Source organism: Schistocerca nitens, chromosome 9 (genome assembly GCF_023898315.1).
Source record: "Schistocerca nitens isolate TAMUIC-IGC-003100 chromosome 9, iqSchNite1.1, whole genome shotgun sequence".
Lineage (NCBI taxonomy): Eukaryota > Metazoa > Arthropoda > Insecta > Orthoptera > Acrididae > Schistocerca > Schistocerca nitens.
In genome coordinates this window covers 96,818,789-96,962,967 of record NC_064622.1, presented here as the reverse complement: position 1 = coordinate 96,962,967, position 144,179 = coordinate 96,818,789, and positions in this window count along the sequence as shown.

Sequence of the window (144,179 nt, the reverse complement as noted above, 5' to 3'; positions counted from 1 at the left end):
TTCAGTAAAGTTTGAAAAGTCTTGTGGTGGAATAAGGTATAGCGTAGTGTTCTTTGAAATTGCTATCACTTTACATTATTAAGCTCTACCAGCGCAGTATCTTAAGCAGCACAGCCAGCGGGGAAGAGCTAGAACCGGATATGTTCAAATGGCTCTGAGCACTATGGGACTTAACATCTATGGTCATCAGTCCCCTAGAACTTAGAACTACTTAAACCTAACTAACCTAAGGACATCACACAACACCCAGTCATCACGAGGCAGAGAAAATCCCTGACCCCGCCGGGAATCGAACCCGGGAACCCGGGCGCGGGAAGCGAGAACGCTACCGCACGCCACGAGCTGCGGACACCAGATATGTCAGAACGAATTATGACACTACATCGATACAGGTTTATTATGTGATTACTTTGATACGGGTTTATCTGTCTCATTTTTTGCTGAACGTGCATGAAAGATACTGTTTTATAACTGTCAGTCTTTACATTAGTATTAATTTTTTGAACTCCGTCCGCTGACAACAGTTGCCCCACAATTCGGCTAGGTGAAGCGGACGAGTCTTGTGAAAAAACCATCGAAATGACGTCATAAGTGCATATCACAAGACACGTCAATAAACAGGCTTCCTGGCACTTGTCCGTTTACTGAATACATACAGGATCTCATGTAATCAGTAAACGGGCATCGCAGAAGGCGCCGCCAGATCCTCTGAAAGGAGGCATTTCCACACACTACAGCGTCTACAACGCTCCTGTAGGCGCTGACATGACGGTCTACATCTACATGTATACTCCGCTAGGCACCAAGCGGTGTGTGGCGGAGGGCACAATTCGCGCCAAAGTCATATTCCCCCCCTCTGTTCCATTCGCGGATCGCACGAGGGAAAAACAACTGTCTGAACGCCTCACTACGAGCTCTTATTTCCCTTATCTTTGAATGATGATCATTGCGCGATTTGAAAGTTGGTGATAATAATATATGCTCTACATCCTTTGTGAAGATAAGATTTCGGCATTTGGTGAGCGGCCCTTTCCGTTTAGCGCGTCGTCTATCTGCAAGTGTGTCCCACTTCAAACTTTCTATGAGATTTGTAACGCTCTCGCGATGGCTAAATGTACCAGTCACGAATCTTGCCGCTCTTCTTTGGACCTCCTCAATCTCTTGAATTAGACCCAACTGGTAAGGGTCCCATACAGACGAACAATACTCTGAGACTGGACGAACCAACGTATTGTAAGCTATTTCCTTTATTGAAGGACTGCATCGCTTCAGGATTCTACCAATAAACTGCAATCTAGAGTTCGCCTTACCCGTTAGTTGTGTAATCTGATCATTCCATTTGAGATCATTTCGAATAGTCACACCCAGATACTTGACTGTTTCTACCGCTTCCAAAGACTGATAATTTATTTTGTACTCATACATTAATGGGGATTCATAGCCTTGTTATACGCAGTAGGTTACACTTACTAAAATTGATAGATAACTGCCAGGCATTACACCACGCATTTATTTTATGCAAATCCTCATTGATTTGTTTACCACTGTTTTATGTGCGACGTTACGTAATCGTTTTGTATCTGAATGTGGTTTCAATACTTCTGGGGTTTCTTATCTTGACACATCGTACTAGGTTGTCTGTATAAACACGGGAAAACAGTCTAAGGCCGCTGTCAGTGCCATCAACCAGATCGTTTATGTAAATCGTAAAAAGCAGAGGACCTATAACGCTGCCCTGGGGCACTCCTGAAGTTACCCCATTCAGGAGAACATACTGCTCCCTGTCTGTTAGAAAACTTTCTATGCAACCGCATATGTCATTTGGTAGACCGTAAGCGCGCACTTTTTGTAGCAAGCGACAGTGCGGAACTGAGTCGAACGCCTTTCGGAAGTCGAGACATATGGTATCAACCTGGGAACCGGTATCTAGAGCCTGTTTTATATCGTGCACAAAGAGGGCCAGCTGTGTCTCGCATGACAGCTGTTTCCTAAAACCGTGCTGGTTTCTCCAGATGAGCTTCTCAGAGTCTAGAAAGGTCATTATGTCTGAACACAAAATATGTTCCATGATACTAAAACAAATCGATGTCAGTGAAATTGGCCGGTAATTATGTGCATCCGATTTTCTACCCTTTTTATAGATAACTGTGACCTGGGCATTCTTCCAGTCCCGTGGAACTTTCCCCCGTTCCACTGGTATCTGATAGATGACGGATAAGTATGGTGCTATATTTGTAGCAGAGTCAACATAAAATCTTACGGGGATACCATCTGGGCCAGATGCTTTTCTAGCGTCTAAGGATCTTAACTGTTTTACAGTCCCAGATACACTAAACACTATGTCAGCCATCCTTTCGTTTGTTCGATAATTGAAAGGGGGAATGGTGCTGCAGCCCTCTATCGTAAACGAGTTTTTGAAAAATAGGTTTAGAATTTCGGCCTTTTGTTTATCATCATCCGTTAAATTACCCGTACTGTCAGCAAGAGAAGGTATTGAATTATTTGTAGCGTTCATAGATTTTACGTACGACCAAAATTTTTTGGGGTTATTTTTAGAATCTGCAGATAAAATATTATTTTCAAATTTAGTCAAGTTAGGGCAGATGATGTCATGATTGCCCATCGATTACGTTTGGCACGTCAGTCCTGTTGTGACTCAGCAGTCAGGACCACTGCTGTTACAGAAGCAATAGTCACCCAGGCTTATATATACAGGGAGGTCAGGCCATTGTGCCCACAAATGCATGTGGCCTGCCGGATAAAATTAGTATCAGTTGTTTTCATAGCATAGATGAGACCGCAGGAGACTGCTCAGCCCCTTACTACCGTTCCATGTACGGCCCTCTTGTTTGGTTTTAGGAAAGCAAATGAAGAACACTTTTGGCGACATCATCTTTGGGGCCGGCCGATGTGGCCGAGCGGTTCTAGGCGCTTCAGTCTGGAACCACGCGACCGCTACGGTCGCAGGTTCGAATCCTGACTAGGATATGGACGAGTGTGATGTCCTTGGGTTAGTTAGGTTTAAGTAGTTCTAAGTTCTAGGGGACTGATGACCTCAGATGTTAAGTCGCATAGTGCCCAGAGCCATTTGGTTGGTTGGTTGGTTTGGGGAAGGAGACCAGACAGCGAGGTCATCGGTCTCATCGGATTAGGGAAGGAAGTCAGCCGTGCCCTTTGAAAGGAACCATCCCGGCATTTGCCTGGAGCGATTTAGGGAAATCACGGAAAACCTAAATCAGGATGGCCGGACGCGGGATTGAACCGTCGTCCTCCCGAATTCGAATCCAGTGTCTAACCACTGCGCCACCTCTCAGAGCCATTTGAGCTGTCTTTGGCGGACCACATAAATTTGGCCGCCCATCAGCTTCATTGGCTAACTTCTATGCTGATTAACTCGAAAGTAACGCACGTATCCTATCTTCTGTTAATTTATCACAGCCTTCCTCGAAAACACTTACAATATCATGCTGTAGGCTGCCAGGATAAAACAGATGTACTTACTTAAATATACACTACTGGCCATTAAAATTGCTACACTACGAAGATGACCTGCTACAGACGCGAAATTTAACCGACAGGAAGAAGATACTATAGTATGCAAATGTTAGCTTTTCAGAGCATTCACACAAGGCTGGCGCCGGTGGCGACACCTACAACGTGCTGACATGAGGAAAGTTTCCAACCGATTTCTCATACACAAACAGCAGTTGATCGGCGTTGCCTCGTGAAACGTTGTTGTGATGCCTCGTGTAAGGAGGAGAAATGCGTACCATCACGTTTCCGACTTTGATAAAGGTCGGATTGTAGCCTATCGCGATTGTGGTTTAATGTATCCGGCCATTGCAACTCGCGTTGGTGAATATCCAATGACTGTTGGCAGAATATGGAATCGGTGGGTTGAGGAGGGTAATACGGAACGCCGTGCTGGATCCCAACGGCCTCGTATCACTAGCAGTCGAGATGACAGGCATCTTATCCACATGGCTCTAACGGATCGTGCAGCCACGTCTCTATCCCTGAGTCAACAGATGGCGACGTTTGCAAGACAACAACCATCTGCACGAACAGTTCGACGACATTTGCAGCAGCATGGACTATCAGCTCGGAGACCATGGCTGCGGTTACCCTTGACGCTGCATGACAGACAGGAGCGCCTGCGATGGTGTACTCAACGACGAACCTCGGTGCGCGCATGGCAAAACGTCATTTTTTCGGATGAATCCAGGTTCTGTTTACAGCATCATGATGGTTGCATCCGAGTTTGGCGACATCGTGGTGAACGCACATTGGAAGCGTGTATTCGTCATCGCCATACTAGCGTATCACCCGGCGTGATGGTATGGTGTGTCATTGGTTACACGTCTCGGTCACCGCTTGTTCGCATTGAGGGCACTTAGAACAGTGGACGTTACATTTCAGATGTGTTACGACCCGTGGCTCTATCCTTCATTCGATCCCTGCAAAACCATACATTTCAGCAGGATAATGCACGACCGCATGTTGCAGGTGCTGTACGGGCCTTTCTGGATACATAAAGCGTTCAACTGCTGCCCTAGCCGGCACATTCTCCAGATCTCTCACCAGTTGTAAACTTCTGGTCAATGGTGGCTGAGCAACTGGTTCGTCACAATACGCCAGTCACTACTCTTGATAAACTGTGGTATCATGTTGAAGCTGCATGGGCAGCTGTACCTGTACACTCTATTCTAGCTCTGTTTGACTCAATGCCCAGGCATATCAATGCCGTTATTACGGCCAGAGGTGGTTGTTCTGAGTAATGATTTCTCAGGATCTATGCACCCAAATTGCATGGAAATGTAATCACATGTCAGTTGTAGTATAATATATTTGTCAAATGAATACCAGTTTATCATCTGCATTTCTTCTTGGTGTAGCAATTTTAATGGCCAGTAGCGTACTTAGTTAAATAGTCTTCGCCAGCCACTAACTATGAGGAGATGGTTATGACCTTCTTGTGTCTGAGATGAATCAGCAAGCAGTCACAGTCAGTCTGTGCCATCAATAGCTGCTGCTGAGTGAGGAAGCTGCTGACTTGATGCCTTCACACCATCAGGCCACCCAGTGGGTGACTGTCAGCTGCAGACAGCAACCTTCTTGGTGCATTCGTGCTGGGCCACCTGGCTATCCAACCATCACCATCACCCAGAAGGGAAACACTATCAATGTACATTGCGCTGTGGGCATAAGCTGTCACTGTTCACCATTGCCCAGTGCAGGCCCAGGCCACCGTCATCTTTCACGCCTTAAGTCGTGGCTGGAATCCTTGTGCTACGGTACATATCATGCTGAGCTATGGCGCGAGGCCAGCTGCTTCAGGCCAAGCAATGTCTGTTAGCTGAAGGTCGCCTGGCGCCACTGCTGAGTCAGCATTGGTGCCGATGTGCTGATGGCAGCACTTTCCCAGCTGCTACCACCAACCGAGGGACCTCGCAGCATGCTTTCCTTGCAATGAGTTACTGCTGACAGAGGCACGTTGCACTGGGTGTGGCTACCTACCTTACAGACGTTTCCACCTCTGTCTCCACTGCTTTAATTGTTACGGAATATAGAACTAAACCAACCAGCATTGTTCCCATGACCATCCTCCGCCCATTATCTCTCACCATTCCACTGCAGGCACGTGCTGGGAGGTGTTCTGCTACATATCATTACCACCATAGAGGTCATATACCCCTGTTCTCTACATAAGCTATAGGGATCCTAACAGTCATTTATTACGTTATGATTCCACTTCTTCTTCCTTTTTTCTTCTTCTTTTGCTACTGCCTTTATCCCGCACTGAACACAGGGTTGGCTGGGTTAAGCATGGAATTGGCATGGTTGATTTTAAGGGGTGGGTGGATGCCCTTCCTGTCGCCGCCCCATACCCCCAGGGACAGAAGTCTGCGTCTAGTGTAAATCGTGAAATAGTGTGAATGTGTTTCAAATGTCTGCGAGTGGTGTAACTGAGGTGGTACGTGGGGACCAGCCCGGTATTCACCTAGTAGGATGTGGAAAACCGCCTAAAAACTACATCCAAGCTGGCCGGCACACCGGCCGTCGACGTTAATCCGCCAGGCGGATTCGATCTGGGGCCAGCGCACCTACCCGAGTCCAGGAAGCAGCATGTTAGGGCGCTTGGCTACCCTGGTGGGTACGTTATGATTCCACATCCTACTCTATATAATCGCACGGATACTATCACACATATCTGTAGAGCTTTTAACCACATCTTTTGCAAGACAATCTTCATGTGTCTTACACAACAACCAAGGTCAATAACGCACAGCTGCGTGTCGGTAGCTCACCTCGGAGGCAAGTTAGGTGGAGTCCTGGTAGTTGATGAAATGTTCGCTGCTAGTATTTCGTCGGAAATGAGAGGAGAGGAGGCGACGTAGCGGCTCTGACCACCAGTGTTTGTGCGAATGTCTTGAATTAAATTCCAAATCTCTCTTCAGTTCTCATAAAGTGGGAGGATGATTCGTCCATCTGATGGAGTTGTTAAACTCGGCAGGTCCCTTGTTATTCGAGAGTAGTAGGCCTTGTGCCTGTACTGGCTTTCACTGTATACCATTTCTCACCATTGCATACACCTCAAACATAAAACCACACTGTACATGCATCTGTTACACTCAGCTACACTCCACAAACATACATTCGAGACAACTCTCACATATCTGCATGACGAGGGGCGAATGTGGTTGGAGGCAGAAAACCCTTTCCGACAGATGGTTGAATCCGCGTTGGAATATCCCAACCAACAACGTCATATGATATTTATTTTTATCTCATGAAGATTTTCCCCTCACATCAGTCTTCTTTCATTTGCATATGTTCTGACATCCAGATTTAATTAAGTGTTGCGCTAGCTTCGTGACACACTTTCACTTAAATTTTGTGGCTTGAGAGTTCCTCCACTCATTCCCTCTCAAATCTTCGAAACTATCAGCCATTATGTACTCTTATTGAAACTGCTTCTGAAAGAACATGGATCACTTGGAAATTATCCAACAGGTTATCGGTATTTCTCTGTGTATGTCTGTATCTGATGGGAATCCGGATGTCAATGTGTAGCTCTAATCGCCATTGTAACGATAACTGCTTCCACGTCCTGGGATAATACACTACTGGCCATTAAAACTACTACACCAAGAACAAATGCAGATGATAAATGGATATTCATTGGACAAATATATTATACTAGAACTGACATGTGATTACATTTTCACGCTATTTGGGCGCATAGATCCTGAGAAATCAGTACCCAGAACAACCACCTCTGGCCGTAATAACGGCATTGATACGCCTGGGCATTGAGCCAAACAGAGCTTGGATGGCGTGTACAGGTACAGCTGCCCATGCAGCTTCAACACGATACCATGGGTCATCAAGAGTAGTGACTTGCTCGGCCACCATTGACCAGACGTTTTCAATTGGTGAGAGATCTGGAGAATGTGCTGGCCAGGGCAGTTGTAGAACATTTTCTGTATCCAGAAAGGCCTGTACAGCACCTGCAACATGCGGTCGTGCATTATCCTGCTGAAATGTAGGGTTTCGCAGGGATCGAACGAAGGGTAGAGCCACGGGTCGTAACACATCTGAAATGTAACGTCCACTGTTCTAAGTGCCCTCAATGCGAACAAGAGGTGACCCAGACGTGTAACCAATGGCACCCCATACCATCACGCCGGGTGATACGCCAGTATGGCGATGACGAATACACGCTTCCAATGTGCGGTCACGGCGATTTCGCTAAACACGGATGCGACCATCATGATGCTGTAAACAGAACCTGGATTCATCCGAAAAAATGATGTTTTGCCATTCGTGCATCCAGGTTCGTCGTTGAGTACACCATCGCAGGCGCTCATGTCTGTCACGCAGCGTCGAGGGTAACCGCAGCCATGGTCTCCGAGCTGATAGTCCATGCTGCTGCAAACGTCGTCGAACTGTTCGTGCAGATGGTTGTTGTCTTGCAAACGTCCCAATCTGTTGAATCAGGAATCGAGACGTGGCTGCACGATCCGTTAGAGCCATGTGGATAAGATGCCTGTCATCTTGACTGCTAGTGATACGAGGCCGTTGGGATCCAGCACGGCGATCCGTATTACCCTCCTCAACCCACCGATTCCATATTCTGCTAACAGTCATTGGATATCCACCAACGCGAGAAGCAATGGCCGGATACATTAAACCGCAATCACGATAGGCTACAATCCGACCTTTATCAAAGTCGGAAACGTGATGGTACGCATTTCTCCTCCTTACACGAGGCATCACAACAACGTTTCATCAGGCAACGCTGGCCAACTGCTGTTTGTGTATGAGAAATCGCTTGGAAACTTTCCTCATGTCAGCACGTTGTAGGTGTCGCCACCGGCTCCAACCTTGTGTGAATGCTCTGAAAAGGTAATCATTTGCATATCACAGTATCTTCTTCCTGTCGGTTAAATTTCGTCTGTAGCACGTCATCTTCGTGGTGTAGCAATTTTAATGGCCAGTAGTATATTTGTCCCAATGTGACATCGTAAATGACCGGACAGTTACTAAACAAAAATTGTAAGTGATTTCCCTAATTTGCTCATACAGTCACACACTATGTATAGCCACGGAAAAACATAATATGATTTGAAGCCATCCAGTGCATAAAATATTTCTACATACACCGATGAAGCAAAACATTATCATCACCTGCTTAATAGCTTGTTTGTCCGTCTTTGGAACGAAATATGTCACTGGTTCTGCGTATCAGGACTCCGATAGTTTGTTGGTAGATTTGTGGAGGTATGTAGTGTAGTAACCACAACCAACAGCGGGAACGCCTTGGGCTGCGGATCGGAGCCACCAGGCGGGGAAGCCGTCGGCGGTGGAGCTCGCACTACCAGGTAAACACAAGGACTAGTCGGACGACAGACCAACGACAACTGACAACAACCGACCACGACCGACTATGAGTGACACAACAAGGAAGAGATAAACAACGGAGGCTTGTGGAAACCACAACACGAAACACCAAACGTAAATCCACTCGGAACCAGAGCCAGGCAAATGTCAACAACGAGCAACGACCAGAACGCAGTACCGCCGAGATAGAAACGAAATCCAAAGCGATTACCAGACTGGCTGGACTAGGTTGTTTTTTCTTTATTGTGATTTCATTCCCTCGCCCCATATGGGCAGGGGAGGGCTGTCAGCGGCACAATCCGCCGCTCTTCAGTCGAGAGACACGACAACTAAAACAAGAATAAAATGATACATACATAAGGAGATAAAAAAGGGGAACATAAAACAGAGTAAGGGGAGAAAATGGAGGTAAAAAGACATGGACATGTAGACGTTCATGGGGGGACAGTGAAAAAAGTCACCAGAAAGTTAAAAAACACAGTTGGCGATTCTTGAAACACTGAGAAGACACTGAATGCGCATGCACAGGTTAAAAGTTGGCCACAGTATTAAAAACACTCCGAAACAATACACTTAAAACCCAATTGCAGCACACACGACGAAGAGTAAAACTACCAGGTGGGACCTGCCGAGGGAAAGGTCAGAGAGGATGGAAAAGGAGGGGAGAGCATGGGGCAGCTGAGGAAGCGGCGGGATGAAGAGAGGAGGGGCAACTGTGGGTTCACGAAGAGGCAGGAGACACGTGGGGCAGGAGAGGAAAAGGGAAGACAGGGCAGGAGGGAGCGCAGAGACACTGAAAGGAGGCACAAGAGATTGAGGGGGAGTAGGAGGGGAAAGCCGCTCAGAAGGAGGGAGGGGGAAGAGAGGGAGCCCTGAGGAGGAGGCAGGAAGAGGGGGTTAGAGTTGGTAGGAAGGGTAGATGTCAGGGCGAAGCTCATCATTCGGGAGGGGTAGATGGTGTAAGTTGTGTTGGGAAAGGAGATGGAGGGTGTGGAGATGGAGAGAGGGACACAACGGTAAAGGCGCGGAAACTGGTTGGAAGTGGAGAGGAAGGGAGACACCAGGGGGTGAGGGGGATCAAGGCGGCGGACAATATATAGTGTGCAGATGTGTTCAAGGAAAAGGAGAAGGTGGGGGAAGGGGATGAGGTTGTAGAGGATGCGCGTGGGGGACGGAAGGCGGATGCGGAAGGCGAGGCGGAGTGCATGGCGTTTGAGGATTTGGAGGGCTTTATAGAACCGCGGAGGGGCGGAAATCCAAGCGATGCTGGCATAACAAAGGATGGGGCGGATCATGGATTTGTAGGTGTGAAGGATGGTGGAAGGATGCAGACCCCACGTCTGGCTGGACAGGAGGCGGAGGTGGTTGTGAGCTTTGTTTTGGATGGTAAGGAGATGGGGAGTCCAGGTGAGATGGCGGTCGAGTGTGAGGCCAAGGTATTTGAGGGTAGGAGTGAGGTGGATAGGACGGCCATAAATGGTGAGGTAGAAATCATGGAGGCGGAAGGAGCGGGTGGTGTGGCCTATGATGATCGCCTGGGTCTTGGAGGGATTAACACGGAGGAACCACTGGATGCACCAAGAGGTGAATTGGTCAAGGTGGGTTTGGAGGGTACGTTTGGACCTTTGAAGGCTAGGATAAAGGGCTAGGAAGGCGGTGTCATCAGCGAAATGGAGAAGATGAACAGGAGGGGGAGGTTTGGGCATATCAGCAGTGTACAGGAGATAGAGGAGAGGGGAAAGGACAGAACCTTGGGGCACGCCGACAGAGGGGTAGAAAGTACGGGAGTTGGAATTGTGGATATGAGGGACGATGGGAGAGGAAGGAAGCAACAAGACGGATGAAGTTGATGGGGAGAGCATAGGTCTGGAGTTTGAAGAGGAGCCCGGGATGCCAGACACGGTCATAGGCGTTCTGGAGATCAAGGGAAACAAAGATAGCAGAGCGACAGGAGTTGTCGGAGGGAAATAAGATTGTTAAGGTTAAGGAGCTGGTCGTCGGCAGAGAAGGAAGGCCGGAAGCCACATTGGGTAAGAGGAAGGAGGCGGTGCTGGTTAAGGTGGCGGTGAATACGGCGAGAGAGGATGGCCTCAAAGACCTTACTGAACACGGAGGTGAGGCAGATGGGACAATAGGAAGAGGTAGCAGAGAGGGGGTTTGTTAGGCTTAGGGAACAACAGGACACGGGAAGTCTTCCACAGGTCAGGGTAAAATCCAGTGGAGAGGAGGACATTGTACAGGGTAGCAAGGACAGACAGGAAGGATGGAGGGGATTCCTTGAGGTGATGGTAGGTGACGCCATCATGACCAGGGGCGGTGTTGTGTTTGGAGCGGAGGACGAGTGTGATGTCTTGCGTGGTGATGGGAGTGTTGATGTCTGAGGGGGGTAAGTGATCCAACTACTGGAAGCTAGGGGCGAGTGGGGGACAGAGGTGTCAGTGCAGTCAAGGATGGTGGGGAAGAGGGAGTAATCAAAATGGGGATTGTCAGGAATGGAGAAGACATCGGATAGGTAGGAAGCCAAATGGTTAGCCTTACTGAGGTTGTCAGGAAAGGGTCGATCGTCATGGAGGATGGGGTAATGCGAGGTGGGATGGCTACCAGTAAGGCAGTGGAAGGCTGACCAGTACTTGGAGGAGTTGACAGGGAGGGTGGAGTTGAGGCGTGTGCATGTCTGACGCCAGTCCTGGCGTTTCTTTGCTGTAAGGAGGTTCCGGATATGTCGCTGTAATTGCCAGTGGCGGGTGAGAGTATCCCGGTCACGAGTGCTAGGAAGGAGCGGTAGAGCCTGCGGGATTCACGCAGAAGAAGGACTGCCTGTGGAGGAAGCGTAGGGCGGTGAGGGTGGATCAGTTTTGTAGGGACATGAGCCTCCACAGCGTCAGTGATGGTCTTCTGAAGGAAGGAAGAGGCATGGGTGAAGTCATCAGGGTGGTGGAAAGTGAGGGGGTGGCTTTCGACCTGTAAGGCAATGGATTCCCGGTAGGCATCCCAATTGGCACGGTGGTAGTCATGGACAGACTTTGGAGGGGCAGCTGGGTGGGTGGCTGCAGTGGCGGGACGGGTAGAGGAGATGGTGAGAAGGAAAGGGAGATGGTCACTACCGACAGGATCGAGGACATCAACGGCAATGCGACCAAGGAGGTTGGGGGAAGTGAGGATAACATTGGGGGTGGAGTTACTTTCAGGACGGGTGTCACCATGGAGGGTGGCAAGGAACTGATGCCACCGCCGAAGGGTGGCAGGGTCACTGCTGTGGATGTTGAGGTCAGCGGCGATCACATAGGTGGAGAAGGTACGGTCAACATGGGAAATGAAGTCAAAGGGGAGAGGAGCTGCGGGGCGGATATAGATAGTGGCACAGGTGACGGTGAGGGAGGGAAACAAATAGGCTGAGGAGAAGGTGTTCGGTTGGGTCATGGAGGACGGGTTGTGGCCGGACAGGGAGATGCCTGAGGTGGCCTATAGCGACCCCGCCTCGAGCTAGGGGAAGGAGATTGTCAGTGCGGTGAAGGAGATAAGGGGAGATGCGGACTACATGGTGGGGTTGGAGGAAGGTTTCATTAAGGATGAAGGAGTCAACCTGGTGCCGGGAGAGGGTATGCATGAAGAGGTATTTGTTTGCAGGGAGGGAGCAAATGTTGAGGTAGAAGAGACGATACTGTTGACGCGCCATGAGGTTGGGAGCGGGAAGGGTGCGGGAAGGGGAGAGAGGGGCTTAAACGAGGGTGTCTAGGCGGGTGAAGGTAAAGTGGGCCTGGTTGTGGGAGTATGTGGCGTAGGTGTTTAAGTGGAAAACTGAGTGGGTGGCAAGGGAAATCTGCTGGAGTGTGTGAGGGCACTGGAAGGTGTGGATGTTCTGCAGGACGACGGTGAGGAACCTGATGATGTCTTCTGTTGTAGGTGGAGGGCGGAGGGAATTGTTAGGGTGGATGTGTGAGTCAATGGGGCGAACGGGGACAGTGAGTTCAGGGTTGGTGGGAGGGGGCTTGGCTTTGCATTTGGAGGAATAGGTGGGGTGAGGTTCATTGCAGGTGTTGCAGGATGGGGGGGAGGCGAGGGTGGGACACTGAGGAAGTGGGAGGCTTTACAATGGGGGCAGGTGGGTGGGTTCTTGCAGTTTTGGGTGAGGTGGTCATTGTACAGAAGACAACGCTGGCAGCGGTAGGATTGAGGAGGGGAACGGGACGGGTCAACAGGGTGGCGGCGGTTGAAAATCAGGGCTCCCTGCATGAGGAGGTGGTCGATGGAGGAGGCGGACTCTGTAAATATATGCATGAGGAAAGTAGGGCCAGAGGAGTTGTAAATACGGCGGGCAGAGCGGACTTCCAGGGAGGGGTGGGCATTCAGTTCCGCCAACACCTCAGCCTCCGTGACCACAGGGCTGAGTTTTGTGATGACGGCAGTGAGGGTCGGTGGACGACAAGGCGGTTGGGGTTGACGAGGAGAGGAGGATGTAAGAAATGGGGTGAGGGATGCGTGGGGCCCAAAGGTGATGCGGAGAAGGCGCCGGAGGAGATCAGTATGGAAGGACGGAGAGAGAGACTTGAACAGAGTCTCTGCGAGGGATAAGTTGGGTGATGGGTGCACTGGGGATGTACTTCCGGATTTCAAGGGTGAGGATGCGGGCATCCAGGAATTTCGGATCAGGGTTGGCTAGGACAAAGGTATACAGGGAGGGGGCTGGAGAGGAGGGAGGTGGGGTGGTATCCATAGTGGGGTCAGTGGGAGGTGGGGCGGGCAGTGGCTTTTTGGATGAGGGAGTAGAGGAGAGGTCGCCACTGGGCCGTTTGGAAGATTTTTTGGCGGGTGTTGCCTGGGAGGAGGGATGAGGGACTGGATGGATGGGGAGGTGGTGGGAGGCAGGACCCTCCTGTGAGGCAGTAGCACCGGATGAGAGGGTAGGGCGCTCTGTGGCGGCGACTGTGGCACGGCGGGCGGAGACTCTGGCAGGGGAAGCAGTGGTAGTCGCAGGGGGGAGAGGGGGAAAGTCGACAGGAGCGGGAGGGGGGTTGGGAGCAGGGACAGAGGCAGGAGTGGGAGCAGCAGCAGGGGCAGTAGCAGGGGTAGGGGCAGGAGTGACGTACAGGTGGGGATACAGCGATGGAGAGGAGATAGATGGGGAGGAGACTGAGTAGGGGAGATGCACGAGACAGATGAATCCCAGAGGAAGCACTCCATGACGTTACAGTGGGGGCAGGTGAAGGAGAGGTGTAGATGATGGTGGTAGTTGGGGCGTCCATGATTGCAGGCGGCAGCGAACACCGGGAGACGGCGGCAGCGGCGGCGGCAGAAGCGGCGAGCACCAAGAGACGGCGACGGCGGCGGCGGCGGCGGCGGCGGCGGCGGCGGCGGCGGCAGAAGAAGCGGCGAGCACCGAGAGACGGCGACCAGACGGCGGCGGCGGCGGCGGCGGCGGCAAGCACCGGGCGGCGGCGAACATACGACGACGACGGCGGCGGCGGCGGCGGCGGCGGCGGCGGGCAGCAGTGACGGCGTACAGACGGGCAACAACGCGACAGGCACGGTTGGGGCTCTTCCATGTCGAAGATACACCCTGAGAGTAGCCCAGGCAGTGCGAGTCCTCGATGAGGAAGTGAGGGAATCCAACCCTCGAATGGCTGGAATAGGGCAGAGCGGGTCCCTATATACGAAACCGGAGGGAGCGGCTATTGGCCGCTGTCTGCACGTGGCTTAGCGGTGGCGCCCTCGCTGCGTGAGAGCCGCTGCGCGGAATAGCCGCCGCGGAGGCGGAGCCCTCTATGGGCTGACCACGTCCATTTCTTCTGCAGTGTGTTCGACTTCCGCGGCGGAAGGTACTAGATGTAGTATTATATGTCTACGCACAGATCACGTAATTTGTGTATATAACGGGCAGCTGATTAGCGTAAGACGGAATAGGACCCGATAGCGATCCAGATGGGCTCCATAGCATTCACATCAGGCGAATTTGCTCGCCAAGACGTCAACGCGAGTTGACTGTAAAGCTCCTCAAAGCACTATAGCACGTTTCCTCTGTGACACCCACGCCCGCTCCGTCTGCGTCATACGCTGCTCAGGGTGGTCCTGCCCCCCGCCATCTCCCCCTGCAACCCGTCCCCCTGCCCCCTCTACACCACACGTGCCCACGAAACCCTCAAAGCGCCCGAATGTTGACCCTTCCCCCGAAATCTCCTCCAACAAAAACCCCCACTCCCCGTGACCCACCCACCCCCATGGACGCGGCTCCGACCCCCACCACGCCTGCCACCCACACCTTTGTCCTCTCCAATCCTGACCCCCAATTCCTTGATGCCCGCTCCCTCGCCCTCACCATCCGGAAATACTACCCCAATGCCCCCATCTCCCTTCTGATTCCTCACAAGGACTCAGTCCTCATTAAATCCCCCAATGCTTCCTTCCACACCGATCTCCTCTCCCGCATCCCCCGTATCCAATTTGGCCAACGTGCAACCCTCACTCCCTACCACACCCCGTCCTCTCCCCGTCAACCTCAACCTCCCCGACGTCCGCCAACCTTCACCGCTGTGACCACGAAGCTTAGCCCCGTGATCACGGAGGCTGAGGTGTTGGCGGAACTCAACTCCCGGCCCGACATTGAAATCCGCTCGGCCCGTCGCATCTTCAATGATGCCGGGCCGACTTTTCTCATGCGGATATTCACCGAATCCTCCTCCACCATTGACCGCCTCCTCACCGAGGGAGCCCTCATCTACAATCGCCATCATAAGGTGGACCCCTACCGTTCCCCAGTCCAATCCTACCGCTGCCAACGCTGTCTCACCTACAACGACCACGTTACCTCTGCCTGCAAGAACCCCCCTACTTGTCCCCACTGCAAAGCTTCACACTTCCTCAAGAATTGCCCCAACCTCACCTCTCCCCTCTCCTGCAACACTTGCAACGAACCACATCCTACCTACTCCTCAAAGTGTAAAGTGAAACCTCCACCAGTCACCCCTGAGCTCACCGTCCCTGTCCGTCCTGTTGATGACCCCATCCACCCCAACAACTCGCTCCACCCTCCCCCTACTGCTGAGGACATCATCCGTTTCACCACCATTGTGCTCCAAAACATCCACCCCTTCCAGTGCTCGCACACTCTTTCCCAAATCGCCCTCGCTGCCCATTCCATCTTCCATCTTACCACCTATGCCATACACTCCCACAACCAGGCCCACTTCACCTTCACCCCCCTCACCACCCTCGTCTAACTCTCCCCTCCCATGGTACATGAACCCTACTGTCTCCTGTACCACAACATTCGCTCCCTGCCCACCCACAAACTCCTCTTCCTCCACACCCTCCGTCGGCACCGTGTGGATGCCTTCGTCCTAAATTAAACCTTCCTTCAACCACGTATCTCCGTCTCCACGGCTCCTTACACCCTACATCGCACCGATAACCCGTACCCTCTGGCACGTGGTGGAGTTGCTATAGGCCACCTCAAGCACCTCCCTATCTGGCCCCAACCTCTCCTTAACAATCCTGCCGAGCATCTCACCCTCAGCCTCTTCTTCCCCACCCTTACCATCACCTGTGCCACCATTTATGTCCGCTCTCGCACCCCCATCCCGTACGATTTCCTGGCCCACATCGACCGCACCTTCTCCACCTACGTGATTGCCGCCGACCTCAATATCAACAGCCGTGATCCTGCTGACCTCCAGTGGTGGTATCAGTTTCTCACCACTCTCCAGGGCGACCTGGTTCCCCTGCCTCAGCACACCCGACCCGAATCCAACACCACTCCAGATGTGGTCCTTGCCTCTCCCAACCTCCTTGGGCGCATCACCGCAGATGTCCTTGACCTCATTGGCAGTGACCATGCTCCTGTTCTCCTCACTATGTCTACTGGTCGCCATCCCCGCAACACTCCTCGCCCTGACGTCCCTCCTAAACTTGTCCATGATTACTCCCGTGCCAACTGGGATGCCTACCGGGACTCCATTCACACCCAGGTTGACGGCCACGACCTTACCCTCCAATCTCCTGATGACATCTCTCATGCTGCTGCCTTCCTGCACCAGACCTTGTCTGACGCCGTCGCCACCCATATCCCCACCAAAGCCATCCACCCTCACCGCCCTGCCCTCACAGGCCGTCCTTCTCCTTCGAGAGTCCCGCCGCCTCTACCGCTCTTTTTCCGCACTCGTGACCGGGATACACTTACCCGCCACCGGCAATTACAACGTCACATCCGCAACCTGCTTACTGCGAAGAAACGCCGTGCCTGGCGCCAGACATGTACACGTATTGGTCTGCTTTCCACGGCCTTACTGGGAACCGCCCCACCCCCCAGTACCCTCTCCTCCTTAATGACCATCCCTTTCCTGACAACCTCAGTAAGGCCAACCACTTTGCCTCCCACCTCTCTGATGTTTTTTCCATCCCAGATGATCCCCACTTTGATTATTCCCTCTTCCCTGATGTCATGGACTGTACGAATACCTCTGTTCCTCCCCTTGCTCCTAGCTTCCAGTACTTGGGCCACACACCACCATCTGAATTTAACACTCCCATCACTACCCAGGACATCAGCCTCACACTCCGCCCCAAACGCAACACTGCTCCCGGCCACGACTGCGTTACCTACCGCCACCTCAAACACTGCCCTCCCTCGTTCCTTTCAATCCTTGCCACCCTCTACAATGTCATCCTTGCCACTGGCTTCTATCCCGACCTGTGGAAAACCTCCCGTATCCTGATGTTCTCCAAACCCAACAAGCCTCCATCTGATGCCTCTTCCTATCGTCCTAACTGTCTCACATCGGTGTTCAGCAAGCTCTTGGAATCCATCCTTTCCCGGCGCATCCATCACCACCTCCGCCAACACCACCTCCTCCCAAACACCCAATGTGGCTTTCGACCTTCCTTCTCTGCTGATGACCAACTCCTCCGCCTCACTCATCTCCTCTTCCTCCAGCTAAACTCCCATCGCTCTGCCATTTTTGTCTCCCTTGACCTCGAAAAGGCCTACGACCGTGTCTGGCATCCCGGTCTCCTGTTTAAACTCCAAACCTACGCCCTTCCTATCAACTACATCCTCCTTCCTCTCCCACCGCCCCTCCTATGTTACCATCCATAATGCCACTTCCTAGACCTTCTACCCCTCTGCAGGTGTGCCCCAGGGCTCTGTCCTCTCCCCTCTCCTCTACCTCCTGTACATGGCAGATTTGCCCCAAACCCCCCTCCAGTACACCTCTTGCAATATGCTGATGACACCGCATTCCTCGCCCTCGCTCCTACCCTCCAACGGTCCCAACGCCTTCTCCAGAATCACCTTGACCTTTTTGCTGCATGGTGTAACCAGTGGCTCCTGAAACTCAACCCTTCCAAGACCCAGGCAATCATCGTAGGTCGTACCACTCGCTCCTTCGGCTTCTGGATTTCTCCCTTACTGTCTGCGCCCGTCCTGTCCGCCTCACCCCCACCCTCACCTACCTTGGCCTCACCATTGACCGTCACCTCACCTGGATCCCTCATCTCCGCTCCATCCAATCCAAAGCCCACAACCGCCTCTGACTTCTCAAACTCCTCTCCGGCTGGACTTGGGGGTTGCACCCCTCTACCATCCTCCACACCTACAAATCCTTAATCCGTCCCATCCTCTGTTATGCCAGTCCTGCCTGGATATCTTCCCCCCCCCCCCCCAATATCTGCCCCCAAGTCCCTCTAGATCCTTGAGCGTCATGCACTCCGCCTCACCTTCCGTATACACCTCCCATCCCCCACGCGGATCCTCTATGATCTCATTCCTTTCTCCCGTCTGCTCCTATTCCTCGAACATATCCGCATCCTCTACACCTCCCGCCGTCTTGAACCCCCTCACCCCCTGGTTGCTCCTCTCCTCTCCGATCCCTGCCCCCTGCCACGTCTTCACCGTTGTGTCCCCCCTACCCTCCATCTCTACACCCTACCTTTCCCAAGGTGGCTTCCATCAACTCCCCCTCCTGGATGATGCCCTCTCTCCCTCCATTTATCCTATCAACTCTGATCCTCACTCCCCCTCCTTTGTCCTTTCTCTGGGCTCCCTCTTTCCGCCTTCCGTCCTGTTTTCTCCCCACTAAACCTCTCCCTGCCTCCCTTGTCCCCCCCCCCCTGAGTCCTTTTGTATTCCCCTTCTCTGCCTACCCCACTCCCTGTCGCGTCTGCCCAGCGCCCCCCACCCCTCTAATGGGTCCTCATCCTCCATCAGCTCCTTTCCCGGCTCCCCCCCTTTTTTATTTTCCCATCATCTGTCCAGTTTCCCCCACCTGCTCTCGGCTGTGGTCTGTCACATTTGACAACTTTTAGTGCAGTGTTCCAGTGACTGTTCAGTGTTGTTCGTCTTTCTCGTGTTGCGAACAGAAACCATGCTGTCGTTGGGTGTGAATTTTATGTCTTTGCGAACAGAAACCAGACTGTCGCCGTGTTTTTTTATTGTCTGTCTATTGTTTTACCTGTCTGCTTTGTATGTATTTTCTTAGCGTCATCATCCCTCTGTTCTTTGTTTTAAGTTCCACGATTTCTTTTCGCCATGTTACTCTTTAAGTCTCCGATTTTATCGCCTGTTTTTATTATTTATTCTCTTCATCTTTCTAACAACGTCTGTAGGCTGAAGAGCGGCATACTAAGCTGCTGCCAGCCCGCCCCCTTCGGGGGGAATTGAAATTCAATAAAGAAAAAAAAAAAGAAAAAAAATATAGCACGTTTCTGGGGCCGGCCAGAGTGGCCGAGCGGTTCTAGGCGCTACAGTCTGGAACCGCGCGACCGCTACGGTCGCAGGTTCGAATCCTGCCTCGGGCATGGATGTGTGTGATGTCCTTCGGTTAGTTAGGTTTAAGTAGTTCTAAGTTCTAGGGGACTGATGACCACAGCAGTGAAGTCCCATAGTGCTCAGAGCCATTTGAACCATTTGAACGACGTTTCTGGTTCCAAGACACGGACAATTATACTGTTGGAAGATGACGTCGCCGCCAGGAAAGACATCAAGCACGATGGGATGCACGTGGTTCGCAGCTGTCAGCGTCTCTTCGATCACTATCACAGGTCACATGAAAGCGCAGGAGAATGTCTCCCATAGCATAATACTGGTCCCAACAGACTGCGTCCGTGGCGCTAGTGCTCGTTTATTGGCGCGTTCACCTCGAATATGGCGTTTGTGGAGACGACCAGCGACTTAATGTAGCAAACATGTGATTCACCCAAAGAGCCAACACGTTTCGATTGATCGACGGTTGAACCCGATGATCCTGTGCTCAGCGCTTCGTAATTGACGTTGTCCTTGGATCAACATGTGAAGATGTAGGGGTGGTTTGTTGCGGAGCTCCGTGTTCAGCAATGCACGTTGAACGGGGTGCTCCGAAACACTTGTGTATGCACCAGCACTATGCTCTTTTGGCAGAGATGCCACAGATCACCGTCTGTCCTACTTTATAGAGCATACAAGCATCCGAACCCCAAGTACTGTGAAGAGTTATGGACGTTGAGCCGTGGTAAAAATTGCTGCTTTGAAGAGCGCGCCGCAGCGCGTAGTGTGAAGCAGTCGTCCCCCCTCCGTTTCTCGCGGTGGCGCCGCTGTGGCAATCGCAGCTTTGGTGTCTCCCTCTGGTGGGAAAGTGGAAAGGTGCGCTTTGAGCTCGCCAGTCAGTCAGTCTGGGACAGTCTCTCGTCCGCATGTGTTAGGCAGTTAGTGTCTGTCTGTCGTTCGGATCAACCTTAAAAGCCGGCAAAATGAGAGTCTTTCCACTCCGCCAGTAAGAGAACTCGGCGAGTGGTTCCCCAGTCGGGGCTTAGTTCCTGCATCTGAGTCTGCGCGTTAGGCCGCCAGTCTGCTCGAGTTTGCTCAGGCAATGGTCATTGGCGGTTGCATCGATCGGTTGGTCGGTCGCGCACTGAGACACAAGATGACTTGTCCGTCTTGAGCGTCGGCGCATGTGAGGTCGCCACGTGAGTCCAGTGGGCCGCGGCGTATAGTGAGGAGTAGTGACTTCGCGGTCGACACGAGAGCAAGAGGAGTCAACCCACGACATCAGTCTGGCCGGTGCGAGCTGCGACGCCGTGAGACGGGAGGCCGGCGCGCCTTCCTGCGTCTGTTGAAGCGGCTGGCAGCGGACGGTTCGGGAGAGCGATTTGGGGGTGCTGCGCCAGGTCTTCTCGAAAAATCGCAGTTTATTAGAAGTTACGTGATTGGAGATATGTTGTATGATTTACTCTTGTTAAATTCTACTTGTTTTCTTGGTGAGGTCACCAGCCGTTTTGCTTTGGGATCGTCCCACCATTCTTCTCCGTTTGCCAACCCGCGGGAAGGTGGTTGTATATAAATTGGGTGGTCCGTTTTTCCCTTGTGGAGTGGGACGGGTTGGAGCAACTTGCGGTTCGGGTTGTTCGGTAATCTCCCTATCAATCTACTGTACGTTAGTAGCTGCCTCTGTCATGTTTGTCGGATTTGGTGTGTTAACGAATTTATTGCTTGGAGTGTAACGGCCTAATACCTGAAATATGTTTTGATCTTTGGAAACTCTGATATTATTGCCTATAGCCTATGAGAGGCGGTATCTGTGTACTGTGGAACATCTTAACTAATGAAACTTCCTGGCTGATTAAAACTGTGTGCCCGACCGAGACTCGAACTCGGGACCTTTGCCTTTCGCGGGCAAGTGCTCTACCAACTGAGCTACCGAAGCACGACTCACGCCCGGTACTCACAGCTTTACTTCTGCCAGTACCTCGTCTCCTTGTTTGGCCAACCTTGTAGAATTTTATATAAGATTGCATTTCATGGGCTTTTATTTAAATGATGATTTTAGTGTATAAAGTTGCCACCCTTTCACCGTAAGACTTTTCTTAGAAGTTAAAATCGAGATGCACCTTCGGTGGCAGGGTTAATATTTTAATTGTTAGTATTTTGTACAATTTCCATCCCTAATATGGGGTGTGTTGCAGATACGCACCAGTGTAGTCTTTCAGTGGCTGTTGTGAGCGGTCGTAACTACGGCCGTGTCAAAAGGGAGCGGCAAGGTTCTCTGCCCGAAAGCTCATACAGTCAAAACTTGTTTCTTTCTGCCTCTAAATAAATTGTAACTTTGATATTTAGAGGGTGCTTTCTGGCTGTAATTGTAAATCTGTTTTTTTAATGCTTTTAGGCACTATTAAATTGAATAAAATTCCCAATTGTTAAAAGGAATTTGGTTATGATTTCATCAGTTACTCCCTGGCAACTACTTCCACGCCTACATACCGTGATTAAATGTGTTAATGTTCTTGATGAATCGCTAGTAAATAAAATAAATTCTTAAGGATATTCTTTGAAAATAAATCATGGTTCAGACGTTCTACATCTGTCCGTAGATACGACAGTTGAACGTGAACATTCGGCCAGCTTCGCCGTTTTAGAGGTACTCGAAATGTTTAAATCTTCAAATGTGTGTGAATTCCTAAGGGACCAAACTGCTTAGCTCATCGGTCCCTAGACTTACACACTACTTAAACTAACTTATGCTAAGATCAACACACACACCCACGCCCGAGGGAGGACTCGAACCTCCGGAGGGAGGGCCTGCGCAGTCCGTGACATGACGCCTCAAACCGCGCGGTCACTCCACGCGGCCGACATACTCGTTCTCAGGCTCTGCTTAATAATAATCTTCCCATTGTCACAGCTATCTCGGTTGCTTTCCCCATTTGTAGACCATATCTTCCCCATTTGTAGCCCATAGATTCGCTAGGGTGATCCCACGTTTGTGTCTGGTCCGCTTACATACTTGTTACCGCGTCACGTGTCCGCAACGCCACCACGCGGCAACCAGCGTCGCGATGAGCGGTTGTCATAATGTTTCTGATATTTGTAATGTAAATCTGTTGTTCTATCTTTATTGTTTATAAATGTTATTCCAACTGTGAGAAACAAATATAGGTAAGACAAATTGTTTCATATAAAATATAATACATTCTTTTCATTTCTGTAATATGAATGGCGAGTACTAAGCTGTTTTTGTGTAAAATAGAAGTAAAAAAGTGTTTGTGACACATTCGTAAACATGAAAATCGGAATAACAAAGAGCAGAGTATAAAATAAGTACACCTAATACGCAATGTGTCGTAAATATGCAATTCAAAAATTGTGGTAACAAAACGGAATTGCACAGTATAGCTATAGCATTCAGTTGTAACTATGTGCTGACGGGATACTCAAACATGTATTATGCTAATTAAAGACAGGTGAAAGCCCGAAACGCGTAATAGCTTAAATAAAAGTACATAACAAGTGGCTGGACACATTATTTGTTAAAATAATGATACAGCCCCGGAGCTCAACAGCCAGTGAAGTGGATGGTTATAGTAATCGACTGGCATCTGAAAAACTTCATTTTCTTACCAATGTATTTTTACCATAAATACGCACCACTTTTTAACTAACAATTTGCATCGGTGCAGTTCACTTTGTGCTTTCACATTTTCACAATTTACTTCTATATTGTTTTTATACCAATTAGTAAGAAAACTCGCCTCTACGGCAGATCAGCTGTCTTTGAACGTCTAGGGAATCAGCCTATCAGATATTCCACGTCTTACAACAATGAAAACCAAAAAAATTTTCAAAATTTGTATTTATCTCAACACACTGATCTAAAATATCTGGACAGACCTATGTAATAGAGAGTTGATCACTAGATGCCACGGAAGGCGGACACGCCAGTATAAAAAGGGGTTTGGGAGTATTGTGTTGTCAATATCCTTAAATATTGTTATTGTAGTAACAAATCACTAAGAAAACTCGCCTCTACGCCAGATGAGTTGTCATTGAGTGTCTAGGGAATCAGTTTATCAGATATTCCACGTCTCAGAACATCGAAATCAAAATGTTCAAAAATTGTATATCTGTCTACACAAACTGCTCTATACTACCTGATCTAGAATATCTGGACACCCCTATGTAATAAAGAGTTTTTCAATACATGTTATGGAAGGCGGACTCGCCAGTATAAAAGAAGATGGAGAGTAGTGTGTTGTCAGTATCTTTAATATTGTTTTTGTAATAATAAATCAGTAAGAAGACTCGCCTCTACGGTAGTTCAGCTGTTTTTACACGTCTAGTGAATCAGTTTATCAGAAATTTCACGCCTCACAACAATCGAAATCAAAATGCTCAATCTGTATTTCTGTCCACATACACTGCTGTATACTACACACACACACACGCACACACACACACACACACACACACACACACACACACACACACACACACACACACACACACACACACACACACACACACACACAGGTCATACCGGACTCGAGATGGTTCAAATGGCTCTGAGCACTATGGGACTCAACTGCTGAGGTCATTAGTCCCCTAGAACTTAGAACTACTTAAACCTAACTAACCTAAGGACATCACACACATCCATGCCCGAGGCAGGATTCGAACCTGCGACCGTAGCGGTCTCGCGGTTCCAGACTGCAGCGCCAGAACCGCGCGGCCACTTCGGCCGGCCCCCGGACTCGAGAGTCCATTACCGCAGCAACGTATTTTCACCATCTGTCCCTGTCTTGGGCTATTTCCTTCCTTTCACCTTCAATACCTAGGCTCCTCAAATCAGCCTTCACATTGTCCTCCCATCTACGCCTCGGTCTCCCCACAGGATGTTTTCCCTCTAAATGCCTTACCAGTACTCTGCGCGCTGCCCTGCCCTCATCCATTCGAGCTACGTTACCCGCCCATTGCAGCCTACGTGATTTGATAATACTGATTGTCAGGGCTTGAATAAAGTTCGCGAGCCTCTTCGTTATGCAGTTTTCGCCACTTTCCGCTAATGTCATCCCTTTTTGCTCCGAAAATTTTGCTCAAAATTTTGTTTTCAAATACTCGAAACGGCTTTTCATTTTGCACAGTGAGAGGCCAAGTCTCACACCCATAGAGCATAACTGCTAGAATAATAGTTTTGTATATTCTAATCTTTAAATTCCTAGACAATATCCGTGATGAAAGTACTCTTCAGTGAGAAGTAGCACGCATTTCCCTTCCCTTCCGTAATCTCTTCTTCAGTTCGGATTCAATCTCATTTCCCGAAGTGATTTCCAAGCCTAGATACTTAAATGTGTTCACTTTTTCAAACTGCATGTCTCCAACTCTTAACATTTCCTGATCTACTGCTGTTGGCATTCTAGTGGTAAACAGGTATTTAGTTTTGTTTTCACTAATCCTTAGACCTACATCTTCACTAGCCTTGATTATCGCATTCGCATTTGCTGTTACAGATTCTTTCCTATCGCTAATGATGTTTAGATCATCTGCATACCTGATCTAAAATATCTGGACACCCCTAAGTAATAAAGAGTTGTTCACTAGATGTTATGAAAGGCGTACTCGCCAGTATAAAAGAAGATGGAGAGTAGTGTGTTGTCAGTATCTCTAAATATTGTTTTTATAATAATAAATCAGTAAGAAAACTCGCCTCTACGGTAATTCAGCTGCCTTTAAACGTCTAGTGAATCAGTTTATTACACATTCCACGGCTCACGATAATCAAAGTCAAAATGTTCAACATTTGTATTTCTGCGCACACACACTGCTGCATACTACCTAATCGAAAATATCTGGACAGCCCTATGTAATAGGGAGTTGACCACTATATGTCACGGAAGGCGGATTCGCCAGTATAAAAGGCAATAGAGAGTACTGTGTTGTCACTAATAAAGCAGTAGCAGCAGAATGGGTCTGTCAAAGGACGTCAGGAACTTCGAAGGTGGACTAGTCACTGTATCTTACCTGAGTAACAAATCCATCGCGGACATTTTAGCCCTTGTAAAGCCGCCGAGGCAGATTCTTGGCGATGTGACTGTTAAGTAGAAACTCGAAGGTATAGCCCCAGCTAACCTGAGAGCCGGCAAATCTCATGTACTTCCGGCCAGGTTGCGTCGAACATTGCGCAAGTTGTCTGTAAAAAAAAAATTGCATGAAATCAGAGGAAGTAATCAGTCCTCACTTTTAAAAAGCTACCAGCAGTCCCGTTAGCGCAATGACAAGTTAAAAAGAGTGAGGTATAATGGTCGAGCAGGTTTCTGTGGTTAGTGCTAGACGTCGCTTGATGTGGGGTAAACAGCCGCGCCACTGGACGTTGGATACTGGAAACGAGTGATCTGGAGTGATGAACCGCGCTTTCCGCTGTGACAGCCCAATGGAATGGCTTGAAATTTTTGAATGCCTGGGAAACGTTACTCGCTATCACGAACAGTGCCTACAGGGAAGTACAGAGGAAGTGGTGTTACATATGGGGGTGTATTTCGTGGTTATTAAGCGATGTCGTTATTGCACTTAAGAAAACGCTAAATGTGGAAGTATACGAACGAACATACGTTATAGCATTATACAGGGTGAGGCACGAAGATATGCAAATATTTTAATATGTTATTCTACAAGTAAGACTAAAGAAAAAAGTTCATATAAACATAGGTCCGTAAATGTTTAGTTACGGAGCTAGGGCTAATAAAATATTTGGCCTGAAATTTAGCAACTTCGCTAATATAAAGCCATCGCAAAACTTTACAAGGTTAAAGAAAAGCACGTTTTCCATTTCTTTTGTTGTTATTGGTCTGATGAATCTAATGAAACATGTCCCAGACGTGCATCTGCAGTAGTTGTTATTGTAATGTATGAGGACAAAGTCAAAACACCTTAGGCATTACTTGCTCGCATTATGAATGCAATAGTCGAAATTAAGAAGAACCCTGTCAAACTGAAACTAACAACAAAATCTGTTCATTCAAGTGCAGCTAAATGCATTGAACTCGGTGGAGACATTTTTGAAAATTTATTATGAATGTATTTTGAAATTGTATGTCACTGCGCAACTTCCTTAACACTGAGCTTTGTTTTTTTCCGATTTAACACGGTGTTAATAAAAGCACATTATGTGACACATTCATACAGTTTCAGTTAACGTTATTACCATAATTTTTCCAAAATTAAATTCTCTACAACTTCTGTTGAAAACTTTGTGCAATTGTCTGGAATTTAAAAAAACAAATTGGTGCAAGTAGTTAATAAATTAAAAATTTTACGAAATTACTTATTTGCTTCTCTGGAAGTTCTGGAAACCTACTGCAGATACACGTCTGGGACATGTTTTATTAGATTCACAAGACCAATAACAAGAAAATAAATGGAAATCGTGCTTGACTTTTACCTCGTACAGTTTTGAGATCGCTAAATTTCATGTAAAATCTTTTATTAGCCGTAGCTCTGAAAACAAACATTTGCCAAGTTATGTTTATATGAGCTTTTTTCTTTAGTTTTACATGCAGAATAACATATTAAAATATTTGCATATCTTCGTGGATCATCCTGTATATTACATACAGCAAAGGAACAGTTGGGAGACGATGATGGTTTCTAACACCATGATAGCACCCTGTCATAAAGCAGCATATAGGAAGGAATGGTTTGTGGACAACAACATTCCTGAAATGGACTAGCCTGCCTCAAGTTCCGACCTGAACCCAATGCAACGTTATTGGGATGAGTTAGGACGTCGACATCGCTGGAAATCCAATGTCCAACATCACTACCATCCCTGGTTTCGACTCTTGGGGAAGAGCATTTTTACTGTATTGTATGAAACTGGGGACCCGGAAACGACGGAGAGGCTTCGTCCCGGCCGTAGCCCTCAGTGGTTCGCCGGCGTTAGTGGCCGAGCGGTTCTAGGCGCTAAAGTCTGGAACCGCGGGACCGCTACGGTAGCAGGTTCGAATCCTGCCTCGGGCATGGATGTGTGTGATGTCCTTAGGTTAGTTAGGTTTAAGTAGTTCTAAGTTCTAGGGGACTGATGACCTCAGATGTTAAGTCCCATAGTGCTCAGTCATTTGAACCCTCAGTGATTCACAACACGCTACAGCAGTCCACTCACTCCTGCGCCACCCCACACCGAACCCAGGGTTATTGTACGGTTCGGCCCCAGTGGACTCGCCCCCCGCCCTCCGCCCTCCGCCCGGGGAACGTCTCACATCAGACGAGTGTAACCCCAATGTTTGCGTGGTAGAGTAATTATGGTGTAGGCGTACATGGAGATAGTGTTTGCGCAGCAATCGCCGACTTAGTGTAACTGAGGCGGAATAATGGTAACCAGCCAGCATTCGCCGAGGCAGGTGTAAAACCGCCTTAAAAACCATCCACAGACTGGCCGGCACACCGGACCTCGACACTAATCCGCCGGGCGGATTCGTGCTGGGGACCGGCACGCCTTCCCGCCCGGAAAGCAGTGCGTTAGACCGCACGGCTAACCTGGCTTGGGGAAGAGTGGTGTGCCAATCCTCCACAGACATTAGTTACCTCTTTGAGAGTTGCCCAGCAGAGTTCAAGCCGACATAAAGGGGAAGGCTGGACTATCCCATATGAATTATCGCTAATAGGTGTAAGGTAGTAGTTGTCACTTGTCATGACTCCGACTTGTGTAAAGTCGGCTGTGGCACAGGTGTACATTAATGGCTATAAACGTATTATCGTTACGACTAATCTTATTTGCCAAGTCAAAAACTGTTCGTAGTGTTTGTGCATAGGAGTAATGTTCACTTAGGAAAAAAATTAAGCTTGTAAAACGCAAGGTGCACGTAAAGGTAATGATTCGTGATGGAGCGGAACTCTGCGACCCGAAGAAAACATCGTTACGAATTAGTATCTCCTGGGACTTGGTCGATCCCAAGGGGCAGAGAACTAAGTTTTGCTCGTAGTGCGACTGTTGTCGGACGAAGACCTGCACAGGGCCCTTGGGAAGATGCAGAGGTTATGGAGCTCGCAGCGGAAGGGGAGGGGAGCGAAGAGCAGAGGAGAGGGAACTTTTCCAGCAGCGGGCGGCTGTGCGAAGCCGGCGTTCGGGGGCGGATCGGCAGCGAGGGTGTGGGGTGGGGGTGCAGGAGGCGGCGCTGGCGTCGTCGCGTCGGGGGTGGTGGGGGTGGCTGTGGCGCCGCGGGGCCGGCGTCCTCCCACCCCCTGTCCTCCGGGTCCACAACCTCTGCCCGCCAAGTCACGGAGACAAGTTGTGTGTGTGTGTGTGTGTGTGAGAGAGAGAGAGAGAGAGAGAGAGAGAGAGAGAGACTGCGCTGCGGGCAAGGCATGGGGCGCTTCAGCAATGGTAACGTCCAAGGTATGTTTAAGGGGTAGACCAAGGCAGAAATAGTTTTTTGAGCCTAATATTTTAATTGTTTATCACGTTCCTTAGAGAGTTTTTTTTTGAAGATATATTCCACAAACTGTCAAATACTTTAAAACCGCGATGTACTGGATGGGGTCTGGCCCACCCGAGCTCTCGTATTCAACCGATGTAATACTGTAATAGCTACCGACGGCCTAGGCGGTCCTGTTAGTTTCCAATAGTATCACAGACGGTATTAGTCTCTATTAAAATAGTTCTCAACAAGATTTCTCTTTATTAGATGGCTCGTTTATTTTAATTAGTCTGAAAGCAGGTGCTTGTCTCACGTGTGTTTAACATGTCATTTCACTTTTTTTTATACAGAACGCTCGAAAACGGCAAAGAAAAATATTTATACGGATAGAAAAGCTCGAAAATTAGTACCAGTCGTGCAAAAAGCGGTGATTGGGTGTTGCGTGCTGTCCTTAGGTTAGTTAGGTTTAAGTAGTTCTCAGTTCTAGGGGACTGATGACCATAGATGTTAAGTCCCATAGTGGTCAGAGCCATTTGAACCATTTTTTTGCAAAAAGCGCATCTGTTGGTAAGCGTGTAACCTCCCCACAAAAAGTGTAACCTCCCAACAGTAAAAAATATAGTTATATATCATTCAGATTCAGTTTAACCTCTTAACCGTAAAAAATATGTACAACATTGACATTTAGTGTAACCTCGCAACACATAATTCCATAACCTACTAATAATAAAATGTGACTAATCTCTCAATAAAATTGTGGCTTACTTATAACCTTTCAATAATTAACTGACTGTGAATCTAAACTGGTAAATTTGGATGTCAGCAGTGATGCGTGATGGCCCTGAAAGATCATACTGATTAAATTGAAAATTCTTACCTCAATAAGGTTGCCGGCGATAACGCATATATATATATATATATATATATATATATATATATATATATATATATATATATATATATATATATATATATATGCTCCTATAAGAAATTTTTCTGGCACAGCTCAGTGCAATGCTGGCCGATAGATCTGTTATGTATAAAAAGAAACAACTGATATTTCTTTATAATAATCGGGATGACCATCGATTGGAGAAATTAGTAAATTCTTTAAATTTAGATAAATGATTGTCAAAAGTTAATTTTTATGAGAAAGATTATTATTAAGATATTTTTTTAAAAACATTTACATGGGACCTTATACAACAATTGTACATATGTGCGAGGCTGCTTTTACCTAATACTACTACATCGCTCAGACATCGCCATCGCTCTCCACGACCGGCCCAGCCAACTCCATACACTACTAGCAACTGCCTACTCTAACTGCCACACAGTTCCTACTGCTGACACCACTACTCTTTGGTGTAAGATTCTCTTATAGCTTACATATTGCAGGCAGCGCTCAGGTGCGCTAGCAATAAATTCTTTAATCATGGACCTCTTACAAGCGGAAGCCAGTTAATCAACATAACCTCGTCAAAATGAGGATGTTTCCACATCGGTGAAAAAAAGGATACCTGTACGGTGCCGCCATGGCCGATTAAAGGTTTGTTCAAATGGTTCAAATGGCTCTGAGCACTATGGGACTTAACAGCTCATGTCATCAGTCCCCTAGAACTCAGAACTACTTAAACTAACTAACCTAAGGACATCACACACATCCATGCCCGAGGCAGGATTCGAACCTGCGACCGTAGCGGTCGCACAGTTCCCGACTGTAGCGCCTAGAACCGCTCGGACACTCCAGCCGGCAAAGGTTTGTTCAATTTCCGTATTAAACAACACAAGATGAAACTTTATACCCTTTTTTTTCGAAAAAATAAAACATTTTTCAAGCTGGCGGGAGCTATAGCTAATGAAATATACATGCAGTTACATTATACCTCTTTGTACCTTGTGAGTCGGCGTTTTTTCTATGTAGTTCGTAGGACTTTTGCGATATATTTTAATTTCGATTTTTAATGCACTTGTTTATAACGACTTTCTGTCGAAAAAATTGACTTTTTATTCAGAGTGCGGCCATTTTGTTAAAAACCATTCGATTTAAAAAACATCCTTAGTTACTGCGTTCGACAACGTCATCAATTTCAGAGCATTTTTTTGAAATTTTGTTCTAATTGAAAATAGTGACGTTCAGAGCTCTCACCGACTGCGTTTGTACTCGGCAAAGGCGTGTAGTGTCCTCTGAGTGCAAGTTTTTATACTTACAAATAGATAATACAATCTTAAGTGTCTAAATTCAAGGTCAAAAGACAGTTTTGTTTGTTATTTTATTGAAAAAATCACGAATATCGGTTCCAAAATCGAGCGTCACCCTGCTCACGCTTAAGCTAGGCCTATACCTTCACTGCCTAATCGCCTGGCGCCTGTCCTCGCCTCACGCCCAAAGTAAGCGTCGCCCGGGCTGTGGGATTCTGTCGCGACACGCACGCATGCATCGTTCCTTCCATCGTTAAGCCGTCGGCACACGGATCGTGCTGTCGAACGTTAACGTTGAGCGTGCCAAGTTCAACGTGCTGCAGAACGCTCAGGAACGATGCGACTTGAGCATACGGTACGTTGGCCCCAACGTGGTATGTGCGATCGCAACGCACTCCAGCGGCAGTTGAGGGATGTTTCTAGTTCGTAAATTACACAGTTAACTCAACGGGCGCGCGTAAAATTCCCACGTTAGCCCTATTAAAACGCACATCTCCTCCATCGTCCACGAAAAGGAAAGTACCATGTCCAGTCAATAAGGACACAGGCTTATAAAAGTTCCATTACAAACAGTGCGGTACAAATTTGGAATACTTTTGCGCATAACATAAACATTATTTCATCATCCGCACATTTTAGTAAAGCCCCAAGTTCAGTCTTACTTGATCACTGTTCCTACCCAGTAGCAGAATGTTTGCAACATGTGAATTACGAAGCGTAAAAGAAAAAGGAGCAAAATATATTTATACAAGTAGCGCAAGCTGTCCTGTAGATGAAGCCAATCGAACAAAGTTACCCCTCAAAATATGTGAACTTATATTTACATAATATCAAATATTATAGCATATACTTATATAAAACTAATAATAAAGTATAAGAACGTAATAAGAACGCGAATGTTAGGAAAAAAATTGGGAGTGTCAAAACGCGAACAACTTTATACAGAACAGTGACGCTTTTCATTACGCTAAACCAACATCACGCATTTTTATTATAATCATATTATGTTACCGATTGCTGAAAACCTTAATCGTAGATATGTTACTAATTGAAATTTAATTATAACAAATTGTACCAAGAACAATGAGTTCTGGGTGGATCTTCAGTGTGTCGCTGCCTTCAAATAGCCTACTCTCATAATACGAAAGTTACAATAATTCTTTTGCCACGAATATGATGTTTCTCATTATTTTATTGGAACGAATCACACAGTTAACAACGGGTTTTCCAGTGATTCTCAGTTTCCTGGTGCTCAGAAACGGCATATATACATATAGGCTTGAAATGAATGCCAATATGGCGCCTCACAACTCTGTACTGAAGGGAAACGGCGTGCTTGTGACGTAGGTGCGTTCTGCCATCTCATTGGTCAACGCTCAGACGCACGCTCAGAATATCTGACATGCCAGATATTGCTCAGCACGTTCGGAAAGACTGCCGAGCGTCCTATTCCACGCTATGACGTCAGAAACTCGGCACGCTCAACGCTCAACGTTCGGATGCACGGTCCGTGTGCCGACGGCTTTAGACAGGAGTATCAACAGGACAGTCTTCTGAAGACTGTGGCCTGCCCCTGCAACCACCGCCCTATGTTCCGAGCTATGCTCTCCAGTTCTTGGCTGCTGTCACATTCTGTCACCTCCAGCAGAGCTTCTATTTGACTGGCGGTTGTGGGAGGTGTTACACCATGAAGCACCACCAGCCCAATACTTACCAGACTTCGTGGAGATGCTCGTCACATAACGGCCATTAAACGATTAAACTTTCATTCCTGCCGTAACCAACGTCCATCATAAACATCAGTACGAAGTATGTTTACGGGGGGTATTCGTTATGGCACGGAAAGAAACTTCCTGCTAGGGCCAAGTTTTCGTCATACCTGAAAGACAAGCTATGTGAATTCATAAATATGGCTGACAGAACGCTGTTATGAGAGTGTATGTCATTCCGTCACATGCCAGACGAGCGTGACAGCAAGGGACTGGGTAAGCCAGTCAAGAAGCCATACATTCGCCAAGTCACTTACAGTATGAAATGCAGTATGGGGTCTCGCGTTATCGTGATGAAATGAGATTCGACACCATCGTTATGACAGGCATGAACACAAGGTTTTCGGTTCTTGCAATATACTGACGAGAATCCAGTCTCCAGTACTTTTCATTTTTTTTGTTTTCTGGAGTCATCAGTCTTCTGACTCAGTTATTTGTTAGATGTACATTCTAAGACAAAAAAATGACGCACCACGAAGGAATTGACCGATGAGGTTGAAATCTGTAGATGTGACGTGTATGTACAGACAGATTATTGTGCACTACTGGCCACTAAAATTGCTACACCACGAAGATGACGAGCTACAGACGCAAAATTTAACCGACAGGAAGAAGATGCTGTGATATACAAATGATTAGCTTTTCAGAGCATTCACACAAGGTTGGCGCCGGTGGCGACACCTACAACGTGCTGACATGAGGAAAGTTTCCAAGAGATTTCTCATACGCAAACAGCAAGTGACCGGCGTTGCCTGGCGAAACGTGTTGTGATGCCTCGGTAAGGAGGAGAAATGCGTACCATCAAGTTTCCGACTTTGATAAAGGTCGGATTGTAGTCTATCGCGATTGCGGTTTATCGTATCGCGACATTGCTGCTCGTGTTGGTCGAGTTCCAATGACTGTTAGCAAAATATGGAATCGGTGGGTTCAGGAGGGCAATACCGAACGCCGTACTGGATCCCAACGGCCTCGTATCACTAGCAGTCGAGAAGACAGGCATCTTATCCGCAAGGCTGTAACGGATTGTGCAGCCACGTCTCGATCCCTGAGTCACCAGATGGGGACGTTTGCAAGACAACAACCATTGCACGAACAGTTCAACCACGTTTGCAGCAGCATGGACTATCAGCGCGATCAGCTCGGAGACCATGCTGCGGTTACTCTTGACGCTGCATCACAGGCAGGAGCGCCTGCGATGGTGTACTCAACGACGAACCTGGGTGCAAGAATGCCAAACGTCATTTTTTTGGATGAATCCAGGTTCTGTTTACAGCATCATGATGGTCGCATCCGTGTTTGGTGACATCGTGGTGAACGCACATTGGAAGCGTGTATTCGTATCACCCAGCGTGATGGTATGGGGTGTCATTGGTTATACGTCTCGGTCACCTATTGTTTGCATTGACCCTTCATTCGATCCCTGTGAGACCCTATATTTCAGCAAGATAATGCACGTCCACATGTTGCAGGTCCTGTACGGGCCTTTCTGGATACAGAAAATGTTCGACTGCTGCCCTGGCCAACACATTCTCCAGATCTCTCACCAATTGAAAACCTCTGGGCAGTGGTGGTCGAGCAACTGGCTCGTCACAATACGCCAGTCACTACTCTGGATGAACTGTGGTAGTGTGTTCAAGCTGCATGGGCAGCTATACCTGTAAACGCCATCCAAGCTCTGTTTGACTGGATGCCCAGGCGTATCAAGGCCGTTATTACGGCCAGAGGTGGTTGTTCTGGGTGCTGATTTCTCAGGATCTATGCACCCAAATTGCGTGGAAATGTAATCACATGTCAGTTCTAGTATAATATATTTGTCCAATGAATACCCGTTATCATCTGCATTTCTTCTTGGTGTAGCAATTGTAATGGCCAGTAGTGTAGTTGCAGAAAAATTGGGTGATTTATAGAAGAGAAAGAGCTTCACAAATTGAGCAAATCAGTAACGTTTTGTTCCACCTTTGGCCCTCACGCAAGCAGTTATTCTGCTTGCCATTGACTGACTTGCGTCCATCTGGCGCGTTAGGTCGTCAAAATTCCGAGATGTTTGGAGGGCTCTGCCCAAAATGCTCCAAACGTTCTCGATTGGCGAGAGATCCGGTAACCTTGCTGCCCATGGTACGGCTTGGGAGGCACGAAGACAAGCAGTGGAAACTCTTCCTGTGTGCGGGCGGACATTATCTTGCTGAAATGTAAGCCCGGGATGACTTGTCATGAAGGGCAACAAAACAGGTCGCGGAATAGCATCGACGTATCGCTGTGCTGTAAGGGTGCTATGGATGACAGTCAAAGGAGTCCCTCTACGAAACAAAGCGGAATCCCAGGCCAACACTCTTGGTTGTCGGACAGTCAGATTGGTCTTCCACCGCTTCCGGGCCGTCCCCAGACACGTCTTCGTTCGTCATCGGGTCTCAGTTGAAGAGGGACTCATCACTGAATACGATAATATTCTATTCGTCATTGAGATCCCATGCCGAAGACGTAACTGCAGACGCCCTGTACAGCAATGGGATACGAATCTGACTGTCGCCGGGCATACTGCCCGATAACCAGGAGTGGTGGTCTGGCGTTCCATTTCATTTCATAGCAGGACACCATTGGTTGTCATCCACGGCACCCTTACAGCATAGCGATGTGCCGACGATATTCTACGCCCCGTTCCGTTTTCCTTCTTGGCAAGCCGTCATGGGTTAAATCTCAGCGAGGTAATGGTCACCCACTGATGGTGAGAGTTTCCACGGCTTGCCTCCGTGCTTGCCGAACCCTATCTTGATCAATAGCAACTGCTCGCATGAGGACCAGAGGTGGACAAACGTGTTACTGATTTTCTAAACTTCTGAAGCTCTTTCTCTTTAACAAAACGCCCAATTTTTTTTTCAAAACTGTAGTAATGTGCTTGTCTATACACCTATATCACATGTATCGAGAGGAACGGAAGGTTCCAAATGATTGGAAAAGAGCACAGGTAGTCCCAGTCTTCAAGAAGGGTCGTCGAGCAGATGCGCAAAACTATAGATCTATATCTCTGACATCGATCTGTTGTAGAATTTTAGAACATGTTTTTTGCTCGCGTATCATGTCGTTTCTGGAAACCCAGAATCTACTCTGCAGGAATCAACATGGATTCCGTAAACAGCGATCGTGTGAGACCCCACTCGCTTTATTTGTTCATGAGACCCAGAAAATATTAGATACAGGCTCCCAGGTAGATGCCATTTTCCTTGACTTCCGGAAGGCGTTCGATACAGTTCCGCACTGTCGCCTGATAGACAAGGAAAGAGTCTACGGAATATCAGACCAGCTGTGCGGCTGGATTGAAGAGTTTTTAGCAAACAGAACACAGCATGTTGTTCTCAATGGAGAGACGTCTACAGACGTTAAAGTAACCTCTGGCGTGCCACAGGGGAGTGTTATGGGACCATTGCTTTTCACGATATATACAAATGACCTAGTAGATAGTGTCGGAAGTTCTATGCGGCTTTTCGCGGATGATGCTGTAGTATACGGCCAAGTTGCAGCATTAGAAAATTGCAGCGAAATGCAGGAAGATCAGCAGTGGATAGGCACTTGGGGCAGGGAGTGGCAACTGACCCTTAACATAGACAAATGTAATGTATTGCGAATACATAGAAAGAAGGATCCTTTATTGTATGATTATATGATAGCGGAACACACTAGTAGCAGTTACTTCTGTAAAATATCTGGGAGTATGCGTGCGGAACGATTTGAAGTGGAATGATCATATAAAATTAATTGTTGGTAAGGCAGGTACCAGGTTGAGATTCATTGGGAGAGTCTTTAGAAAATGTAGTCCATCAACAAAGGAGGTGGCTTACAAAACACTCGTTCGACCTATACTTGAATATTGCTCATCAGTGTGGGATCCGTACCAGGTCGGGTTGACGGAGGAGATAGAGAAGATCCAAAGAAGAGCGGCGCGTTTCGTCACAGGGTTATTTGGTAAGCGTGATGGCGTTACGCAGATGTTTAGCAAACCCAAGTGGCAGACTCTGCAAGAAAGGCGCTCTGCATCGCGGTGCAGCTTGCTGTCCAGGTTTCGAGAGGGTGCGTTTCTGGATGAGGTGTCGAATATATTGCTTCCCCCTACTTATACCTCCCGAGGAGATCACGAATTTAGAATTAGAGAGATTCGAGCGCGCACGGAGGCTTTCCGGCAGTCGTTATTCCCGCGAACCATACGCGACTGGAACAAGAAACGGAGGTAATGACAGTGGCACGTAAAGAGCCCTCCGCCACACACCGTTGGGTGGCTTGCGGAGTATAAATGTAGATGTAGATGTAGCTGTAGATCGATTTCAGTCCCATTCGTGTAATATTTTCGTCTGCATCGTTTGTTTTCCTTCTTTTCTTAGACTGTATTCTACTCTGTTTTCCGATACAGTTTTTACTCTCATCTCCTTCTAGTACAATACCACTTATTTCCGGATCTCTTAACACACTGCCTATCATCCTGTTTCTTCTTCTTGTCACTGGTTTCCATATCTTCCTTTCTTTGATGATTCTGCGGAGAATCCCCTCATTCCATACCTTATAAGTTGATCCCATTTTCAATATTCCTCTGTAGCACCGCAATTCTCTTCTGCTCCGCTTTTCCCACAGTCCATGTTTAACTAGCGCGCAATGCTGTGCTCAAAACGTAGCCTCCCAGAAATTTCTTCCTCAGATCAACGCAGATATCTCATACCTGTAGACTTATCTTGACGAGTAATGCCGTCTTTGCCAGTGCTTATTATGTCCTCTTTGGTTCGTCCGTCATGGGGAATTTAGCTTACAAGGTAGCAGAATTCCTAAACTTTGTCTACTTCTTCGTTGTTCAAATGGCTCTGAGCACAATGGGACTTAACTTATGAGTCATCAGTCCCCTATAACTTAGAACTACATAAGCCTAACTAACCTAAGGACATCACACACATCCATGCCCGAGGCAGGATTAGAACCTGCGACCGTAGCGATCGCGTGGTTCCAGACTGTAGCGCCTAGAACCACTCGGCCACTCCGGCCGGCTACCTCTTCATCCCCAATTTCGATGTTAAGTTTCTCGCTGCTATCATTTCTGCTACATCTCATTACCTGTGCCTTTTTCCGGTTTGTTCTCAGCCCATGTTCTCCTCTCATTGGACTGTTCACACCATCCAGCACATCCCATAATTCTTATTCACTTTCACTGACGATAACAGCTTCATCTTCGAGCACCAGAGTGTGTTTCGTCCTGTGCCTGTGACTTCCGCGGTGGCTGAGCGGTTCTAGGCGCTTCAGTCCCGAACCGCGTGACTGCTACGGTCGCTGGTTCGAATCCTGCCTCGGGTATGGATGTGTGTGATGCCCTTAAGTTAGAAGTTTTAAATAGTTCCAAATTATAGGACTGACGACCTCAGATGTTGAGTCGCATAGTAGAGCCATTTGAACCATTTCTCGTCCTGTGCCCTGGGCTGAGTGAACAAGAAACCTAGCCACGCCTTTTCGACGGCGCCCAGATGGCGGTGCTAATACAGCTCCACTTAAAGGCACTTTTACCATAGCACTGCGTTTCACCAAACTGGATGGAGTGTTATGGTCCAGAATGACCTACCAGTTGGTTGTTTTCAAAAGGCACGATTACAATCTGCACTCCCGCCATAAGACAGTGAAAGAAGGGAAAAACACTTGGCTTTGTTTGGGATGGTTTTGGATGGGAAAATCAGAAGAAATATCTCTTTTGAAGAGGAAACCTTTCACTTTGAAGCGCAGTGGCTTCTTAAAACAATACATGGAACAATACTCTTCCCTAGTTACCACTGGTTTGGCATCAAAGCAGCGAGAGCCTAATCTTAGCCCTGCGGCTCTGATCTTACGCGTTTTTCACGAATTGCGAAATCTTCTTAACCTTCAGAGCGCTTTACGTTGGTCATCGCGACCCAGTGGCCCTCAGCTACTTCAGTTAATTTCAAGAACTCGAACACAAGACGCTAGCATATCGGAGTTTTATGGAGACGTCAGGTAAGCTGAAAAGCTGCGCCGCCTTTGTTGACCCCAAGGCAAGGCCGCTGCTGGAATAAATTTGCCGACACCGTAGCTGCTGCCGTCCGTCTAATACAGCACGACGGTACTATTTGTGTCTAAATTCTGTTTGCCCGTTTAAAATTTCTTGTGGATATTTTGTCGTTTGTATATAGATTTACAGTTCTTCAAGAACATTCATTCCAAGACGTTTTGGTATTTTGCGCAGGCTTTGCAGTGTAATTTCGATTGTATCAGCAGTATAGTTTTGATTTTTCGAATATAGAAAGAAGCTCGACTGATTATTCTCGCTGTGTGTAATGTGTTCTTTATATATTGGTAACATTGTGGAGGTATGTGACACTAGACGTCTACGCGCAGGTCATGTAATTCGCGTAAATAACGCGGTGATGGAGCCCGACAGCGACCCAGATCGGTTCCTGAGGATTTAAATCAGGCGAATTTGGTCGCCGAGACATCAAGGTGAGTTCCCTATAATGCTCCTCACACTTCTGTAGCACAGTACTCGCTCCGAGACACGGACAGTTATACTGCTGAATGGCGACATCGCTGTAGCGGAAGGCATCGAGCATGAAGGGATGGGGGTGGTTCGCAGCTGCCTTCCACTACTACCACAGGTCCCATGCAAGCGCACGAGAACTTCTCCCATAGCATACATAATACTGCTCTCAGCAGCCTGTGTCTGTGGCGCGTTGCACGTTAAGAGCTGCCGTTCATCTCGATGACGGCCTTCGTGGAGATGACCATCGACCTGTTGTTGTTGTTGTTGTTGTTGTTGTTGTTGTTGTCTTCAGTCCTGAGACTGGTTTGATGCAGCTCTCCATGATACTCTATCCTGTGCAACCTTCATCTCGCAGTACCTACTGCAACCTACATCCTTCTGAATCTGCTTAGTGTATTCATCTCTTGGTCTCCCTCTACGATTTTTACCCTCCACACTGTCCTCCAATGCTAAATTTGTGATCCCTTGATGCCTCAGAACATGTCCTACCAATCGATCCCTTCTTCTTGTCAAGTTGTTCCACAAACTCCTCTTCTCCCCAATTCTATTCAACACCTCCTCATCAGTTATGTGATCTACCCATCTAATCTTCAGCATTCTTCTGTAGCGCCACATTTCGAAAGCTTCTATTCTCTTCTTGTCCAAACTATTTATCGTCCAAGTTTCACTTCAATACACGGCTACACTATATACAAATACTTTCAGAAACGACTTCCTGACACTTAAATCTATACTCGATGTTAACAAATTTCTCTTCTTCAGAAACGCTTTCCTTGCCATTCGCAGTCTACATTTTATAGCCTCTCTACTTCGACCATCATGAGTTATTTTGCTCCCCAAATAGCAAAACTCCTTTACTACGTTAAGTGTCTCATTTCCTAATCTAATTCCCTCAGCATCACCCGACTTAATTCGACTACATTCCATTATCCTCGTTTTGCTTTCGTTGATGTTCATCTTATATCCTCCTTTCGAGGCACTGTCCATTCCGTTCAACTGCTCTTCCAAGTCCTTTGCTGTCTCTGACAGAATTACAATATCATCGGCGAACCTCAAAGTTTTTATTTCTTTTCAATGGTTTTTAATACCTACTCAGAGTTTTTCTTTTATTTCCTTTACTGCTTGCTCAATATACAGATTGAATAACATCGGGGAGAGGCTACAACCCTGTCTCACTCCGTTCCCAACCGTTGCTTCCCTTTCATGCCCCTCGACTCTTATAACTGCCATCTGGTTTCTGTACAAATTGTAAATAGCCTTTCGCTCCCTGTATTTTACCCCTGCCACCTTTAGAATTTGAAAGAGAGTATTCCAGTTAACATTGTCAAAAGCTTTCTTTAAGTTTACAAATGCTAGAAACCATCGACCTTGAAACACGTATGTTGTGTAGCGGCGATGGTGAGGCATGGTAAGAATCTCTGACCAGAGGCAGTAGCGCGAGAGTTCAGTTCTGTTGCGAGCTACCAGTTGCGAGTAGCGCGTCGGAGATGACGCAGTCGGGGTCTAGATGAGAGAGAGTTCTGTTGTGTGTGAGCAGTCGGCGGGCGTCGGCACCGCAATGGTCGTGATTCAGGACAAGGTATATTATTAAGCAGCTTTGCGATCAGCTAATGATGTTAATAAAGTGTAATTTCTGTAAGAATCGCCCCCAATAATAATTTTGATATAAAAGCAATTTTTTAACAAAGAATCATTCGATTTCCTTCCATTTCCTTTAAACAAAAAATTTTCAATTAACTTAAAAAAAAAATTAGATATTGCGATGCATCTGCTGCAAGCTGTGGCGCAGAATAAGAGCAGAATTTTGACATGCAGTTTTACTAAGGTAAGAAATTAATTCTGATTTTTGCACAGGGCCAATGACCGACATTTCGGTTAAATTGAGTTTTGATTATCACTGTAGTTTCATTGTCATGGGATTATCTTACTTTTTGTGTGGAGAACTTATACTTGAGTCAGATTGCTAATTTTTGTTTAATTGTCTTTGTCATTAATATTTTTGTGGGGAGGTTACACTTAGCTCTGGCTCCCATTTACTAATAAATATAGTCTTTTGAAATTTTCCGTGGGGAGGTTAAACTTGGCTCCCATTTCTATTAAGTATTGTCATTCGAATTTTTGTGGGGAGGTTACACTTGGCGACACCCAGTCCAGGATCGTATTTCGTTGAGAATCTTTTGAAAAACAGTCAGATATCTGCTCTTATTGCTTAGATATAATTAGGATTTGGCGCAACGCTTTTACTAATCTTGTGACTTTCATTCTACAGGTCAACGGTAATTCGTTGCTCTGTTGTATTGGTGTGTTGTTTTTCCATTGTGCTTATTTGTTTTGTGATTAATTGTGACTATTGTAAAAATGCCGCGAAAGACTGTGAATAGTGTATCGCGAGGTATTATAAATGAAACTGCCGACTTACATAACTTTACCGATAGTAATTCTGACACGCAGTGTAATGGTGACAATCCTGAGTTCACCGATAATCAGTGTGTTCCAACCTCTAATGATGTAGACCTTAATGATGAACAAACGAACTCGATTGTGTCTTCTGTTGATTTGACGACAATCGATGACGCGGGGCGCCCTATTGTAATGAGCGCTGCCCAGCTTAACACAACCGGATTACTAAATTCACGTGACGAACAGACAAATTTGTCTAATGAAAATGAACAGGATACACAAAGTACGACGGACTTATTTAATTCCGAAATAATGTCTGACAGTGTACATCCGTCTGATAAACCTTTTTGTAAAGTACAGAATGACCAAATGGTCACACAAAACGCGACAATTGCAAATACACAGTCAAACAGTACAGAGAATAGAGGAGGTAATGTTACCTTGGAACAAATTATGGCAATATTGGTACAACAGGGTAAACAACAGAGTGAAAAATTAGACAACAATGACGAAAATCTCAAACAGCTTAATAAAAAATTAGACGACAATTCCAGGGAATTTAGTGAACAAATTAGAGCCGTTGCCGCGCAGTGTCATGACACTAAGGAACAGTTACGCGAGGAAATTGAGGCTTGTTCACGAAAAAGTAGCGAAGAAATTAAGTCTGTTGCTCAGGATTTAAAGGAAATGCAAACAGCTACAACAGAAACACTTAGAGCGGAAATTAGTACAGTCGCTAAACAATGCTCTGAAAAAGCTACACAATTGCGCGACGAGCTTAAAACAATGACAGCAGAACTTTCGCGCACAATGGATGAAAAGATTGATGCGAAATTGGAACAACAGAACACACAGATTAACGAACGTCTCAGTGTTCACATACAAAATAGTGATACGCGTTTCCGCAGATTTATTGAGGATCAAAATAAAGTCAAATGTCAAGTCATGGAAACAATCACAGCACAGAGACAGGAAGACAAACGTAAAATGTTTGCGAAGGCAAAAACATATGTAGACAATAATATTGCCACAGTGTCCGACGAAATTAATTCCATCAAACAGTCGAACACAGAATTACGTGATGAGATTTCGGATCTTAAATCGAAAACAAACACATACACAACAGATTTTCAAACAGTGACTGATAGACTCGAACAATTAGAACTAACACAGGATTCCGATGTAATTCAAGCTGACGTTAAAAAACTGAACGAAACTACACGTAAATTGCAAAAACAGATTAATGCTACTGACACTAAAACCGATGATCAGGTAAAAATACTGACTGAAAAATGTGATGAACTGGCTAGTCGTATTGACGTCATCGAAAGTACTAATGACAATAAATCAGACGACACTTCACCGGTTTCATTTAATCAAACACCTGAATTTCAAAATTTACAGCAGACAATTAATGAGATCGATTCGTCTGATAACACCTTGCGTAGAAAATTGTCAAGTTTACAGCAGGAGGTAACAGAGATGAAAAAAACTTCAGTTAATAACACATCACAGCAGACGCCACTTTTCGAACATTTGCCAGACTCACGCAGCGCGTGTAATTTGAGTAATCTACAGAGAGTACGGGACTTAGATTCCGAACAACCACAGTTCAATAGATTCTCTTACAATACTGAACCTGTTCCATCACACAGAGACGACAATTTTGATTACAAACATTTTCTGTCAGTGAGAAAGTTTAAAGTGTTTAAAAACGACAGAACACAGATTCACCCGCTAGATTGGATCCAACAATTTAGCTTTGCTTTTCCACCGTCTTGGCCTGTTACACACAAACTTGAATTTATTTGCAGTTTTTTGGAAGGCGAACCGGCAACTCGTATGAGACCGATCGCGAGACAATGTTATTCAGTAGAGGAATTTCAGAATGCTTTTCTATCTGCGTATTGGTCGAAGACGACACAGCGCGGAATTAAAGATCAATTAATTAGCTTACCAAATTATGAGAACTCCAATTTTCCCAGTGTCACTCAATTCTTTGAGCACATGGTGCAACAAAATCAGTATTTGAGTGAACCCTATAGTGAATCAGCACTTATACAATTATGCATTTCTAAACTGCCACGATCATTAAGAGTGTCACTCCTAACGGGTCAGCAAAAAGAAAATATTTCGGCTTTCAGGGATCTGTTGCAGCTTTTAGAAGTGCAGCAATCTGATTATTCCTTTGTAAACAAAAATTTTTCGTATAACAACCAAGGCCAACAAACGTACAGCAATTATGATCAGACACGTAATCTCAACGGTAGAAGTGATAGACGCTTTAGGACTGACAACCACCAGAACTTTGGTAACAGACAAAATTCTAATTATCGGTATCGTCAAAATTATGAGCAACAGGAACCACATTTTAGTAACAATAGACGTTTTCCGCCACGACAACATGAAAGTTTGCCGGTTAACATACCTAACCAACAATGGAATGCACAAGGTCAACCAGGCTTTAATGTTTCGCCGCGTGCACGTATAATCCCTGATACAACAAATGGTAACGCACGGCAGCAAAGGAACAACTACGTACAGAAAACACAGTATTTCAATTCCTATCGCAATGCACCGTATAGGAACGACTATTACGACAGACGTAAAAATAATGACGACAATTTTCAGCGTACATCCAACAACAGTCGGTCATACCTACAGCAAAATCATCCGCAAGAACATATTCTCGTGAATGAACCCGACAGTAGGTATCATCCAGAGCGTAATACGTCTGGAAGAAATAATAGAACTGTTCAAATTGTAGAAATGCCACGACATCCTCCTGATAATAGTAACACGCCAGATAGAATCTGACTAGATACTGTACAGGACGCATCTTCCAATAACACAAGCACTAGTTTTGACACGCAAAATGTTGTTCACGAAAATGTTATTACTTTCGACGACATCCGAGACACTCTTTTACAGGAAAGACCAGTTGTTCAGAAAATTATTTCACATCCTGTCATCGAAATTAAAATAGTTTCATCGAAATTTTCAGCAGTAATTGATTGTGGCTCACCTATGTCAGTCATTAATGAGGAAACTTTTAACGAGTGCAACAAAGAGAACACCTATCCTACATTACCATTAGGCAAAACGACAGTAAAAGGAGCAGTATCGAGTAAAGGAGTAGACGTTAAATTACAGACGCATTTATCATTTTGTATTGGAGGTCATACTTTTCACTCAAATTTTTGGATTGTTCCTTTATTGACAACAGACGTAATTTTAGGCACTAATTTTCTCGTACAACACGATGCAGTGGTTGATTTTCAAAATTCTTATTTAATGTTGAAGGATGAAAATGTACAACTTGCTTTAGATTTTCAGCACGCACTATCTGCGGAAGAACAATCAATTAACCGCACAGAGATCATTTCCGCAACACGTAACGTAGACTGTAATCCCACATTGTTCACAGACACGTACGTACATAACTATAATACTCCAGACGAAACTGACTACGACGTAATGCAGATGATTTCCGATAAGGTTAAGCAAAGCAGTGCAAATACAGACGATGAACGAACGCAATTACACAAAATTCTTTTACAGCAAGCTCCAGTTTTCGACAACATTCCTGGTACTATGTCCGGTTTTATGTATGAATTTCAAGTCAAACAGCACGACACATTTAAAGCAAAGCATTATCCCATTCCATATATCCACCGAGAACAAGTTAAAAAAGAGTTGCAGGATATGCTTGACCAAGGTATTATTGAACCAGCAGTTAGTCCGTACATAAACCCGCTACATATTGTTAAAAAAAAAGATGGCTCACTTCGCCTCGTACTTGATTCACGTCACATTAATGACATTATTATTAATGAAACAGATCGACCACAGACTTTAGAGGAACTACTACAGAAATTTCACGGTACAGCTATTTATTCTACATTAGATTTGAAATCGGGATTTTGGCAAATTCAACTTCATCCGAATTGCAGAAAGTACACAGCTTTTCTCTGTTTTGGTGACTGTTATCAATTTTGCAAATTACCGTTCGGCTTAACTATTTCCTCTGCAGCTTTTATTCGCGGTTTAAACACAATACTTCCGACAGAACTTAAAGACAGAATTACGACGTACGTAGACGACATTCTTATCGCAGAAGCTAACTGGTCTGAACACAATCTGATTCTTGAACAACTGTTGCAAACTTTTCGTACACAAGGACTCACAATTAACCTCAGTAAATCGCACTTTGGGAAAACTTCTATAAAATTTCTTGGACATGTAATTTCAGCAGAAGGCATTGCGCCTGATCCAGAAAAACTTCAAGCTCTACGTGACATTACTGTTCCAACGACGAAGAAACAATTACGCAGTTTTTTGGGCTTAATTAACTTTTTTCGTAAATTTATTCATCACTCTGCTTTAGACACGCCTAGATTATGCCAATTAACAGGTAAAAACACTATTTGGTCATGGGATAAGCAAGCACATTCTGAATTCGTGAACCTGAAACATGCTTTGTTGAATGCTCCACTTTTATCGCACCCAGATCTTACCAGAAATTTTTCCATTGCCACCGACAGTTCTAACACAGCTTTAGGCGTACACATTTTTCAGGAAATTGAAGAAGATGGTTCTAAAGTAATTAAAAACATCGCATTTGCAAGCCGCATTTTGTCACCTGCTGAGCGAAATTATTCCGTCACAGAATTGGAAACGTTATGTGTTGTATGGGCTTTCACAAGATTTCGGCACTTTCTTTATGGCAGACACACGACCGTTTACACAGTTCACAGAGCTATACAATTTCTTCTTTCAGCTAAATTCACGCACGACAGATTAAGTAGATGGAAACTTTATTTGCAGGAATTTAATTTTACGATTGTTCACATTCCCGGCACACACAATGTTATAGCAGACGCACTTTCTCGTTCTCTCAGCAACAATCAGCAAGACGTCGCAACCAACTTGTGCAAAGCAAATTTCAGCGTTATGTACATTCAGCAAGTAGCATTTGAAAATTTTATTTCATCGTCATTACAGGACACAGCACGAGAGCAAAGCAAAGACAATGTGTGGAAAGAAATTAAACACCTTTGGCACGATAAGAATAATGTTACGATTAGGAACCACTACACTGTACGCAATGACATTCTGTTTCGCCGCTCTCATCCAGACAGCAACAATTGGTTATTATGCATTCCTGACGAACTGGTTAACAAATCAATCTAGTACACTCATTTAAGCTACGCACATTACGGAGCTAGAAAATGTTTTCTTATACTGAGACAGAACTGTTATTTTACAAATATGGAAAAACGTATACGACGAGTTTTAGCGTCATGTAAAATTTGCCAGAAAGCTAAGTCTGACACAACTTCACACATTCCTCCATTATATCCCATTATACCAGTTAAATTAAGACATATGGCCGCAGTAGACATTTTTGGTCCAATTCCGAGAACTAATAGAGGTTTTTGCTACATCTTTGTCGCTGTTGAACTCACTTCAAAATTTGTTACTTTCACTCCGTTACGCAAAGCTACTGCTAAAACTGTTTCGAAAGCATTTGTAAAGCATTTTCTATTTCATGTAGGGCATGTGAAGAAAGTAATTTCTGACAATGGATCACAATTTCGTTCTGCTATATGGACACGCATGTTACGAGCTAGAAACATTTCTCCGATTTATATATCCAAGTACCACGCTTCTTCGAACCCTTGTGAACGATTAATGAAAGAAATTGGTAAACTGTGTAGAATATACTGCCACAAAAGACATGTTAATTGGGACACACACATACACTCATTCCAAGATGTAATTAATTCCATTCCAAATGAATCCACTATGATATCTCCGTCTGTAATACTGAAAAACGTTGAACCACCAAACAAAATTAAAGAATTAGTAACATTTCCTACATCTCGTCGATTACGACACCACGAAATAATTGACATTGCGCTGAACAACATCAAACGTGCCGCAGAGCGTCGGAGAAGACAGCAAAAACAGGTTTGTAGACGCCGAGACTTTCACGTTGGACAGAAGATATTAGTACGTACACACTATTTATCCAGCAAATTACAAGGTAAGTGCAGTAAATTTGAACTTCTGTACGCAGGTCCATATCGGATTCGCAACATTCCTCACCCCAATGTTGTACACGTCGAAACTCTGAGAACCAGGAAATCGAAAGGCAACCACCATTGGTCAAACATAAAACCCTTTATTGGGTGAACATACTTTATGATTTATCACGCCGTAATGCTAATTGCTAATTTTTATGAATATTCTGCAATTATATTCACATGACTACTTATTGATGATTATCGTATTTTTTTTCTTGGCAAGTGCCCGGCAAGGTAAGGTTAGCAGGTCGCTCTTCTTGTCGTTACACATCAGACCGTGCATATTTTCCAGATGAACTTACACATTTTTATGACCACTTATGCAATTATATTTATATGACTACTTATTGATGATTATCGTATTTTTTCTTGGCAAGTGCCCGGCAAGGTAAGGTTAGCAGGTCGCTCTTCTTGTCGTTACACACAAGACCGTGCATATTTTCCAGATGAACTTACGCATTTTATGAATAATTATGCAATTCTCTGTAATGACGCATTAATTTTATCAAATTGTCTCTCCATTGAAGTCTTTAATTATCGCTTCTATTAACTACACCATATACAAGCTGAGCACAACGAATGTCACATTTTGTCTTTCTTATGTATGTACGATTGTTCTCATGTTTTGTTAGTATGCACTGTGAACTAGTTAAGGTATAACACACACCATTTGACTTTGACATTTTGTCCTATGATATCTCAACATCGTGACTGTTTTACATTTTTTTTTTTTTTTGCAGCTGCATTATGATATTGTCTGTACACTTTTTGCCTTTAAACACTGTCTATGCCTTTGACATATTACGTTTTCTGTCATGTTATGCTGTATGCTTAATTTTGTCACCATTAAGCAGTCATTATTTAATGGGTATCTGATTTAAATGCAAGACATTAATCTTTGTTCATCAATTTCAGAAAGAAATGATGCGTAAAGGAAATACATTAAACAGAAATGGAAATTTCACCTACGGAATAAACGAAAGAAGATGCAATAACCTTATGAGGAAGAGTAAATGGATTAGGATTAACAAGCATTAACAAGAATATACTATACACATCGCAGAATAGCAGTCTTAACTAATTTTTTCTTTCAGAATACGAAGCGATTGATGCAAGCTGTCAGACAGAACTACACATCTTAGTTTTAAGTGATGTAATATGTTAGGTATAAGGAATAGTTATGTGATGAATAATGAAGTGATTTTTTTGCAGATGATAATGAATGCTGATGATGAATAATGATGAAGAATATAATAATATGGATAATGAAGTTTTTCTTTACAGGTGATGATAATAATGAAGTTATGATAATATGGATAATGAAGTTTTTCTTTACAGATGAGGATAATGTTGAAGTTATGTATTTATGCTATGTAGTTATTTAAGTATTTGTTGCAGTTTGCTTTGACAGCAGGTGTTATATTGCATAGTAGGATGACTGAAGATTTTGGAAAGGACAGCTATGGAACACACTTTTTATACACATTTCACTACCTGTTAATTCGAAGTTCACTACTTTTCAGCATAGTCTGCGTTTCTTCTTTCAGCTCAATAATCCATTTTGTATTTTTCTTTCAGGAGAAGCTTTTTATGATACTTACTAAACTTGTTACCTATTATACCTGTTCTAGTACTTGCATTTTTTTTACCCACTTGTGTCTATCATTTATAAATGTGATAACCTTGCTACAGCTGACTCATGACGAATGACGTTACACAATCTTTTCATTTATAGGAACAACCTAGAAGCAATTTTTTCTCTTATTTCTTCTTGCTTTCTCTTATAATTACCCAAAGCAATGCATTGCTAGCAGAAAAAACAAAATGTATTAACAGTCCCAGATAATGTCACTAGTTTATGATAATTCTGAATAATACTGATCAGCTCTGAATAGTATGTCACTTGAATAATGACTTCTTAATGATACCAAAACATAATTGCCACTATCTATTGTAATGAGAGTACTTATTATGCCCATGTTTCTTAATGTAATTAACTGATTTTTTAATAATTTCTTAATGATATGAATAATACTGAATGATGACTAATGTTTTATACTATTCAATACTTGCTGGCCACTGAGTGCCCATAATTAATGTAATTACTTATAATGCCCATGCTTATTAATGCTATAACTGTAATTAACTGATTTTTTTAATAATGATTTCTTAATGATATGAATAATACTGAATGATGAATAATGTTTTATACTATTCAATACTTGCTGGCCACTGAGTGCCCATAATTAATGTAATTACTTATAATGCCCATGCTTATTAATGCTATGATTGTAATTAACATTTTTCTAATGATGATTTCTTAATGATATGAATAATACTGAATGATGACTAATGTTTTATACTATTCAATACTTGCTGGCCACTGAGTGCCTATAATTAAGACTTTTTATGAACATGTTCTGTAATATTAAAATACATGATACAGAAATGTTCAATGACCAGAGTATGGATACCGCAAACTACTTATGTAATCACTAATCAAGACTTGTGTGTTAGTTAATGTCCTTCACCTTCTGACCTAACTACCTGAAATTATTGTAACATCCATTTGTCTTGTCCATCCTCATTATCATGGAGCACTATATTTGGTTTTTGCACTAATTCTACGTTGGTGTGCCTATTAAGAGCGTGGTGTTGACGCGACATGCTGTCCACCACCGTAAGCGATGAAGACGTTATTATGGTCCCACTGTTTGGTGTACCTGGTGTACTGCCAAATGATAGCATGGAATATTACTACGACGTTTCAGTGTCTTGATACGCTGATAAATACTTCTGGGAACGGAACTGCATATTGTATCACTTAGTGTTGTGACCCTGTGGAAAGATATGGACTTTCAGTGCAGCTGTGTGCAAACTAAAGTGCTACAACCATGATGCAATCCTTTCCTTTCCTATCCTAATAGTGAAAATCATTTTTAACTAACACCATTTATGTTCATGGCCTATACATTTTTTTTTTTTTTCGATTTGTGGAACTTCAGTGCGAGTACACTTATGTCACCTGTCGACATGATTTTTTTGCCATTATACTAAAGACATTTTTCGATTTGTTCTGAAGTGAAGTGCAGTATGTGTGCACTCTTGTCATCTATATTGTATATACTTTTTGTGATTTGATGATTTTTCTACCCTTGCGTTTATTTGTTATAAAAATGTTCAAAAATTTTTCTGTGCATGTGCACTTATGTGAATATGTTTTCAACTGAACTTCAGTGCCTGTGCACTCTTCTCAATTTTCGATATGATTTGTGTTCATTCTGCATACTTTTATGATTTATGTCATTTGTTACTCGTTGTATATACATTTCGTCTTTTGCTGATATGTTCTCCACTGCAGTGCATGTGCACTCATGTCCCTTGTCAACATGATTTTGTTCAGAAAATGCTACAGAATCTCACAGTGCGTATGCACTTTGTTATCTGTCAAATAATTTGTATATACATTTTTCTGATATGTTTTGTACTCACATTTTATACTATAAGTGAATATTTTGTAAATTGTAAAAGTTAATTAGTTGAAAAAAATTTCTTGCGATGGCAAGTCCACATGACTCACCATCGCTGCCAAATTTTTTGCCCCCCAGTGGAGGGTTATGAAACACGTATGTTGTGTAGCGGCGATGGTGAGGCATGGTAAGAATCTCTGACCAGAGGCAGTAGCGCGAGAGTTCAGTTCTGTTGCGAGCTACCAGTTGCGAGTAGCGCGTCGGAGATGACGCAGTCGGGGTCTAGATGAGAGAGAGTTCTGTTGTGTGTGAGCAGTCGGCGGGCGTCGGCACCGCAATGGTCGTGATTCAGGACAAGGTATATTATTAAGCAGCTTTGCGATCAGCTAATGATGTTAATAAAGTGTAATTTCTGTAAGAATCGCCCCCAATAATAATTTTGATATAAAAGCAATTTTTTAACAAAGAATCATTCGATTTCCTTCCATTTCCTTTAAACAAAAAATTTTCAATTAACTTAAAAAAAAAAATTAGATATTGCGATGCATCTGCTGCAAGCTGTGGCGCAGAATAAGAGCAGAATTTTGACATGCAGTTTTACTAAGGTAAGAAATTAATTCTGATTTTTGCACAGGGCCAATGACCGACATTTCGGTTAAATTGAGTTTTGATTATCACTGTAGTTTCATTGTCATGGGATTATCTTACTTTTTGTGTGGAGAACTTATACTTGAGTCAGATTGCTAATTTTTGTTTAATTGTCTTTGTCATTAATATTTTTGTGGGGAGGTTACACTTAGCTCTGGCTCCCATTTACTAATAAATATAGTCTTTTGAAATTTTCTGCGGGGAGGTTAAACTTGGCTCCCATTTCTATTAAGTATTGTCATTCGAATTTTTGTGGGGAGGTTACAACCTAGTGTAGCAAAAATGTGATTCACCGGAAGAGCCGACAGGTTTCCATTGATCGAAAATCGAATCCCAATGGTCTCGTGCAAACTGTAGCCGTAATTGACGACGTCGTTGGGTGAACATGTGAACACGTAGAGGTGGTCTGCTGTGGAGCTGCATGTTCGACAATGCACGTTGGACCGTGTGCTTCAAAACACTCGTGCGTGAACCAACATTGTGTTCTTTTGGCGGAGATGCCACAGATCACAATCGATCCTTCTTCACATAGCAGACAAGCCTCCTAGCCCTATGTTCTGTAAAGAGTCTTAGACCTTAAAGCATTTAGCGTCTAATGGTAGTTCCATTGTCCTTCTGCCTCTTTCCGTAGATGCTCACGACAGTAGCACGTGAACATTCGACCAGCTTCGCCGATTTCGAGATACTCGTTCACAGGCTCTGCGTAACAATAATCTGCCTTTTGTCAAAGTCGCTTATCTCCCCCCGTCTGTATCTACTGCGCTTACATACTTTTGTTACCGCGTCACGTGTCCGCATTGTCGCCAGGTGGCATCCAATGTCGCGGTGGACCGTGGTCACAATGTTTTGTGCTCGTCAGTGTATTTCGTTAGCGGATCTTCGTCGCTATGAAATTTGACTTTTTTCAGCTCTGGCATCGTTTACTCGAGTAGATCATAGCTATGTTTCTTTCATTACAGTGGAGAGACTATACAGGACGGTCAGAATCAGCCTGAAAAGGTTCTAAGGATATTGCAGGCAATTTGTGCTGGGAAGTAACTAAAATGTAGACTTTCACGGCTGGAAATGTCATGTCCATTATAATTATCCGGGCTGTTATGCCGTGGTCGGTTGATGAATTCTGTGTTAATTCCCAATGTTTCGTCTCCGTCTGCGGGAGACATCTTCAAGGGGGTCTGTAGCTCGACGGAAGGTCAGTAGCGAGCCAGTGGGTGTGTTGGATCTTCCATCGAGCTACAGACCCCCTTGAAGATGTCTCCCGCAGACGGGGACGAAACGTTGGGAATTAACACAGAATTCATCAACCGACCACGGCATAACAGCCCGGATAATTATAGTGGACATGGGAAGTAACTGTCAAGAAACAAATTCGATACTTTGCACTGTTTCCGAAGTATTTAACTCTGAAGTTATCCCAGTCGGATTTGTGGCGTGTGGAATTTCAAGCAGCCTGTCAGACAGAGTTCGTTCGGTTTCCTCGCACCGAACAAACGTGGCTTAAAATGATGACTTCCGAAAGAGGTACACTTTAACTGGTAATGAACATTTGAACAAGTAATAAGTCACGGACCCACAGTAATCTGTGCATTACCGCATGTTAACGCGTGCAAGTGCTTGAATTTGCGCGCTTAACGACCCAATTGGCTAACTTCAATGCTAAATAACTCGGAAACGACGCAACGTAACGATTTTTTTTCTCAATAATTACTTATCAACACAATTAGATTAGATTAGATTAGATCAGTACTTGTTCCATAGGTCATGAATACGACGCATCGTAATGATGTGGAACGTGTCAGGTTAATAAAAGATGTCTATACAAGATATTACATTACACAAAATATTACATGACACTTAATAAGTCTAATATTTTTGTGGCGGTTGGGGAAATTACCCACTTACTATATCCAAAAATTCATTTAATGAGTAGAAGGAGTTGCCATTAAGAAATTCCTTTAATTTCCTTTTAAATGCTATATATGGCTATCTGTCAGACTTTTGATGCTATTAAGTGACCAAAGACTTTTGTGGCAGCATAATTTACCCCCTTCTGAGCCAAAGTTAGATTTAACCTTGAGTAGTGAAGATCATCCTTTCTCCTAGTGTTGTAGCCATGTACACTGCTATTACTTTTGAACTCTTTCGGATTGTTAATAACAAATTTCATAAGTGAATATATATTCTGAGGTCACAGTGAAGATCTCTAGCTCTTTAAATAAGGATGATCTTGGATGAGCTCCAGCAATTATTCTGATTACACGCATTGTGCAATGAACACTCTTTTTACTCAATGACGAGTTACCCCAGAATATGATGCCATACGAAAGCAGAGAATGAAAATTGGCGTGCTAAGCTAATTTACTGAGATGTGTATCACCAAAATTTGCAATGACCCTAATAGCATAAGTAGCTGAACTCAAACGTTTCAGCAGATCTTCAGTGTTTTTTCCAGTTCAACCCCTCATCAATGAATACACCTAGAAATTTTGAATATTCTACCTTAGCTACCGATTACTGATCGTAGTCTATATTTATTAATGGTGTCATTCCATTTTATGTGTGGAACAGTTTGTACTGTGTTTTGTCAAAGTTTAATGAGAGCCCATTTGCCGAGAACCACTTAATGATTTCTGAGAAACATCGTTTACAATTTCACCAGTTAATTCTTGTCGGTTGGGTGTGATAGCTGTACTTGTATCAGCGGCAAAAAGTACCAGCTTTGCATCTTCGTGAATATAGAATGGCAAGTCATTAATATATATTAAGAACAGCAGAGGACCCAAGACCGAACCTTGGGGCACCCCATTATTGATTGTTCCCCAGTTTGAGAAATCACCAGTTTTTTGCATATTATGTGAACTGCTTATTTCAACTGCTTATTTCAACAATCTTCCCCGCAACACCCTTCGCAGCTTTCCAGACTATTTTGACCACCACTTATATGGTATAAGGAGTCCGATTCCCTCTTCCACGACTACAATCCCGATAGTGCTGCATCTGGGGGCAGCCGCAGTTTGTTTGGTCACGTAATCCGTACTACAGCAAGCTGTGAGTCTACCGCATGTCGCAGCTACGTGATCCTTGACGTGTCTCCGAGGCAAACACTCCACCCACCCTGCTTAGCCCGGGCCCTGCTTGCAACACCTGCACGGGGCGCCAGCATTCCGCGCCGCGTTCTCAGCTCCGTAGACGGAAATGTTTACTTTCGAAGGCCTGGCCCATAAGCGAATGTCTCGATTCACTACGAAACTGATTTACGAGTCACAGTTACATCGTAATTTTTTTCTAGTATAAAGACAGCCGGATTAACTGATGGCTGAAGAACCGTGTCTAAGTCCAGTCTGCTCTAGCGTTGTTGCCCATGTTTGTTGGGGTCTAAACAAAGGAGGCAGTCGCCCACGCCATCTCTGTCCACGTGTGGCCGCTTGCAGAAAGATGGTTGTTTTCCCTCTCGTGTGACGGGGCAATCATTCGGCAGGCGCACGCGCGGGGAATGCCGTGGCGTGCTGTGTTTTCGACAGACGCCGAACCCGTCGCTATCACACAGCGTGAGCAAGCAGAAGGGAAATGCAGTGACGAAGGAATGCAATCGGCGCTGAGTTTTTCTGTCTTTTGATTTGATGTGGCGATCCACGATATTCTTCTGATATAGTTACTGTGTTCAGCCATATATCAGAAGCATCATTATCACAAGGTATGTCACCAGACCGACTAAAGTATCTACATCTACATATATACTCCGCTAGTCACCAAGCGGTGTATGGTGGAGTGCACAATTCGCGCCAAAGTCATATTCCCCCCCACCCCCCGCCCCACCCCTCTGTTCCACTCAAGGATCGCGCGAGGGAAAAACGACTGTCTGAAGGCCTCATTACGAGCTCTAATTTCCCTTATCTTTGAATGGTGATCATTGCGCGATTTGAAAGTTAGTGATAGTAATATATGCTCTACATCCTGTGCGAAGATCGTATTTCGGAATTTAGTGAGCAGCCTCTTCCGTTTAGCGCGCCGTCTATCTGCAAGTGTGACCCCCTTCAAACTTTCTATGAGATTTGTAACGCTCTCGCGATGGCTAAATGTACCAGTCACGAATCTTGCCGCTCTTCTTTGGACCTTCTCAATCTCTTGAATCAGACCCAACTGTTAACGGTCCCATACAGACGAACAATACTCTAAGACTGGACGAACTAACGTACTGTAAGCTATTTCCGTTGTTGAAGGACTGCTTGGCTTCAGGGTTCTACCAATAAACCGCAATCTAGAGTTCGCCTTATCCGTTACTTGTGTAATCTGATCATTCCATTTGAGATCATTTCGAATAGTCACACCCAGATACTTGACTGTTGTTACCGCTTCCAAAGACTGATAATTTATTTTGTACTCATACATTAATGGGGATTATCGCCTTGTTATACGCAGTAGGTTACACTTACTAAAATTGATAGATAACTGCCAGGCATTACACCACGCATTTATTTTATGCAAATCCTCATTGATTTGTTCACCACTGTTTTATGTGCGACGTTACGTAATCGTTTTGTATCTGAATGTGGTTTCAATACTTCTGGGGTTTCTTATCTTGACACATCGTACTAGGTTGTCTGTATAAACACCGGAAAACAGTCTAAGGCCGCTGTCAGTACCATCAACTAGATCGTTTATGTAAATCGTAAAAAGCAGAGGACCTATAACGCTGCCCTGGGGCACACCTGAAGTTACCCCGTTCAGGAGGACATACTGCTCCCTGTCTGTTAGAAAACTTTCTATGCAACCGCATATGTCATTTGGTAGACCGTAAGCGGCACTTTTTGTAGCAAGCGACAGTGCGGAACTGAGTCGAACGCCTTTCGAAAGTCGAGAAATCTGGCATCAACCTGGGAGCCGGCATCTAGGGTCTGTTGTATATCATGCACAAAGAGGACCAGCTTTGTCTCGCATGACCGCTGTTTCCTAAAACCGTGCTGGTTTCTCCAGATGAGCTCCTCAGAGTCTAGAAAGGTCATTATGTCTGAACACAAAATATGTTCCATGATACTAAAACAAATCGATGTCAGTGAAATTGGCCGGTAATTATGTGCATCCGATTTTCTACCCTTTTCATAGATAACTGTGACCTGGGCCTTCTTCCAGTCCCGTGGAACTTTCCGCCGTACCAATGATCTCTGATAGATGACGGATAAGAATGGCGCTATATTTGTAGCATAGTCAACATAAAATCTTACGGGGATACCATCTGGGCCAGATGCCTTTCTAGCGTCTAAGGATCTTAACTGTTTTACAGTCCCAGATACACTAAACACTATGTCAGCCATCCTTTCATTCTCTAGCAAATGGTGGACAATACCTTTAAATTCCGACCAAAGATGTTCAATATTGCCATTGTTAGAGCACTCTTTGCAAAAAGTAGTAGTGGACATATTAATAATTACCGTTCCGTTTCGTTTCCACCGAATGGGAGTGGGAGCGAGAAAAGTCCATCCCTCTTGCATCAAACAGGGTCCAAAGACGTGGCCATTATTTGATAGGGCGATACATTTCCACAACTGCAAAAGAACCGACATCGGCCAACTGTCGCATTAGCGGACGTCATGGGCGTCCGCAGAAATTTATCCAAAAGTAGTAACATTCCAAAATTGCTGTTGGTTCAAAATGGTTCAAATGGCTCTGAGCACTATGGGACTCAACTGCTGTGCTCATAAGTCCCCTAGAACTTAGAACTACTTAAACCTAACTAATCTAAGGACATCACACACATCCATGCCCGAGGCAGGATTCGAACCTGCGACCGTAGCAGTCGCACGGTTCCGGACTGCGCGCCTAGAACCGCGAGCCAAAATTGCTGTTCTTTTATTATGTAACTCATTCAGTAACTCTGAATACGAATAGTGCTCCCAAAAATAAATTTTTCAGAACTTACACAAAACGTATCGCAAACGACTGACATGCATCTGCTTAATGTTTATAGGCATATTATTAAGATACCGAAAAGGTAAGCATATTTCATTAGCATTTCAATGGTATTCATAGCAATACGAATGCCGACATTTTGATTCAATGATCTGAAATTACATCTTTCTTATGATTAAGTTTAGTGTCTAGGACGAGTTTTTCACAAGAAATGTTTTTTTCCATACACATATAATGTTAGATTTTTACTGAAAATAAAAAATATGAAACAGGAAAAATATCAGAACGTTTTGAAGAACCCCGTTCAATAGTAATAAAAACAAACAAGAGAAAAATGATAAATCAGTACTCAGAGTTGAAACAGAAAACTTATTAAAAAAAATTATTTCCTTTAGCTTTCCCCAACACTAAATCGGCATTTAGCATAATCACAAACTTATTGCAAGACAAGCGCGAGAATTTTTTATTACTCTCATATTGCAGGAGGGGCCAGTGACCCCTCCCCTGTTCCCCTTGCGAGCGCCTATGGTGGAGTATTAATTTATTAAGTTTCCTTTAATTTGCGTCTATGGTCACAACCTTTTTGTTAACAGATTAACGGTTTCGGTCTTTAATGACAATCATCAAATCTGCAGCAAAAATGGGAGAAAACATAAACACACTCGCAAACTGTCTACAGCTTAAGAACAATACATAGACCATAATGAAAGGTAGTACTGACAAAATTTACATTTGTGCGCTTCAAATATGAAGAGGCATACCTGTTTCATAAAAACAAAGTCCTAATGTACTGCAGCCATAGTGGCATCGTCAAATGTTAAATGCGGAATCAGCACCAGCATCGTCAGATACATATAAATAAAATCACATGCACGAGTCATGTTGTCAGTAGCACTACTGTTTATGTGCAGCACTATGTTTTCTTTCATTTGTAGCTCCTTTAGCGATTTGTTTCATGTTTGTTTAATACTACTCGGTGCACTATCAACGGTGTTTAATATTTGTCATTCCAGAATGAGATTTTCACTCTGCAGCGGAGTGTGCGCTGATATAAAACTTCCTGGCAGATTAAAACTGTGTGCCCGAGTTCGAGTCTCGGTCGGGCACACAGTTTTAATCTGCCAGGAAGTTTCATTTATGTCATTATTTAGAATATTGGTACCAGAGCACATGTCAACCACTGTTTCTTAACTCTTCCTCTTTTTAACAATCTTACTTTTGTCGCGTTCTTCTTTTTATTGCTTTTTATTGCTATAATGTCTTTTATACGTTATAAGCTTATCACAGACTTCAACTATTGTATCCTCCTTTATTTTGCGACATCTGGTGAACTTACAACACAAACATCTTGTGGCTACTGAACGGCAGCTTGTTTTAAACAGTAGTGCTACTGACAACATGACTCGTGCATTTGATGTTATTTGTGTGTATCTGACGGTGCTGGTGCTGATTCCGCATTTAACATTTGACGATGCCACTATGGCTGCAGTACATTAGGACTTTGTTTTTATGAAACAGGTATGCCTTTCATATATAAAGCTCACAAATGTAAATTTTGTCAGTACTGCTTTTATTTATGATCAATGTATTGTTCTTAAGCTGTAGACAGTTTGCGAGTGTATTTATGTTTTTCCCATTTTTGCTGCAGATCTGATGATGGTCATTAAAGACCGAAACTGGTAATCTGTTAACAAAAAGTTTGTGACCATAGACGTAAATTAAAGGAAACTTGTTACATAAACGGGTCACTGTTTTTTCGCGACAGTGTCGCAGATTGTGATATTAATTCGTTGTTACGGAAATGAAATGAAATGACTCTTTTGTGTTCATAGTCAGTTGCTGAGTTGCTCTTGTGTTACCATCATGCACTATTGCAGTCGTATTTGAAATCTTGATAAATGGCTGTTGCAACCAATGCGGAAACTTTATTCGTTAGAAACAATATATCGTTTAATTAAAGTTAAAAATGTGAAATGAAGTGTATTGTGAAAGTGTGTAATACAGTTCCAAGAAGAGGTTTATCTGTTTTTCAGATATTAATTTAAAGATTTTCTAAAATTGTCACGAAAAGAGACATAGTTTAACCAGCTATAAGCTCTAAAGTCGTAATTTACTAAAATGATGATCCACCTCATTCCTCATACAGTTGCACCAAATCGAAGGGAGTAATTTGTAAATTTTAATCTATGGGAAGGAAATGGCTCTTAAAAGAATAGCGGATAGATAGTTGTCAATACCGAAGTTATCTCTTTGAATTATAGAGAGTCTTTGGAAGAGAGAAACTGTTGCGTAACTTTTTGTGAAGGATCATTTTTGTTTAACAATATAATCAATAGTGTAATGCCGGAGGGCTATTTAATATTTGTATTTGTTTGGAATTGTGTTATAATAGTCCCATTGTTAAACTTTATAAGGTTACTAGTTTATTTTTGGTATTCAAGGAAAATTATGTAACCTTTATATTTCACTGGATCCGTCATGTTTCATATCTGTACGATAACCCTTTTTCAGACAACAGTTTTCGAAGGTTGATGTGTTGCGCTACAGAGGTACTGAGTGTAAGTACACGCAGTGTGATCTTTGGTTCTCGTTAGTATTATCGTTGCAGCAGGCATTCTGATGTGGGAGAAACCAGTGAGGGAATCGGGTGTTGGCTACGATGCTGAGTAGTCTCGAAATAGCTTACAGAGCACAGACAGGATAAATTTTCAAATATGATTTTTAAATCGTAATTTCGGTAGTGAAGTGAAATTGTTGCTGCATTATTTGCTTGCGCGTAATTATGATGTGTTTGAATAATGGAAGGTTTTGGTGGAATCTCTTTTTATTGGTTCGGAGTAGTCAGTTTGAAACGAATTTGTAGTTTATGTATGAATGCAGAGTCTCGCGGCGATAACATTGAATAAAATGTTCTTGGGTTTTCAACCGCGTCAATTGCTTAAAACTACACGAGCTTCAGGCCAAGCACTCCTTAGCCATTGTTTAGTGCTATGACTGCCAGTGGGCTGTTGGTGCACCCTTATGTACGCTAGCTGCCGGCTGTGACGTCACTGGTGGCCGTGAAATTGCCATATATGGGCATGTTTTGAGTCGGCGTTCGATGTGCCCTCTTCAATCGCGCGATCGCTGGATCCCACGCAGCGCTTCCTGAAAATAAGTGATTTCTGGGAAATATCAGAATACGACTACCGACGAAGAGCAGGAAAAGAAACTTGCTTTCCTGCCATTCTGTGGCTCTGTGTCGGGCAAGATAAGCCGCCTGTTGAAAAGACAGAAGATCAAATCAATCTTCAGGCCTCCAACGAAAATCCGTCAATTACTGAGACCAGTTAAAGCCGCAGTAGGTCTCAGAACACTTGGAGTCTACGAAATACCTTGTGAATGTGGCTAGAAGTACATCGGACAAACAGTGCGCACTGTGGAACAACGCAGGAAAGAACATGAGAGGTATTATCGCCTACGCTATCCAGAGAAATCTGCGCTAGCTGAGCATGCACTAGAAAACGGTCACCACACAAAATTTGACCATACCTCTGTCGTGGCTCGCACTAACGGCTTTTGGGATAATTTAATAAAGGAAGCTATTGAAATAAAAATTACCGCAAACACCCTGAATAGAGACGGTGGCTTGCAGCTCAGCGCTGCGTGGGATCCAGCGATCGCGCGGTTGAAGAGGGCACATCGAACGCCGACTCAAAACATGCCCATATGTGGCAATGTCACGGGAATCAGTGACGTCGCAGCCGGCAGGTAGCGACTATAAGGGCGCACCAACAGCCCACCAGCAGTCACACCACTTGACAATGACCAAGGAGTGCTTGGCCGAAAGCTCGTGTAGTTTTAAGTAACTGACGCGGTTGGAAACCCACGAACATTTTATTCGAATTCGTAGTTATTTTTAATTGTTATTTGTTCTGGTGAAAGACGTACAGAAATATGTGATGTTGTATCTCTCAGAATAATAGAACGACGTTTTGAGAACAAAAAATGGCAGAAATAAATTACTCTTCCGACGAATCATAAACAAATTAGTTCTCAAGTATCTGACTGCGAGTATAAAAAGTATTCTCTAACAATTCCTAACCACTATTCTCCAATGCTCCTGCACGCAACAGACAACTTACCTCGTCTTGGCGCTGCAACTGCGTGATCAGCAACATGCTAAAAATATTTCAAAAGCAACACTGCGATCCATGGAGAGTGCAATGCATGATCATAATAACTGCGACAACTACTGCCATATTTTTTTTATACAGAGAGATTGAATGATCAGGAGGGGTTTGCTCAACTAGCCTTAAACGGTGTAAAAAATGAAAGGAACCAATAGAAACTTTAATTTACTATATTCCCAATAGAGATTATTTAGACACTGACAAACTTTACACAGACATTGATTATTCCACCATGTCTATACTCAATAGAAACGTCTCTTGCCACAGCAATATGTCCATACACAAATCCGGCAAAATCAGTCCGGTGAGCAAGTAAGCAACAACTACGTGCAACAAAAAGCCAAATTACCAAAAATGCTCAATTAATAGCAAAGTGTCCTGCATCGGTACTAGCACGATCACGGCAGGCTGCGGCCTCTCATGTCTTGCGCTTTCTCTCCACCTCAGGCTGTCTCACCACTTCCGACGCCTCTCAACAACTGTTCGTTCGCTGCTACTCCCGATAATAATATCTCAGACTCAGAGTTTGTTTATGCGCACGAGCAGGATCATTGGTCTCATTTACAAAGAAGTATGAACGTCCAAATTTCAGGTTTCATTGTTCAGACGCGAGTAAGTAAAATTTTCTATTCACATTGCTTGCACTCAGAGGTTATAGATTTACCACTCCTTTACCATTTCAAAAAATGGCTCTGAGCACTATGGGACTCAACTGCTGAGGTCATTAGTCCCCTAGAACTTAGAACTAGTTAAACCTAACTAACTTAAGGACATCACACACATCCATGCCCGAGGCAGGATTCGAACCTGCGACCGTAGTGGTCTCGCGGTTCCAGACTGCAGCGCCAGAACCGCGCGGCCACTTCGGCCGGCTTTACCATTTCAGTAACTAACCACTTGGCAGAGGTAAAAATGTTATTAAAAACGCATTATAAAATATAAATTTTGTGAAGATGACTGTAATAGACGATGAATTTCAGTCTGCAATACAGTTTTTAAGGGTTGTGACGTAATCCCCACCGCACACCCATTTTACTTTATTTGCAGTTTATATGGCATAAAATTTTAATCAACTTCATATTGCTTATTGTTGCGAGCACGACTGATAAAATAAGATTCTCACTATTAGTTTCTGCAGTTGAAAATATTTTAACTTTATGCACTTCGATCTATTATGTGGGGATACACACAGCACTGAAAGATTTCGTGCTGTGGATGTACGATCTTTAATTTGCAAACTATTTTTATGTAACACTGATCTGGCATGTTAGATATGGAACATGGTATCGTTACTGTAACTAATTATGGAATAAAAAAAAAATGCCCTTCGCTACTTTCATCTCTTCTATGCACTGAAAATTACTCTTATTACCTGCACGGAAGTTACATTATGTTATGTTCACTAAACATAAAAGCTGCAGTGGATTTTTTTTAAATATATGAACACTATTAACTGTGAGACGTCCCCTTAGAAGAACTAACGAATTACTGTGCTGATAAACCTCTTACATTATTTGATTTTCAAACAGCTGAGCAGAACTGAACGTACTCAGACATTTCGCTCTTTACTTATTCTGATTAATACTAAGCTGACACACAATATTTTTTGCGCAACGCAATCTGACTTTCAATAATCCCTACAAAAGAATGGCCCTGACTGACAATAACCTATACCTTTCATGAATCACTTACCTCACAAAAATCTTCGTTACTCGGACTACTGCTATACAGCGAGCGCCAATACTGCCAGCTAAATAAAAGATTCTAACTACTGAAGTCACTAACTACTGATAGGCATAGTTAGCAAATGAAAGATTTTGATAAAGAACAAACAATGTATTTACCTTAATAGTGTTCAAAAGTCATTATATATATATGACGCAGAGCCGTGCGGCGACTGTGGAACCGCTGCCGCGGCAAATTCAAATTAAATTGAATGAAAGCAGTTTTCCCGCAATATAGCGGGTAGATAACGGTACATTAAAATTATCTGTTTCAGCTTCCTGGAGACTTCAGAGGGAAATTGTGGATTTTGTTATGTGATTTTCAGGTGGACATGGACAGCTGCTATTATGTTATCAGTTACGTAAATGGTTCATGAGTGATAATACTTTACTTGTGTGTGATCCAAGACTGCTGTGCAAACCCTGTTCTGGCTAATTACATAATAATTAAATTTAATTTTTTTAGTTTCATGCTTTCATGTTACTCGTGGCAGTTGTAAGTAGGCTGTTTAGGTTTTTATGTTGGTAACGCCACGTAGCGCTCTGTATGAAAATCACTGGCTGTGCTGTGTGCAGTCTGTGGCTGGTTTGCATTGTTGTTCGCTATTGTAGTGTTGGGCAGCTGGATGTTAACAGCGCGTAGCGTTGCGCAGTTGGAGGTGAGCCGCCAGCAGTGGTGGATGTGGGGAGAGAAAATGGCGGAGTTTTGAGAGCGGATGATCTGGACGTGTGTCCATCAGAGACAGTAAATTTGTAAGACTGGATGTCATAAACTGATTATATATATAATCAGTTTATGACATCCAGTCTTACAAATTTACTGTCTCTGATGGACACACGTCCAGATCATCCGCTCTCAAAACTCCGCCATTTTCTCTCCCCACATCCACCACTGCTGGCGGCTCACCTCCAACTGCGCAACGCTACGCGCTGTTAACATCCAGCTGCCCAACACTACAATAGCGAACAACAATGCAAACCAGCCACAGACTGCACACAGCACAGCCAGTGATTTTCATACAGAGCGCTACGTGGCGTTACCAACATAAAAACCTAAACAGCCTACTTACAACTGCCACGAGTAACATGAAAGCATGAAACTAAAAAAATTAAATTTAATTATTATGTAATTAGCCAGAACAGGGTTTGCACAGCAGTCTTGGATAACACACAAGTAAAGTATTATCACTCATGAACCATTTACGTAACTGATAACATAATAGCAGCTGTCCATGTCCACCTGAAAATCACATAACAAAATCCACAATTTCCCTCTGAAGTCTCCAGGAAGCTGAAACAGATAATTTTAATGTACCGTTATCTACCCGCTATATTGCGGGAAAACTGCTTTCATTCAATTTAATTTGAATTTGCCGCGGCAGCGGTTCCTCAGTCGCCGCACGGCTCTGCGTCATGAAAAATTCCTAATACGCTTGGGCAAGCTAGCGATAAATTATTACAGGTAATAATTTTAACAATTTCTGTCTTCAAAAAATCAACATAAATTGAAAGTACACACCTTTTACAAATATCAGCCTCCAATGGCGTCTTTCTCGATCAAAGGACAAACGAAGGCTACCTACGCTTTCAAGCGAGCGTCACAGGCTCTTACAACTTTAACGGCTACAAGAAGACAGAGAGAGTAATGTTTTAACCTCCACTATTTATAGGCAATTTAATAAGCATCTTTGTAATTATTTTTCATTATCTGCTTTGATACATACATTCGCCGACCACAGACGATATTTGTGAAATATAGATTCATAAATATTGCACAAACATAAAAAATGAAAAATTATTTCCTTTTATACATAATCTAAAACCATTCATACAGTAATAATAATAATAATAATAATAATAATAATAATACAGATAAATATTTATTTTTATTATTTTTTTATATTCTACCGATTTTGTAAATGTCTTGCCAGGAGACGTCACAGGGTTAATTTTCCTTTAATCATTCAACAAGTTACAGTTTCACCACCGGCTCCTCACGAAAGAATTTTCTCATTTTCTGACTGTGGTGTCACCGCTAGACACCACACTTGCTAGGTGGTAACTTAAATCGGCCGCGGTCCTGTAGTACATGTCGGACCCGCGTGTCGCCACTGTGTAATCGCAATCCTAGCGCCACCACATGGCAGGTCACGATACACGGACATGACCTCGCCCCAGTTGTACGGACGACATAGCTTGCGACCTGACGTATCAAGTCATTCTCTCATTTGCCGAGAGACAGATTAAATAGCCTTCAGCTAGTCCATCGCTACTACCTAGCAAGGCGCCATTTGTATTAGTGCTAATTGCTTACTACTATGCAAGAGATGTATTTCAACAAGAACAAGACTACATTAAAGTTAAGTATATGACAATCTCTCTTCTTTTCTTTATAGTTTTTCATCCAGTCTCCTGTTTCAGAATTTACGCCCGTCTGCGTTAGTTTCGCGTGCTTCTAGCCACTCATTGTGTCGAGACTTTAGGGAATCGACACAACACTGACTGCGTGTCACCGCTTTGCACAGAGCGCAACACAGTGGCTAAAACTGAGACACGATCTCTTTTAGAACAGTCGCACGTCCTTGCATTCCACTGGCGCATGGCTTTTCTTTCCTATTTAGCTTGGTTGCTGCTGCGCTGTATATTTATGTTCATCACTTCAGGCAGTACCGAGTTTCCTTTGCCACAGGTTCCCATACGCTAAATAAAATAGTTGCCACAGGAAAGTCACACAAATTTGTTAGGGCCAGTTACAGTTAATTCATTACCAGGTCAGTATGGATAAAATTCAGTTCAGATTTCATTTCATTTGCAGACAGTCTCGTTCTTACAGCACAGTGTTGTATTTGCGGGCGTATCATTTAGTGTTTCGGAGTTTGTTTAGTCAGAAAGCGTATGTAGAATCACAGGGCATTTTTATAAAAAAAATTATGGTTATTTATTCCTTCCAAATTCGTTTGCCAAATTTATGCAGTATCTTTTTTAAAATTTCTGTTGGCATTGTGTGTTGGCACTGCGAGCCACGTATTGGTTCACACATTGTAGCACTGTTCACGGTATCGCACAGTACAGTCCACAGGACAGCTTATTAAGTTTTGGCTTTCGGATTAATTTGGTTGGAGTTAATTAAAATATAGTTAAACAGTTTCAGTTTCGGCGACTCATTTATCAGATAGCGTATCCGTAACTACACCACTTGCATTGTTCAGGATTACAACACAGCCACACGAATTACAAAAAAATAGCAGTCCAGTCAAGCCCAGGTTGAGCTCACACAGAAAAGTCGCAACTTTCTGAAGCACACAAGTCAGTATGCAGAAGTGTGCAGTTTGAAAAGTGTTGCTTCGCGTACAGATTATGTTCTCTAACGCTTCCGAGTGGCGGAATACATGTAGAGCGGTTTGTACGGTGAAGATAGATACCTTCCCGTGCAGTATGCGACACAGTTACAACCCGTGGCAGTAGGAGAGGAGCTCCACGCAGTCATGGCAGCAGCCTGCCTGTGTTGAAAAACAAAAGAATATGATTCTCAGCCCAAATGCATGGATACATCTGCCACAGTACCAGGCAAATGATCGCTAGAAGAAGAAGAAGTACAACCGATGACAGACCATCCACCATAACCAAGTTATGCAGCTCCTCAACAGGTGAGGTACACCTCATTACTCAGTTTGCAGTCAGACTCGCAGTTAGGCTTTAGGAAAGGAATATCCACGGAATATGCAATTTAATCATTTTTGTGTGTGTTGTAGTAACACGTCCAGACGATACACTGAATGCAGTACGTAGTTTGTTGATTTAACAAATGCAACCGCAAGCAATACTTTTTCATCAGTTCAGATATTATGGGATTAGAGAGAAAACCTCCACAGTGGTTCACTTAGTATGTGGAAAGTAGGAAGCGGAAGGTTGTCCTCTAGTGTCAATGAAAAGGCAGGAGGTTTGAATCCGACTGGAGTCACGTGAAGTGCCATAGCATTCTGTAATGGGTATGTTCCTTTTCTTGACACACACACACACACACACACACACACACACACACACACACACACACACACACACACACACTGACGTGTGATTACATTTTCACACAATTTGGGTGCATAGATCCTGAGAAATCAGTACCCAGAACAACCACCTCTGGCCCTAATAACGGCCTTGATACGCCTGGGCATTGAGTCAAACAGAGCTTGGACGGTGTGTATAGGTACAGCTGCCCATGCAGCTTCAACACGATACCACAGTTCATCAAGAGTAGTGACTGGCGTATTGTGACGAGCCAGTTGCTCGGCCACCACTGACCAGACGTTTTCAGTTGATGATAGATTTGGAGAATGTGCTGGCCAGAGCAGCAGTCGAACATTTTCTGTATCCAGAAAGGCCCGTGCAGGACCTGCAACATGTGGTCGTGCATTATCCTGCTGAAATATAGGGTCTCGCAGGGATCGAATGAAGGGTAAACCCACGGGTCGTAACACATCTGAAATGTAGCGTCCACTGTTCAAAGTGCCGTCAGTGCGAACAAGAGGTGACCGAGACGTGTAACCAATGGCACCCCACACCATCACGCCGGGTGATACGCCAGTATGGCGATGACGAATACACGCTTCCAATGTGCGTTCATCGCGATGTCGCCAAACACGGATACGACCATCATGATGCTGTAAACAGAACCTGGATTCATAAGAAAAAAATGACGTTTCGCCATTCGTGCACCCAGGTTCGTCGTTGAGTACACCATCGCAGGCCCTCCTGTCTGTGATGCAGCGTCAAGGGTAACCGCAGCAGTGGTCTCCGAGCTGATAGTCCATACTGCTGCAAACGTCGTCTAACTGTTCGTACAGATGGTTGTTGTCTTGCAAACGTCCCCATCCGTTGACTCCGGGATCGAGACGTGGCTGCACGACCCGTTACAGTCTTGCGGATAAGATGCCTGTCATCTTGACTGCTAGTGATACGAGGCCGTTGAGATCCTGCACGGCGTTCCTATTTACCCTCCTGAACCCACCGATTCCATATTCTGCTAACAGTCATTGGATCTCGACCAACGCGAGCAGCAATGTCGCGATACGATAAACCGCAATCGCGATAGTCAACAATCCGACCTTTATCAAAGTCGGAAACGTGATGGTATGCATTTCTACTCCTTACACGAAGCATCACAACAACGTTTCACCAGGCAACGCCGGTCAACTGCTGTTTGTGTATGAGAAATCGGTTGGAAACTTTCCTCATGCAAGCAAGTTGTAGGTGTCGCCACCGGCGCCAACCTTGTGTGAATGCTCTGAAAAGCTAATCATTTACATATCACAGCATTTTCTTCCTGTCGGTTATATTCCGCGTCTGTAGCACGTCATCTTCGTGGTGTAGCAAATTTAATGGCCAGTAGTGTAAATAGTGTTTGGACAATATACGGCCGATTCTGTCGTCACTCTGGAAATGTATGCAGAAAGGTCGCACCGGAAATTTATTTCTCCGATGTGTCACTTCGCCGAGTATTTGACTCTGTGACACTTCTTATGCATCTGGTGGGTCACTAGTTGCTCTTCAGATCGCTTACCAGTGTTGCGTCTCGCGTCAGAGGAGCCGTGGCCCACGTAATCCTCTAGCCTGCATTATGACCAGGCAGTCACCGAGCTGTTCCCACCATGAAGATATCACGGACTTATCTGTACCACACCTTAGGTTTACAAGGTGCCAAGTACAGTGCAACTTCTTCATGGAACATTTCTACGCATGGGCACTGGACATGGCACCTCATAAACCTAACGTGTGGTACAGATACGTTGATGATACCTTTGTCGATTGGAGTCATGGTGAGGAACGGCTCGGTGACTTTCTAAGACGCTTCATCACCCTCCATGCCAACATAAAAATTGAGGTATCATCGTTCGATACCACACTTGTTAGGGGCTGCAGATATCGACCGCGTTCCGTAATAGATATCGCTGGACCCGCGAGTTGCCTGGTGAAACGTAGTTGTGATGCCTCGTGTAAGGAGGACAAATGCGTACCATCACGTTTCCGACTTTGATAAAGATCGGATTGTAGCCTATCGCGATTGCGGTGTATCGTATCGCGACATTGCTGCTCGCGTTGGTCGAGATCCAATGACTGTTAGCAGAATGTGGAATCGGTGAATTCAGGAGGGTAATACGGAACGCCGTGCTGGATCCCAACGGCCTCGTATCACTAGCAGTCGAGATGACTGGCATCTTATCCGCATGGCTGTAACGGATCGTGCAGCCACGTCTCGATCCCTGAGTCAACTGATGGCGACGTTTGCAAGACAACCATCTGCACGAACAGTTCGACAACGTTCGTTGCAGCACGGACTATCAGCTCGGATACCATGGCTACGGTTACCCTTTTCGCTGCATCACAGACAGGAGCGCCTGCGATGGTGTACTCAACCTCGAACCTGGGTGCTCGAATGGCAAAACGTAATTTTTTCGGATGAATCCAGGTTCTGTTTACAGCATCATGATGGTCGCATCCGTGTTTGGCGAAGTTCGCGGTGAAGGCACCATCGAAGCGTGTATTCGTCATCGCCATACTGGCGTATCACCCGGCGTGATGGTATGGGGTGCCATTCGTTACACGTCTCGGTCACCTCTTGTTCGGATTGATGGCACTTTGAACAGTGGACGTTACATTTCAGATGTGTTACGACCCGTTGCTCTACCCTTCATTCGATCCCTGTGAAACCCTACATTTCAGCAGGATAATGCACGACCGCGTGTTGCAGGTCCTGTACGGGCCTTTCTGGATACAGAAAATGTTCGACTGCAGCCCCGGCCAGCACATTCTCCAGACAACATCTGGTCAATGGTGGCCGAGCAACTGCCTTGTCACAATACTCCAGTCACTACTCTTGATGAACTGTGGTATAGTGTTGAATCTGCATGGGCAGCTGTACCTGCACACGCCATCCAAGCTCTGTTTGACTGAATGCCCAGACGTATCAAGGCCGTTATTACGGCCAAAGGTGGTTGTTCTGGGTACTGATTTCTCAGGATCTATACACCCAAATTTAGTTGAAAATGTAAGCACATGTCAGTTTTAGTATAATATATTTGTCCAATGAATACCCTTTTATCATGTGCACTCTTCTTGGTGTAGCATATTTAATGGCCAGTAGTGTATAAACCGACAAAGAAAATCAAAGAATTTCTCAGCACGGCAAAGAACAGCAGGTACCCACTTGCAGTGTCGGGAATATACCGAGTACCATTTACATGCGGAAAAGTTTATGTTGGAATGACTGGACGATCACTCAACACCACGATCAGCGAACATCAGCGGCATTGTAGGTTGGGGCAGGTGGAGAAATCGGCCGTGGCAGCGCAGGCGCTGTGTGAGGCTGACCCCGTAGTAGTCCGAAAATGCTGTGCTGCTACACTCAGCACGCCAGCGACGGCGTTCGAGTGCCCTTTGAAATCTAGAGCGCGGGGTGGTTTCTGGTAGTCGTGTGAAGTTAGCACCCCTTTTTCGAGAAAGATACATTTTTTTCACAGTTCTTGTTAGATGTGCCATAGTTCTAGAGTTCTTTGTACAAAATTTCAATAGTTCTGCAGAATTTGGCGAGGAAAACAATATTCGGAAAAATGTTCGTATCGAAACCATTCTTTGTCAATTTTCGCAAATTGTAAATAAGTACAACAGTTCTGAGCACAGTTCTGAACAGAACTCCAAGAGTTCAATCGAAAACCCAAGTAACATTTTTTTGTGCAGCTAATAGTTTACGAGATAATTGCAATTTAAGGAGAAAATCTTTTCACTTACTGTGAAGTTGGCACCCTTTTTTCAGAATTGTATATTTTTTTCAGAGTTCTTGATACATATGCCTTAGTTCTAGCGTTCTCTGCACAAAATTTCAATAGTTCTGCAGAATTTAACGATGAAAACCACATTGTATAACATAGCTGATTCCGGAACGCTTTCCTTCTGATACAATTCTTACTGTTGCCATAATAAATCTCTTGTGCATAGATTCCAGCTGTACTGATTATTACATAAATATAACCATTGACCAGCGGCGCACATTTCTTGCAGCGTTGTACAAAGCATTCGGCTTATCCGCTGTGAAAATACCACACTTAACGCTATTGTAAAATTTACGGTGGATGGCTTCCGTTTATCTACAAAGTCAGCATCTATCGAATTATCTTCATGCAAACGTGATGCCTGGATCACTCACTTCCCCTTTTTAGGTACGGAGGAAACTAGAGTCCAGTCTTGTGGAAGCCAAAAAAGGAAATGTGGGCAGCCCTTCTTTTACTGATAGCAAACTCTAGAGAAATCTCACGCTTATTTTTCTTCATCATACCAACAAAAGAAAAATTCTCCCTTCATAGCTCTATTATCATTCCAGTACTAGTAAACCAGTTGTCCGCTTTCACATTTCGACCTGACTGATACATAGGTTTACACAGTCACAGAACATCAAAATGTTTATTGCTCAGTTGGTAAATCCTTCTGGTTGCAACACAGGTATATTTCCAAATTGTGCAGGTGAAATACTTAAGAATCCACACTTAAGAATCCATACTCGTTTGTTTTGATAGATACATATTGGCGAAAACTGTACCTTCCACAGAATCCTTCCAGTTTCTTGTCTACTGTAACATTTTCTCCAAGGGTGTAAGATTTGTGGTAGTTGCGTACAAACACAGTAAATATTTCCCGAATAGCTGTTAGCTTGTCTAATTGTCTCCTTTCATCACGAATAGCGCGACTGTAAAATCTAAGGCACTCCACAATAAATTTGAAACGTTTTATGTTCATTTGCGAGGTGAAATTTTTCAATGCCATCACCATCAGTTCCACACAGATCTTCCAGGCTTTAGCTGTTACTTTTGTTAACAACAATTAAAAACAAGAGACTGATGAAGGCTTTCAATTCAATAACACCTATTGATTTTACCCCTCTCTCACGCTGAAATAAGGCTTTCATGATCTCAAAATTCTGATTGGAATACAAAACTACAATAGACAAATATCGTCATCTATGATGTAATTACAGCATCGCAAAGGCTGCTTTGGCTGCACCCTTTGGTCCAGGTAAATTTCGTATAATATTATGCTCTTCGAACAATATGCTTTGGATTTCTTCAACATTATCTAGTACTTCCCACTTAAAATAATAAAATTCCTATAAAATAACGCAACCAGGAGCAGTGTATTAATCTGATATTTGACGTTCAGACAGCGGACACTGACGATTAAACAGTTCAAACAGAATTTAAGTGCAGTTTACATTCCGGATTAGCTTTGTACTACTTACTACGTTGGTAAACAAATAAATTAATCGCTGAAATGAAATACGAAAGGGCACAGTGGATAAAAACGACCAATCGGCTCATATCTCATCAAGAGAGCATTAGCGTCGATACTGAATCGTACAGCAATGAAAGGCATACAGAGAAAGGAAGCTATAACGACAAGGCGCCAGTGCTGCCAATTGTTGACAAGTAAAACTACTTGTCAACAATTGGCAGCACTGGCACCTTCTCGTTATAGCTTCCTTTCTCTGTATGCCTTTCATTGTTGTATGATTCAGTATCGACGCTAATGCTCTCTTGATGGGATATGAGCCGATTGCTCGTTTTTATCCACTGTGCACTTTCAAATTTCATAACACACAACAATGAAAAGCATACCGAGAAGGGAAGCTGTTAACGAAGCAGCGCCAATACTGCAAATTGTTGAAAATTAATTTACAGAAAATTTCTACATGTGTCAATCTGAACAGCTGCGCCCGATGGAAGGATAATGAAAACTATGATACGTCCCTGAGACCTCTCAAGACCAAAAAATAATAAACAAAGCACAACAACAATGCAAAAGTCGTGGCACTACATCTGGAAACAATGAACACGTGAACTGCGTCTTTTAAACAATCGGCAAATGACGTCAGTGTAGTAGTTACGATAGAGGTAACATCAAAGCTTCTCACGGTAGCATCAAAGTTAATGACAACAACAGCTGCACTCTTTGGGTGGCGCGCGCCGCGTTGTGTAAAGCCGCCCGCCAGCGCTGCATTTCCTTGATCTGCCCCTAATGACTAAACGTAACAATACTGCTCACTCTCATGTGAATAATCGTTATGCTCGTTCAGTCAGAGCTCTTGTGCAGTCGGTGCCTGTTGTGCAGTCGGTGCTGTTGTGTAAGTGATATTTATGAACCGTAACACCCATAAAAATGTACAATCTACCAGAATTGAAACGTCTTCTCAGCATGGAGGAATTTAAAGTAATCGATGATAGAGGCATTCAATTCACTCCGTCTCATCCTGACTTCCAAAAACTGTCCGATGCCATGGCCGACATCGGATCGAAAATGTCTTAAAAACATGTTTACACAACAATTAAAGATCGTCACGATCTGCTTGCTTTTGTTAGAAACACTTTCAGGCTGGAAAAAAGACGACAGCAAAGATGAGTCGTGGAATGTTTTTGGTTCTTCGTGCAACAAGGAAATGACAAAGCAATTCGACTTACTACTGTCAGCAGAAAAATGGTCTACCATAAAACCAACAAAGAGGAAGCTTGGAAAGCCTTCAAGACTGGAAATAGGGAAATGGACCGATTTGATGGCTGATAAAATTTATGAACATCACAAAATTCCATGTGCCTTTTCTTTCAAATACGCGAAAGTATGTGAAAGTTCAAGGTATTTCTTGAAGATCAAAGGAAGATGCACAGAATGCGGAGCCACTTTCGAAGGGATTGCTCTGAAGAAGCCAAAAAAGGACAACGATATTATTATAAACGGCACTTTCAAACTTTTCGGACGATAGTATTCACCTTAAAAGAAGACAACTTCGTGGCACGAGAAGACAACAGGTAGCTGCTAAATTGGTTGATAACAGGATGCCTGCAGCTCTTTGGCGAAATTATGAAGCGAAAAATATGTCTTTCGGAGACATGATTCCTCCAAATTTACCAAATGCTGATGTCTTGAGAAAGGCAAAGAAGAGGAAAGGGACAAACGTTTTGGGATAACAACCAGTAAGCCTGTTGAAAACCTGCAAATTGCAAAACATACAACTCATCTGGACGAAATTCATGCAATCGGATTGGACCCATTCTTCTGTATATATTGGCTGAAAGATCAAAGTCAGTTGCACAAATATTGTCATCAAATCAATAGCAGTGTATACGATTCGGTAGATGCTACAGGTGGCGTTGCATTTCGAGTTATTTCACGATTTGGGGATCTATCAAACAGGGCTGACTGTGTGGAAATTAAGTCAAAGTACATATACCTGCATCAGTACATGTGCATCCGCGAAGTAAACGTCACTAGTAAAGATACAAATATCGTCAATCGATCATCAATCAGTTGCCCAACTTATCAGATGATATCCTCTAGGCATGACGCATCATTCTTGTCATTTTTCTTTATGGAAATCGTCAGCTCTGGAGCTCCCAGACCAAAAATCATGGTAACTGATTTTGGTAAGGCTTTGTTGGTTGCCATTTCTAGAGCAATAGCCAATTGCTCGGACTTAACAGATTATCTGAATACGTGTTATAGTCATATTGTTTTGCATGAAAGAGTAATTCTACCCTCGTGTTGTTTGAGAATAGATTTAAACCATTTTATGGTCATGATTTCGAAGCGGAAATGCTTCTCGAGAGTTAAATCACAAGTCACACAACTTTATCTTCGAGTTTTGGCCCATATTTACATGATGACAGATTTTCATGATATTGAAAGTGCTTTGCGCTCACTTTTGGTTGTTGCGTTGAGTGAACATCTTGGAATTGATGAGTGCGGTCAAGAATATGCATCAATGGAACATCAGCCCCACCTTGATAACATTATCAGAGGTGGTCCACGTCATTCATATATTGACGAAAAGAAAGATGATGACAAGAAAACTGATGATGTTGAAAACAATGATGACTGTCTTTTGGAATCAATTTTGAACTCTAAGGAATCTACTGCAAACGCGTGGATTGATAGGGCAAAACGTATCTACAATGAAGCTGAAGTCATCGCGAATCAGACTAAGGATGACAGTCTATTTGATGTGAATCCGTACAACATTCCTAATGCTGCAGAGATGCTGAAAGAGTTGATGTACTATATACCACTGTGGACAGCTGTGATGTATCCTTTTTTCCATATTCCTTTATCTATTCGTTCGTCAGCAGCGACTGAAGGACAATTTTCAAAATTAGACAATGGGCTTTGACAAGCTGCCTTTACGAGTAGACAAATTCATTTTTCAACATTTGAAGTGGCTGCGTGAGGAAACAAAACTGTTAGCGCCACTTATGATGGAAAAACAAGATTCAAAGCAAGCTGTGAAGCACAAACCAACTGAAGCATCGTTGCCTTACCATGAAGAAGAAAACTGGAGAGGAAAAAATAAGAAGCTGAAGATAACAAACCCCAAAAACAACCATATCCTTGATAATTCTGAGAGCACACTGAACAATACCTTAAGAAGTGAGACCCAACTCGATGATGCCAATAAGACAGAGTTAAACAAAATTTTTAATAGTTTTGAACACAGATTTTCTCCTACTTCGAGCGCACTTGTTATGAATGCGGAGAACAACTGTCCCTCAGTCAAAAGTGAGAGTGTGTGTTTTCAGCGCTCTTCAGATAATAATTTACCGCCGAATTTGGACTCTAAAGAGATATGTCATTCCACAAAAGACTATCGAGAATCATGCTTCACCAGGAATGTCAATGAAATTTCATCCTGTGGTTCGAAAACAGAAGAAAATCGAGAGACCTGTAACAATAAAATGGAGGAGAGTGCAATGCTGAAAAAGCTTCAAAATGAAATCATTGTCACATCGAGCATGCAAACTAAGAGCAAGAAAAACTACTTAGATGATTGCCCAAACTGGAATTCGAGTAAGAAATTCATAGACATTAATTTGCAACTTTTCCGAAATGGGTCCTCAAGCAAATTCAAATCTGCTACCTACAACTTGAAGGGAACGTGCGGTTTCGATTCTTTGATAACCTTATTCATGCAAGCAATATCACTCAGTGATGATTTCAAAAGTACCATTCAAATGGTGAGCCATCCATTTTTGGATCTGGCTTTGGATGTTTTGGACAAAAAAATTATAAACTCCCAGCATTTTAAGCAGAGATTTGATATTTTATATGTGATACCGTTCCTGAAAAAAAGGAATAATCTCTCGAAAAATATTGTCTCTGAATGCGGAGTCGAATGTTGGGGAATTATACGAGACAATATTAAAAGATAACCCGATTTGCAACAAAAAGATATCGTGTCTGACGTGCCTAAATTCACGCTATATGAAACTACATTATATTTCCGTTGATACGTATGTGCTTTTCAGACTTGGTTATAATTTCATGCAAGAGGCTGTAGATGCAACAAATGGAGGTCTAAAGACTACCATAAAATGCAAGAAATGTAAAGGAGAAGCAGTCGAAGAAAAGAAATTCGGATGCTACTTGATGATGGATACTAGTACAACAACTTGTCCACTAACTGAAGATCAGTTTCCTCCGAATCAAAGGAAGAAATGTGTGTTGTAAACGATCACGAAAGAAATCGTAGTCGAGAATCAAGAGTACACTCTCGTTGGTGCCATTCATTATAATAGCACCATCAAACACTACACGGCATATGTCTTTGATGGAACCTACTGGAAGCAGTAAGATGACCTGTATAAAGATGTACAGAGAGTTTCAAAAGAAACGATAATTTCTCCACAGCTGTTCATGTATGTCAAGACAGGAAAATTTTCAAATGGCAACTACAAGACCGACGAGACGAAACAAGTAGTTCCTACATAGGAACTTTGCTTTATAAGGTAAGCAACTGCTAAAAGTTGATATCTAAATATTACAAATACAGCTCTTATGTTAGTTCTTCGTATCTTTGTTTCTGGAACCATAGCTCTCCTGTTTTAGTTACTAGAATAAGAGCATTTTATGCCCTAAATTTCACGTATATATTTTTTGTACTTATTTTTCATAGTTGTTTCACACCTCATAAATTCTATGCTTATTTATTACTGAATTCCCTACATATGTATTTCCTTCTGGGTTTTAGTGTATCCTGAAGAAGAGCTGTTAAGAGGACCTGTACATCACGGCCTGTAGTTTTTCCTGGTACTTTGAAATTTAATAATGCAAGACTGTGAATAGATTTAGGAATGAAACTTTTATCAAAGAATTGGTATATTGTGAGCTCTAGGTGAAATACATTGTAAATCTGTGGAATACATTGTACAGTGAATATTGATGTTTTTCTTACATACAGAATTATACGTAATTGTTATTTTATGTTCAATGTACTTACACGCTATTCCAAATAAAAGATAAAAAAACCAATTTTATTCTTTGAATTATTACCTCGTTGAAACAGCAAACCAGTAATATTTTTCAGTTTCATGTTTTGATTATTTTAAAAACAATGTATTTTAAGAGAACATTTTTGCTCCTAATAATTTAAGAACATAATATGACATACTACAGCTTAAAATATTTAATCCATTCTTGAATAATGCGGTTCAGTGTGTAGGCAAGCACTATATTATTATTCATCCATAGCTTTGTTTATGTAGCTTTAATAGTGGATGAGATACCGGTAACAGTATCTCTGTATGCAAAAACGTTGATTGCAGAAAATTGAAACTAAAGATTTGTATGTCATTTTCTTCTCAATGACGACATTGCAAACCATTCCTGCTCCATAATCCTGTTGATACCTTTCATGTCCTTTTCATTTTCTTTAGTTTTCCTTCTTTTTTTTGTTATTCTGGCCTCCTTTTTCATGCTTATAGCAGCTTTTTCAGTTTATGTAACATGTAGCCTGTCCGCCCATACCCACACAATTTTCATGTTGTTCCTAGTTTTGATGCCTGTTCTGCTCATTGTTTTTAATCTTTACTCCATCAGGCTGGCCGGAGTGGCCGAGCGGTTCTAGGCGCTACGGTCTGGAACCGCGCGACCGCTCCGGTCGCAGGTTCTATTCCTGCCTCGGGCATGGATGAGTGTGATGTCCTTAGGTTAGTTAGGTTTACGTAGTTCTAAGTTCTAGTGGACTGATGACCTCAGAAGTTAAGTGCCATAGTGCTCAGAGCCATTTTGAAACATTTTTACTCCACCATTAAAATGTATTGCAACTGTTGAAACGCATTCTGATTTTGTTTTATGCCATGTAAACATTTTTCCTGCACATACGACAGTCGACAGGTTCTTCAAAGGTATTACATAAACGAGGTTATACGGAAACTGCGGCACCCAAATGAAATGTTCAAATGTGTGTGAAATCTTATGGGACTTAACTGCTAAGATCATCAGTCCCTAAGCTTACACACTACTTAACCTAAATTATCCTAAGGACAACACAAACACCGATGCCCGAGGGAGGACTCGAACCTCCGTCAGAACCAGCCGCACAGTACATGACTGCAGCGCCCTAAACCGCTCGGATAATCCGGCGCGGCACGCCAAATTAAACAAAATGACATTTAAGCACGAGAATAAGAGGTACTGTACATGAAGTGTATATTTTTAGAATCAGGAAGAACCAGATGAATTTTATTACGTAAAACAGTAATTGTTTTGAGCTCTCATGACATCTAGGACCCACTAACAGCTAAAAATATGCCCAGGATCCTCATGGATGAAAGTTATGTGGCAACATCACCAGACGCTAGGATACATAAAAACATGTGCTGTGTGTAACGAATAAATTTGAAATTGCTGTCATTAATATTGTTACAAACATTTGTTCTAGTTAGAAAGGAAGTGTGGAAGTTTGATGAGTTATACTACAACGAGAGTCAAAAGTCTTTACAATGTATAGAAATGTAAGTATTTTTAAATGAATATATTGTACAAACAAACTAAGTAGTATGTTTAAATCCTAATCCAATACATGACTGATAGAGGTGTTATTATGTTGAGGGGATACAGTATTACAGTTAATAAGAAGTTCGAAATTTGTAAACAAGAACCTCGTTTATTTGGTCCTCAGTAATCCGGATTTCCGGTTTATCCGGATTCATATTTTGTGTCCCTTGGTATTTTTCTCTTTTTTCTTTATAACACGAAGATGTGTAGTCGGTGAGGTACATAGGCTGCTTATCACAAGGCCGGTAATTTAGTCTAGTACTGAGTGATAAGGAACTCAGAGTGTGTGAATGACATTGTTTCTCAAGTATTGTACATTAATATAACGGTGTATTGATGCCCATCAAGTAAGTTGCATAGTAACCACGCCAGCAGCACTCCACCACAGCTCATTGTATCTCTGGTGCGATTCTCGACAGGTGTGACATCATCTGGTTAGTGGCGCGTGTGAATGTATCTGCTCTCTCAGCCATCTGTTTGTTTTGCACTGACGAGCCTTCTCTCCTTGAATCATGTAAGCGTGCACATCCCACGCTTCCACCTACAGTTACTACGGTCAGTCTTAAGAAGGTGTACTGGCATTTGTATAGTGCTGAACATTTAGACTTTTTGTATTTAGTAGAATATACATCCGGGTTTTCGAATTTCGGTTTTTCAAAATAAAAGTGAGAATTTACGATCCTCCTCATAGCTGTACTTGCAGCAGTACCTCATCTCCTGCATTCCCAATTTCGCAGAAGTTGTCCTACGAAAATTGCAGAAGTAGCACTCCTGGACGAAAGGATATTGTGACGATATTCCTTCGTCATAGCCTGGGGTTAGTGACCCGGTCCGGCACACTCTTTTTATCTGCCAGTAAGTTTGACATCGGCGCACACCCACTGCAGAGTGAACACACAATCTATTTCATAATCTACTGGCACCATAAAAATGTTATGAGGGTTTTTAAAAGTACTCTTTCGGTGCTATCCAGAACTGTCAGCAAAAGGGTTGTGCCAATTTATTATAATGTAGACCAAGTGGGTCTCTCGAAAATGCTATTATCTCATTAACTGTTATCACCACAAAAAAATGTTATTACAGGTTTCGGTAGAACTCTTAGGGTCCTAGTAAGAAATGCCATCAGACCTTTTGTACGAATTTATTAATTTTACATGACAAAAGTGAGTCCCACATTAATTATCTCATATAATGTCATCGTCACAAATAATGTTATAATAGTATTTGGTGGAAATCTGTGGGTGATATTCAGAACTGTCATCAGAACTATTCTACGAATTTTGGTATCGTAGAGAAAGTGAGTATCAGATTAAAACAATTATTGTATAAACTATTATTGCCACAAAAATGTTCTTATCATTTTCAATACAACTCTTCGGGTGCTATCCAGAACTGTTATACAAATTTATTTTTTACAAACTGACAAATAGTTTTTTAGCATACCAAAATTTTGCCGAGTTATTGTTTTCTTCCCGAAATTCTGCAGAACTATCCGTGTTTTGAGCAGAGAAATCTAGAACTATTGCATCTATATCAAGAACTATGAAAAAAATGTATATTTCTCGTAAAAGGGGTTCAAACTTCACGGGAAATGCTCATAAGCATTCCTTATTAAATGCAGTTACTATGTAAACAATTACCTGCACAGAATATGTTACTAGTATTTTCGATAGAACTCTTACAATGCTATCCAGAGCTGTCATCAGAACATACGAATAGACATAATTTTTTTGTAGAGTAAGTAAGCCCCACAATTAATCAATTACCTTACAAACTATTATAACCACAAAAAATGTTACTATGATTATCGATAGAAGTCTTGAGGTGTTAACCAGAACTGTTCATCAAAACTGTTGAACGAATTTACTTTTTTCTGTGAAGACAGTGGGTCTAACATCAAAGCAGTTACCGTATAAACTATCATCGCCACAAAAAGGTATTATTAGGATTTTCGATAGAGCTCTTGGTGTTCTGTTCAGAACTGTTGTACGAATTTACTTTTGCGAAAACTGACAAAGAATGTATTCGATACGAAAATTTTTTCGAGTATTGTTGTTTCTTCGCTAAATTCTGCAGAACTATTCAAATTTTGTACAAAGAACTGTAGAACTATGCCATATCTATCAAGAACTCTGAAAAAAATATACATTTCTGAAAAAAGGGTACCAACTTCACAGTAAGTGAAAAGATTTTCTCATTAAAATGCAATTATCTCGTAAAATATTAGCTGCAAAAAAAATGTTACTTGGATTTTCGAAAGAACTCTTGGAGCTCTGTTCAGAACTGTGCTCAGAACTCTTGTACTTATTTACATTTTGCGGAAATTGCCAAAGAATGTTTTGGATACGAAAATTTTTCGAGTATTGTTGTTTTCTTCGCTAAATTTCGCAGAACTATTGAAATTTTGTACAGAGAACTCTAGAACTATCAAGAACTCTGAAAAAAATATATATTTCTGAAAAAAAGGGTGCCAGCTTCACAGTAGGAGCTCTTATGGAATTCTTAATTAAGTTGCAATTACCTCTTAAACTATTACCTGCACAAAAAAATTCTTCTAGTATTTTCGATAGAACTCTTCACGTGGTGTCCAGAACTGTCATAAGAACTGTTGTACGACTATATTTATATTTTCCGTAGAGATAGTGTGTCCCACATTCAATCAATTTATCTCATAAACTATTATCGCCAAAGAAAAATGTTGTTGGGATTTTCGATAGAGCTCTTGGGGTTCTGTTCAGAGCTGTCCTCAGAACTGTTGTACAAGTATGATTTTTTCGAAAATTGTCAAAAAATGTTTTAGATACGAAAATTTTTTCGAATATTGTTGTTTTCTTCGCTAAATTATGCAGAACTATTGAAATTTTGTACAAAGAACTCTAGAACTATGCCATATGTATCAAGAACTCTGGAAAAATATATATTTCTGAAAAAAAGGGTGCCAACTTCACAGTAAGTGAAAAGATTTTCTCATTAAAATGCAATTATCTCGTAAACTATTAGCTGCACAAAAAAATGTTACTTGGATTTTCGAAAGAACTCTTGGAGCTCTGTTCAGAACTGTGCTCAGAACTATTGTACTTATTTACATTTTGCGGAAATTGACAAAGAATGTTTTCGATACGAAAATTTTTTCGAGTAATGTTGTTTTCGTCGCTAAATTCTGCAGAACTATTGAAATTTTGTACAAAGAACTCTAGAACTATGCTACATCTATCAAGAACTGTAAAAAAATGTATATTTCTTGAAAAACGGGTGCTAACTTCACACGACTGTTTCAGGTCAATGGTGGCCGGCGCAAGGCTTGCATGTCACCAGTCTATCCCTTAGCAGATGGCGCCGAACTGTCGAATCGGACATATCCACATCCCTTGTAGTACCCCAGCATTGAGCCAGACTGTGTACGAAGTTGTTTCGTCTGTTACGACCATGAAGACAAGATGGCGGTCATCCCATGCTGTAGTCATATTGTGTGGTCTGGTGCCCGCAAGTCGCTCAGTTAGTTAGTTACATGTTCCACATATTATTTGAATGATCTTTTATTGAAATGATGTGGAACGGGTCAATTAAAATATATGACACAAATTTTTAGTCCTACTCTTAAAAAAATTGTGTTCTCTCTTTTTTAACCGTCTACCGGTTTTAAGTAGAACTTCACCAACAGAATAGAAGGATCTGTCAGGAGAAACGATTTTAAGTTAGATTTCAAACTTGCTTTGTTTTGCTACCAGTCAGACATTCTATAGTATTGGGCAAATGATCGATATTTTTTGTTTCTATATTTCGAACTTCTTTCCGACCCACTGACAGCATTAATAATGCGTACTTTTTTTCCTCTAGTGTTGTAGGTATGGACTTGACTATACTTCTCAAATTGTCATGTATTGTTTATGACGAGTTTCATCAGCGAATATACACATCGTGACGGCGCAGTTAAGATGCCTAACTCCTTGATGAGGCGCCTACGAGATATCCGTGGGTGAACAGCACGTATTATTCATTAGTTACCCCCTCTTTCGTCCATTCTTCCATCCAAGCGTCAGCAGCGTGTCATACACGATACGACAATGCCAGTTGCCGGGGAACATTTATTCTGTCTCGCTGGAGCTCACTCACATGCTGATGTTGCGCCATTTGACATCAGTGACACGTAACGGCACTTGCTTGAATGTTTACACTTGGTTTGACTAAGCCTGGCGTAACAGTGACCTGTCAAGAGAAACCTTGCCGGGCCTGGGTTCACGCCATCTCGCTGCAATCTTAACCCTTCTCACTCGATTTCTTTCACCCTGTACTGCCACTGCACTTGCAATATTTGCAATGAAAATAACCTCTGTTACATATGATATTACGCCAAGGCTAACAATAAGCTAAACAGTAAAAAAAAAAAAAAATTACATATACACTAAAACACTGAAAATATCTAGTCTTTCATTTCATGTATTTCGTCACTTAGGCCCTACATTTCTTCAAGATGTGGTATTTTCCGAAGCATTCAATCGGATGGGTGGTCCAAATGACTCTAAACACTATGGGACTTAACATCTGAGGTCATCAGTCCCCTGGCTTAGAACTATTTAAACTTAACTAACCTAAGGACATCACACACATCCGAGGCAGGATTCGAACCTGCGACCGTAGGAGCCGCGCGGTTCCGGACTGAAGTGCCTGTAGCCGCACGGCCACAGCGGCCGGCCACTCTGATGGAGTTCTGGTTTCCTGAGACAAGTGTTGCAGTCGTAAACAGTTTGCATTCTGCTACATTTTACCTCCCTGTTACTGCAGACAGCACAATCCTTACTTTACAGTTTTCATTGGAGTAAATGAAATGTTTCTGCGTTGATACTGTCTCTTCCTCATCGAAAATAGATGGTCTCCGCTCTTTCTTCCGTTTGTGTTCCGCACATTTACAAAGAGAACTTTCAGAAATGCCACTTCGTAGCTCCTGTGGCTCAAATTGAGTTTCTGATTGGAAGTAGTATCCAAGTTGTACAGAACGAAGCTATTAACTGGCTATGGTTCAAATGGCTCTGAGCACTATGGGACTTAACATCTATGGTCATCAGTCCCATAGAACTTAGAACTACTTAAACCTAACTAACCTAAGGACATCACACAACACCCAGTCATCACGAGGCAGAGAAAATCTCTGAGCCCGCCGGGAATCGAACCCGGGAACTCGGGCGTGGGAAGCGAGAACGCTACCGCACGACCACGAGCTGCGGAGAAGCTATTAACTACTCTCACTGTTCTGTTACAGTGTTATTGTAGTCATCGGTCAAATCACTCATATCCCTTACATTTTCATGTAATAACTCGATTATTGCTTTAGGATATCACGTAAAGTCGCCATTTTTCTTGTTGTGGTTCCGAACATCGCCTTCGAAGTGAAGTAGAGAAGTGAAAACAAAACAACAGTGGTGTACATCCCACAAATGCATTTCCTCGTAGTTACATCGCTTGCCGATAGATGTCAGGACACTTCAGCGCTAGACATACAGCAGGGAGAGCCCGACATATGAGTTACAGAGAAATGAAGTTTGTGTCGCCGGTCGTCGCTGCCCGCCGATCGAACGCTAAGGGTTTACTGTGGTTGCACTGTTCTACACAGTTTCACATTTTATAGCGATTCAGACAACTTGAATGATGGTCATTGATACCAAGAGCTGTGCTATATCCAAAGTCGTTTATTCAAAACATGCTACCAGTTTCGATGCCAAAAAGCGTCATCTTCATGCCCTTAAATATGGAAACACATAGTATGTTAGTAAAGTATGAGAGAACAGAAAACAAAAATCACGGATAAATCACATCATAGAATAAGGTAATAAAAATATGCTATCCTTATCATTATTAAGCACTTCAAGTCTGGCTACTGGCCCACTGTTCTCGTTGGATTACTAGAGACGATTGAGACCGTTCCCTCTGGGTGTTGCACTCGTCATAAACACTAGTGCAGGAATGCGTGAGAATTCTACAACGAATAAAACTGTATCCGCCCTCCCCCCCCCCCCCCCCACACACACACACACAAAGAATCGATGAAGGGCAAATGGTTTAGACCCCTCCTCTTCCTTACCCTATATGCGGACGCTTATGGTTAAGTAGGAGGCCCGCTGCTTCTCGGAAAGCTGGCTGTCGGTGTGCCGTGTGTGTGTATGTGTGTGTGTCTGCCAGCCGCGGTCAGCTGTGAGGGGGGCAGCCGCGCCGACCTCTGCGTGCGGCGAGAACCGCTGCGCCGGGCCGGCATATAAGGAGGCGGCGGCCGCGTGCGTGACCTACGCCAAGGACAGAAAATCTGGCCGCCGCAGCCGCTGCGCGCGCGCCGGCTGTGGGCTCAACCTGCTGGCCGTAGGCCTGGCTGTCCTACCCACAAGAGGTGGGCAGCTTACATATACCTGAAGAAAAAAGGGTCCGACATGTACAACTACTGCATCTCAGCATATGCCACTTTCACAAGCTGCGGCGGCACGGTACTTTCCGTTCCTTTACGACGAATGTGCACCTACCTGTGAACATTGTCTCAGCAGATCATCAGTAGGAAAGCCGAGTGAAACCTACTGTATTTCGACGTGAACCAGGCTGCAATTAAAGTCACTAATCTACGTTTCGGGAGAAACACGAAATGAAAGGTTGGAAATTTTGTCCTCAATTAGTATATTCTGGAACTTAGGTGAACAAGTATCACTGCCAAGCCCGTGCTAGTCTTAACATAGTCACTCACAATCCCTTTCACTCACGTTAGCAAGTTTATGGTGTTGCATTTCCCAAAAACGTAATAGATACAAAAATACTGATTGTTTTTGATTGAGAATGCTCGCCAAATATTAATTCTGTCGGTACCAAATGCAGTCACAGTTTTTAGCCACCGACCTGCTCAATACGTCACGCTAGATCAGACAACTTATCGTTTCCATCGGAACTACTACTACACTCATCTGATCTGTTTCATGGCTAGGCTCCGACTCTCTCTCTCTAGAATACTCTAAGTCTTCTCTACCAGCAGAGAAATGCACGCGAAGAATATTGCTTTACCATCGGTCAGTTTACTCAACAGCTAATAGCAAAACAACATTCTTCCGCGTCAGACCGCGCTTTTCATCAATAACCAATCGCAAAATAGTAAACCTAACGACTGCACTTTTTACCGACGTAATTATCTAATATGCTGAAGTTTTGCTCATGCATAAAGTTATTTACTATTGTTATTTATACCTGAATTAACTTTCCCTTTACCATAAACTTACTTTACAAATCTATTCCACAAAAACCCCCTTTGTTCATATTCATACTTCTTTGAAATGTTCCCACACTAAATCCTACTACACAACCCGTTAAACAATTATCTTCATATTAACCTTAAACGACACTCACGCATCATTCATACTGCTAAAACACATTTATAACATTTTACATACACAAAAAGACATAATAACACTTTATGAAAATACTAGAACAGTTTATGAAAAAACATTCTATTCCTTTAGTGCACTCTAGTGGGAACGATCGAAACTAAAATCACAGTCCCCCTATCCAATATTGTCCTCTAACGGCTGATACATAAACTACGTGCGCCGGCCGCGGTGGTCTAGCGGTTCTAGGCGCTCAGTCCGGAACCGCGTGACTGCTACGGTCGCAGGTTCGAATCCTGCCTCGGGCATGGATGTGTGTGATGTCCTTAGGTTAATTAGGTTTAAGTAGTTCTAAGTTCTAGGGGACTGATGACCACAGATGTTAAGTCCCATAGTGCTCAGAGCCATTTTTGAACCAAACTAAGTGCGAGTCCAGTCTCGCGTCACCATCTGTCACTATCTACCTCTGGGACACATCTCCCACTTAACCGCCTCCAAGACAGGATCGTTATACGGCGCTACGCCTCAAAGCGATTACAAAAAATGAAGGAAAGAAAAGTATCACGTGCCCCTCTGACCTGCAGCAGGATAAGGTGCCCTGTTTTAGAATAGCTAAGGGAATCTAAGGATATGGTTAGTTAAAAATCAGCTGAAAGCTCCCGAAAATGACTGACATCTTCTTCTTCTTCTTCTTCTTCTTCTTTTCCTTGTGCCTTCGCCCAGCAGTTTTCGCAGGGTCGGCATGGTTATGGTCGGATTTGGCACAGTTAATTTAAGGGGTGGCCAGATGCCCTTGCTTTCGCCACCCCATATCTCTTGGGATGGAATTGGTGTACTCCAGCTGTCTGTGTCTAGGGTAAGCTGTGAAAGAGTGTGAACGTTTTCAAAAGTCCGCGAGTCATGTAACTGAGGTGGGAGATACGGACCAGCCCAGTATTCACCTAGTGGTATGTGGAAAACCACTTAAAAACCACATCCAGGCTGCCCAGCACACTGACCCTCGTCGTTAATCCGCCGGGTGGAGTTGATCGGGGGCCAATGCTCCTACCTGAGTTCAGAAAGCAGCGCGTTAGTGCCCTCGGCTAACCTGGCGGGTCCGAAAATGACTGACATATGTAAAAATAATAGATTTTGGTTAGATATATTTATAGTGAAAGGTAACAGATTACATTTCATATTTATGTCAAAGAAACTTTTGGAAAGCGTATAAAAAGGTTTCGCAAATTCAGATAATGTGGTTCTTAATTTTGTATAGGCTTTTTTCATAAGGGAAATTCAAGCCTGCATACCCATAGGAACAGTGTTTTATTACAAAACGTACAAATAGTAATGATGAGATATTCCAACTTGATTGCAATAATGATACACTTTTAACTATATTGAGACTATCATTCGCAGTTTTCGCATTTGTACGTCATACAGCCATGTTCCTCAGCCGGAGGACGTAGTTCGTGTACCCAACGGAAGCATTCTAAACGATTTATCCAACCATCTCCAGATTTATCTTCCTGGTATGGTACAGAACAGTATACGAGTTCCTCATCAGTGCTGTCTTCATCATCTGTCAAGACAAAGGGAACAGAATTTTAAGAATCCTCAGCAGTTGATAACTCACATATCGATTTTCTTTGTCGCCTACTCATTTCAGACACGGTCGTGTTCTTCTGGCTTGCCTTTTCCCCTTTCTGAAGATCCTCCTAGTTCTTGCACAATTGGCCTCTTGCATTTTGGTTTATCTTGAGCTGAAGGCTGTTACTAAAGCACATTTTCTTCCTGTCGTAGAGCCCAGTTCTTCTTCCAAGAGTCCTGCCTTAAGGTAAGCTAAAAGTGTTGATTTTGGCACTTGAAACACTCTGAACGCGTTTAACAATCCAATTTCTTTGTTTCCGATGGCTTCCATTGCCTTCCTCATATTTTACTCTGCCTAACACTTTCTTTTCTTCCCAGCCATCTCCTGAAAATAACTAAAAAGCGAGATCTATAAAGGAGGGCATCTGTCAGATGATCGAAATTGGGAAGTCTAGCAGTATCCAAAAACCACTTCACAGACACGTCTGAACTACCGAAACATGTAATGATTCTTTGCATGTGAAAGCTGCTCACAAGTTTCATTATATAAGATATATCACTAATAAATAAGACCAAAATATAAAGCATCTGTGATGCTTACGTTGTATCTACAAAATACACTCCTGGAAATGGAAAAAAGAACACATTGACACCGGTGTGTCAGACCCACCATACTTGCTCCGGACACTGCGAGAGGGCTGTACAAGCAATGATCACACGCACGGCACAGCGGACACACCAGGACCCGCGGTGTTGGCCGTCGAATGGCGCTAGCTGCGCAGCATTTGTGCACCGCCGCCGTCAGTGTCAGCCAGTTTGCCGTGGCATACGGAGCTCCATCGCAGTCTTTAACACTGGTAGCATGCCGCGACAGCGTGGACGTGAACCGTATGTGCAGTTGACGGACTTTGAGCGAGGGCGTATAGTGGGCATGCGGGAGGCCGGGTGGACGTACCGCCGAATTGCTCAACACGTTGGGCGTGAGGTCTCCACAGTACATCGATGTTGTCGCCAGTGGTCGGCGGAAGGTGCACGTGCCCGTCGACCTGGGACCTGACCGCAGCGACGCACGGATGCACGCCAAGACCGTAGGATTCTACGCAGTGCCGTAGGGGACCGCACCGCCACTTCCCAGCAAATTAGGGACACCGTTGCTCCTGGGGTATCGGCGAGGACCATTCGCAACCGTCTCCATGAAGCTGGGCTACGGTCCCGCACACCGTTAGGCCGTCTTCCGCTCACGCCCCAACATCGTGCAGCCCGCCTCCAGTGGTGTCGCGACAGGCGTGAATGGAGGGACGAATGGAGACGTGTCGTCTTCAGCGATGAGAGTCGCTTCTGCCTTGGTGCCAATGATGGTCGTATGCGTGTTTGGCGCCGTGCAGGTGAGCGCCACAATCAGGACTGCATACGACCGAGGCACACAGGGCCAACACCCGGCATCATGGTGTGGGGAGCGATCTCTTACACTGGCCGTACACCACTGGTGATCGTCGAGGGGACACTGAATAGTGCACGGTACATCCAAACCGTCATCGAACCCATCGTTCTACCATTCCTAGACCGGCAAGGGAACTTGCTGTTCCAACAGGACAATGCACGTCCGCATGTATCCCGTGCCACCCAACGTGCTCTAGAAGGTGTAAGTCAACTACCCTGGCCAGCAAGATCTCCGGATCTGTCCCCCATTGAGCATGTTTGGGACTGGATGAAGCGTCGTCTCACGCGGTCTGCACGTCCAGCACGAACGCTGGTCCAACTGAGGCGCCAGGTGGAAATGGCATGGCAAGCCGTTCCAGAGGACTACATCCAGCATCTCTACGATCGTCTCCATGGGAGAATAGAAGCCTGCATTGCTGCGAAAGGTGGATATACACTGTACTAGTGCCGACATTGTGCATGCTCTGGTGCCTGTGTCTATGTGCCTGTGGTTCTGTCAGTGTGATCATGTGATGTATCTGAGCCCAGGAATGTGTCAATAAAGTTTCCCCTTCCTGGGACAATGAATTCACGGTGTTCTTATTTCAATTTCCAGGAGTGTATTACATTCAAATCTAAGATATCGTGAAAAAATCAACTGCGAGCACAGAACGCAACTGACGCGCTGGGCAGTTATCAGCAAACTAAAAAGGCGGCAGTACAAGCGTTTCAACTAGTTACTGCCTCGGCGGTGCTGTCCATGGAGCAAATGTCCATCTATCCGGAACCGGGCCACTATCCGAAAGTAGGGCACCTTACCCTACATACAGGATATTTCCATGACGGAGAGACCAGCTCCGTGGGTGGTGCGAAAGAGAAATCTATCAGACAATGGCTCTGTTAACCATGATTTGACCAGTCAACGCACTGAAACATGTGACCAAAGTTTACAATACCAGGCGTCCTTGTGAAGAGTCACAAGGGGAATTTTCTCTGTTATTTCGTCAGATGTTTGCAGTTTCGTTTTTGCAATGTGTAACTGGAGTCAAACCAAGCATCACGTCTTACATGCAACGCCCTATGTTGCTGGAAAGTATGTTTTTTTACCATCGTAGGCCGGGATGGCCGAGCGGTTCTAGGCGCTACAATCTGGAACCGCGCGACCGCTACGGTCGCAGGTTCGAATCCTGCCTCGGGCATGGATGTGTGTGATGTCCTTAGGTTAGTTAGGTTTAAGTAGTTCTAAGTTCTAGGGGACTGATGACCTCAGAAATTAAGTCCCATACTGCTCAGAGCCATTTGAACCATTTTTTGTTTCCCATTACACATATTTTCTGACCACGACACGTTGCTAATCCTTTACATGTGGAAGTATATCTACATATATGTCTTTTTTGCATCGATACCTCCCGATTTGCACCAGGTAGCGAAAATTGGCATTATTTATATTCCAGAATAAATCTGTTCCGCTTTAACACACTAGAATATCAACCACGTCTCGCTGCTATACGATAATTTTACAGTCCACATCGGACATATTTGGGTAGCTGCACTTTAATTATAACCACCTGGTATGTTAATTGGACTTATTCTTGTAGAACCATTTCCTTTTTATCCATTCTGCTTATATTAGGAGGTATCCCATGACCTTTTTCACCTCAGTGTATTAGTGAAAATTCTATTACAATCCCTACAGTAGCTCCAGAGATTACCTTTCACATACAGAGAGAAAAACATGTAGGGGTGGGGCGGGGACTTTAATTAATATTGTGTAAAGATCAAGACTAGAAAAAGGAAAAGTTTATTGAATGTTCACTTCATTATTTGTGAAAGCTTTTGCCATCGACAGGGAATTTTAAATGCTCTCAAAAGATCAGAACACTGCAGTGTCTTGGACTTTCACTTGGTACTTGGCAACAGCACAGTCCAGCCTGGTGCTGTAGCGTATGTCTGTGACGTTGTGTGTGACACGACTTGCGCATCTGAAGCTCTCGACCAGTAGATTTTATCACAACTGAAGGAGCAGAAGATTATCGAAGCATTTGAGATGTGGTGCTACAGACGAATGTTGAAAATTAGGTGGACTGATAAGGTAAGGGGCGAGGAGATTCTGTGCAGAATCGGAGAGGAAAGCAATATATGGAAAACACCGACAAAGAGGGGACAGGATGATAGAACTCCTGTTAAGAGATGAGGCAATAATCTCCATGGTAATAGAGGGAGCTGTAGAGGGCAAAAGCTGTAGAGGAAGAGAGAGATTGGAATGCATCAAGCAATAATTGAAAATAATTGAGGACGTTGGTCACAAGTGCTACTCTGAGAGGAAGAGGTTCGCACAGGAGAGGAATTTGAAACGGCCGCCCAACGGCAACCCAAAAAAGAAAAGGAACTTTCGACGGTCGGAGTCTGTAATCATTGAGAGCCCGTGGTCTCGCGGGTCGCAATCTCGCTTCCCGAGCATGGGGTCCCGGGGTGGTCAGGGATTTTCAACTGCTTCGAGGTGACTGGGTTTTTGTGTCTTACTCATCGTTTCATCATCATTCAAGAAAATGGCGAGATTGGACTGAGTAAAGGTTGGGAAGCTGTATTGGAGCTGATAACCGCGCAGTTGAGCGCTCCACAATCCGAAATATCATTTTCATAATCCATTATTCATATTTTCTTCTAACAAAGAGTGCATACCCTTTATGAATATGACCAAGTTTAAAATCTTTATTACGGGTACATACTGTTAATGACTGGTAAAGTACTGAATGATAACAGATCAGGTTCCACAATACTTCGAAATTTAATCAAATCAAACACCGTGGATCCAGAGACCTCCTCAAGTCTCAAACAGCTGTGATGTACGAGGGCAGTTCAATAAGTAATGCAACACAATTTTTTTCTGAAACAGGGGTTGTTTTATTCAGCATTGAAATGCACCAGGTTATTCCCCAATCTTTTAGCTACACAACACTATTTTTCAACGTAATCTCCATTCAATGCTACGGCCTTACGCCACCTTGAAATGAGGGCCTGTATGCCTGCACGGTACCATTCCACTGGTCGATGTCGGAGCCAACGTCGTACTGCATCAATAACTTCATCATCCGCGTAGTGCGACCCACGGATTGCGTCCTTTATTGGGCCAAACATATGGAAATCCGACGGTGCGAGATCGGGGCTGTAGGGTGCATGAGGAAGAACAGTCCACTGAAGTTTTGTGAGCTCCTCTCGGGTGCGAAGACTTGTGTGAGGTCTTGCGTTGTCATGAAGAAGGAGAAGTTCGTTCAGATTTTTGTGCCTACGAACACGCTGAAGTCGTTTCTTCCATTTCTGAAGAGTAGCACAATACACTTCAGAGTTGATCGTTTGACCATGGGGAAGGACATCGAACAGAATAACCCCTTCAGCGTCCCAGAAGACTGTAACCACGACTTTACCGGCTGAGGGTATGGCTTTAAACTTTTTCTTGGTAGGGGAGTGGGTGTGGCGCCACTCCATTGATTGCCGTTTTGTTTCAGGTTCGAAGTGATGAACCCATGTTCCATCGCCTGTAACAATCTTTGACAAGAAATTGTCATCCTCAGCCACATGACGAGCAAGCAATTCCGCACAGATGGTTCTCCTTTGCCCTTTATGGTGTTCGGTTAGACAACGAGGGACCCAGCGGGAACAAACCTTTGAATATCCCAACTGGTGAACAATTGTGACAGCACTACCAACAGAGATGTCAAGTTGAGCACTGAGTTGTTTGATGGTGATCCGTCGATCATCTCGAACGAGTGTGTTCGCACGCTCCGCCATTGCAGGAGTCACAGCTGTGCACAGCCGGCCCGCACGCTGGAGATCAGACAGTCTTGCTTGACCTTGCGGCGATGATGACACACGCTTTTCCCAACGACTCACCGTGCTTTTGTCCACTGCCAGATCACCGTAGACATTCTGCAAGCGCCTATGAATATCTGAGATGCCCTGGTTTTCCGCCAAAAGAAACTCGATCACTGCCCGTTGTTTGCAACGCACATCCGTTACAGACGCCATTTTAACAGCTCCGTACAGCGCTGCCACCTGTCGGAAGTCAATGAAACTATACGAGACGAAGCGGGAATGTTTGAAAATATTCCACAAGAAATTTCCGGTTTTTTCAACCAAAATTGGCCGAGAAAAAAATGTGTTGTATTACTTATTGAACTGCCCTCGTATATATGCAGACTGAAGCGACGAAGGCGGCCGCGGTGGCCGTGCGGTTCTAGGCGCTGCAGTCCGGAACCGCGCAACCTCTACGGTCGCAGGTTCGAATCCTGCCTCAGGCATGGATGTGTGTGATGTCCTTAGGTTAGTTAGGTTTAAGTAGTTCTAAGTACTAGGGGACTGATGACCATAGTGCTCAGAGCCATTTGAACCAATTTTTGAAGCGACGAATGAAAATTTGTGTGAAGAGGGAGTTCCAAGTGGGCTGAGGCGTGTACGGGAAGCACGACTGTGGAAGAGGGCTTTCTAGGACAGTCAACGCGGTTGTGTTAAGCCACTGTGCCAGGGTGGCGTAGTGGTTAACGCACCTGCCTCGTCAGCAAGAGGCTTAGAATAAATTTTCACTCCTCGCTTCAGTCTGCACATATACACTACTGGCCATTAAAATTGCAACACCAAGAAGAAATGCAGATGATAAACGGGTATTCATTGAACAAATATGTTATACTGGAACTAACATGTGATTACATTTTCACGCAGTTTAGGTGCATAGATTTTGAGAAATCAGTACCCAGAACAACCACCTCTGGCCGTAATAACAGCCTTGATACGCCAAGGGCATTGAGTCAAACAGAGGTTGGATGACGTGTACAGGTACAGCTGCCCATGCAGCTTCAACACGATAACACAGTTCATCAACAGTAGTGACTGGCGTATTGTGACGAGCCAGTTGCTCGGCCACCATTGACCAGACGTTTTCAATTGGTGAGAGATATGGAAAATGTGCTGGCCAGGGCAGCAGTTGAACATTTTCTGTATCCAGAAAGGCCCGCACAGGAGCTGCAACACGCGGTCGTGCATTATCCTGCTGAAATGTATGATTTCGCAGGGATCGAATGAAGGGTAGAGCCACGGGTCCTAACACATCTCAGATGTAACGTCCACTGTTCAAAGTGCCGTCAACGTGAGCAAGAGGTGACGGAGATGTGTAACCAATGGCACCCTATACCATCAAGCCGGGTGATACGCCAGTATGGCGATGACGAATACACACTTCCAATGTGCGTTCACCGCGATGTCGCCAAACACGGATGTGACCATCGTGATGCTGTAAACAGAACCTGGATTCATCCGAAAAGATGAGGTTTTGCCATTCCTGCACCCAGGTTCGTCGTTGAGTACACCATCGCAGGCGCTCCTGTCTGTGATGCAGCATCAGGGGTAACCGCAGCCATGGTCTCCGAGCTGATAGTCCATGCTGCTGCAAACGTCGTCGAACTGTTCGTGCAGATGGTTGATATCTTGCGAACGTCGACACCTGTTGACTGAGGGATCGAGACGTGGTTGCACGATCCGTTACAGCCATGCGGATAAGATGCCTGTCATCTCGACTGGCAGTGACATGAGGCCGTTGGGTCCAACACGGCGTTCCGTACTACCCTCCTGAACCCACCGAGTCCATAATCTGCTAACAGTCATTGGATCTCGACCAACGCGAGCAGCAATGTCGCGATACGATAAACGGCAATCGCGATAGGCTACAATCCGACTTTTATCAAAGTAGGAAACGTGATGGTACGCATTTGTCCTCCTTACACGAGGCATCACAACAACGTTTCACCAGGCAACGCCGGTCAACTGCTGTTTTTGTATGAGAAAACTGTTGGAAACTTTCCTCATGTCAGCACGTTGTAGGTGTCGCCACCGGCGCCAACCTTGTGTGAATGCTCTGAAGAGCTAATCATTTGCATATCACAGCATCTTCTTCCTGTCGGTTAAATTTCGCGTCTGTAGCACGTCATCTTCGTGGTGTAGCAATTTTAATGGCCAGTAGTGTACTTTGGAATTTGTTGTAAAATATCAGTCACTGTGATTTCTAGTTCTTACACACATACAGTTGAAAGCACAATTCTACTTGTGGATACGCGTAAGTCCCTTACCATCCTTACAGTTACGAAAAACTGGTGACTCTCCCAGGCTTCACGCACGTAGCACTAAGTATACACAGCCAGGCAAATTGAGGCGTAGTGGTAATAAATTACATAAACAAACCTTCATCGTGAAAGAGTCTACGTATTACTGAAAACTGTATCAAAATCCCTATGATGTTTCCTGAGATTAGCCTTCACATATAGATATAAAAATACAGCGGGGCGCTTTAATTAATAGCGTGTATACATGATGTATAGGGTTTAGCTGCAGACATTTGTGTTGGTGACTAAGGATGGTGTACTGCGTAAAATTACAACAGTATTTATGTAATTTACGGACTAATAATTAAAACTATTACATGTCCTATGTTTTTAGGTTGTGTGATACATCCAAGTACTTGTGGTATACGCAAACCATTATTGTTTATATTTTCCTGGGCAGCAGGTCATGTATTGTGGACGCGTGGACGTAAAACGGAAAGTCTATACTGCCAGGCGTCGTCCAGGCATGACCACGCAGAGAATGTCATGTGGTAAATTTATGACGTGTTTGGGGGAGACTGTTCAGCGCATTGAAGAAACAAGTAACACACTGAACGTATCAAGGCGCCACATATCAAAATGCACTTATACTCTGTGTATACAATATATATACTATAAATTCTGCAGAGATCATTCGCGATTTCGTTTCCTCTCTCCGCTGTTAACTAATTCTGTTACAGCCATTTTCATGCATTTAACACAACCACGCGCCCTCGTCCAAACGAGGGCAACAGACTAGACACATTGCACACAATGGCCGTTGTCCGCTGTAGCCGTACTGCGAGTCAAAGAGAAACAACGGACAAAGAAAGAGTACACCGCCCTGTCTAACGTGAGCGGCACACTTACACATTGCACTAGCAAGTGTTGGCTGCCCACTTACAATAGTTCTGTCAAGGCCTTCATGGAAAACGCAGTGGCTAACGATGAGAAGCTGCTCAAACTACAAACAGTACTAAATTAGAATTATATTAATACCTTCAGCTGCTGACGGGCGTCGATATATATCAGCGGGGCAGGTGAAAATGTGTGTCTCGACTGGGACTCGAACCCGGGATCTCCTGCTTGCATGGTAGACGCTCTATCCGTCTGAGCCACCAAGGGCACAGAGGATAGTGCGACTGCAGGGATTGTCTGGCGCACGCCTCCCGCGAGACCCACATTCTCACCTTATATGTCCACACACTACATTCGTAGTGTCCCACCCCAACACACTCATTACTCGTGGAAGACATTCTTACCAAGTTCCGTAAGAGTTCGGGTAAGATGTGTGCATCCGCACAGAAGTAGGTCATGGCTGGTATCGTCAGAACTATATACTTATATGGAGACGGTGTCTGTTCCTTCGGACAGGTCATCAATGGTGTCTGTTCTTTCGGACACGTCAGAAAAAACAAACACCATATCTATATAAGTACGAGGCGTGTTTTTTAAATAAGTACCGTTTTGAAATTTAAAAAATAGACTTGGTAAGATATCTCAATAATTTTATTTTTACATGAAAGCCTGTACCTTAATCTACTTTTCTACATAATTTCCGTCAATATTGAGGCACTTGTCATAACGTTGTACCAGTTTTTGAACACCCTCCTCAGAGAAGTCTACCACCTGACTTGTTAACCACTGAATCACCACTGTTTTGACTTCGTCATCGTCTTGAAGACGCTGACCGCCCAGGTGTTTCTTCAACTGCAGGAACAGATGGTAGTCACTGGGCGCAATATCGGGGCTGTACGGAGGATGATCTAGAGTTTCCCATCGAAAAGATGTGATGAGATCTTTGGTCTGATTCGCCACATGCGGACGGGCATTTTCTTGCCGCAAAACGATGCCCTTGCTCAACTTCCATGGACTGTTGCTTTGATTATGGTGTTACGTAGGCCACGCGTGTTTCATCGCGCGTAACAATTTGCCTTAAGAAATCATCACGGTCGTTGTGGTACCGCTCAAGGAAAGTCAATGCACTGTCTAAACGTTTGGTTTTGTGCACATCCGTCAACATTTTCGGTACCCAACGTGAGCACAATTTTCGGTAATTCAAGTGCTCGGTCAGAATGCCATACAAAACACTATGAGAAACACAAGGAAAGTCATCCCGCAAGGAGGAAATCGTAAAGCGTCTGATTTCTCTCACCTTATTGTCCACTTCCTGCACAAAACTTTCATTAACGTCCGAAGGACGCCCACTCCGTTGTTCATCAAGCACATTTGTGCGCCCATCTTTAAATGCTCTCATTCACTTTCCATCACTCATAATGTTTTCTCCGTAAACTGCACAGATCTCACGATGAATATCGATCGCTTTTAGGCCTTTAGCGCTAAGAAATCTTATAACAGTCCTTACTTCACAGTCGGCTGGACTCACGATTATCGGAGGCATCTAAAACACTCAGTACACAACGTAAACATGGAAGAATCAGACTGTAATGGCGTCAGTGCTTAGATTAAGGTACAGGCTTTCATGTAAAAATAAAATTATTGAGATATCTTAGCATGTCTTTTTTTAAATTTCAAAATGGGTATTTACTTAAAAAAACACGCCTCGTATATAGTTCTGACATCACCGGCCATGACCTTCGTCTTCTGTGCTGATGGCACACGTATTCCCCGAACTCTTACGGGACTCGTTAAGAATGCCTTCCACGAGTAATGAGTGTGTTGGAGTGGGACACTACGAATGTAGTGTGTGGACATACAAGGTGAGAATGTGGGTATCGCGGGAGGCGCGCGCGAGGTAGACCCTGCAGTCGCACTATCCTTTGTGCCCTCGGTGGCTCAGATGGATAGAGCGTTTACCATGTAAGCAGGAGATCCCGGGTTCGAGTCCCACTCGAGGCACACATTTTCCCCTGTCCCCGTTAACGCCCTCAGCAGCTGAAGGTATTAATATAATTCTAATTTCGTTCTAGACGGCTGCAAGCCATCAGTGGTGTCTGTTCTTTCGGACGTGTCCGAAAGAACAGACACCATATCCATATAAGTACACAAACAGTACTGGTTGGATTATCAGCAACAGCCTCTTATGTTGAGACAAAGTTGTCACCACCACCACAGTCTCTACCACCCCCAGACCGCCACCGGCAACATCTCTTCCCACAGGGGGTAGATGCTGGAAATGCAGCACGAACAACTCAACAACAGACACGGCTGTGGGTTGCTCAGAAGTTGGCAACGTTGTGTCCTTATGTGCGTCCTGCTTTCTGGTAATTTGAAAAGATTACATAACTCGATTGAGGCGCAAACGTTCGCTAACTCACAGACAGTCTGTAACCGCTTCTGTACTATATCTTCGATCATCTTCTCTACAGAACCTGATTCTGTGGAAGCAGTTCGCTATCATTGAACTTAAACTGGTCTTGGGAAAAACTAGTAACACCGTTCACGCATGTGACGACATTCGTCACATTCTAGCTATCTGAAAGTTGTGAAAAGTTTGGGCATTGGGAGAGAGGAGTTGACAGCAGTAAAGATGAGAGGGTGGGTCGTGAATCGTCGGTAGAAACATTGTCCGAGATAGGAAATGAGTACCGGTCCAGCACACACCTTTAATCTGGCTGGTAGTTTCAAAATAGTTAGAAATTACCTCAACACCTGTCTAAGGATATTCTAAAACCAATCATCAGAAGCATATTCTCCTAAAAGCTTTTAAAGACGTGAAACACTTTAACTTCTGTAGAAACTCGGGAACAAATGCTAAACATTATTTTTCCTGCAGAGGACTTGGTAGCACTTTGGTAGTTTTACTCTTTCCAGCAATAAACCGCAAAACAAATTATTTCTCAGTTTCATCTCTTGATAAAATATTGTAATTTTGAAAGAGTTTGGTACCTCTTTCGGCAACGTCGTTCACAATAAGGCTCTCCTGAATGTTTTCATTTCCACTCTTGTTACAATGATCAAACTTCCATGTTGAAGAATTTGCGTCGAAGAAGTCAGTCCTGACAGAAAATATCCTGAAGAAAGTTTGTGTACCATGAGTCAAAAGATGTTTCACAGTGAATCACGATGTTCTGATAATTTATCAGCAGACTTGACTATAGAAAATCAAGATGAATTGCTTTAATTTCTTCTGAGAACAGAAGCCATGATCGTGTCTATATTCGAGTAAGAGTAAACCTTATTTCCTCCATTAGATAACTGAAATTTATCCTGAAAGAAGTATGTTGTAAATGTGTAAACTGCGTTTTCTTCCATCTGAAATGACAATTCATATTTTACAAAATGATACACCTTTCTTCGAAACACCGCCAAGGAAAACCAATGTTGGCGTTAAAGTTTTCCACTAATCACCTCGCTTATATTTGTGTTTGGAAAATTGGAGCTGACGAAATCCAAGAACACTTCCTTGTTACGAATTACCTAAATTAACTTGTCGAATTTTCTCCCGGTTTCTCCAAATATTTTGAAAATCGGCCTGTGTGAACCATCACTGATACACAACAGGTCCTCTAATATAACTACAGAAGATAATGATGACAAGAGAGGTACAGAAGGCCACGAGTGAACAATTTACTAGGTGTTGTAAGAGATTTCAGGATTGCAGTCGGTCGTATTAAACTTCACCGCACGATACTTGGACTGGACTGCTGCCAGTCACCTTCACCTGTGATACGGTTGTAACCTTTCCCTGATGCTGTTCAGTCTGTATATTGAGCAAGCAGTAAAGGAAACCAAGTTGGATTTTGGAATGGCAATTACAATTGAGGGAGAAGTAATGAGAATCTTGCTGTTTACCGATGGCACCGCGTTTCAGCCAGAGACGTCAAAGGATTTGTAACAGTAGTTGAGCGTAACGGCTAAAAAAATGGCTCTGAGCACTATGGGACTTAACATCTATGGTTATCAGACCCCTAGAACTACTTGAACCTAACTAACCTAAGGACACCACACAACACCCAGTCATCACGCGAGCGTAATGGACAGTGCCTTTAAACGAGGCTGTAACATGACTATCTACAAAAATAAATAAAGGATAACTGAGTATAGTCAAATTAAATCTGACGATTTAGCGAATTAGAGAAGGAAATGCGACACTAAATGTAGTAGATAAGTTTTGTAATTTGAGCAGTAAAATAACTGCAGACCGACTGCAGCAAGAAAAGATTTTCTGTAAAAGAGGAATTTGTTAAATTCGAATATAAATTTAAGTGTCAGAAAGTTTCATCCGAGGGTATTTTACTGGAATGTAGGCATCGTTGAACTACAGACAACACGAACCGTGTACCTCCTTTCTGATGGAATGACTGGAACTGATCGGCTGTCGGACCCCCTCTGTCTAATAGGCGCTGCTCATGCATGGTTGTTTACATCTTTGGGCAGGTTTAGTGACATCTCTCAACAGTCAGAGGGACTGTGTCTGTGAAACAGTATTAACAATTAATGTCTATCTTCAGGAGTTCTGGGAACTGGGGTGGTGCATAACTTTTTTTGATGAGTGTATTTTGTAAACAGACCTTTAGCCAATACATTAAGCGGTAAAATGGCGTGTTTGTTGCCTGTTTAAATTTGATTTTCGATTTTATTTGCGTTTCTTAATTTCAAGACGGGTGTGTCACTAATATGGAATACTAGTATTTCATGTTTGAACCTCAGTATTAAATATTTGTACCGTACTTTCACAACCTGTTTTACTCATAGAAATTACTTCAGAAACGGCTTCACGAGCTTGAAAACAGTGGGTTGTATCTGCTATGCAAATAGCAACTAAAAAGTTAGAGAAAATAAAATGAGTCACATATAGAAATCTGGATGTTATAAATTTCGCACGAGAAACTACGTCATTAGTTTGTGTGTGCCTCCTCAAGCCTCCCGAAGATGCAACTGCTGGATAGAACTTTCGTGAGTCCTTTGAAAGCCTGTTATTCCGAACGGGTAGGCGTATGGATGAGGGAAAATTCAAGTCCAGTAACAAACATGGAATCGTCGAACTGAATGGGAAGGCCTGCCTCGAGTGTCATACAGTGGGAAAAAGGAAATGATCGTACGGCATTGTTGGCCGGGAGGCCCCATCCGGGGAAGTTCGACCGGCGAGTGCGAGTCTTAGTGCAGTCGACGCCACACTGGGCGACTCGCGTGCCCATGATGAAGATGAAATGAAGATGAAGACCACACAACACCCAGGAGAAAATCTCCAACCCGACCGGGAATCGAACGCGGGCCTGCTGCATGGGAGGCAAGCTCGGTACCATCCAGCTTAGCAGGCGGACTCATATCGGAGAGATAGCAGTCGATGGGTTTAAAGTCAGAGGAATATAACCGTTTCCCTCATATCTTAGTGAATGCAGACTTAATTGCCAGGAATGAAGGAGTAATTGGGTATTTACCCAGTTATCCAGTCAATGAATCATCTGCAGGAGCTGTGGCTTCTAAAAGTGGAGAGGCTAATGTTGAAGTCGAGGGGCGAACATCTGCCACCACATCTGAAATTGCACCTTGGCAAACCTCAGCTGTTGGACAAATAAAGAAGAGGCCAGGCACGAGGAGAAGAAAGATAGGTCCTTCAGCAGTCCTAACCTTTCCTCTGTACAAGAGAGCTCTTGAAGTATCGATGACAGCAACAAATAAGCCGGAGACAAACAGAGACCGCCGAAGCCTAGGAACCAAGATTCTCAGGTTGATGGTTTTCGTGTGAGCGATGATTCGTCTACCCTCAGTAGCTCTCTCGGCAACAGTATACCCACTCATGAAGACGGGCAGTTGCTGTTTCGATCCGGTAAATTTTCGCAGGACGAGGCAGAAGAAGAATGGGTAATGTGTCTAATGCGCGAAATGTGGGCGCACATTGAGTGTGCAGATGCCGGTAAAGGACGCTATGTGTGGACTTCTGCAACAGAAATCTCTTAGAGTAAGGAATTTCATAGCTGAGAGTGGTATATTTCATGTTTTTTGTGTTATTATGTTTTATAGTGTTTTCTTTGACAATGAATTAATAGAGTTTCCATTACTTGTTTTAACTTAAACAAACTTGGAACACATGGACTATTCCATACTTGTACCCCATAATCTGAAGTGCCAAAAATGTGAAACTTTGTGTTACGGCTAATCGAGTAATGTTCCTGACATAGTACGCATTCAAAACATAGAAAGCATTAAAACATATTACAAAATATGTTTTACAGATATTTTGTTTCCTTAATGTGAAAAACTGAGAAATTTATGAAAGAAAAATAAAATGATTTTCCAGATTTGTACCACTTCAAATGGTACAAATGGCTCTGAGCACTATGGGACTTAACTTCTGAGGTCATCAGTCCCCTAGAACTTAGAACTACTTAAAGCTAACTAACCTAAGGACATCACACACATCCATGCCCGAGGCAGGATTCGAACCTGCGACCGTAGCGGTCGCGCGGTTCCAGACTGTAGCGCCTAGAACCGCGCGGCCACTCCGGCCGGCTGTACCACTTCCTCTAGCATGCGGTGCTATTTAAACAATTTAACCTTAACGTCGGTGCTGAATACAAACAAATTACCACCACTGCCTCCACCGGTGCATGGAATTCCCAGCGCTCTCGACCAATAGCAATAAAGCTTTACGTTGTGTTAGAGGAACTGCATGAGCATTGTCAGTCGAGTTCTGTGACTGTAAAAGATCTTGTTCAAAGTTCGAGCAGATGCATTACTGATTATAAATCAAGTTATAACTGCTGCACTGCATTTAGTATCGAAGGTAATAAACTTCCGAAGATGGTATGATTTTTAAACAGACTTATACACTGCTACAAAATTGTTAAGGCTTTCGTGGCCACTTGTTGACAAACTGCCTATTGGCTTCTGTCTCGGGTTCTTCGGCCGTCGTTCATCTAATGATTTTTCTGACGTTTCGCCAGCACGAGTGGCTGGCATTGTCAAAGCTTCACCCTCCATTGCCGGTGGTGAACTGGAGGCGAGCTCGCGGCCGCAGACTATATGTACCTGGCGCGCCAACGTCCGAGGGCTTCTCCGCGGTCATTTCCGGTGCGGTTCTCCTCTTGCTACCTGCGACGGTCGTTCGCTGCAGTACGGGAAGCCAGGATCCGTTTACCTTAAGGCTTTCCTCTTTCTTGTTGAAACTGTTCGCGTGTTTTTGGATTTCTACAGCTTCCCTGAACAAGCGCGTGTGATAGTGCTTCTCTACAGCCAGAACTTCCGTGTCGGCGAATTTTATTACGTGGTCGGTCTCATTCAGTGCGTGTTCTGCCACGGCCGATTTCTCCACCTGCCCCAACCTGCAATGTCGCTTATGCTCTTTGATCCTGGTGTTAATGGATCGTCCAGTCATTCCGACATAAACTTTTCCGCATGTGCAAGGTATACGGTATATTCCCGCCGACATTGCAAGTGGGTCTCTTTTCTCCTTCGCCGATCTAAGACACTCTTTGATCTTCCTTGTCGGTTTGAAAATCGTCTTTACGCCGTGTTTGCGCAATATACGGCCGATTCTGTCCGTCACTCTGGGAATGTATGGCAGAAAGGCCGTACCCGACATTTCTTTTTCTGGTTCCTTACTTCGCCGAGTGTTTGGCTCTGTTACACTTCTAATGTAATTTGTGGAGTACCCATTGCTCCTCAGAACAGTTTCCAGGTGTTGCATTTCTCGTTTGAGGTGTTGAGGCTCACATATTCGTCCTGCTCTCGTTACGAGCGTACTAATCATGCCTCTTTTCTGGCTCGGGTGGTGGTTTGACAGTTTGTGGAGGTATCGGTCCGTGTGTGTCGGTTTTCGATACACGCTGTGTCCCAGGTTTTCGCCGTCCCTTGTGACCAGCACATCTAGAAATGGCAGTTTCCTGTCCTTTTCTACCTCCATGGTAAATGTTATGTTGGCATGGAGGCTGTTCAAGTGTCTCAGGAATTCACCGAGCTGTTCTTCACCATGGCTCCACACCACGAAAGTATCATCGACGTACCTGTACCACACCTTAGGTTTGCAAGTCGCCGAGTCCAGTGCCTGTGCTTCGAATTGTTCCATGAAGAAGTTGGCCACCACTGGACTGAGAGGACTACCCATGGCGACGCCTTCCAGCTGTTCGTAGAAATCGCCATTCCACGTGAAATAGCTCGTGGTGAGACATGCATGGAAGAGCTTTTTGATGTCTTGCGGGAACATGGAACCGATGTACTCCAGAGCGTCGCTGAGTGGCACTTTCGTAAATAGCGAAACAACATCAAAACTGACCAGGATGTCGTTTGGCGCAAGTTTCAGTTTCTTCAGCTTCTCAATGAAATGTCCTGAGTCCTTAATGTATGTGTCGGTCTTTCCCACGTGTGGCTGTAGCAGAGAGGCCAAGTGTTTCGCCAGTTTATACGTTGGTGAGCCAGGAGCGCTAACGATCGGTCTCAGTGGAACGTTGTTCTTATGGATCTTGGGTAATCCATACAGCCGAGGTGGTAGGGCTTCTGTGTTGCGCAGGTTTCTCTGTATGTCCGCCGGCAGAGAAGACGCCTTGATTAATCGATTCGTATTCCGAGTGATACGCTGCGTCGGATCTGCGCTTAGTTTTCGGTACGTCGTCGGATCTAATAGGTCTCGGATCTTTTGCTCATAATCTTCGGTCTTCATTACGACGGTCGCATTCCCCTTATCGGCAGGCAGTACCAATATACTCTTGTCGGCGTTGAGATTCTTAATGGCTTGTTCCTCTTCTTTCTTCAGGTTGCAAGCTGGTGGTTTTGCTCGGCGCAGTATCCTGGCTGTTTCAGTGCGTATTTCCTCTGCCCTTTCACAAGGAAGGGTCCGAATGGCTGCTTCGGTGTTGGCAATGATGTCCTCCATAGGTATAGTTCTCGGGATGATAGCGAAATTCCCTCCCTTTTGAAGGACTGACACTTCCTCTTCGGTCAATTGTCGTTCAGTGAGGTTGACCACTGTGTGTGACATGTCGGGAATCGCCTTGTCGGTCTGCTTCCGGCATCTTTCAAACTTTTTCTTTTGCCGCTCGGTGCAGCGCTCGAGTTCGTTCTGCATGCTCCTGTGAGTGATGCTGTCGATCTTGTCCCAGTCGTCTCGATGCATTCTGCTACTTAGTTGATAGAAAATGTCCAGAAGTTCCTGATCCGTTCTTGCCAAGTCTCTCCGCGTTGTATGTATTCGCTCACGAAGAAAAGCTCGTTCCATTCTGTCGTAGATACGATGTGCCTGGGCGGTGGTGAATAGGCGCTAGAACAACGTTCCACTGAGACCGATCGTTAGCGCTCCTGGCTCACCAACGTATAAACTGGCGAAACACTTGGCCTCTCTGCTACAGCCACACGTGGGAAAGACCGACACATACATTAAGGACTCAGGACATTTCATTGAGAAGCTGAAGAAACTGAAACTTGCGCCAAACGACATCCTGGTCAGTTTTGATGTTGTTTCGCTATTTACGAAAGTGCCACTCAGCGACGCTCTGGAGTACATCGGTTCCATGTTCCCGCAAGACATCAAAAAGCTCTTCCATGCATGTCTCACCACGAGCTATTTCACGTGGAATGGCGATTTCTACGAACAGCTGGAAGGCGTCGCCATGGGTAGTCCTCTCAGTCCAGTGGTGGCCAACTTCTTCATGGAACAATTCGAAGCACAGGCACTGGACTCGGCGACTTGCAAACCTAAGGTGTGGTACAGGTACGTCGATGATACTTTCGTGGTGTGGAGCCATGGTGAAGAACAGCTCGGTGAATTCCTGAGACACTTGAACAGCCTCCATGCCAACATAACATTTACCATGGAGGTAGAAAAGGACAGGAAACTGCCATTTCTAGATGTGCTGGTCACAAGGGACGGCGAAAACCTGGGACACAGCGTGTATCGAAAACCGACACACACGGACCGATACCTCCACAAACTGTCAAACCACCACCCGAGCCAGAAAAGAGGCATGATTAGTACGCTCGTAACGAGAGCAGGACGAATATGTGAGCCTCAACACCTCAAACGAGAAATGCAACACCTGGAAACTGTTCTGAGGAGCAATGGGTACTCCACAAATTACATTAGAAGTGTAACAGAGCCAAACACTCGGCGAAGTAAGGAACCAGAAAAAGAAATGTCGGGTACGGCCTTTCTGCCATACATTCCCAGAGTGACGGACAGAATCGGCCGTATATTGCGCAAACACGGCGTAAAGACGATTTTCAAACCGACAAGGAAGATAAAAGAGTGTCTTAGATCGGCGAAGGAGAAAAGAGACCCACTTGCAATGTCGGGAATATACCGTATACCTTGCACATGCGGAAAAGTTTATGTCGGAATGACTGGACGATCCATTAACACCAGGATCAAAGAGCATAAGCGACATTGCAGGTTGGGGCAGGTGGAGAAATCGGCCGTGGCAGAACACGCACTGAATGAGACCGACCACGTAATAAAATTCGCCGACACGGAAGTTCTGGCTGTAGAGAAGCACTATCACACGCGCTTGTTCAGGGAAGCTGTAGAAATCCAAAAACACGCGAACAGTTTCAACAAGAAAGAGGAAAGCCTTAAGGTAAACGGATCCTGGCTTCCCGTACTGCAGCGAACGACCGTCGCAGGTAGCAAGAGGAGAACCGCACCGGAAATGACCGCGGAGAAGCCCTCGGACGTTGGCGCGCCAGGTACATATAGTCTGCGGCCGCGAGCTCGCCTCCAGTTCACCACCGGCAATGGAGGGTGAAGCTTTGACAATGCCAGCCACTCGTGCTGGCGAAACGTCAGAAAAATCATTAGATGAACGACGGCCGAAGAACCCGAGACAGAACCCTTATACACTGCTGCTAAAAAATTGTATATTAACAGCTATCGATAAATGGTTCACCTAGTCATGTGCGAGCTCTCGAACTGCGATCATGCCAAGGCGTATAGCAGTGAGACAGTTGCCGAGTAAATGTCAGTGTCGGTGATGGCTCCGAGCACTATGCGACTTAACGTCTGAGGTCCTCAGTCGCCTAGAACTTAGAAATAATTAAACCTAACTAACCTAAGGACATCACACACATCCATGCCCGAGGCAGGATTCGAACCTGCGACCGTAGCGGTCGCTCGGTTCCAAACTGTAGCTCCTAGAACCGCTCAGCCACTGCGGCCGGCAGTGTCGGTGATCACGATGAATAAAAAACTATAGTTGATAATATATATCATATGGTTATTTAATAAACTTGTTCTTCTCTTTCCGTGCAACAGTAACCACCAGATGTGGAACTAATGCTGTATAATTTTACCTACAATTTATAAACACATCATTGTGGGGATGAAGTGGGATCGTGAGTCCTACCCGTTGGTGGTATTCAACAATCCATGATTTAGTGATGTCAGAGTGATATTATTCCTGGATGAGTGGGATTGTCTATGGTGATCCAGTGCAGACTGCTGCTTTATTCGACGGGAGCACGCAATGAACCTCGGTGATACTAGGTGAAAACACCATCACAGTAGGAGACTTCCCACGAATAATTGAAATATTCAAGGACAGGAGCACGCTTTTAAGATACTAACGTTTTCAAATCATGCAATCCACTACGCCATAAACTGTCAACTAAGCTGGCAGCCATAGGTCTCCTGCCTCTATGACAAATTGTAGAGCAAGCTGTCGGACCTGGCACGCAAAACTTGTCGACCCTCGCGAAAAACCTTCAATCGTCTCTACGATTCATGCTGTGCATCGACCGAAGAAGAAATGTATGAGCCAGTTGATGCCAGAACAACAGTCCTGCACGGATATATTCACATTCCTTGCTGTATGTGAGATTTTATAAATACACTATTGGCCATTAAATTTGCTGCACCAAGAAGAAATGCAGATGATAAACGAGTATTCATTGGAAAAATATATTATACTAAAACTGACATGTGATTATATTTTCACGCCATTTGGGTGTATAGATCCTGAGAAATCAGTACCCAGAACAACCACCTCTGGCCGTAATAACGGCCTTGATACGCCTGGGCATTGAGTCAAACAGAGCTTGGATGGCGTGTACAGGTACAGCTGCCCATGCAGCTTCAACACGATACCACAGTTCATCAAGAGTAGTGACTGGAGTATTGTGATAAGCCAGTTGCTCGGCCACCATTGACCAGATGTTTTCAATTGGTGAAAGATCTGGAGAATGTGCTGGCCAGAGCAGCAGTCGAACATTTTCTGTATCCAGAAAGGCCCGTACAGGACCAGCAACATGCGGTCGTGCATTATCCTGCTGAAATGTAGGGTTTCGCAGGGATCGAATGAAGGGTAGAGCCACGGGTCGTAACACATCTGAAATGTAACGTCCACTGTTCAAAGTGCCTTCAATGCGAACGAGAGGTGACCGAGACGTGTAACCAATGGCACCCCATACCATCACGCCGGGTGATACGCCAGTATGGCGATGACGAATACACCCTTCCAATGTACGTTCACCGCGATAACGACAAACTCGGATGCGACCATAATGATGCTGTAAACAGAACCTGGATTCATCCGAAAAAATTACGTTTTGCCATTCGTGCACCCAGGTCCGTCGTTGAGTACACCATCGCAGGCGCTCCTGTCTGAGATGCAGCGTCAAGGGTAACCACAGCCATGATCTCCGAGCTGATAGTCCATGCTGCTGCAAAGTCGTCGAACTGTTCGTGCAGATGGTTGTTGTCTTGCAAACGACCCCATCTGTTGACTCAGGGATCGAGACGTGGCTGCACGATCCGTTACAGCCATGCGGATAAGATGCCTGTCATCTAGACTGCTAGTGATACGAGGCCTTTGGGATCCAGCACGGCGTTCCGTATTACCCTCCTGAACCCACCGATTCCATATTCTGCTAACAATCATTGGATTTCGACCAACGCGAGCAGCAATGTCGCGATACGACAAACCGCAATCGCGATAGGCTACAATCCGACCTTTATCAAAGTCGGAAACGTGATGGTACGCATTTTTGCTCCTTACACGGGGTGTCACAACAACGTTTCACTAGGCATCGTCGGTCAACTGCTGTTTGTGTATGAGTAATCGGTTGGAAACTTTCCACATGTCAGCACGTTGTAGGTATCGCCACCGGCGCCAACCTTGAGCGAATGCTCTGAAAAGCTAACATTTGCATATCACAGCATCTTCTTCCTGTCGGTTAAATTTCGCTTCTGTTGCACGTCATCTTCGTGGTGTAGCAGTTTTAATGGCCAGTAGTGTAAATATTTATTTTTCTCTATAAAACTTCCGTATGGTGATGTAAACACATAGTTTGCCAACATGGCCGAGTGAACTACGCACTCTCACCACAACGGTCTCAGTGTAACTGACTGGTCCTGCAATACTGGGAACCAGGAGAAGAAAGGGAACGTTTCACTACTTCCTGGTAATATACGTGCTTTGATTATAGGGCATATGACTGCGGGAAGAGTTTTGTTTCGTTTTCGTGCGCAGAAACAACTAGGGTCATAGACGCACATGTCAGAACTGTCGAACATGAAGACAAAGAGAGCAGTTAAAAACGACTACACGTCAATCCCAAACGACGGAAGAGAAGACAGCTAAAACCAAGGAAGTGGAGAAAGGTCTGTAAAACACGCCAAAGAGAAATGGAGGTTGTGGAGTAACCTTGTTCTGTCATTATTAACACACTCTGAGGGGATTTGTTTCAAATATGGGTATACTCCCATATATTTAAAAGCTCTGCTTCAACCAGAATATCAACTATCACAGGAAATCCTCAGGCATCGCAGATACATCAATTTTGTAGTGAAGGAAATGTGCCTGGGGAAGGCAGGGATGGGGTTGAAATTGTAGACGGAGACCAGTGGGTTAATATAGCTAGCAGATTCAGAATGCTAGTTGCAGTATTTACTCGGAGATAAAGAGGCTCGCACAGTTTTGAGTAGCGTGGAAAGCTGCATCGAACCATTCTTTAGACTGAAACCACAACATCAACAACAAGAAGAAAAGATGTGGTTTATTACAGGAAAAAGAATTGCTTGTACACTCTAATTACATTAACGAAAACTTGCATTCGTTTACTCTACCAGTATGTGAAAACGATTGCCAATAAAAGCATTACAAAAAATTATGTGGGAAAGACCTTTTACGTGAAAATTTGGAGACTTCCTAGTTGTTGAGGGTCGCCTTGAAGTTGTTTGATTGACCTAGAACTTTCCACAAACGATTTATTTGTTGACTGGACGAAAACAGAGTGGTGGAAACTAAACATATCGAAAGCTGAAAAATAAGGATCATCTTAGTAATTATATCGTGTTTTAAACTATCCCTTTTACGTTCGGAAACAAACAAGCTGCTGCGCATGAACCGTTTCTAGAGGATTTCCATGTCGCTAAATTACAAGAACTCTGTTTTACTGTTTGTACAGTGCTGATATAAAAAAGAAAAAAAAGACTGTTTGAACCTACGACTGAGGTCCTGCAGGACACAGAACACGTCAGAGTTTACACTACTGGCCATTAAAACTGCTACACCACGAAGATGGTTTGCTACAGACGCGAAATTTAACCGACAGGAAGAATATGCTGTGATACGCAAATGATTAGCTTTTCAGAGCATTCACACTAGGTTGGCGCCGGTGGCGACACCTACAACGTGCTGACATGAGGAAAGTTCCCAACCGATTTCCCATACACAAACAGCAGTTGACCGGCGTTGCCTGGTGAAACGTTGATGTGATGCATCGTGTAAGGAGGAGAAATGCGTACCATCACGTTTCCGACTTTGATAAAGGTCGGATTGTAGCCTATCGCGATAGCAGTTTTTCGTATCGCGACATTGCTGCTCGCGTTGGTCGAGATCCAATGACTGTTAGCAGAATATGGAATCGGTGGGTTTAAGAGGGTAATACGGAACGCCGTGCTGGATCCCAACGGCCTCGTATCACTAGCAGTCGAGATGACTGGCATCTTATCCGCATGGCTGTAACGGATCGTGCAGACACGTCTCGATTCCTGAGTCAACAGATGGGGACGTTTGCAAGACAACAACCATCTGCAGGAACTGTTCGACGACGTTTGCAGCAGCATGGACTACCAGCTCGGAGACCATGGCTGCGGTTACCCTTTACGCTGCATCACAGAATGTCCCAGGAGGAATAGTCAATATTAAGGGATATTGTAGGGAATGACCAATATAAACGATAGAGACCAGTAAATATTTGCTCTAAAATGCATATCACAAGAGCTATGAACACTTCTTCATCTTCGAGATTGTGAAATATATCTCTTCTACTTCTCACTCTTCTCTTTGCTTTCCATATTTTTGGAGGCGGTAGGATGGACCAAAAACAGAAGAAATTTCCGGTTAACATGGGCTCTAACGTGCATACGTTAAGAGCTAAGAGCAGCTGTTCCTCTTCGCTACTGTGCAGCATCTCTCTGCCACTGCGCAAGTGCCCATAGCTCTTAAGGTACGAATTTTAGATCCCACGTCTGTTGCTAATGTTTCTCTTATTTCGGCCCATACTACTTCCTCCACAGATGTGAAAAACAAAGGCGCTGCAACAAAAAACATTTGTTTTACAGTATTGAAGATGAAGAAGAGCTCATAGCTCTTACGATATGCATTTTGGAGTCAATGTTTACTTGAGTTTTTTCCTTCGACTGATCGTTCCTGTCATATACGGTTTATATTGAGCATTCTTAGGCTGGCCGGAGTGGCTAGTCTGGAACCGCGCGACCGCTACGGTCGCAGGTTCGAATCCTGCCTTGGGCATGGATGCGTGTGATGTCCTTAGGTTAGTTAGGTTTAAGTAGTTCTAAGTTCTAGGGGACTGATGACCTCAGACGTTAAGTCCCATAGCGCTCAGAGCCATTTGAACCATTCTTATTGGAACACTCACGCACGGCAAGTTCAAAGAAAACAACAAAAATTATGTGCAGGCCTTACATCGAGTTGTTCGTGAAAGCCTACGGGTTCCCACGCTAAAAGTTAAAGAAATAAAATAATAGCTAAGGGCAGTTAGGTGTGAACTGCGAATTAGCTTAGGGAGATTAAAAAGAAAGCCCCGTCTACCGGCTCTGTCAGGCAATCCAGTGCCGACCGGCTGCCGTGTCATCCTGTGCTAGTCGCGCCATTCGCATGTGTTGTGTAGGGGCATCGAGTCAGCATACCTCTCTGCCGGCGACACAGGATCTTTTGTTTTATCTTTAATTCCCTTTCCTGAAGGGAGATGACGGGCGCATGAAGAGCGCATGGCTCTTGGGTGCCCAAGGGTGACTCGCGATGTACTGCGGTGGCACAGTTTATTTCATCATCTGGTTATTGGTCATGTTATTCCTGTGTGTATTCCTCAATTTTATAGCTGGGAGAAAGTGATGACGCAGGTATTTTCCAGCAGTAAGTGGGGAAAATCTTCCTAAAACCCCAGCAAGGATGTATAAGTTGTGTATGTGCTTTACGATTTTGCCTTTATCGTATAACAGGTTATCATCGCTTTCTGTTTTTTTTTTCCTGCATCTATTAGCTGACTAAGAATTCATTTTTGGTTGGCAGTGCTGTTCTTATTATTTGGTTTAGTGATTGTTATGTTTGGTAGATGCACATGTTTGTATTGCGAAAAATTGAATTCGATTAGTCGATATTCCAATGGTTCAGTGATGAGAATACTGGTCCTTGTACTATTGTTGGCTATTTCTGCTATTGGCTACATCCAATGTTATTTCATTGACGAGAGTTTCGCATGTCGATATACTTGCTTATTGCTTGTTCTTCTGTCTAGTCTATCAGACTATAGATTTATAACCTCCATGACTCATATCAGATTAATGATGTTCACGAACCTTACAGATTTTCGTTAAAAATGGTTATCATTTAAATTACATGGTTTTTCTTAGCATCTCTTTACGCTAGTGTCTTCCTGATCTTACAAATTATTATCATATAAACACTACCTAGAATATCAATAAAGCGTGAAATGTTGCCATAGTCGACAATTATTTTAAATAAGAAATACTAGTAAACATTATTTCACAAATAAATGTTATATATCAGATCAAAGCATATTTGTCCGGTCTTTTACGCGGTGCAGTTGATTTCTGTGTAGGACTTATGAAATTCTAATTAAGGCTGATTTAATAATAGATCTGTTTCATTCAAGCTGCATAACATATAATTTGCAAGAAAACAGCTTACGTATCTAAACACGAATACACTTAACTCAAGGACAAGGGTCCAGGAAACCACATTCTGACTTCATAACACGCTTCATTATAGATAACCCTCACTTGTGGTTAATTATTAAGTATTAATTGAAGTATCAATTGACTGGACGCATTCATTTACAATTTTTACCCCTACAGAAGAATGCTGAAGATTAGATGGGTAGATCATATAACTAATGAGGAGGTACTGAATAGGATTGGGGAGAAGAGAAGTTTGTGGCACAACTTGACTAGAAGAAGGGATCGGTTGGTAGGATATATTCTGAGGCATCGAGGTATCACCAATTTAGTATTGGAGGGCAGCGTGGAGGGTAAAAATCGTAGAGGGAGACCAAGAGATGAATACACTAAACAGATTCAGAAGGATGTAGGTTGCAGTAGTTACTGGGAGATAAAGAAGCTTGCACAGGATAGAGTAGCATGGAGAGCTGCATCAAACCAGTCTCAGGACTGAAGACCACAACAACAACAACAACCCCTACAATTTGTTCCATTACCAAATTAACTATTCCCTAATGCCTAAGGGTGTTTTCTGAAAACCCGTGCCTTCTTTCACTTAACTCGTTGAGTACACCTGTTTTCTCTCCAGTTCGATTCAGTACCTTTTCATCGGTGATCTACCTACCTAATATTCAACATGGTTTTGTAGTATGACATTTAAAAAGTTTCTGTTGTATTATCTGAAGCACAGTAACTGGCGTTTTTTTGCACTGTTTCCTTTTTCCTCTAATTTTCCATTTGTTACACTGCATTTTACCAACAGTACAGCATTTCTGAAGTGCGTGGCTACTGCTTCCGGTGCGTCAGCTGGTGGCTTCCCGAAGCAGAACGGCCTCAGAGGACAGCTGTGTACCTGGAATGCGGCGCAAGCCGCGCCACAATCTGCGGGCAGTTAAACGCATTCCGCGGGCACACCTCTGATTGTCCCTACTGCAGGCTGTGTGTCAAATTCCGTGGATTCCCGGGGCAGAAGAAGTGGCAGCCGGTATCCGAGCGCCGCCGGACGTCCACGCGGAATGTCCTCGCAGCCCCGCTATGTGGCCGCCCCGCTGATAAATACGTCACACGTGTTGTTCGCGCCGCTGGGAGAAGCACAGACAAGCCTGCGGCAAAGGGTGGAAGCGTTCACACAAGCAAATCTGGATCAGATCAACCGCGTTTCCGTATCTGGTATTCTGGTGCACGGAATACCCCCCCCCCCCCCCCAGGGGATCTACAACTCTTTTGTGGATACGTGCGTAGCGAGCACGGGACCCCGAGCTAATGTGGCCTTCCTTCCTTTCCGGGCTGCGTACCTTCCCTTTCCGCATCCTTCCCCATCCCACATCTTGGCCCCCCCCCCCTCACCTCTGGCTCTTTCCTTCCCTTTCTCCCCCTCTGGGAGTATGGTTTGTGCCTACGTCCGGAGACGGACGCTTGTAAATGTACCGCATTCTTCGCCTTCCTTGCTTGTATGTCTTCATCCTTCCTTTGTCCTTCTCTTTTCCTTACCTCTTCTCTTTACCCTTTTCTCCGCTGCGGCGTTTGAGACCTCTCTTCTTTCCTTTCCCTTTCTCTTTCTTCCTCCCTGTGCGTGTCTGAAGGCCGACCCACGCACTTCCATGCGTAGCCGGTGACGGGGTAACGCGTAATTCCCCGTCCCGGGTAGAGAGGTGGGACACGTACTTACCCCCTGGTAACGACCAGGCCCAGGGAGGGGTGATTACCCGAGCTGATACCTTCCGAAAGTGCCGATTGGTCCCTCCGTCCGTTTGTCGGGAGGTGTGACCTGAGGTGTGAACAATCACCTAAGGCGGGGCGGGAGTGCCCTCAGAGAGGGCCCCCACAAGGGAGGAGCGCGCCATCGGAGACGCCGGTAATCATGGGGATTCTTCCGCAATGGTTTCCTCACCTTCCACTATGTCTGCTCACAAACGTAAGTTCACTGAGTCTCAGCCACAGTCAGTTCTTCCATCGTTGCCACAGTTCCTTGTTGTTTCTCGGTCTGACGAAGGTCACGACTTCTCGACGGTCAACCCTTTCATTATTCAGAAAGGTGTCGACGCAACTGCAGGTCCTGTAAAGTCTTGTTCCAGATTACGGAATGGCACCCTGTTGTTAGAAACAGTCAGTGCCTTCCAGGCACAAAAATTGTTGCGTACCTCCCTACTACACACGTTCCCTGTCCGAGAGGAACCGCACCATACTTTAAATTCCTCGCGTGGAGTCGTTTATACACGCTCCCTCGATGGATTGTCTGACGAAGAAATTCAGCACTACCTGTCTGACCAGGGCGTAACGGCTGTTCATAGGGTTATGAAAAGGGTTGACACGAACATCATTCCAACCTGCACTGTCTTCTTGACATTTGACAAAGTTCAACTCCCATCGAAAATCAAAGCAGGCTATGAGATAATTTCCGTTCGCCCTTACGTCCCAAACCCTACGCGTTGCTATCGGTGTCAGCGGTTCAATCACACCAGCCAGTCCTGTTCCAATCTGGCCAAATGTGTTACGTGTGGCAAGGATGCCCATGAGGGTGCTTGTCCACCTCCATCCCCTCGCTGCATCAGCTGCATGGGTGACCACGCTGCTTCCTCTCGCGATTGCCCCATTTTTAAAGACAAAAAGCTCATTCAGGAAATCAGAGTGAAGGAAAAGGTGTCGACCTTTGCTGCTCGAAAATTATTCGCCAGTCGACAGCCCACCGTGCCTCAGACAGGAAAATACAGCACTGTCCTTGCTTCTCCTCGGCCAACAAAGGAGGCGGCCACGCAGACTTGCGACCTTACCTTTAGTGCCACGGTCGTCAGATCTGCCAGCGCAAAGATCGCACGTTCAACCTCACCACTTTCGCCTGCCCACTCTCTGGCTCACCCTTCGTCGAGTTCTGCTAAATCTCGAGCCCAAAAGTCAGACACCAAGACTTCGAAAAAAGAGCATACTCGTGAAGAGTTTTTACGTACGGCAACTTCCCAACCATCGGTTCCTCCTTCCTCTAAACATCATACTTCCAAGAAGGCTACAAAGAAACCCAGTTCCTCTCCTTCTCCGCCAAGGCGTGTTCCATCTACAGCACCACCTGGAGGAAATCGCCCTCGGCCGTCTTCTGTGTCGCCGAGGCGCACTGCTGGCGGCCGATCAACCGGCCGATCGCTGGTGGCAGGAGCTGCTCCTGACCAACCTATGGATCAGGATCTTCTGCCTTCGGTTGAATGCCATTCCATGCTGTCGGTCGCAAGCTCAGAGCAGTCGTTGAGTTGACAGCAACCTTGGTCACATTCCTCCATTTCCTGTTCACCCTATGTCCATTATCCACTGGAATATCCGCGGTATTCGAGCCAATCGGGATGAATTGTCGATCCTCTTACGATCCTACTCGCCGGTCATCTTCTGTCTTCAGGAAACAAAGCTGCGTCCCCATGACCGCTTTGTTCTCCCTCATTTTCAGTCCGTCCGATATGATCTCCCCTCTGTTGAAGGCACTCCAGCACATGGAGGACTCATGATTCTTCTCCATGAAACTCTCCATTATCACCCAATCCATTTAAACACTTCCTTCCAAGCTGTCGCCGTCCGTCTTTCCCTTTCCGGATACACGTTCTCTCTTTGTACTGTATACATTCCATCGTCCACACCAATGGCACGAGCTGATCTCCTTCATCTTCTTGGTCAGCTTCCACCCCCATATTTGCTGGTTGGGGACTTCAATGCCCACCACCCGCTTTGGGGATCTCCACATCCTTGTCCACGTGGCTCACTATTGCTAGACGTCTTCCACCAAGCAGATCTAGTTTGCCTCAACACTGGGGTCCCTACATTTTTGTCTGCCTCCACGACAAATTTATCTCATTTGGACCTTGCGGTCGGTACTGTTCCGCTAGCTCGGCGCTTCGAATGGTTCACCCTTGATGATACACACTCGAGTGTCCACTTTCCATGTGTCCTTAGACTGCAGCCTCAACTGCCCTACATGCGCCCGCGACGATGGAAGTTTGCCCAAGCCGATTGGACACTTTTTTCGTCTCTAGCGACATTCGATGACCGTCACTTTCCCAGCGTCGACGATGAGGTCACACATATTACCGACGTTATTCTTACAGCTGCGGAACATTCAATACCACGCACCTCCGAATTGCCCCGGCGCCCCCCAGTTCCTTGGTGGAACGAGGCATGCCGTGATGCAATACGTGAGCGGCGACGTGCTCTCCGCGTTTTCCGCCACCATCCTACTTTGGCCAACTGTATCCGCTATAAGCAGTTCCGAGCGCGATGTCGTCGTGTCATCCGCGATAGCAAGAAGGCAAGCTGGAAATTCTTTATTAGCTCATTTAACACCTTCACTCCCTCCTCGGAAGTTTGGAGTCGGCTTCGACGGTTCTCAGGCGCGCCTAGTTTCTCCCCGGTATCTGGGCTCACTGTCGCGCATGACACATTAGTGGACCCCGTCGCAATTTCTAACTCTTTGGGTCAGCACTTTGCTGAGATTTCGAGCTCTTCAAATCACCCGCCAGCGTTTCTCCCGAAGAAACGTGCAGCGGAAGTGCGACCTCTTGCTTTCTCCTCTCAAAATCGCGAAAGCTACAATACTGTTTTCTCCTTGCGGGAACTCCAACATGCACTCTCTTCTTCTCGCTCCTTCGCCCCAGGACCGGATGGTATCCACGTCCAAATGTTGCTGCATTTATCAACCCATAGTCTGCGTTACCTCCTTCGCCTTTATAATCGAATTTGGACCGACAGTACTTTTCCCAGACGATGGCGGGAAGCTATCGTCGTTCCTGTTCCGAAACCTGGCAAGGACAAACATCTCCCCTCTAGCTATCGCCCCATTTCTCTCACGAGTAGTGTCTGTAAGGTTTTGGAGCGTATGGTGAATTACCGTTTAGCGTGGTGGCTGGAATCCCGCAGTCTTTTAACACCTGCCCAATGCGGATTCCGAAAGCATCGTTCTGCAGTTGACCATCTTGTTGCTCTCTCCACTTATATCATGAACAATTTTCTCCGGAAACGCCAAACAGTAGCAATATTTTTTGATCTGGAGAGAGCATACGATACCTGTTGGAGGACAGGCATCCTCCGCACTGTTCTCTTGGGGCTTTCGAGGTCGGCTGCCCCTTTTTCTTCGCGAATTTATGGCAGAGCGCACATTTAGGGTGCGGGTGAACACTACTCTCTCCCGTACTTTCTCCCAAGAAAACGGGGTACCCCAGGGCTCCCTGCTGAGTGTTGTACTGTTTGCCATTGCCATCAATCCAATTATGGATTGTCTCCTTCCTGATGTCTCGGGCTCCCTCTTTGTGGACGATTTTGCGATCTACTACAGCTCTCAACGGACCAGCCTTCTTGAACGACGTCTTCAAGGATGTCTCGATCGCCTCCACTCTTGGAGCATTGAAACCGGCTTCCGTTTTTCTCCCAGTAAGACCGTTTGTGTTAATTTCTGGCGACGTAATGAGTTTCTTCCGCCCTCCTTACATCTAGGTCCTGTCAACCTTCCGTTTTCAAACGTCGCTAAATTCTTGGGTCTTATGTTTGACAGAAAACTGTGCTGGTCCTCACACGTTTCCTATCTTTCGGCTCGCTGTCTGCGATCCCTTAACACCCTCCGTGTCCTGAATGGTACCTCCTGGGGAGCGGACCGAGTGGTCCTTCTCCGCCTCTATCGCGCCTTAGTGCGCTCGAAATTGGACTATGGAAGCATAGTCTACTCCTCTGCTCGGCCGTCTACGGCGTCTCGACTCTATCCACCACCGTGGATTACGTTTAGTGTCTGGAGCTTTTTACATCAGCCTCGTGGAAAGCCTTTATGCTGAGACTGCTGAACCTCCGCTGTCCAATCGGCGAGCAGTCCTTCTGAGTCGTTATGCTAGCCATCTGTCTTCCATGCCTGCTAATCCAGCCCATGACCTTTTTTTCGACGCCTCCTTTGATGTAGGGTACGCAGGCCGCCCCTCCTCCCTACTACCACCGGGAGTCCGCTTTCGTCAACTGCTCCATTCTCTTTCCTTCCGCTTTCCTAAAACCTTCTTGACAACTTGGGGTACAGCACCGCCTTGGCTCCGTCCCCGGATCTGCCTGCTCCGTGACCTTTGTCGATTTCCCCAAGGATGGTACCCCTTCACTTGTTTATCGTCGGGCATTTGCTGCTCTATGTGCACAAATGACGGACGCCACATTTATTTACACTGACGGCTCGAAAACATCGTTAGGTGTAGGGAGTGCCTATATTGTTGGCGACACCCCAAATCACTTTCGGCTTCCCGACCAGTGTTCGGTTTATACTGCGGAGCTTTACGCTGTTCTCCAGGCTGTCCACTACATCCGCCGCCATCAGCGGATACAGTACGTTATCTGCTCAGATTCTCTCAGCTCTCTCCTCAGTCTCCAAGCTCTTTATCCTGTGCACCCTCTGATCCACCGGATTCAGGACTGTCTGCGCTTGCTCCACCTGGGGGGCGTCTCGGTGGCGTTCCTCTGGCTCCCGGGACACGTTGGTATCTGTGGAAATGAGGCGGCCGATATTGCAGCCAAGGCTGCAGTCTCTCTTCCTCGGCCAGCTATTCAATCGATTCCCTTCGCCGATCTACGGAGCGTTCTATGTCGACGTGTTGTTCATTTATGGCACACGCATTGGTCGACACTTCCCCATAATAAATTGCGGGACATGAAAGCTCTTCCTTGTGCTTGGACCTCTTCCTCCCGAACGCGTCGTCGGGAGGAGGTAATTTTAACTAGACTCCGGATAGGGCACTGTCTTTTTAGCCATCGACATCTTTTAAGCGGCGATCCTCCCCCACTCTGTCCCCACTGCTCTCAGCTGTGGACGGTAAGACACCTTTTAATTGAGTGCCCCTATTTTACTCCGTTACGTTCCCGTCTACAGCAATCGCGTGATATATCGTCGATTTTAGCAGATGACACGCGCTCAGCCGACCGTGTTCTCAAGTTTATTAGTGCCAGTGAAATGACGTCGGTCATTTGAAGCTTTTTTTGGGGACAACCAACCCCTTTCTGTAGTGGATTTTTAAGCCTTCCTTCTGCTTTTAGTTTCTCCAATTTTATGACTTTCGTTCTCATTGCTGCTGGTTTTCAACTTCGGTTTTTTACTGTTTCCTAAGTCACGGACCGGGCGCTAATGACCATAGAAGTTTTGCGCCCTAAAACCAAAAAAAAAAAAAGGAATACCACGGTTTCATTGCCACCAGGCAATTCAGTCTTGGGCACCACACTTTCAAAAGAGTATGCTGGCACGGGAAAAAATGTCCCATTTGAAAATGTACCGTGTGTGGGATGAGAATGTTGCGACTAGTTGCTGGTGCGAACGCAGGCACGGTACCTCAGCAGTCCGTTGTAGATACAATACTGGCCATTAAAATTGCTACACCACGAAGATGACGTGCTACAGACGCGAAATTTAGCCGACAGGAAGAAGATGCTGTGATATGCAAATGATTAGCTTTTCAGAGCATTCACACAAGGTTGGCGCCGGTGGCGACACCTACAACGTGCTGACATGAGGATCGTTTCCAACCGATTTCTCATACACAAACAGCAGTTGACCGGCGTTGCCTGGTGAAACGTGGTTGTGATGCATCGTGTAAGGAGGGGAAATGCATACCATCACGTTTCCGACTTTGATAAAGATCGGATTGTAGCCTATCGCGATTGCGGTTTATCACATCGCGACATTGCTGCTCGTGTTGGTCGAGATCCAATGACTGTTAGCAGAATATGGAATCGGTGGGTTCAGGAGGGCAATGCGGAACGCCGTGCTGGATCCCAACGACCTCGTATCACTAGTACTCGAGATGACAGGCATCCTATTCGCATGGCTGTAACGGATAGTTCAGCCACGTCTCGATCCCTGAGTCAACAGATAGGGACGTTTGCAAGACAACAACCATCTGCACGAACAGTTCGACGACTTTGCAGCAGCATGGACTATCAGCTCGGAGAACATGGCTGCGGTTACCCTTGACGCTGCATCACAGACGGGAGCGCCTGCAATGGTGTACTCAACGACGAACCTGGGTGCTCGAATGGCAAAACGTCATTTTTTCGGATGAATCCAGGTTCTGTTTACAGCATCATGATGGTCGCATCCGTGTTTGGCGAAGTCGCGGTGAAGGCACATTGGAAGCGTGTATTCGTCATCGCCATACTGGCGTATCACCCGGCGTGATGGTATGGGGTGCCATTGGTTACACGTCTCCGTCACCTCTTGTTCGCATTGACGGAACTTTGAACAGTGGACGTTACATTTCAGATGTGTTACTACCCGTGACTCTATCCTTCATTAGATCCCTGCAAAATCCTACATTTCAGCAGGTTAATGCACGACCGCATGTTGCAGGTCCTGTACGGGCCTTTCTGGATACAGAAAATGTTCAACTGCTGCCCTGGCCGGTACTTTCTCCAGATCTCTCACCAATTGAAAACTTCAGGTCAATGGTGGCCGAGCAACTGGTTCGTCACAATACGCCAGTCACTACTCTTGATGAACTGTGGTATCGTGTTGAAGCTGCATAGGCAGCTGTACCTGTAGACGCCATCCAAGCTCTGTTTGACTCAATGCCCAGGCGTATCAAGGCTGTTATTAGGGCCAGAGATGGTTGTTCTGGGTACTGTTTTCTCAGGATCTATGCACCCAAATTGCGTGAAAATGTAATGACATGTCAGTTCTAGTATAATATATTTGTCCAATGAATACCCGTTATCATCTGCATTTCTTCTTGGTGTAGCAATTTTAATGGCCAGTAGTGTACATTGAGACTATCATTCGCAGTTTTCGCATTTGTACGTCTTACAGCCATGTTTCTCAGCCCCAGAACGTAGTTCGTGTACCCAACGCAAACATTCTAAACGCTTTATCCAACCATCTCCAGATTTATCTTCCTGGTATTGTACAGAACAGTATAAGAGTTCCTCAGCAGTGCTGTCTTCATGATCTGTCGAGACAAAGGGAACAGAATCATAAAGAGACGCGACGCAATGAAGAGCAACATGGAGTCTGGTGGTATCTCACCGTTTTATGCAGACGGCGGCCGTAGGTTGTCTTTAGATGGCTCGACTCACGTAAATAATTTACCTCTCGCGAACAGTAAACGTCAAACTCGATTTTCGAAAGCTCTCACTACTCCTGTAAGTATGTGAGGCCTGAGAGCCAGACTATCGTCAACAAGGCGCCCAACAGAGCTCCCCTGTAACGGACATTGACTACACAGACGCCATGTTTTGACTCCTGCAGAGCACCTAAAAAATTGAGGCTGAGTGATCCTGCCGGGTCCTGTTTAAGAATTCGGTCCCAGCGGAAAAACAGCAGACTGTCAGGGTGGGCACTATTTTCTAACGCCAGTCTGAGCAGCCATTCCTACAAAAAGCTATGTCCGTCTTACAAGTGAGTTCTGAGGGAACTCTACTGATCTGTTAAGTTGTCACTGCCTGAATGATCCTGTCCGTCAACTATCTCCCAGGAAGGTGTCGCTTCACTCCTGGCGCCCTTCTGCAGACCAAGGAGCCTCTCTAATGTTCGCTGCCACCTTGACGAACAGCAATAACTACAGTTAGAAAGAAGTTTCCTTAAAATTATCCTTGTTAAAATTACTGCTGTGCAGAGGAACGGATGACATGCAATTTCCGTCTCAATTTTGTCATCGGAAGATAGAGAAAATCGTGAGACAGAGCGTGTTTAGTGTAATTTATAACTTGAATAGCTGAGAAACCCTTCGTTGCCCAGGTATTTCTTTATTCCAGTCTTCATCTCCTCCAACCTCTTCTCTCTGTCCATCTACCCTCCCTCTCTGTCTATCTTCGCCTTCCCCCTCTCCTCCCCTCTCTCAACCATACCATCTCTCTTTATAGAACTCTCCTCCCTTCTATCCATCCATACATCCTTCCTCCTGTCACGGTCCATCACTTCTACCTCTCCCTCACTCTGCCCATCTCCACGACCCATTCTCTCTGTCCACCTTCACCACCTCTTCTCTCTGTCAACCTCCACTGACCCATTTCTCTCTCCATTTCTTTCTCCCACTCTTTCTTTCAATCTGCTCCTTTATCCGCCATCTATTTTCTTCCCCTCTCTGTATCCACCTCTTCCTCCCCCTCTTTCTACCCATATCACATCTCTTCATCCAGCTCTCCTCCCTTCTATTTCTATCTATCCATCCATCCATCCCCCTGCCCTTGTCCATCACTTCCACCTCTCCCTCACTCTGCCCATCTCCACCACCCATTGTCTCTGTCCATCTTCACCACCTCCTCTCTCCATCCACCTCCACTGCCCCCTTTCTCTGTCCATTTTTTCTCCCACTCTTTCTTTCAATCTGCTCCTTTGTCCGCCATATATCTTCTTCCCCTCTCTTTATCCACCTCTTCCTCCCCCTCTTTCTACTCATACCACATCTCTTCGTCCAGCTCTCCTCCTATTTCTATCTATTCATCCATTCATTCATCCATCCATCCATTCCCCTGTCCCTGTCCATCACTTCCACCTCTCCCCCACTCTGTCCATCTCCACCAACCATTCTCTCTGTCTACCTTCACCATGTCTTCTCTCTGTCCACCTCCTTTCTCTGTCCTTCTACCAATCTTTCTTTCAATCTGCTCCTCTGTCCGCCATCCATCTTCTTCCCCTCTCTCTATCCACCTCTTCCTCTCCCTCTTTCTACCCATTCCATGTCTCTTCATCCAGCTCTCCTCCATTCTGTTTCTATCTATCCATCTATCCATCCATCCATCCATCCATCCATCCATCCCCCTGTCCTCGTCCATGACTTCCACCTCTCCCTCACTCTGTCCTTCTCCACCACCCATTCTCTCTGTCCACCTTCACCACCCATTCTCTCTCTCCATCTCCACCACCCCCCTTCTCTGTCCTTTTCCTTCTCCCACTCTTTCTTTCAATCCGCTCCTTGGTCCTCTGTCCATCTTCTCCTCCCCCTCTCTCTGTCCATCTACTCCTCCCTCTCTCACTTCCTCTCCTCCCCTTTCCTTTCTGTGTCTATCTGCTCCTCCTCCTCTCTCTGTCCATCTTCTCCTCCTCTCTTTCTCTGTCCATTTCCTCCTCCCCTTCTGTCTGTTTATCTCCCCCTTCCCCATCTCTGTGCTGCCTCTTCTTCATCCTTTGTCTGTCCATTACTCCTTTTTCCTTTCTATCCACGTTCCACATGGAGCACGTCCGTATCTCACCACTGATATCTAGTATCAGCCGCACGCAGTTGATGTCAACAAGTTTATGGGCCTGAAGATGACGTTGTTACAACGTTGAAACTAGTTGCCAAAATAAAATCGACACCGTAAAAACAGCTGGAGGAATTTCTGCATTTTAAATATAAATTTATACCAGCTGACGTTCCACTGACCTCCATTTCAACTATGAATGTACGAAGATTTTTCCTCTCTCTCCCACCTTCTACTCTCCCCTCTTTCTGGCATTCCCCATCTCTATCTCTATCCATTTTCTCCTCCTCCTATCTGTGCCTATCTCTTCTTTCACCCTCGCTGTCTCCATCTCCTCCCCATTTCTTCTCTCTCGTATACTTTACTTCTGTAAAATATCTGGGAGTATGCGTACGGAACGATTTGAAGTGGAATGATCATATAAAATTAATTTTTGGTAAGGCGGGTGCCAGGTTGAGATTCATTGGGAGAGTCCTTAGAAAATGTAGTTCATCAACAAAGGAGGTGGCTTACAAAACACTCGTTCGACCTATACTTGAGTATAGCTCATCTGTGTGGGAACCATAACAGATCGGGTTGACAGAGGAGATAGAGAAGATCCAAAGAAGAGCGGCGAGTTTCGTCACAGGGTTATTTGGTAAGCGTGATAGCGTTACGGAGATGTTTAGCAAACTCAAGTGGCAGACTCTGCAAGAGAGGCGCTCTGCATCGCGGTGTAGCTTGCTGTCCAGGTTTCGAGAGGGTGTGTTTCTGGATGAGTATTGAATATATTGCTTCCCCCTACTTATACCTCCCGAGGAGATCACGAATGTAAAATTAGAGAGATTCGAGCGCGCACGGAGGCTTTCCGGAAGTCGTTCTTCCTGCGAACCATACGCGACTGGAACAGGAAAGGGAGGTAATGCAGTGACACGTGAAGTGCCCTCCGCCACACACCGTTGGGTGGCTTGCGGAGTATAAATGCAGATGTAGATGTGGATGTAGATGTAGATCACTCACACGCCGACTGGTGGCTGGTGGTTCTTATCCCTACAGTATTTATTTCCAGATTGTAACTAATATCGGTACCAATGAGCTTTTTACCTATGGCTTTGCTTGAATGAGCACATATCAGATATATTTCACATATTTAACATATTTCATGTGTATTTGTGCACATATTTGACCTGTGGCTCTAGCGAATTTCTCCCCGCAGTTTCATTTTCACGCAGCACAACATTTATCACGACGTATATCCTGAAGTAAGTGCTTTACATTGATATAATTTTGAAGCCACATCCAGTGGTATACGTGCTTACTGTCTATGAAATATGTTGTGAACAGAGTTATTAGTAAAGAGGTAATAAATTAAAACATGCTTCTTCATGCGACACTTTTACTGCATGAACAGCAAAAATGTAGTAAGCGACAAACGTTTTCCCTTTCATCATTTTGCGGGGGTTGTCAGCAAGAAAAAGTTTCTTAAGGGTTTGAAATTATGTGCAAAGTTTGTTTCAGGTCCCTAAGTTCAAATGGCTCTCAGCACTATGGGACTTAACATCTGTAGTCATCAGTCCCCTAGAACTCAGAACTACTTAAACCTAACTAACCTAAGGACATCACACACATCCATGGCCGGCCGTTGTGGCCGAGCGGTTCTAGGCACTTCAGTCTGGAACCGCGCGACCGCTACGGACGCAGGTTCGAACCCTGCCTCGGCCATGGATGTGTGTGATGTCCGTAGGTTAGTTAGGTTTAAGTAGTTCTAAGTTCTAGGGGACTGATGACCTCAGATGTTAAGTCCCATAGTGCTCAGAGCCATTTGAACCATTTGAACACATCCATGCCCGAGGCAGGATTCGAACCTGCGACCGTAGCAGTCGCGCGGTTCTGGACTGAGCGCCGAGAACCACGAGACCATCTCGGCCGGCAGGTCCCTAAGTGCTCACATTCTCAAATTATGGATGACTATGCTATGGGTATTCTCTCGTCGTGGAATACGTTGGTTTTTCATCCCCACTACCACCTCTTTGATAGATGGGTTGTTCTCGCCCCGCCAGTGGTTCTTTCCAGGCAGTAAATGATACATGCACCAAGTTTGGTTGATGGTTCAAATGGCTCTGAGCACTATGGGACTTAACTTCTGTGGTCATCAGTCCCCTAGAACTTAGAACTACTTAAACCTAACTAACCTAAGGACATCACAAACATCCATGCCCGAGGCAGGATTCGAACCTGCGACCGTAGCGGTCGAGCGGCTCCAGATTGTAGCGCCTAGAACCGCTCGGCCACTCCGGCCGGCAAGTTTGGTTGAAATTGGTCCATTGGTTTAGGAGGAGATGTGGAACATAGATACATACATACGCTACATACGCTACATACATTTTTATAATCTGTATGGATTCCCAAGCAAGATAAATGCACTGTCACAGCTTCTCTGTGCCGACACATTGACACAGAGCTCAACGCATGGCACGGGACCATGAACATGGCCCTTGGACCACGGAACAGTGGCGACGTGTAACAAGATCCAGACTTTCCAGTTTCCAGATATATCGAGCTGATGTCGAGTGCGAGTATAGCGTAAGTCCCATGAGGCAGGGAATCTCGTGTGTCAACAAGATTGTATCATGGCAGGAGGTGGCCCAGTGGAGGTCTGAGCTGTGGAGCAGGTTGTCGCAATTAAGCCGCATTGCCCAGCTGCGAGGACCGATGGGGCGCGCGTGCTAGCTGGCTATTGTTACCCTCTGTATAGTTTTCTAGCACTAGAGCACTACGATGGACGCGCCACTTTTCAGCAGTACAAAACAATGTGTCACCGCTCTTTGCTTGCAAGCAGGTGCCTTGATGAACACACCAGTGAATTCACGACCATCGCTTTGCCTTCAGATAACCGATCTTGATTCAACCGCACATTTGTGTACTGACGTTGTAAGCTCCATGAACCCAAAGCTTACTACTTAATAATAGTTTCGGGTAGCACTGCAAGAAGCTTTGGTCAAAACCTCTACAAACGATTCCATCACCTTCCAGAGCCCACATCTCAACGTTTCCAGGGCTCGCAAAGGAGCCACTTGCTATTGATATCACCGCCAATATCTTCCTATGACTGGTGAGGTTTGATATTATACGCCTATTCACCATGGTGCCCCTAAATTGTCACTAGAACTATTTGGTCAGAAATTTAACCCGAACACTATCAACCGCTTCAGGCATGTCCTGACTTACATATATTTCCTCTTTAATGGCGAATACTACTAAGAGACGGCTTGAGAAGCAATAGGCAGCCCAAACTCGCCTGCGGTTGTCAATCTGTACATGGAGCATTTCGATGAGCAATTTCCTGAAGTCGTCTAGACGGAAACATACTTGCTTTTTCCGTTATGTGAATAACATGTTCGCCATCTGGCGCCAAGGAAGAGACAAACTCCTTGATTTCCTAGCACATATAAATTTTATGCTTCCCAACATGGGATTAGCTATGAAGACTGAGTTAAGACTGCCATTCCTGCTCATTATGGTCGAGAGAAGAGTTGGCTGCATCCTGGGCCACAGTGTATATCGGAGGGAAACAAATATTGTCGTGTAGCCACACAGACAGCTGGTCTTACCCTGTTCAGAGGAATGAGTGCCCAAAATGCTAGTACAAAAGGCGCGCACTATCTTAGATGCAGAGTCTCTACCAGTGACTGGAACACCTCAGAACATTATTTCGGAAAAAAACCGGTGCTCGGAATTGCAGACCAGGTGCGCTCTTCACTCTTTCACTACAGTGCCGTATATGGAGAGCGACGAAGTCGTGGAGAAAGGGGCAGTCATGGTCAGTGTATTGTACACCAGAGCGCTATCGGTAAGCATTTGGCACGTTCTAAAGGACGTGGGAAGGGCTTGGAAAGCAGAAGTCAAAAATCGACAACCAAAAGTGTAAATAACTTTATTCAATAATACAGTAAGTTATAAATGCCAGAATATGACGGTAATATACGACTAATCGTCGGATGTGCTTACGACATTGAGTTTCACGATAATATTTTTCGTGCAGATACGGAAAACATAAATTAAAATGGCTTCCGCAACATCGAATGAACGCAATTTTCCCGCATCCACAAGGAATCTTCAGAGGTTCTAGGGAAAAATAAAACTTGTGGACATTTTGGAAATTTTCTCTTTCTTCCGAGAGTTTGGATGCAGCCACGCGTAACACAACCTTTTCGTAAATATTGATGCCGAAAACTGGCGACGCTCGATTGAGTGTATTTTAACAGCATCTTCACGTCGAGCACTTTCTCGTTCGTTGTCAATCAACTATGAGCGAGTCTGTAGGCGTCTGATAAAGTTTTTAACTTGTCTATAGAAATAAAAGTCTCATAATATTTGACACAGTAGTAAAATTAGTAAATAGCGAAATAAGATCGGACATTCAGTAAACGTTCATGTAAACACGTGTATCTTTTCATCATATTTCTTTCAGATGTAATATGCACGAAATAATGTGACTAGTGTTAAAAAAAATTAAATTAAAAAAATGAGCGTGACTAGACCCAGCGATCCAGCGATTACGGAGCTTTTTTTTCGGCCCTGGGCAGGAAATGGTAACAGCAAAAACAAAAAGATCTTCTTGCCACTGTTACAGCGTAAAGTCTGCGCCGGCACACCAGTCGGGAATAACAGAGAGAGAAGGCTGTGAGAAGAGGCCAACCAATCGCACGCTCACCGACCTCCCTCCAGGATGATAACGCGACAGCAGCGGCTCCTAGGTGAGGACGACATAAGCACCGCGCCCTACTGTTGGCAGCCCACTTCGGTAGCAGCTTCATCGCTGGCTACTTTGTTAGCAATCTCTACGTTGCTCAGTGATTTATCAGCAGTCACTGCAATTTAGTTGAGAGACTGTTGTCAATAAAAATGGTTCAAATGGCTCTGAGCACTATGGGACTTAACATCTGAGGTCATCAGTCCCCTAGCACTTAGAACTACTTAAACCTAACTAACCTAAGGACATCAAACACATCCATGCCAGAAGCAGGATTCGAACCTGCGACCGTAGTGGTCGCGCGGTTCCAGACTGAAGCGCCTAGAACCGCTCTGCCACACTGGCCCGCTATTGTCAGTAGCGGTTGCTAGGAACAGAAGCGTTACTTGTGTTTGTCTGTTCTGAAAAAGACTTATTATTTTGTATGTCGCCCTTTGGTTACGACACATCTGTGTAATTGCACTTGTGGATGATCATATACAGTATAAAGGATTACAAGAATTCTCAGCTCAAAGTTAAGTATTTGTATTTGTCTTGTTGTAATAAAACTCACAAATATGAGATTTTGATTGTTTGACTAGAAAACCAAGTGTGCAGGATTCCTAGACATCTACATCTACATCCACACTCCGCAAGCCACTTTCCGGGAGTTGTGGCGGAGGGTACCTTGAGTACCTCTATCGGTTCTCCCTTCTATTCCAGTCTCGTATTGTTCGTGGAAAGAAAGATTGTCGGTATGCCTCCGTGTGGGCTCCAATCTCTCTTATTTTATCAATGGTCTCTTCGCGAGATATACGTAGGAGGGAGCAATATACTGCTTGACTCTTCGGTGAAGGTATGTTCTCGAAACTTCAACAAAGCCCGTACCCAGCTACTGAGCGTCTCTCCTGCAGAGTCTTCCACTGGAGTTTATCTATCATCTCCGTAACACTTTCGCGATTACTAAATAATCCTGGAACGAAGCGCGCTGCTCTCCGTTGGATCTTCTCTCTCTCATCTATCAACCCTATCTGGTACGGATCCCACACTGCTGAGCAGTATTGAAGCAGCGGGCGAACAGGCGTACTGTAACCTACTTCCTTTGTTTTCGGATTGCATTTCCTTGGGATACTTCCAATGAATCTCAGTCTGGCATCTGCTTTACCGACGATCAACTTTATATGATCATTCCATTTTAAATCACTCCTAATGCGTACTCCCAGATAATTTATGGAATTAACTGCTTCCAGTTGCTGACCTGCTATATTGTAGCTAAATAATAATGGATCTTTCTTTCTATGTATTCGCAGCGCATTACACTTGTCTACATTGAGGTTCAATTGCCATTCCCTGCACCATGCGTCAATTCGCTGCAGATCCTCCTGCATTTCAGTACAATTTTCCATTGTTACAACCTCTCGATATACCACAGCATCGTCCGCAAAAAGCCTCTGTGAACTTCCGATGTCATCCACAAGGTCATTTTTGTATATTGTGAATAGCAACGGTCCTACGACACTCCCCTGCGGCACACCTGAAATCACTCTTGCTTCAGAAGACTACTGTCCATTGAGAATGACATGCTGCGTTCTGTTACCTAGGAACTCTTCAATCCAATCACACAATTGGTCTGATAGTCCATATGCTCTTACTTTGTTCATTAAACGACGGTGGGGAACTCAAAAATGGTTCAAAATGGCTCTGAGCACTATGGGACTTAACATCTGTGGTCATCAGTCGGTGGGGAACTGTATCGAACGCCTTGCGGAAGTCAAGAAACAAGGCATCTACCTGTGAACCCGTGTCTATGGTCCTCTGAGTCTCGTGGACGAATAGCGCGAGCTGGGTTTCACACGACCGTCTTTTTCGAAACCCATGCTGATTCTTACAGAGTAGATTTCTAGTCTCCAGAAAAGTCATTATACTCGAACATAAAACGTGTTCCAAAATTCTACAACTGATTGACGTTAGAGATATAGGTCTACAGTTCTGCACATCTGTTCGAAGTCCCTTCTTGAAAACGAGGATGACCTGTGCCCTTTTCCAATCCTTTGGAACGCTACGCTCTTCTAGAGACCTACGGTACACCGCTGCAATAAGGGGGGCAAGTTCCTTCGCGTACTCTGTGTAAAATCAGGTCCAGCGGCATTTCCTCTTTTGAGCAATTTTAATTGTTTCTCTATCCCTCTGTCGTCTATTTCGATATCTACCATTTTGTCATCTGTGCGACAATCTAGAGAAGGAACTACAGTGCGGTCTTCCTCTGTGAAACAGCTTTGGGAAAAGACATTTAGTATTTCGGCCTTTAGTCTGTCATCCTCTGTTTCAGTACCATTTTGGTCACAGAGTGTCTGGACATTTTGTTTTGTTCCACCTACCGCTTTGACATAAGACCAAAATTTCTTAGGATTTTCTGCCAAGTCAGTACATAGAACTTTACTTTCGAATTCATTGAACGCCTCTCGCATAGCCCTCCTCACACTACATTTCGCGTAATTTTTGTTTTTCTGCAAGGCTTTGGCTTTGGCTATGTTTATGTTTGCTGTGAAGTTCCCTTCGCTTCCGCAGCAGTTTTCTAACGCGGTTGTTGTACCACGGTGGCTCTTTTCCATCTCTTACGATCTTGCTTGGCACATATTCATCTAACGCATATTGTACGATGGTTTTGAACTTTGTCCACTAATCCTCAACATTATCTGTACTTGAGACAAAACGTTTGTGTTGAGCCGTCAGGTACTCTGAAATCTGCTTTTTGTCACTTTTGCTAAACAGAAAAATCTTCCTACCTTTTTTAATATTTCTATTTACGGCTGAAATCATCGATGCAGTAATCGCTTGATGATCGCTGATTCCCTGTTCTGCGTTAACTGTTTCAAATAGTTCGGGTCTGTTTGTCACCAGAAGGTCTAATATGTTATCGCCACGAGTCGGTTCACTGTTTAACTGCTCAAGGTAGTTTTCAGATAAAGCACTTTAAAACATTTCACTGGATTCTTTGTCCCTGCCACCCGTTATGAACCTTTGAGTCTCCGAGTCTATATCAGGCAAATTAAAATCTCCACCCAGAACTATAACGTGGTGGGGAAATCTACTCTAAATATTTTCCAAATTATCCTTCAGGTGCTCAGCCACAACAGCTGCTGAGCCAGGGGGCCTAAAGAGACATCCAATTACCATGTCTGAGCCTGCTTTAACCGTGACATTCACCCAAATTATTTCACATTTCGGATCTCCGTGAATTTCCTTCGATACTATTGCACTTCTTATCGCTATAAACACGCCTCCCCCTTCACTGTCCAGCCTGTCTCTGCGGTATACATTCCGATCTGAGTTTAGGATTTCATTAATGTTTACGTCTGGTTTCAGCCAACTTTCTGTCCCTAGTGCTATGTGGGCATTGTGACCGTTTATTAATGAGAGCAGTTCTGGGACCTTTCTATAGACGTTCCTGCAGTTTACTATTAGCACATTAATATTGTTAGCAGCAATGTGGCGATGGTACAGGAGCAATAACATAGCCACAGCCTGTTAACGATTTGAACCCACAACCACGAGCTGCCACAGATTGTCTCTGTTTTGTTTCGTCATATGTTTTTCTGTTTTGCTGCCACCATAATTCAACCTTGTCTTTCCCTGCAGGGGTGTGTTTACATTTTTAACAGTGTCTCTTACAGTGGTTTTTCTGCTCAATGTTTTCAGAAAACGTCAGAACAAACTCATCGCGAGTGGGTTACAGATTTGCAGGGCATGACGAGGAAATGCAAATTCAGATGGGCTTGTAGTGCTTTATATTCTGATGTTAGGTCGCGTGATGTGATCGTGTACAATGTAATAGATGTCAAATTTAGAGAACAGATTTTGAAACAGTCAGATCCATCATTTCATTACATAGTGCAAATTCTAGGTCAGTATGATTTATGTGCCGTAGTGGCCATTAAATTTGAGCAGCCACCAATGTGTCGGGTTGAGTCGTCCCCAGCTCACGACCAGCCCAGTAGGCAGCATCAGCATATGTGTGACAAGCCACGTGGTCCTCCAAACAGGTGGCTAAATCAGTGAATGGAATTAAGTCATGCCCTCGGTGCTGTTCACCGCACAAACGCCAGGACTGCCCGTTCCGACAAGCACAGTATTACGCTTGTGGCAAGAAAGGCCACGTACACGTCGTGTGTTTTCAGTGGAGCAAACTTAAGAATTCTGCCCACTCACAAACATCTAGTCACAAGGCCCATGTAATCAATTTGGTGTATTCAAAGCCTGCTGCATGCATTGGCAAAACTAGCAAGCAAACAATATCTTCGGTGCTATGCCAGTCCATCTAACGTTTTGTTCGTTTGCGTCTTAGTGGAAACCTTGTGAAGCTTCAGTTGGACACGGGTGCCTCTGTTACACTGCCGAATCGTAACACATCTGAACTGTTTGGCTAGTCACGCACCTGACATCTTATAGTGGACAAGACATTATCGTACTTTGCCTGCCATGTACCGCTTGCATACGCGAACAGTGACTTTTACAGTGCTACAACCACGCGATTGTGAGAACATGTTTGGCCTTGATTCGTTTGATTTATTTGGCTTTAAGGTCCAGGACAATGTGTTCTCAGTGACTACATTCAATGCCACAGACAGTGTATTTAGCTTGCTGAAAGAATTCCCTGAACTCTTTTCTGAAGGTTTAGGCAAGGCTAACAATTTTGTTGCACATATTGCTATGAAAGACAACGCTCAGCCGAAATTTTGCCAGACCAGAACTGTTTCCATTGCTTTACGAGACAAAGTAGCAGCTGAACTTAAAGAACTTAAAGATGGCGGAACCATTGCCCCCATACAAGCTAGTCAATGGGCAAATCCACTGGTTTTGCCCCCCCCCCCCCCACCCCCCCCAACCCTTCAGGTCGCATTCGCCTCTGTGCTGACTTTAAGTCTACAGTCAACCCACAAACTGTGACTGATACTTATCCATAGCCACGCCCAGAGGACCTCATGGACAGATGAAGCACTGGTCACTACTTTTCAATAATTGATTTGCGCGACGCGTATCTTCAAATACCACTAGAGGAAGAATCTCAAAGGGTGTGTGTCGTGAAGACTCATTTGGACTTGTTTAAATATTCGCGTTTGCCTTTTGGCAGTCCTTCCGCACCAGCCATTTTCCAACCGTATTTGGAACAGCTCACTGCTCAAGTAGCAAGCTATTTAAACTATTTGGACGATATAGTCGTAGCCGGTCGTACACCTGAAGAGCACATTGCAAATTTGCATGCTTTGTTTCATGTGTTACCTGAAGCAGGACTAAAGTGTAGACTGGAAAAGTGCGATTTTTTGAACCTGAGTTGCAGTATCTTGGTCGTGTCATAAACAGTCAAGGTGTACATCCTCTTCAGTCACATTTGTTAGCCATACGTGACCTGCCAGTTCCTCGCAATGTCACAAAGTTGCCGTAAGTCTTAGGGAAAGTGAACTATTATATTCGGTTCATACCGAATGCTGCACAAATCGTGGCTCCATTGCATCACTTATGTCGCAAGAAAGACCCCTTTGTTTGGTCAGACGAGTGCCAAGAACCTTTTCAAAAACTTAAAGATGCATTGCACAGTGATCGATGCTTGATTCATTTTCATACTGACAAACCAATTGTGTTGCAAGCTGACGCTTCTTCTTATGGAATCGGTGCAGTGCTTTCGCAGAGAGTTGGTGATAAAGACAGGCCTATTGCTTTCGCATCAAAAGTGTTTCCCAAAGCTCAGTGTAACTATTCACAAATAGAGAAAGAGGCATTGGCTATTCTGTATGGTGTCACCAAATTCCACCACTATTTGTATAGCAGAAAATTCTACTTAGCAACGGATCAAAAGCCATTGCAGTCCTTCTTTCGTCCATTGAAGTAGGTTCCTGTACGAACTGCCAAAAAATTTCAAAGAACGGTTTTTTGCTGTCTCAATGCCGGTACGAGATTGTGTATCTTCCGACAGTTCAACAAGGTAATGCGGACGCACTTTCATGCCTTCCGATTGGCCCTGATACAGACTTTGACGCTTCTGCTTATAAATAATATAAATAATAAGCTTCTGCTTGTGAGGATGAGAACACAGATCGGATAATTAATAATATTTCAAAGTATTAAGATTAAACAATATTATTTCCTCACACATTGTCAGGCGTGTGAACAATGGCATTGGTGGCTGAGGTCGTGCATTTGCTAAGTATTTTTGTATTATCGTGTGCCTTTCAAGTTCCCAAAACAAAATATTGGACTTCCTGGAGTAAAATTGCCATGAAGATTGACTTATGGCTCTTTTATGCGAGGACTTTATGATTTTCCATCAGACTGCACACAAACCTCTGCCATTTCGCAGCTGCTTACATCATTGTTAAGACTACTTAAATGAAAAAAAGACATAGATATTAATAAAATATATATTCAGGAAATCATATATGCACATAAATTATCAACAGACACGTATAAATAATAATTGTTGCTTGGCAGTATATTAATATAAATGAGTACGTCGATGCACCTCTTTAAATCTGCCTACAGTATGTTCAGTATGTAAGAAAAGTCTGGAGTTACGGAGCAATGACAAAAACGCGTCCGTGCAGAAACAGATTATCTCACCACTCTAAAGTAGCGCGAGAGGAGTCCGAGATAAAGTATAATATTAAAACATTTGCTGTTTTTTCACCGAAACTACGTGTTGTTTGTCGATAGCGTTTCATATCGTGTCTTTGACAGTGCGAAAAAAATTATATTATCGCTTTCGCGTGCAGATGAGCCCTTAAATGCTGCATTTTGTTGTCACATCGATGCTCACGATTCTGAATTGCTTCAATCCTTTCCTCTGAACTATAGGAAAATTGCACACGCCACGGAAGCTGATTCAGATTTGAACATTTTGCTAAAATAAATTCGCACATCTTGGCCTCGCTCATTGCATAGCAAAAAAGAACTCCGTAGTGCGCCGATACTTTGCGCGTCTGCATTGCCTCGCTATACAGCAAGGTGTGATTTTTGTTCAAAATGACAGAGTACAGACACGTGTGTTGACCCTCCAAAGCTTTGCAAAAAGAAGTGTTGCAGTTACTTCACCAAGGACACTGGGGGATTGATCGTACGAAACAGTTAGCGCGTCGATACTGTACTTGGCAGGGTATGGGCACCCAAACAGAACAGATGACGTCACAGTGACACGTGTGTACGGAAAATCAGTCCGCTACGCCACAAAAATTCTCTACTTGGCGTAAGTCGCAAGCAACATGGCAACGTATGCACATAGACATTGAGGGTCCTTGTTGGAACTTTCCTTGGTTGATTGTGGTAGAATCTTATAGGAAGTTTTCTTTTGCTGTGACAATGAATTCGACAACGTCACGTAGCACAGTTCAGGTTTCTTCTTCTTCTTTTACGTCAGTAGCACTACAGCTCTTGGTGAGCCTTGGCTTCTTCAACAATCTTCCTCCACACTTCTCGGTTATTTGCTGCTCTTTTCCACCCCCGGACTCCCATACTGGTGATATCCATTATTACCTCGTCGATCCATCTTGTTCTAGGTCTCCCTTTTCGCCTAACTGAATGGATCATATCTTTCATCACTTTCTTTGGAATTATATCCTCTGCCATTCTCTCCAAGTGTCCTAGCCATCGTATTCGCTGTGATTTCACAAATTTTGCTATGTCCCTGCCTTGTATTAACTCTTGTAATTCGGCATTGTAGGGTATTCTCCAGCCTTCTTCCTCCCTTATTGGCCTCTTTTCTTTCTCTTGCACAGACTGTTAGCTCTTCTCCTTAATTCTCTGTATAGTTCCACATTACTTCTAGTTTCTCTCTGTAGCACTTCTGTTCTTGCCCTGTTCTTTTCCTCTATTGCTGACCTGCAATCTTCATCAAACCATTCCTGGGTTCTTCTGTTCCTTCTTATGCCTATTATTTCCTCTGCAGCATCCTTAATGGCTTGTTCAAACCTGTTCCACCTTTCATCTACTCCTACTGTGGTCTCTTCATTGCTCAACTTTCTGCTTAATGTTACTTGGTATTTTTTTACTTCATTAGGGATGTTCAGTTTGTCTGTACTCCATTTCATCATCTTTCCTATTCTGTTGCCATTTGTTAGTGACAGTTTCTCTCTCAAGACTGATTTTATCACAAAGTGGTTCAGGCGTTGTCCTCTAGTTTTTGCCTGGAAAGTTTGCCTGAAGTCATAGGATCAGACAACGGACCTCAGTTCACGTCAAATGAATTTGAAAGATTCTGTGAACGCAATGGCATGCGGCATCTAACTAGTGCACCGTTCCATCCACAATCAAACGGCGAAGTGGAACGTTTTGTCAGAACCTTCAAGCAGCAGACGGCCAAACTTCGCTCCGCACACAACAGGGTTCAAGCACTGCAACTGTTTCTCGCCTCATATCGTTCTCGCTCACGAGGTGGACCATCGCCGGCGGAATTGCTTCACGGCGGCCGCCATCGGCCACTGCTCCACCTGCTCCACCCCCCTCAGCATCTGGCGCCGAAGGAAGGCCTCAACTACCACTTCGTGCCGCATGATATTGTCTTTTGCAGGGTTTTTAGCGGCAGCAGACGGTGGGAGCGAGGCGAGATCTTTCGTCGACTTGGCGCATGCATGTATCTCATTTCAGGCCCAGACGGATTGCAGCGCCGACATCACAATCAGATTCTCCACCGTCATGCTCACGGTGATCCACCTCTATCTCTTCTACCATATTCACGGGTCCCGAGGACAGTGCGACCACAGCAGCCGCCAGAGGCTGTCATCACGATACCGATGGGTGACCCCATGGAGACGGAGCCTTCGCCTCCACCGCCTCCTCTCTTCCTACCGATGGAGGAGGACCCGCCCACGCCGCAGCGGCCGACGCCTTCTGCGTCTTGGTATGGGCCTCAGGAGGTGGATTTCCTAAGCAGCATTTTATCTAAAGTTGACCTTAGTTACCTATCGTGCAGTCATACAAACTCTGTCTTGTGAGATTTATTTTACCTTGCCAGTGTGAACGAAGCTCTCTCCAGCTACACATGTCACTTGTTTTATCTTTCACGTCCATCTTGTTACAATTTTATTCTGTTCGCTGCATTTTAAATGGGATACCGACCTCTTTACGGTTGATCGTTTTTATCAAATCGGACAAAGAATGTTGGGTCATCCTCTGGTTAGCGTTTGAAATAAATTATGACATAAAAGTGCGTACGTAATTTGTGCTATATAGCTTCTTGTATAAATCGACGACATTAAACAGGATCTGTATTCAGTTTACTCTTGTTTACATACAGATGTATCCCTGAAGATGTGGCTCGAACGTAGCGAAACTAGCTGGATCATAAAGATTTACCATACCTGTACAGCTGAAGCGGTCTTTTTCATCATGAGGCTACATAAGTCACTGACACTAACTCTTCCCCATCCTCCCTACGCACGCCCCAAGGATCCAACCTGTCACCACTACTTTACAACTACATACAAATGGCGTTCTTAATTTAACCCCCTGCCTGGTATCTAACATCAGTATGCTGACGACATTACTTTCCATTCTGTCCATCTCATCACACATTCATCAGAGTAATTCTTCCTGTTTCATCTCAATAACTTCATGTCTTGGTGTAATCTCTGGTCCCTCCCCATCAATTCTGTAAATGCCAGCCAGTAATTACAGGAAAAGCCACACGAGTTTTCTCTACCTAATAGTTCACCACCACCCCGAACGCCTTGAACTATTAAAAACTTATCTCCCCCTTTTATAAAAGCTCTTAAATTTCATTTATGGAAGATATTAATAAAAATAATTTCACCTCAGATTGTGTGCACGCTATGTTTCGGTTCCGATAATTGTCTCCAGTTTTGAGAAGTACTGAAGAACAGAGGTAAATGTTTGTTTTGACGTACCAATTATTCGATATGTAACAAATTTTTCTGTTACTTAACACGGACAACGTATTCCTTTGTGGTTTTCTTCATAGTTGTAGCTCTGTCGTCTGTGATACATTCAGACTGTGTTTGGTTGCTGGAAAAAGGTCGAAATAGGATCTACGATTTGTACTGATAAAATATTAACACTTTTTTTAAAAGCGCACAAGTTCAACTAAATTACACGTAGCCAAAAACTTTACGTGCTAACGAAAAATTTACTGAATTGTAAGTACACGACTCCCCTTTCCAATAACTGACACTAGACTTTCTTCTACTACTTACACAGATCGACAAGAACAAAGATGCGGCAATTTTAGTACAACGGGATGTGTATACAATCGATATTTGTTAACTAAAGACTGTTGCATTTCATTAAATATGACTGAGAAAAACAGATCTCTATTAATTTATCTTCCAGAATAATTACAAAAACAATAAGTATGATAATAAATATAATTTGTAAATATTAATCACATGAAAATATAGATGTAACTGTGAGATATATCGAAAATTCAAAAATAATATTTCTCATAAAATAATTAATCTTATGATACTTTCATGCTTTATTTCTGTTTATAAAATGTATCATAATTTTAGTTGTCTCATCAAAAATACAGTAAATGCAGAATTACAATTTGGCACTAACAGCCGGGCACTGTGTCCGAGAGGTTCTAGGCGCTTCAACCCGGAACCGAGCTGCTGCTACTGTCGCAGGTTCGAATCCTGCCTCGGGCATGGATGTGTATGATGTCCTTAGGTTAGTTAGGTTTAAGTAGTTCTAAGTCTAGGGGAATGATGACATCAGATGTTACGTCCCATAGTGCTTAGAGCCATTTGAACCATTTTGTCACTAATACTTATCAGATTCTCAAATACATGACGAAAAAAAAGATATCTTCTGATCAGTTCGACTACAATCTCCACTTACTAACGATAGAAAACATGGTCGTCAATACACCAGCTCAAAATGCGGACTAAATCCCGCGACCATTACACTTTCTCACGAGATTCTCATCCATCCATCCCCATTTATGCAAACGTCGCGGGTCATGAACTCTGCCTCACTTTCTGTATCTGTTTATCCTCCCCCACGCACATCCTTTATCAGCTGATAAAATTCTCATCCGCAGTGCCATTCACTCTTCCCAACACTCATTCTATATCCTTCCTCATTTCACTTTCCTCTGCAGTCTTTTCTCCTAAATCCCTCACCTACAAAATTGTACCAACAGCCCACAGCACCGCTATGTTTACAGTCTTGACAGATTTTGAAAGCCGTATCAACCACCCCACCAATCTCGGGTCACCATTTTTATTTCTAGTAGGGTATAGATTTACATGTATTTTGATTTTTAAATTATTCGCTTTTTCTTCTATTTCTTGTGCTTTTGACCGGCATCGGCGCTGCATAGTACAGTTATTAACGGATGTGGCAAGGCTGATTTAAGATGTGGCCGAATCCCACCCCGTTACCTCCCGGGACAGAAGACGTGTACCCCAACTGTCTGCAGGTAGTGTTATTCACGTCAAAGTGAGAGAAAGTTTTATAAATGTTTGCAAATCGTGTAACTGAGGTAGGGCTTGGGTACCAGCCCGGTATTCACCTAGTGTGATGTGGGAAATCGCCTAAAAAGTGCAATCAGGCTGGCCAGCACACTGACCACATCGTTGTTAATCAGCCGGGGGAGGGGGGGGGGGGGGGATTCGATCTGGGGCCGAGGTACCTCCCTGCCGCGCAAGTGGCGCTTTAACACGCATTGCTTTATTAGCAGGTATACTGATTTTTTAAAACTTAAATGTTGACAAGTAACAACATGGCCAGTGCCACCCTACACCATACTGGGGATAAATAAAATAAAAAAAGATTAGTCTCATCAGCGTGTACTTGAAGGAGTTCTATGGTGTTTGCATCCGTGAAGGTGCTTCTCAATTTATATTTCGCCTGATTTTCCTAATGTGGGGGTAATTTTATTGCCTTAATCTCGGACCCTGAACGTCATAGAAGCAATGACAGAAATTACAGAAAAATGCCGAAGTGGAATTAAAATTCAGTGAGACAGGATACCAAAGATAAGGATCGCTGATGAAAGTGATATTCTCTGAGAAAGTGAGGAAGAATTACAGCATCAGTTGAATGGGACGAACAGTCTGAGCTCACAATATGGACTGAGAGTAAGCCAAATTACGAGGGCTATTCGATAAGTAAGGAACGATAGGTCTCGAAATGTAAACCACAGTGAAAATCAAAACTGTTTTATTTGCAACAGTTAGCTACAACTTCCAGCTACTTATCTCCATAGTTGCCCATCCGACTTAGACGTTTGTCGTAGAGTTGTACCAACTTTCCAATACCCTCGTTATAGAAGGCTGCCGCCAGTGTTTTTAGCCAATTCTGTACAGTGGACTACAACTCGTTGTCTGTGCCAAAATGTTGTCTTCATAGTCAGCGGTTCATGTGAGCAGAGATGAAACTCAGAGGAAGACAATTACCGGCTGAATTGTAGGTAATCAAATATTTCCAATTGAAAACGATGCAGTAGCATCTTCATTGCCCCTGCATAATGCGGCTGAGGATTGTCTTAAAGAAAAAGCATGACAGTTATGTAATGTTGACTGCATAGCTTCAGGCGAAATTTCTGACCAGGCCCTTGTACTTGGTAGGAGACACTATTGTTCTAGGTATCTTTATGTGCTCCCTGTGTGCTCAGAACTAATGCGATCGACAGGCATACTAGAGACACTGACCAACACACCTGTGCAAAACTTCATCGGATTTTCACTGTGGTTTCCATTTCGTGGCCGATCGTTCTTTACTTTCCGAATAACCCTCATAAAATGGAATTAATGAGGAGTAGCACAAGTGAGGTTAGAGGCAAGCTTAACACAAAAGTTGGGGGTCGTGTGGTAGACGAATTGAAGGAATTCTGCTATCTTGGAAGCAAGGACGATAAAAGAAGCAAACTAGTACACAGAAGAGAGCGCTCCTTGGTAAAAGACTACTACCATCAAACGTAGTCGTCAGTTTGAGGAAGAAATTTGTGAAAATGTACGCCTGAGCACAGTAGTGTGTGCAAGTGGATCATGGACTGTGGGAAACTGGAAAAGAAGGCAACTGAAGCGACTGGGATGTGATGCTATACACCGCGTCACAAAATTTCGAAACACCGTAATTGTCTGCCATTTCGCCGCAGAAGTATGAAACTGGGTCAAAGGCCTGGCGTCCCGCGACCGTGACCTTCGACGTGACAACGCTTCAAACAGCAAGGTGTCGACACATGCGAAGAAAAGGTCGCAGCGGTAAGGTGGGTTAATGATGTCACACTGGCACCAACTTTTACCCCGTTTCTGTGCAACGCCAGCATGGGCTTGTCACACGGTGGGAAGATCGGCACAAGCCCTCTTATCCATCCTTTCTTTTGACGCCCCTGCGATGGAGGATAGAACCGCAACACTCGCGGCACCTCCAGTGCCTGAAGGCAGGCAAACCGCATCTGATGAATGTCGAACGGATTGCCTCACCCTCAGGCGCTAGAGCAACCGCGAGGTTGAATGTACGTATGTCGAAGTCTCCGATAGGTACATCTCTAACGTGCTCAACGAAGGCGTGCGGTTGGCACCGAGGATGTTGTCGAACTGGGGGAGGGAGCGGGCGTCTTAGGGGACCCCTTGCCGTTTTATTCGCGCACATGTTAACGTTGCACCCTCAGTGACCAAGCCACAGGAGGGCGCGAAATAGGAAAGTGAGAAAGCATAAAAACACTTTTACGCTTTGCATCGCATTGAAATTTCACCGAGTGGGTGTATAAGGCCCCTAGTGAATCATTCCTGTATACGGAGCGTAAATTGTAGTCACAGTACACTCCAAAAGGGTTGTAGCCCAGCAAGGCCCTTCGAATAGCTTTGAAACCTCCAGGCGTGGTAGAAGTGTCGAATCTTGTCAATGACGCCGTCCTGTTGGTAATCGCACTGAGAACTGTTGTTCTCGAGAGCGGAATGTGCGGCGATCAATACC